The sequence below is a fragment of the Eupeodes corollae genome, chromosome 3 (genome assembly GCF_945859685.1).
Source record: "Eupeodes corollae chromosome 3, idEupCoro1.1, whole genome shotgun sequence".
NCBI classification, from domain to species: Eukaryota; Metazoa; Arthropoda; class Insecta; order Diptera; family Syrphidae; genus Eupeodes; species Eupeodes corollae.
In genome coordinates, this window is record NC_079149.1 from 138,730,726 (window position 1) to 138,874,904 (window position 144,179).

Sequence of the window (144,179 nt, forward strand, 5' to 3'; positions counted from 1 at the left end):
AGGGGCTCTCAAGAAAGAAAAACATTTTTGTTATCCCTAAATATTTCACGAACTTATTGCGTTAGAGACTTGAATTAAATTTTATATTATTTATTGGAAAAATTCAATTAAAAAAATTTGTCACCTCGAAAATTTTACGAGTAAAAAATGATTTCATCTCCAAAACAAATTTTGTTCTGCGAAAAATAAAATTTTTACTTTAAGTGAGAATTTTATATGCTTTACTCAACTCTGAATTTTCATCCCCATTTTCCGCTAGATCCGCTAGATGGTAGAGCAGTCGAAAAAAGTGTGTCAAAAGCGAACCGACAGATTTTTATTAAATCTGTTGTTTTAACTTGGGTCTTCAATATAAAAACATATATTTTCGTATTGCTTTGCAAAAGAAGGATACCTTTCATAGAACCGTTTTTTTTTTGCTTTTAATTTTCTCAAGAATTAAAGAACAGATTTCAATTATTTATTTTCTGCACAAGCTCTTTTACTGTCTTAATAATGTTTGATTATTTGAAATGTCATTTTGTTTGATTTTTGAAACAAATATTCAATTTTGTTTTCGAAATTTAATATTTTGGAAACGGGTTATCAATTTTTTACGAAGATCAAATCAAAAAACGTTATTTGAAAGCTCTACATAACTGCATACTAAAAAAATATTTAATTAAAAAAATTTTAAGATTTTCAAATTAAAGTTTTGAAAAATTAAGGTTTCTTTGAGAAATTGCAAATCTATTTTTGAAAACAAATTTTTCAGGTAAATTTTTAATTCTTAAAATACAGGAAATATTTATTTGTATTACAAGTGAGAACATTTAAAGGGTTTTTATACTTTTAATACGTCAATGAAACTGTATAAGCATTCGAAAAATTGTGGGAAACGTCAAAGCTAGGTAATGGATTGCACATTCGCTTAGTACGGCTGCAGAATGAATCTATGTAGTTCATAGTGCAGTTAAAGTTCGGTTTAAGGGTAAACTGATAGGCATTCCTCAAAGCACGAGTATTACCTTTTAAAGGGACTAAAACTATAAAAGAGGACGAACGTAACTGGATTTTTCAGGTCATTTTAAAAAAATAAAAAATAAAAACGGGTGAGGCAAGAAAATGTATGACAGAGCTTGAGTGGCTTAATTGATTTAATGATGTTATTATCACCAATTATCGTTCAAGACTTTCTTTGAACAAAGCAAAATTTTGGATTACGTCCGTACGTCCGTGCGTTCGTGACGTTTTTTCGTTGTCTATAGTTCAAGAACCAGAAGAGATATCGACCCCGAATAAATTTTGTTATAGAGATAATAAGACTGACAGATGCAGAAAGGGCTCTCAAGGATATTGCGTGGGTAGTTTTTTTACCATAGCAGTTTAAAAAAAGGTGAAAACTTTAGTTAACCCTAAATATCCTACGAACCAAAAACGTTAGAGCTTTGAATTGAATTTTATATAATAGACTTTAACGTGATACTAAACAATTATATTTTAAATAAATCCAAATAACGGTTTTTTTATAAATCATAAAGCTGAAAAAAAATGTGTCACCTCGAAAATTTTACGCATACAAAATGATTTTATCTTCAAAACAATTTTGTGCAACGAAAAACAACGTTTTTGACATTTGGTCAATTGTTTAGAAAAATCAAATTGACATTTTTTTTTTTTTAATTAAAACCTAAACAAAATTCTAAAAATTGATTTTCGACTCAAATATCTTTTCAAAACTTTGACATATTGGCTTTGAACTACTTTTATCTTTAAAAAAGTATTGTTGTCAACATTCAGTTAAATTTTTATAAAAATCAAGTTGACAGTTTTTTACAAAAAGTGAAAACCTAACAAAAAAACAATACTAAAACTTGGTAAAAATTTACTTTCGCCTCAAATAGCTTTTCAAAAACTAAAAATATTGTCTTCAATATTTGTAAAATAATCACAGAAAATATTGTTTTCCATATTCAGTAGTTTTTTATAAAAATTCAACAGTCCGTTTTTTTCAGACAAAAATAAAATCTACAAAAAATAGTACGCAAATTTGGTAAAAACTGAATTTCGGTTTTTGATATCTCTCAAATTAATTTCATTCATCCAATTCGTAAAAATGAAAAAAAATGCTACTTAAATTGGTAAACATTTGTTTTCGACTAAACTATTTCTTTATATGAAAAATATTGTTGGTAATTTTAAAATGTTTAAGAATAATTTAACTAATAACTTTTTTAACCCAAAAAAAAATCCTCTTTTGTAAGTTTTATTTTAAGATCGAAAACAATAGAAGACTTCAACAACAACAGCAAAATTGTTGGTCAAAAATTGAAAACTCGAATTTTCTCAAAAACCAACCGATAGATTTTTATTAAATTTTCCTGTGTTTCTTTAAAAAAAATATTACAATTTTTATGTTTAAAATTCGATATGTCGAAAAGTCGTCAAAATTTTTTTACGAAATATAAAATGTATATCAATATATTCTAAGTAACTGCATACTAAAAATATTTTTAAACAAAAATAGATACAAATTATTTTAAACAAACTATTTTCAAAAAAAAATTGTGAAAAAATAAGGTTTCTTTGAGAAATCCAATATCATTAAAATTTTTGAAAACAAACTTACTTTGCAGCTATAGTATTTTTATATCGAAAGAAGCCAAGTTAAGAAAAAAAGTTTTAAGATTAATAAAAATCGATACTTAATATTGAAACAGTTCGAATTTTAGATTTCTAACCACAAAACGCCTAACACAAATCTGCTCAAGACTATAATTTAAAAGCATGAACTCAATCGAACCAATGGTTAAGGCTGAAGGGTCAAGGACAGACAGACGGAACGAGTCGCAGGACCCACATTTTTTCTTTCTTCGTCGTCGTCATGTCATGTTTGATTAAAAATTCGATTTCGAAATATTTTTGAATACAATACTTGACTATTAGTCTTAGATAATAAAATGCACGACTGGATCACACAAATTGGCTAATGTATCCAAAGAGTCTGTTTAGGAACATTTCCTGTATTTTAAGATTTAAAAATATACCTGTCAATAAAGATTGTTTTTAAAAATGTGTCTTATTTTATTTTTCAGAAAAAAACTTAATTTTTTAAATTTATTTCAAAAATCGTTACATAGGTATTATTTAAGAAATATGTTTGGTGTGCAGTAATTTAGAGCTTACATATACGTTAAGGATTGAGCCAGGACAGACAGTCACACCGGAATTGGGGGTCCCGTAATGTCATCAAATCAAATGGGGTGGTGCAACAGTCCGTTGTGAACCAGGGCCTAGTGACTTACAACTCTCACCCATTCCTGTGTGCGAGTACTGTTGTCAGGAATGGAAGGGACCTACGATTAAAGGCCGAATCCGAAGGATTTGTCAATTCCTCGCAAGTGGCAGTACCCGCGAAAATTATTTTTTTTTTAAATTAAGGTGGCACAGGCAGAGATTGAACCCAAGACCCCTTGCATGACAGGCCAACGCACTAAACATCATCCCACAGGTGGACCGGTAATGTCATGTTTGATTAAAATCTCGAGTTCGAAATTGTGTACGAATGTAGAACTTGCCATATAGTTTCCACATGCCGCAAGTAAATATGGCAAATGATTGGTGATTGCAAATCACAATCCCTGGGTGAAGTCAGCTTTGACAAGCAGATCATCACAAACTTTTATTAAGTTCGTCATCATGATCAAAAGATATCGAGAACATGTTACATTTAAATGGCACATCTTTGTAAAAGGAATCAATAATTTGTATTCATTTTATTTAATAAAAAAAAGAAATTGTTAGCCATTGAACCAAATTGAATGATTTCTTCCTTTGTTCATCGCAAAGTCAACTTGTTGCAGAACTTAAAATACCCATTTCTAAACACAACTCGTCCAGACAATGGCCTCACGAGAGGTGTAGCTGCAAGGACAAAAAAGCTACAATTTTAGGAGCCAAATCATGGAAAGAACAACACGCAGCAGTGGCATAAGGATGAACAGCATTGCCGTTTCTGGCTAAAGACCAAAATGTTCATCATCCTGGCGGCATCAGCGAACTCTGGTCATTGGAAAATGGCTGGGAGTTGAGAAGAGATATGAAGTCGGAAAAATTAGCTGTTGCTATAGCACTTCTACTTCACCACCACCGACCGTCCGCAACAGAAACGCTCATTGGAAAAGCTGTTTCCGGTGATGAATGAGCTGAAGCTAGAGTTGGCTCCTTGTTTGCTCGTGTGCTAGGAAATTAAAGACATATTTCAGCTGCACAAGAAACGCCATGCCACTTCACTACATTATACATGTCCACCGAAAACAGTAATAGAAGCACAACCGTAGTATCTTAATCCCGAACATTTGCCATCTTAGCCCCAAAACAACAAAGTGACCTTCGTGAATACATCTCACTATAGCCGCATCATACCAATGGCTGGACAAAGAACGGAGGAGCATATTATGCTCTAAAGATTTCTTTACGGATGAAGACACCGACATCCTCGCCTGGGCAAACGATGATTCTTTCTCCCTAAAAAGGCCAAAAGGCTAAGGAATTGTGTGTTGATCCGGTCGAGCGGTGATGGTGACGGCGAAGAGGATGCAGCAAAGAATAAACTGAATGTACCTATAGAAGGTCAGAAACTGTTACGAACAGACGGGTCAGGTATGATTTATGTATATTCCTCTTAAAGGAAGAGGATGACTTGACGCAAGTTATATTACCCTTTCCAGCCATCTTTTCCGAAACATTTAAAAAAGGAGTCAACTGTAGGGTCCTGATATACAATAAGCGAGGGACAACAGAAGGGAAAACGAAGTCCTTCGGATATCTTTACTGATTTACCAAACAAGTCCAAGCCCTATTTGCTAAGTTCCCGACACATTCTCACGAACTTAAAAAGTAGATCAGATTGATTTTTTGTGTAGTCATTAACTTTCAACTAGATTTTGAAACAATTGATTTTTAACTACACGTTTTTTAAAACAAGGTCTAATTAAAGAAATCTTTCTTATGACCTACAATCTGATCCACATGACGAACAATACGAGAGTCTCAAGAATTTGTAATTGCAGTTCCTTGTTTCTGAACTGAATACGAAGTTCTTCTTCGTATTTTCGGATATGATTTCGGAACGATGTGAAAGGGGGTAAGAAAAAATAATCAGTTTCGAAGCACCCAGCCGCATCAGCCAGGCATCTTGAGATGGATTTAGGGGATGAGTGATTTCCAGCTTATAGCTTTCTTTCTTTATTTTGTGTGGAGTGTGTTGTTATTTGTTTCTTCTTCTTATTTTCTTATATAGTCCTGCAATACGTACCAAAAAATACAGTTTTCCTTTTCTATACATCCCTTGGGTTATTCCAATCACGTATAGGTTACTCGCAACGAATTCCCAAGGATTATAGAGCTGATGTTTTTCTTTGATGTTTACAAATTTTATCAGATGGCAAACAAATTTTACTCACTTCTCGTTGGGAATATTAACAAATCGGATATTGTTTGATTGAAACGAGCGACGAAAAATATTGTGTTTGTAATATTATATCAACCAAGAACTTATAAATAATTCATTTATTTATAAAGCAAACACACATATTGTTGCGGCTGCCAGTGTATATTCAGGACACTTGTGTGTATCAATTTAATTTAATAGTGAAATTATTTATTTGATGAATTTTATCAGTGAGTTTGATTACGTTTTTGCGTCAGAACTCGAAAGGAAATATTTCAAAAACATAGAAGTTGGTTTTTTAAAATTTTACTAACTAATTATTTTGTTATTAAATTATTGTTAACATTTGATTTGAGAAACAAAATTGTTCCTAAGTATGTACAAAAATGAAACTTCAAAAAGAAAGAATCAAAGATGAGCGAGAAAAATATAACTTGCATTGTTAAAAATTTCACAAATATATTTCTCATTTCAAGTAAGCCATTTCAGGTTAGGTTAGGTTAAAGTGGCTGCGGATTCAAAATCCGCACACTTAGGCCAAAAGGAAAAGCCCATTGTGGTACCACATGAATCTAGAGAATTACTTCTTAGTAATAGAAATTATAAGCTTTTTATGAAGCGAAGAAGATTTTTGATATCCTTTTTAGTTCATTGGGATTATCAAAAGAGTAGTCTCCCAGAGGAAGTTTGCTTCTTAGTGAAAGAGCAGGGCCAGTGCAGATAAGGTGAGAGATTGTTTCCTCTTCTTCCTTGCTCATACAGCTTCTGCAGAAATCATTTGAGCCTACAGTGGAATTGTATTGCGTATCTCCTTATAAGACAGCGTACCGTAAGAACACTAATTAGGGAGCTAATATGAAGTCTGCTTTGAGATAACAAGTCTTTAGAAAGCTTTAGGTCCAGTGAAGGCCATATGAGTTTTGTGGCTGCGCATGTTGGTAAATTGTGCGACCTAGAGATTGTTATCGCAAAAGCTGTTTCTCCCTTTCAGATGTATAATAGGATTTTTAGCGAGTTCATCAGCTCTAAAATTTTCTGTGATGTCTCTGTGGCCCGGCACCCAACAGAGGTGAATGTTAAATTGCTGCTCCATCTCCATAAGTCGAAGGCCGTTTGAGATTTGGTTGAGACACCGTCAAAAGATTTAATACCAGCCTGACTGTCAGAGAAGATTCCGATATCAGAAGTTGATATCACGTTTTCTTTTAGTCAGGAGAGAACCCCTTTGATCGCTAAAATTTCCACTTGGAAGGCGCTACAATAAGGAGGCGGAATGTGTTGCTTAGATTAAGTTTTTCTGAGTACACACCACTACCAACTCCCTCATTTGTCTTGGATCCATCTGTATAAAAATGGATGCTTTTGTCATTCAGGAGTTTTTTGTCTTCCCATTCATCTCTGGATTTAATGGATACCTGGAAGTTTTTTCCAAATAGGGGTTTAGGAATAGTGTAGTCTATGTACTTTGGTATAGAACCACAGAGGTTCAAAATGATGGAGTTCCCCACATTGTTGTTGGTCTATTGAGATGAAGCGTTGAGTCTTATCGCTGTACTCGCTGCCACTTGTTTACTGAAGATGTGGGGGGTGTCAGATGGAGGAGAAAGTCTAACGCTGCTTTGGGTGTGGTTCTCAATGCCCCGCTTATGCAGAGACATGCAGTGCGTTGGACTCTGCTGAGTTTGTCGTAGTATGTGACTTTCTGAAGTGCAGTCCACCAACCCCATACATAAGTATTGGTATAGCTAATAGGTTATACGAGGTCCCCATTTGCTTCCTTGCTTTCTTGCAAAGGAAAAGAGCAACTGTAGCTTTTTTAACTCTTTCCTGAATTTTAGGTTTCCAACTTAATTTTTTGTCCAATATCAGACCAAGATATTTGACTTCATTGGTAAAAATTAGTGGTACAGCTTTTATTGAAGATTGTACAATTACTGGGAACTTGTATTTCCGTGTAAAAAGGACGAGGTCTGTTTTTTGAGGATTAATACTAAGTCCGCAGTGATCAGCCCATTTAGTGAGCATTTTGAGTGCGTTTTGGAGGAGGTCTCTCAGTGTATTAGGATGTTCTCCTCTGTAACCTTCCCTCTCAAGGGATAATAGCATTTCGTTGACAACTATGTTCCACAGGAACCGACAGACCTTTTCGTACAAAAATTAACCATCTTAGAGTTGATGATCCTGTTTTTGAGCAAGCCATTTCAGGAGTTTTGAAAAATATACTATCAACAACAGAAGTATTATCTTTTTTCTGTTAAGATTTTCTAAACTTTAAGTTTTTATTCTCTTTGATACAACTCACTAAAAAATAACCCCAGCAAAGAAACCTCAAATTGGGGCATTATGAAATGAATCATTGAATACCCAAATTCGAAAGACATAAAATAAGACCCTACAAAAAAATTAATTTATTTAAATAACTCCCCTTAATTTAAGAATTGTCCTAACATTTTATTTATTTTCCAAAGCAGCTCAGTGGGAAGAGGGGCAAAAGTTCCCGCGAATTTCGACCGTTAGTACTAGAAAAACGAAGAACTTTTGAAAATTTGCCTCTTTGTACCCTACAATAGTGAAATAAGGCCAATTTATAAAACTTGATCATATAGCACTTTGACAAATTGAAATAACGGCACATTATTTTGAGAAACGAGACCAACTTATTTTACTGAAAGAAAAGACGTCAAACTTTACGGTGAATAAAAAAGTAAGGTATGTGTGACAAACTCTTTTATTGGGAAAACTATACGATTTGGGATAGGAGCGATGTTGAAAACTAAACAAAAGCAATTTAATCTTATTTCACCTTGTTTTAGTGAAATAAGGCCAACTCTTAAAATTAGCCTTATTGCAGCCTTCAAATTTGGGGGTTATATTTTATAGTTGAATTTAAGGAGTTATTTCATCCTAATTAAAGTTATCCAAATTAAAAATTAAATCAGTCTCCCAAAATAGTATGAAAAAAATCTCAGAAGTTCCATGTATTCCCACACAATTTTTTTTGGGGCAAATTTGAGAAAGCACTTTTCATGACAAGAATTACTCTTGGAGAATTTGTCAATTCCTCGCAAGAGGCAGTTCCCGTGAAAAAACTTTATGTGGCATAGGCAGGGATCGGACCCAAGACCTCACGCATGACAGTCCAATGCACCAACCATCATGCCACGGGTACAACTCTACTACTTAAAACCCTATTGTTTTTAAATTGGTGCGGGTAGACTCTATCGCCCCGTGGCGTATATTTTCTTTTGGTGACATATTACATCTGTCAAATTTTTTGTTTATTGTTCATTCATTGTTCGAATTATCAAGTCAAGTTACACGATTGAACAGCACGTTCAAATGGTTAAACTCTACTATCAAAATAAGTATTCATTAATGCAAACATTACGCGTATTTTACCGTAGACGTGGTGGCCCTTCACAGTCGACTCTTCAACGTTTGGTCGCCAAATTTGAGACGACGGTTCAGTAAACAATCAACCAACACTCGTATATTCAAATAATGCAAGATCGGTCGTTAACATTATCGCAGTGCTTGAAAGTATACAGTAGAACACTAGGCAGTCTATTTCTCGCCGTGCACAAGAAATCGGCCCTTCGCAGACTTTAACTTGTCGAATTTTGGACTTGGGCCTGCACCCGTACAAAATCCAACTGACCCAGTAGCACAAAGTTCATGATCATAGACAACGACACGACGGGCTTCGAATCGTTTGGAAGAGAACCACAATTTAGGCCGAAAAACCATCTTAAGTGACGGGGCTCATTTTTGGATGAATGGCTGTGTTATACGGGATGATACAAACCCACGCGAGGTTCACTAGGATTTTGGGCTGGCGGCGTAATTGGCCCGTACTTTTTTAAAAACGAAGCACGTTAGTGAGGCGGTCACCGTCAACACCGATGATATAATACGCTACATAACGATGATAACTAATTTTGTATGGCCCAAATATCCCCTTCTAGCAGGACGGCGCGGCGCTACGTTCCACACAGCAAACGCCACGACATCTACACACAACATCTACACGCCCTTATTGAAAAACCCCATATTTCAGAAATCTTACCAAAAATCAACAATGTTTTCAACACAATTCTGTTTGAAGTCAATTCTTCTAAATGTTTTCAAGATACGAGTATTTTAATGGAAAATCTTATTCTAAAAAATAATTAGTTTCCATTAATGGGACTTTTACACAAAGATAAATGTCAACATTTTCAATCTGTCAAATAGGACCGATTACAAAAACTTGCAATGGAAATTTTAAAAGACCGCTTTAAATTAAAGTATGTACCGAAATTATTTTAAATTTACAACTTCTATACATTATTGAAACCACAGTCTAAATATTTCAGCGCAAGGAGTCAAAGTTGACATTTCACCTTTATTGTGAAGATGAACTACTATTAACTGATAAACGTGTGATAGAAATATATCAATTGAAGGAAAGTAAATTGATAAAATATTATGCCATTGTGAGTATTCCCAATTTATTTTTATATTGTGAATGTAATGGCTGAATCACAAACACGCTTCAGCTTCTGCTTGGTCTGCGTTACGGTGGGTCTGCTTCGAGGTTGCTTTGAATGACATTTCTATTATTTCATCCCTCCAAAGAGCAAATATTTTGTTTGTTGACATTTTTGTACAGCTGTTGACCTGTCAGACAAAACAAATGTTCAGATAATAGAACTAGAGCTTCCGTTTGGAGTCACATTACGTTCTTTTCCTTTGGATTGTCAAACGAAACGTGAGGTCGAAGCTCCATTGTGATAGCATGCATTGCATTCCTATAGCTGAAGTCGTAAACGTCAGGTGAAGCCGAGGCTGAAGCGTGTTTGAGATTCAACCATGAATCTCATAGATGTTTGTTATATTTCACTTGAGGAAGAGGCAAGTGAAAAATTTAGCTTAAAATAATTCTGTTTTTAGAGAAATAGCTAAATGGACTGTAAACTTATAAGATTAAAAGAAAATTTGACAGCTTAACTCATTCAATATTGATAAACAAATATTGATAATTTTTCAACAATATTTGTTATTGACATTAAAAATGCTATTTAATAAAATTGGTTAAAATATCAAACATTAGCTGAATTTCACTCTCTTACGCTTTTAAGCTCAAAAATGACCTTAAAAAATACGATTTACATTGAACTTTTTAAAACAAACGGACATTGTACATATATATAGAGCTCGTCCTCGCTTCCTTAAAAAAATGTTTCCAACCAATATCTTTAGGTTGACCTCGCAGTTAATCACAAGTCAACCTTGTGAGCCTTTGAGCCTACATCGAGTTTATATTGTAATTTTTACTTTTGAAACATTAATCCAAAAACGTGTTTTACCCGCACATCAGGATTCAGGATCAGGTAGTAAGCGCCATTGTACACATTCATTTTGTATTATATCGCAACATACCTCTGCAGCAACACAATCTTTTATATATATTATATCCACAATGAAAAATGTTAAGCTTATTATTAGCGGTTATTTATAACGTTGGAAGGGTATACGCTAGGCGAATGAATATCTTTTATTAGCCACGGCAATCATGCGGCGGGACATAACTCAAAAGTGTAATTTCCTGTCAACACGAGATAACTTATTATTAATTTCACTCCTTTCGCACTACCGACCGACCGCTTGCTGAGTTTCGTTGGGCTGGGATGCGCTCTGACGGCACAACCCCACTCTGTACCCCTTTTATAGCCGTAAAGGATTGTATCCTATCCAATGCAAATGACTATACAGCTCTATATTCCCTATAAGAACGGGTAAACCTACCTAACTTTACAAGAGAAAGAAAATTTATGGAGCTTAACAAAACATTTGTTACTCGAGTCTCCAGTCTCCAGACTCGACAATGCTATTCACTTTTTGTATTTCATTCAAAGTTTAATAAGCTCACTGATACCTTACCTTGTTTTGATAGAAATTGAATATTCCTCCAAAACGACCCGGCACCAGGAATAGAGGACCCGAACCTCTTTGTCCTCCTCCTCCTCTGGCAATATCCTTGCTGGTTGACGAAAATATGCAATCGCCCTTTCATCGAGCACGAGCTCTGAGCTGTGAGCTGCGTCTTGTTGTCGGTAAAGTTTCTGGCTTTCCATTCCATCTTATTATTACTTCGTTTTCGTTTAGTTCAAGGAATAAAGGAAAATCATGAAAGGACCTTATCTTGCATTAAATTTCTTTCGAATGAACCTCCAAATAAAATAGCAAATTAATTTTGCTTTCGAAGGAACTTTGTCCTTCTTAAGATATTGTCGTCGAATTTCTGCAAAACAAAGCTCGATTCAGTCTTGTTTCGAGGGTTTTAATTTCGTTAATTGCAACCCCGCCATTTTCAACGTGCTATCGGATGGTGTAGTAAAAGGGTGAGGATGATTTCGGTGAAAGGATTTGTGATCTGGTTTTTCTTAGAATATAGTTCATTAGAGAGAAAACTACAAGGACACTCTTTTTTTAAGGAAGGTAAAACAACACGAATACAGACCGCGGGCATATGCTAAGTGTTTGAGGGTTTTTCAACGTCACCGTCATCGTCGCCGATTGTTGGAGAATCTGCCACCACAGTTCTTCAAAAACACCCAGATTTTATGCGGCTGTAGCAATAAAGATATCCTTGGAAACTTCTCTGAGCCCTGAGAACTAGAGAACGAGACAGCTCAAAGCAAATTGCTGTACTTAATGACGAGATACCAGCAAGCAGCAACCAACATTCATCGTCAAGTCTCTCGTTGAGAAATGCAATGCAGAATGCAGCAGTGGCACCACAATCGGGGGCGATATGAAATGCAAAAGCAATCGGAATAGTAGAATTCCACCGCTGCTGGCTATCCTGTCATCATACTTCAACATCCTGATAAAGGAAAAGAAATCATTCCTACAGCTTCACTCTCATCCACGTGAATCCTGAGCAAAGATTTTTCCCTCTGTGTTGATGTGACTGGATGGAGTGGTCTACCTGAAGGCTAAGATGATGCTGATGATGATGACGAAATGACGTGGGGCAGGGTAAGAATCAGGGATAAAAACAAGTACTAATTCAAGTCACTTTGTTGCAAAGCATTTCACAGAGCCAACATTTTCTGCGGTGGCATCACAAAATCGCCCCTCTTTGCATTCCTGTGCAATGTTGGATGATGATGCGGTGGTGGTGGCGTCGGCGGTTGCGACGGTGGTTGCTTTCGGTGGTGACGCTGATTTTAGAAGTTGGGTTTTTGTTTGGAGGGTTAGTTTGTTGATTCGTTGGGTGGTGACGGACTCAGTGGCATCAGTGGCACTGATGGCAGCTACTTGAGCAAGTGCGGCACAGAAATACACCTTCCGGCGCGGTGGCGGGAGGTATGTTTTATATTTCAGCACTCGAGCACGTCCGAAAATTTTTATTTTGTATTTAAATTTTTTATGATAATAATTAAAAAGTGAATCCTTGTCCGATTTGATGATACGAGAAATCTGTTCTGTAGAGAGGCTGATCCTTAATATGTTCTTCAAAAACGAAAAAAGATACTTTTCAGCGATGGTACTTTAGACATTTTGTGCGCTGCGGGCTGGTAATGCTCATTAATTTGAAAAAATATATAAATAATTTCTCCAATTAGCAGAAGGACGTGTATTAAGGGAAACACTTGTCCTGGTTTGAGATTTTCGAGTGTTGAATAGAACAAAATTGACATGAACCGAAATGGAGTTTTGTTGTTATGCTGATTATGCTTCAAGACAGAAAAAATGTTATATTGTGAGAAGAATGGGATTTGAGGAGGGTTGCCGCTAGTTTTAATATAATTGGAGTTTTTGTTAACCAAAAAAAGAATAATAATTTACTACAAAATTTAATGATACGAAGATGAAACAATTAAATTTATTTCTGATGTAAAATGGGAGTTTCCAAAAACACCAATGAAAAAATTGTGAGGCTTTGATTGTTCTTCTCTTTTATAAAGCAATTTTTCTTTTCATTAAGAACCATTAGCAATAATGATCCAGTAAAATAGGTCGGAAAAGGGAAGCCAAATTCTAAAGAAGATAAAGTACCTAATTAGGAAAATTGGTAATACCTTCGTTCTAAGGCTTCTAAGAGTTTCAAATAATTTCGTTGTTGTAAGTTATGCAAAATCAAAGGTCAAAAATAAATCTTTTACTTCCGTTTCTATAACACCAGCATATCAAAACTTTTTTTCAAAATTGTCAAGCCATCTATTTGCGTCACATTTTACTCAAACTTTTTCCTAAGAGCCACACCTTTTCAGAGACAGTCAAAATTAAAGCTTACTTAAGTTAGGTGGCGCAACAGTGAGGAACCAGGGCCTAGCGACTTATAATTCTCAACCATTCCTATGTGCGACTAATGTTGTCATAGATGGAAGGGACCTACAGTTTATATGCCGAATCCAAACGGCTAATTTGAGAAAGCACTTTTTCATGACACGGATTACTCTTGGAGGATTTTTTAAGCATAGCTACTTTCTCTTTATCTAATAAAATTAATAAGGCGGTGCAACATTATATAGAACCAGGCCCTAGTGACTTAAAATATTCAAATATCACTGAATTCGAGTGATGTCATTGATGAAGGGGACCTACATTTTGTTTGCCAAATCCGAAGAGCTAATTTAAGAAAGTATTTCTCATGACAAGAACTAATCTTCAAGGATCAGTAATAGTGAAAAAAAAACGTTTAAGGTGGCTTTTTGGATTGCACCAAAGATGTTTGGGGCAACAGTAACTATCATATGATATCTACCGGGATATTTTCCAAATAAAAAAAGGGTTCGAGAAAATTTAAAATCTAAGCCTTGGTGCTCCAAACCTGAGTAAGTAGGCACAAGACTGAGTTGGTTGGTTCTAAGAAGGGGCTAGTTTCAGCTGTCATTGGTTCTACCATTGAAACCAATCATTGGAGTTTATTTGACAGGTCGGTAATATCTATCATCAAAACACTAAATCAAACAAAATTTCCTGATTAAGAAATAAGCATTTGATGTTCGGGTTGAGAATGGGAGAATACAAAGAAAATAGGACTCTTTCAGTAGAACGATTTTATTTCTAATTTTAAGTTAAGAAATCAGCTGATCATTGAAAAATAGAATGTCTAAACAAAATGTTCAATGATAAAAACCAAAGATAGCTTTAACTTGCACCGTAGCATCGTAACTAGTTGCAATTGAAACTATTTGGTATCTCAGACATTTTTCAAAACTTGGTTAATTCACAAGCCTCCTCCATATTCTTTAAAAAAGAAGAATTGGGAGCTAAAAATAAATAAATTAGTTGGCGAAACAGTCCATGAAGAACCAGGGCCTAGTGACTTACAACTCTTAACCATTCCTGTGTGCGTGTAATGTTGTCAGAGGTGGAAGGGACCAACAGTTTATATGCCGAATCCGAACGGCTTATTAGAGAAAGCACTTTTTCATGACAAGATTTACTCTTGGAGGATTTTTCAATTCCTCGCAAGAGGCAGTACCCGTGAAGCTACATATATCAAAATCCAATAAGAAAAACTTCATTTATTAAACAACTTTAAATTGATAACTATACTGTTTCTTAACTTACTTCCTTACTTAAGGTGGCGCTACAGTCCTGTGTGAACTAGAACCTCACCCAACAAACTTTTTCCAATTGGACGATCTTCCTCTACTGCACTGTTTCCATGTGTTTTACATGCCCAGCCATCTTAGGCGTTGGACTTCTACCCTTCTGGCTAAGTCTACGTCGCTGTACAGCACGTAGAGCTCGTCGTTCCATCTTCTCCTCCACTCCCCTTCGATGCATACGGGACCGTAGATCACACGAAAAACTTTTCTCTCGAAACGACCCAAGGTGCTTTCATCCGCTATTGTCACAGTGCATGCTTCTACTCCAAATAGCAGGACGGGGATGATAAGGGTGTTCGACACTTTGGTCCTTCGAGAGAGGACTTTTCCACTCAATTGCTTTCTTAGCCCAAAGAAACAGCGGTAAGCAAGAGTTATTCTTCGTTTTCTGCGTTTACAACGGAGCCTAGGTAGACGAAGTCGTTGACTACCTCAAAGTTACGTCTGTCGTTGGTGACGTTTTGACCAAGACGTCGGTGTTGTATATCCTTTCTTGACGACAGCATGTACTTTGTTTTGTCCTCATTAACCGTTAAACCCATTTTTGCTGCCTCTGCCTCAATACTCACAAAAGCCCCATTGACATCACGCTGAGTTCTTCCGATTATGTCAATATCATCAGCATATGCCAGTAATTGGACAGACTTTTGAAAGATAGTGCCTCTAGTGTTGACGTGTGAGCTCTGCACTATTCTTTCAAGCACGATGTTAAAAAAATCACATGACAGCGCATCATCACCTTGTATAAAACCTTTTTTGACATCGAAAGGTTCTGTTAAGTTGTTTCCAACCTTTATGGAGCAGCGTGAATTCTCCATGGTCATCCTACACAAACGGACGAGTTTGACAGAAATGCCAAAACTAGCCATGGCTCTATAAAGCTCGTCCCTTTAGATGCTGTCATATGCCTTGAAATCGATGTAAAGATGGTGTGTGTCGATTTTGTGTTCTTGGGTTTTTTCCAGGATCTGCCGTAATGTGAATATTTGATCGACTGTGGACTTTCATGGTCTAAAACCACACTGATAAGGACCTATCAGGTTGTTGACGATGGGCTTTAGACGTTCACATATTACGGCAGAGAAGATTTTGTAGGCGATGTTTAGTAGACTGAATTCTGTATAGTTGGTGTTTAGTTGGTAGTTTAAAGGATCTCCTTTTTTCAGGATCGTACAAACAATACTGAGGTTCCGTTCCACAGTTTCTTAACATCAAAACAAACTAATAATAATAGCTTAATAATAATTATAAATTATGAAAATTCTGAGCAATTGGCTCGTTTAATGTTCAACTTTGATATTTTTCAATTAATAGTTAAAATTTGATATTCCCGATAGGGGTGAAAGTAACCCGTTCATTAAGTCAAACTCTGTTTAATCTCGGACATTGTGTTGAAAACATTTGACTTTTCAGATGCATAGAACAAATACAAAACTCAATTTACTTATATCCAAAAGCTGGCAACCCTATCTTACAATAACGAAGCGATAAGTGTTCATATCATTCTTTCACATATTTTTCAAATTATTTCTAAAACTCAAAACATTATTCACAAAATAAATGTTCTGCTAAAATAAAAAAAAAGGAGCTCAAAGATTTATTGACGCTTTCGTCAACATCACAAACATCGTTCTTGATTAGAATGCTTACAAAAAAAATATCAAAGCTTCATATAAATACCTTCGTTGAAAAATCAATTAAATTTTATGACACCGGGGGATATACAATTTTTTGTTCTGCTGACTTGAGTATACCAACCCTACCCTCGTTAATCAATTCGTCCCCTTACTCAGCTCATAGTCACAATCCTCTATAGTTTAATTTCAATCAAAACAATCTTTCTATATGTATGTTTGTAAGTTCATATACGTAGGTATAGTACATATGTATATGTTTATATAAAAGAGCCCACACATTTTGATGGCAAAAGAATAGGAATGCCAAACAAACAGAATACCCTAAACACATGTCTTTTAATTTGCGTTACTTAATTAAAAAAGCATTTCGTCCTTGATTTAGAAACCCCTGCTGGCGAAGAACTCTCTACGCCCGTCATTTTGGGTATTTGTATGTTTCTGATAGGTCCTTAATTCGACAATGTCCAAACTTTTGTAATCCCACTGCGAGGGTCGGTCGTCGAGGGTTTTTTGGGCAGCTTTCACAACTTTCACAGCATTGAACACGGACTGGACAGTAGTCGGACAGTCAGACATTCAGACAGACGGACATGGATGGTGCCACATTGGTGCTTGTGGAACTCTAGCAATATAAGAAAAAGGATTTTATACTATACAACTCTTGAATTTTGATAAGGGTCACTACAACTGTGAATGTGGAGTTTGAGTTGGAGTTGAAGTGGTCGCTTTGTGTGCGAAATGTTTTGTAGGGTTTTTGACTTGACTTATCAAATGGGTATTAAGTAGTTTAATATATCTACTCCCTCTTTCTCTCTCTATCTTGTTGTTGAGGATCTGTGTTGAATCCCTGCTCCGGGCAGCTGTTGCCAAAACAATTAATTCTGTAACAATCTACCTGGGGTTTTCATTTTCATCAACTGTATATACTTACTATAAGGCTACTGCAGCAGAAGTAGAAGCAGAACCAGAAGCAGTAAAGCCCATGTCCTTACTCCTTGTCGAATGATTTATTATTAGAGGTCTTCTCCTCTCCGAATAAAACAACAAGGTTATAATTTTGCATGGTATATATGTATATATATATATTTTATTTTTAACTTTTCTTATAATTTCTTTAAATAACATAAATAATAGAAAATAAAGAATTAAAATCAAAAAAGAAAAACAAAACTTTCTGGCTAGTAAAACAAAATTCTTCACATCACTCCGTTTGTTAGGGAGGAAGGACCTTTTAATTATAATAATACATTCTTTTTAATAATATTATTATTTTTATTATTTTTACACTTAAACGTGTTTTCCTGAGGGAGGAAGTCAACAACGAATGAAAACTGAGAGGGTTTAGAAAACAAAAATCAATATTTTGGTTTTGTGTGGTGTGTGAAGATGACATATCGCATGCAAACAATTTAAGTTCATTTCTCAATAATTTTTACCGACAGTTTCATTTATTTTTATAAAAATACACAAATATAGGACATTTGTTGGGTTCTCATATTTTTTTGTTTTTGTTCCATTGTTATTATTATCATTTAATATCTACAAGTTATTTACATGGCATTTACAACAATAATATTATGTATAAGGTTGGTAGGTCCTTCCTCAAGGAGGTCGGCCCTGGACCTCCTTCTGCCCCGTTTTTTTCTTTATTTTGTTTATTTCCAAATACTATATACAATAACCATAAGTAAATTCCTTTTTTTATATCGTATTTACTAAAATATCGTTAATAATAATTGAATTTATTGTTCGCTTAAGTCGTCACGTAAGAGGTCGTCCTGGCTGTGCCATGTACGATGTAATTATATCCTCTGGCAATGGAATATGTGATATTTTTGTTGCGCGGCGTGAGATTCATATATTTTTTGTCATATTTTGTTTGGATTTTATTTTTTTGTTAATTTATAAGGACTATACAACGCTGATAGTTTGCTGATGTTTAGAGATGATGATAGTTATGTTTATAGTGTATTTTGTTTCTGTTGTAGGTTTGTAGGTGTAATGGGAGCAGTTTAAAATAATTTTATTGTTTAAATGATTTAAGAGTGGATATTATTTCACTTCGGTTATGCCGAGCTTGGCTAGATTTCCCAATGTGGTTGGATCACCGGGCTGCAGTCTTAAGGCTTCCTTATAACTAACCGCAGCGTTATTTGTGCGTCCTAACAAGTGCAATATGGCTCCTAAGTTTGTGTGCGCTCGCGCGTCATCTGGTCGTAGCATTACTGCCTATGAAATAGAATTTTATAGTTATTTTTTTGAAAAGAGAGGGTGTTTTTTTTTTATTTAGAAACTTACTTTTCGATACCACGCTTCTGCTTCAATTTTCCTATCTAAGAGTCTTAAGGCTGTTGCAACTGCCACTACGAGGGAATAATCATTAGGTGATAACTCAGCGGCTCTCAGCCGATAGTACAAAGCTTCTTCTCCTCGTGTTAGTCCTGACAGAAATTCCGCTGTGCATAGAAAAATTTTAAGAAGAAAAAGAAGTATGAGGTCTTGCAGGTTTCATATATATAAAAGGAAATTCTAAAACTTACCATAGTGATGATATACTCCAGATTGATCGGGAGCCAGTTGCAATGCTCTTTTAAACCACAGCTCAGCTTCTGATGCTCTGCTGCTCTGTGATTGGAAAACAATTTCACAATAAAGTCAAAAATGCAAAAAATTTGCAGTCAATATTTAATCGGTCTTAAAAAGTTTAAATTAGGAATACTCAACAAAAACAGGAAAGGAACTTAAAAAAGAAAAAGCAACATCCCCAAAATGTTGAACTTTTGAATTTGAAAAATAAATGAAAACCTTTAAAATTCATGCGACAAGAAACTTTAACTTACATTTCTAGCAAGCATGTTTCCATACGACAAATGTGCGGCTACGTGATCCGGTTGGATTCGTAGCGCAGCTCTGTGATATTTTTCCGCCTCGTCCCATTGCTGTAAGCGACCAAGCACATCACCTATTCTATGATAGAGCACCTCTCGCTGAAAGTACGCCGGAAGTGAATGCATCGCTTCCCTATAAACAGCCAAAGCACGTTGCAACTTTCCCTGTTCGGCATACAAGTTTCCCAATTGAAGGTATGCCGACATGCGTGCATTTTCGTGAGCAGCCCGGTCTCTGACCCCGGTACCATCAGTTTTTGTTCCCTCTTGCAACACTTTAACTGCTTCATGACACTTGCCCATGGCTATCAGCGATGTTCCCAGATTCAGATAAGCAACTGTGTGTACACGAGTATAGTGTGGCAAGTATGGTGAGCCGAGACAAGGCAACAAGTTTAGAGAGGAAACAACAACAACAACAAAAAATATATATATATATATGCATGAAAATGGTGGAAACAATAATAATAACTGTACACGAATAGCCAGGAGGGGTAGTTAAAATAAATTACCTGCCAGATTGGGACGAAATTGTATCGCCCTCTGGAAATTCTCTACTGCATTTTTAAAGTTCTGCTGATTTTGATGCAGAATTCCTCTGAAAATTTTTAAAAATAAAATATAAAATTTAAATTAGTTCGAGAGAGAAGGAGGTAGAGAGAGAGAGAGAAAAAAAAAGTTTGTTTTTCAATGAAAATATAGGAAGGAGTTTTATTTAAAGGTTTCTTAAGAATTCTTGTTTTTTCCGAGGCTGAATAAGTAAGTATATTTTTAAAGGTTAGGTTTCTCAGACAGCTCTATTTTTCTTGGAATTCATATTTTAACCTATGACCTTTTTTTGGTCTGCTTAACTGACACACCAATAACTCTAATTCTCTAAACTCAAATGTTTTCATTTTGTTTGTTTTCTAAAAATGTTATAGTTTTTATCAGAAACTGTGCCGAAATTTGTATTATTTTTCTTTCATTCATAATATGGAAAGAGTCCTGACTTCTGACCCAATTAATTTCCTTCCAATTTATTAAAACCGCCTTGTCGATGGAAGGTATACAAAAAAATTGGAAATAAAAAGTTAATTATTTTCATTTGGTTTTCATTTTTTGATTGAGTTTTGATTTAACAATGAAAATTATTCAAACAATTCTTTTTCCTGTTAAATTAATATTGAATTGAATATAAATAACGACTAATTCTCTGCTGAAGTCTTTATTACGAAACTTTTTGAGGAACAAGAATTTGAACTTTAAGGAAATATTATAGTAGGACCGTTTTGAGTCAAACATCAAAATCAGTGATTTCAAGTTTTTGGAAACTTTTTTTAAAGATCGTTTTTGGGTTAATTTCTTCAAGTTTATATTTTTTTTCAACTGCAGAATTGGCTTACGTGAAGGTAACTCAAAATTATTAAACATTAATTTTAGAGTGCAAATGCCGTCAAATTGTTGGTTAATATTTTTTACTTGGAAAAATGTTGCCGCAACCGTAATGAATAAAAAGGGTTATGATTTGACGCTAGTGGTCAAATTTTTACTTCTACCAAGATGGAGAAAAGTTTGTATTTAAAATATTTTTTTTTTATAATTTACAGGCACTCAAGGGATTATTAGTACCCTTCATATGTTTGAATTTAAACACAGTGCAAGCGTTAGGAAAATAGGGAAGGATTAAATAGGAGATACCGGTGCACATTGGTCTTTAAGTTCTGAATACCAAAATGGAAGGGAAAAACAGAGCTGGCCAAAGCATTCCACATTCTCGATGTGCGATTTAAGAAAGAATCTCTATATTCGACAGTACGATCGGAATTGAGCTTAAGGGTAGACTAATGAGCATTCCTAGAAGTGCGAGTATTACGGCTGAATCGTTTAAGGGGTGGAATGCAACTGGCTGATTCGACAGAACATTGTTTCTTAAAATATCGATAAAACAACGAAAGGCATGAAACATTGCGGCGGTGTTCTAGCGATGTAAATGTTTCGATTATAGTTCTTTCGCCTATCATTTTAAAAGCCCTTTTTTGAATTCTATCCAAACTTGTTTTGTGAGCACCTGCCCAGATATGCGAATTATACTCAAGCTTTGGACGGATGAAAGCTTTGTAGATTACAGCGAAATCAGAAGGGGTGACAAATTTCTTGGACTGTCGAAGAAATTCTAAGCACCTGGCAACATTTTTGGAAATGTCAAATATGTGATCATTCCATATAAGGTGATCTGTGATACATATACCAAGTACTGACAGTTGATTAGTTTCTTGGATTCAAATACCACTCATAGAAAGCGGCATCGGGGGTGTGTTACGCTTTAACGACAGGAGACAGCATTGAATTTTAGAACCATTAATTTCCCATTAAACAATGCTGTCAAGATCATAATTTAATGAGATATATCATACGCTGCCGTTGAGGTTCCACATCCGAAGGACAAGGATGTGAATCTAGAAACGAATATGAAAAGCTGAGAGTAAAACAGTTTAATGGATTGGAAGTGGGAGACAAGAGATCATTTATGAATATAAGAAAGACAGTCGGAGACAAAACGGAGCCCTGGGGGACACCAGAATTTATTTTATGAATTTCAGACTTGAAACCATCCAAAACAACTTGTATGGAACGGTTAGAAAGGTAATTTCTAATCCAACGAAGAAGAGATTCATCAATACGAAAAGCACGCATTTTCGATAAGAGAGCTTGATGCCAAAATTTATCAAATGCTTTTGAAATATCAAGTGCAACAATCTTACTTTCTCTAAAACGATGTAAAGATTTGTTCCACTGTTCGGTGAGCTAAACCATGAGATAACCAGTAGACCTTTTGTTACGAAAGCCACACTGTCGGTCATTAGGAAGCTTCCGTTCTTCAAGATATTTCTTAAGCTGATAATTTATCAGCGTTTCCATGACCTTGGAAAGAAGATACGTGAGTGATATTGGACGATATTTTGGGGGAAAGGAAGCTTTGCCTTTTTTATTGACAGGCTGGACAAATGTTTTTTTCCATCAGCTCGGAAAGAGACCTGTAGAGTAGGAAAGATGGAAAAGTTTAAGCAGTGGTTTTTCCAGCATTGAAGAAAACCTCTTTCGAACAATTGGGGAGATACTATTCGGGCCAGTGGATTTGTGTATGTCAAGGTCTTTCAGTCCTCTTGCAACTGCACTAGTGCGAAAGGAGATTCGTCCCATAGAAACATTTACGCTCTCAAGAACAGGAGAGCTCATGACACTTTCCGGTAGCGTCGAATTAACAGCAAACTGTGCTGCAAGCAAACTGGCTTTATCGAACAAGTTCACATAAGAAGTGTCATTGTGGACGAGCGTTGGAAATGAGGATGACGTGGTGTTTCGTACGTTTTTTACAAATGACCAGACATTTTTACTACCTTTGGGACATTGTAGTATTTTTGCCTTAATTTCGAATCATGCAAAAATATTGTTCGTAGAATATGACCATTACAGGTCTTTCTAGCTTGTTTGAACTTACATATCTGAACCTAATAACTTCTTTACAGCTAGAATCAAACCATGAGTTCTCTTTGGGTTTGATAGATTTCACCCTATTCTGGAATAAAATTTCTCATTCCACAAAGAATTAAATTTGTAACGTGAGTATCGAGGAAGTATAGTGACCAGTTAAAGCTCCCAAAAAATTCATTAAGACCGTCCCAGATGCCGATCTGCATCCCACCGCAGTGCACGCGTTTTGAGAGTCTTGTTGCCATTGGATTTGTCATAGATTTTTTAAAGAAATGCACAAACGAAAAAGACAATATTTGACTCTTTTTTTTAACAAAACATCAACATTTAATATTGGTCGAAATTTTAACCAACATTTCTTAATTTTTTAACAATAATTTTTTTGGAATAATGCCCGTAATCGATAAAAACTAAAGTGATTCGAATATAATTGAAATAGGAAGTTTTTTTTACAATTGGATTTTGGCTTAAGTAGACTTAAGTTGTTCAACAACTTGAACACGCTCTTTAAAAGTGTGTTTTCAAGGGAAATGCGAGTATAAATCAAACGGCCCATTTCTTATTGTAATAAGTCCAAGTTAAATACAAAATTTGTCTTGTCTTAAAATGAATAAGCTTTATTCAAGCACCTACAATTTTTCAAATATTTACAATAACAACCAAAAACTTTCCCCTAACAACATATTTACATTGATGGACCTATTTTTAAATGAAAAGTCTGAAGCTCTTAAACCGGAGAAGCAAGTTCGGAATTTCACTTTAATTTTCTTTTCTTTTTTTTCTCATCTGCATGTTCAACTGGAAAATTTTTTAAACTAATCTCAAAGCCAAATTTATACTTCATTTTAACGTAAGGGTAGGGTAGGTACCTAACCTAACTAAGTACGGACCCCCTTACCAGCCGTATCCAACATCAAACAAACAACAAATGAACCCTCAATCTTTATTAACTTTCATAGTAAATCAAAATCATAGCTCTTTAATCCTTTTGGAAAATGCAAAATGAAAGAAAAACAGGTGAAAATTTAATTCCACATTTCCCAGGATCAGGACAAGGACGAAAACGAAAATGAGAACGAGTACGAAGGACGGATTTTAATCTACCTCAGCGAATCTTATTTCTCACAAATTTTTATTTTAAGTCTGGGATTACGTCCACACAAATAAAACAGTTTAATCTTTTGTTGGTTGGCTGGGTGATGGGCTCAAAACCCCAACCCTTCGCTAAGCGTACGAACGAACGAACCAACATCCATCAATTCACTCATTCATCCCTATCACATAGCTTTTGGTCTGATATAGAGAGTAGGAATCAAATTATTCGGTTCAATGATCAGCACTTTTTGTTATCGGTTTTGGGGGGAAGTACCTATTGGAAATCACCTTCAACAGTTGATGTTTCCCTTTGGTTTATTTTTGTGTTTTATTTTTGTTTCAGTATTATTTGTTTTTTTGACTTGGGGAAGGATTTCAATCCTATTAAATAAATTCAAACCAATATAAACGTTGTTGGTATAGGTATTGTATGTTAGTCTATACGAATTCCAAAACAACTCCTGTTTACCTTACCAAATCTCAAAACTTTATACAATATAGACGCCTAGTCTGGCTCACAAAATTGGAGGTAGATTTAGAAGGGAAAAAATGAAAGCTGTCCAAATAAAGCTCTGATAAACCGAACTAATCCAAAAACTGAATAGAACAGACCTTCCTACAGTGATTGCTTTGGTAATCTCTCCGAACCAACTTATGCCCTTACTATGAAAGAACTTTTCCAATTAGGTAAAACTAATTTCTTCTAAGGGAAAATAGAAACAAACCATAAAGCCTATTATTTCAAGCATATCCCACAAGTTTCTGTAATGATCAAAAGATTTTTTGTATGTTCCTACTTATGAGGATACCTGCTTTTAGAAAGAAACAAAAATGGGACACAAATAACATAGAAAGCGCTATCACCGTCAAGAAAAGTCACGAGTGAATATCTCGTCCTTTTAGTGTGTTCTATTTGACAAACTATTGAATGTTATCTCGTTGGGAAATAAAACGACGCAGGTATACCGAATTCCAAAGAATAAAGATGAATGTCACAAAGTACATTGTCCCGCAACCATTAGCTATTTCCATACATCAGCATAGACGGAGGACTCTACAAAGGACTTCAAATGCACAGCCGCTTTTGGAATCCAATACCTTACCTATGTGAAAACCTATCTATCTACCTGCGCGCCATATGGTCGGCAGTTCTTTGAATAGCGTCGTTGTCGTCATTCGCCGTTGTCTCCGCAAAGGAGCAAAATAAGTGCTTTTCTTTTTTCACCTAAAATAAGAAAAGGTGAATGGGCATTCACCCACAGCACAAAAAGCAAAGAGATACATTCACAATCAAATGCGAAAATATGCACAGTTTTTCTTTTAGTTTTCCGTTTCTAAGGCCCCAAACCCAACCACCCTTGCGCCTATCATCCATCAGCAACTATAGGACTATCTCTTTGCCTAGAAAACGTTGTGTATATGCGGCATGACGACGACGACAAAAATGCGAATTATACACTTGCTCTAAAATCCGATTCCATTCAAAAAACAACAACACCAACAACTATAACTGATGTGCAGAAAAAGCCAGGATTTCCACAGCAACGACACCGCCAAGGGAATGGAACGAGGACAAGTGAGGATAAGGATGAGGTATGAAGAAGAGAATGAGGCTGGAGGCCTGACTGCTGATGCTGAGGCTGAACGCTGAAGCTAAAGTGTAGCAAAAGGACTTACTTTTTACCAAGCGCATTAACGGCATTTGAATGGCATTCATCAACGTGCTGAGTGATGAACATCAGGACTCAGGAGTGTAGGTAGAGGAAGACGTACCTACTCGTATACACTGCACAGTGCACAGGTTTACAGGAGGACCATGATGCAGCAACCCAAAGTACAGAGAAGCTATCTACTCTATACTACGAGTACTTAACAACAGTTAAAGATATAAAATGGGAACTAAAATATGCAAGTTGTATTTATGTGTGTATCCACCTACAGGACATCGCACAGGAGTCTCTCCTGAACTGATATCTGTCTCTGTATCTGTCTCTGTGCACATATAAAACGACATGGCATCTCCCATTGATATCATATCACTCAGTTTTTAAGGAAACAAGAATTTTCATTCAAAACTAGCCTAAGGACATAACAAAGACACATCCACTATACATGTACCTACGTATACTCCTGGCATAGGTATACCGGCAGCCGGCAACCGGCAGCAGCGGAACTGTTCTGCTCTCTGGTGGCAGTTAATGCCGTTTCGGGACGTGCGACAAAGAGTGTGACAGTAAATTCGTGCTACAAGCTGCAGGATAGGATGTCGGATTAAAATCTGGAATTTAGGTGCAATGGAAGCAAAAGCCGAAGCGAAAAAGATCCTAAGCTCTCGTCCTTTAAGGCGTATATAGTGTAAAGCTCCTTTTTTCCAACATCAGCACAGGAGCAGGATTAAACGATGAAGAGGCCAACATAAAAGCAGTAAAAAAAAAGGAAGAAAATACTCACACGGCAGCAAATGAGACATTCGAAACTGGAACATGAACAACTATACTTTTCCTGTCTCTTGTGGGAGTAGATATTTAGGCCGGGGTTTGAGTTTGGGCTTGAGTTTGTTGGTTTGGGTGACGGTTATAGGAGAGAAATCAAATGTTTTTTTGTTTTGCTTGTGCCACACAAACGAATGTTAGAAGGATAAAAATGCCATTCAGCATACATTGCTTATGTCAGTATATCAAAAACACACAGAGTTTTCTGAGGGTGAAGTCGTTCTGAAGATTAGAAAAGATACCAGTAAGGAGACGATATAGATTCTTGTTGACTCGAAATGGCATGAAGAATTAACAAAAAGTCTTAATATCAATCGGAAGATTGGATGCTATCGAAGTGGAAAAGAGAGTTCCTAGAATCAGGCTTTAAAAAATTTAATGAACGACACATAGGACTCACCATTTATTGGAATTTTTTCACTTAAAAGTTACAAACGAAAGAAGCAATCCTTAAAAGTCATTATATACTCTCGAGTCACTTTTTTGACAGAGTTGATGAAAGTTAAAATTCAGCATTTTCTTTTAAATATGAAACTTCTTGTTAACAATTATTTTCTGTTAAATATTGTAGTTTGTTATTAAACAATTATTGATTGATACTTGAAACTCGCAATAAGGGTGAGTATTGAATTGTTGATATTTGTTAGAACTGTTCTATCTGAAGATGTGAAAATTTTTGTAAGACTTGTCACCTCCAAACAAAACTTATTTAAAGCAGAAAAAGTTTAGCTATGGAAAAAAGTTGTAAGCTGCAGAGCACCAGCGGATTGTCAAAAAATATGAGAGATAAACGAATTCTAAGTTCTTCTAAAAAATTAATAATTCTCTGTAACGGCGAAGAAATATTCATTCTAGAAACAGGGTTAATATTAATGTTTTTATAAAGCTTGCACTTTTGTTAGAAAAAAAAACATCATACTCTTCCGCGTACTGTCTCGGACTTGTTTTTCATTCCATTTAAAATAGGTACACTTATGGCGATGTACCCGTGGCGGTATGATTAGTTGGTAGGACTTTCTCAGACTTAATCCCTGCCTGAGTCATCAAAAGTTCTTTTCACATGGATTGTGAGGAATTGAAAAATCCTCCAAGAGTAATTTTTGTCATAAAAAAAAATAAAATCAAAAAAAATCAAATGGGGTGGCGCAACAGTCCATTGTGAACCAGGGCCTAGTGACTTACAACTCTCAACCATTCCTGTGTGCGAGTACTGTTGTCAGGAATGGAAGGGACCTACAATTTAAGGCCGAATCCGAACGGCTAATTTTTGAGAAAGCACTTTTTCATGACAAGAATTACTCTTGAAGGATTTGTCAATTCCTCGCAAGAGGCAGTACCCGCGAAAATTTTTTTTTTTTTTTAAATTAAGGTGGCACAGGCAGGGATTGAACCCAAGACCCCTTGCATGACAGTCCAACGCACTAACCATCATGCTACGGGTACTACATAAAAAAAAGTCATAAAAAAAGCTTTTTCAAATAAGTCATTCAGATTAGGCTTAAATACTGCGTGTCCCTTCCATCCCTGAAATGACTAACACATGGGAAGGGTTAAGAGTTGTAAGTTACTAAAGCCTAGTTCTCTACAGACTATTTCGTTTCTTAATTTTTGTATTTTAAACTTTTACACTTATTTACTCTCTTTTCTTCATAACTTAAAAAATAACCAAAAATGTTTAGACTCAAAAAAGTACTTACAGATTAAAGTGGACATCAGCCATATTTGGCCTATGCTTAATTGCCTCTAGGAGCACTTCTTTCGCTTCGGCATACCGCGCTTGCGAGCTAAGGACACTTCCCAAATTTCCGAGCGCTATTTTAAGAAAATAAATTAAAATAAAAGAGAAAGAACGTTTATATCCTTCCACACACAAAAAGAAAAAAACACAAAACAAATTTGTATATGAATATCAATGCTATAATACCTTTTGGTGGATTAACACCTATTGCACTCCTGTACAGGCTCTCCTCGTCTCTCCAATCCAAGTTGCGCCTCACCGTCCGGACACTGAGCACACTCAATGTCAAACTCAAACACAGAAGCACAGCTATCCTTTTGTTCCGCTGATGCCTAAGCGGCTCCATAAGCTTACCGATGCCAAAACCAACTAACAGGCAATACCCGACACTGGGGAGATATAACAGCCGTTCGGCCACCACAAAGCCGACGTAAAAAAATAAATTCGTTGCAGGTAGAAATGGAAGCGTGATGAAAGCCAGCACCATCAGCAGGACAACCGCGTTGTATGTTGCCGGATTGCTGCTAATAAGAAGGTTCTGACAATTACTATTTACATTGAAGCTACTGGTCAGAGTGCAGCTGCTAGCTGCACTGCTCGAGCTCTTGCTACTGGCCGTTGTGCTGTTGCTGCAACTGCTGCTGCTTCGGCTGCTGCGCGGTGTTATGCGGCAGTTGTTTTGTGAGGCGTCTACGTCCGTTTTAGAATGTTGCTGCTGCTGGACCATGTCCATCCTGTCCAGCAAAAGTTCGGAGCAAGCACAGTCACTGAAGGCCCCCGTTGTCGTTGTCGCCGTAGCCGACGACGTCGGCAACACGGAATTGTTGTTGTTAATGGCTCTGCACGAACTGGTGTGGCGAGCTGTGAGCTCCTGCTTGCATATCCTACAAATGCAGTCCTTCTTGAGCACCAGGGCCGAGGCCGATGAAACCTCCACACAGGGCGTGTATGCTGGGAGCAGCCCATCGATGGGGTTTTGATTTATTATCGTGTACTTTTTCTTCGTCCTGGATTTCCTATGGTGGTGGTATTGGTGCTGTTGGTGCAAAAGTGGTCTCTTGTAGCGATGTGTTCCGGCGGATATCTGCCTTTCTGCCAGCCTCTTTGTGCTTAGCCACAGGACCAGGACCAGAATGGTGTAAAATCCCGCACTCAACACGTTGCGTCTGTCCCAAAGCGATGTTATCCGTGGCACAGCATCCATACCCCAATCGAAACTAAGCACCGTAGGATTCACGAGCAGCTTGAAGTTGAAAACAGGCAGATAGAGGAACGTCAGAAAACGTGTCCACAACGAATTTGATTTCGCTATTGGATTGTCTGCTGTTGAAAAATAGCTTTGCGGTCGAGGCAGCACCTGTAGACGTACATAAACAGTACACACCAAAGCAACTGCCAGGATACCCAGCGAACGACAGCGATTCTGCAATAAGAACCAAGGAGAACCAAATATCGCACTTAATCAATGGAAGACGCTAATTAAATTTAATTAAATTCAAGCAAAAGCCCACATACCTTATCCCCGAATCCGCATAATCCCCTGATGACATCGAATACACCGCAAACAAGGAGCGCTGTTATGGCAGTCTCCTTGAATAGCAAAGCACACAGCGACAAAACTACGGTGAGGATGATGGCCAGCCACTGGCGGCTGTCGTTTCTCTCGCGCCACATAATGTGCCGAATGTATGTTAAATAAGTTAGCAGGTATAATATGCAGGCTGCGAGATCGGCCCGACCAACAATCCCGGCCACTGCCTCCGTGTGAACGGGGTGGGCTGCGAACAGTGCACCCGTTGCCACAATGCCCCACATCGACGAGAGGAAGTTTCGGGCCAATTTTACCACCAGCCCGGTGGCCAGACAATGCATTAAGTTGTTAATTAGATGGTAGCCCCACGGGGTATAACCGCCCAGGATGTAGTTCAACTTAAAACTTAACACACACAATGGACGGTAGGAGCCGTGCGATCCCGTATCCGTCAGTGGTGTGCCCCAGTAGTCGTGGAGGAAGGCTTGTTGCCAAGGGGTGGTTCCAGCTACATCTGTATTTCCCAAGATGGCACGTCTGCAAGTGAAAAGAAAATGACAAAATGAAATTAAGGCCGAAAGACTGAAAGTGTGCGAGTGAGAAAGTTGCTGGACGGTAATTGGGTGCGCGAAATAATTCCGAATTATATAATTGGTCTGATAACCGGCTGCCGAATGAGCTTATAAGATCTTTGATAAGCGGATTTTCATGTTCCATAGGGGATGGACTTGTTGATTAATAATTAAATGACGACCTGGAATTGAAATTAACTCACCTATGTACATAAATCCTTACCGACCGAATGTCAATCATTCAACATCGATATCATCTATTCTTTGAGTTTTATTTTTGTTAGTCATTCGGTTGGCTCTTAAGATTAAAGCTTAAATTATGTTCGGTTTGTTGAACATTTTTACAGGTTTTGTACTTTGCTAGGAATTAAGAAATCCTTCAGGATTCTTTAACTTTGTGACTTTCATGTTTGTGAAGAATTTTGTTCTATCCGAACATGACAAACGAGGTTTCAGTAGATGGAAATCAAGGTTTTGGATTGTCTGAGGTGAGAATACTGCATTAAACAAATCGGCTGGTACAAAATACTGAAAATAAAAAGTTCAAAGCGTGAACTTTTTACCTTACTAACCTGATTTTGGTTTGAAATGTTTACAGATTTCAACATTTTATGGAGTGCTGGATTCTTCTCTAAAACGAAGTAAAAGACCAGAACTATGCAAATATATGCTCCTTAAGGACATTGTTATCAAATCGGCGCACTACAGCGCTAATTGGATCTTAGGCTAGGTTGCCTTAAGATCATCATTTCTACCTATTTAAGGATATTGTATTTTAAGGTACTGTATTGCTGTATACTTGGTTTTATTTGTACAGCATTTTTAATTTAAGACAAACAAACAATTTCAAACATTCTTAAGAATTTCAAGATATCAAAAGATTACAAGAATTTTCAAAATTCTTATATGTATGCTGTTGTATGCTGCCGCCACGAATAGCTGAGAAAGCTACCCGATGTCTTTCGTCAAATATTTTATGTCATGTAATTATATGTATATGTGTTATAAATATTATTAAGAAACTGAAGGTGACAAAAAGGTCACGAATAAAAGACAATAATACTTCTATTAAAATGTTTAAAGAGTGTGTTTTATTTTCTATTTAAAATTTTATTTCCAAATTATACCTACTTTTTTCAATTTAACTCAGAACAATTTACATTAGGGTCTCTGTCTCCTTGCGTACGTACATAGGTAAAGGTAAAGACCTGAAGTCACCACACATATTTCGAAAATGATTATTTTTTAAATTTGAGATGGTAACCAGGACCTCAATGATGTTCCAAAAGATTATGGGTTAAACCCTACTATGCTAGTCTCGGTTTCGTTTCTTCATACCGAGACGAGACAATACTGTTTTTGAAGTATCCGACACAAGGCCGACACGAGCTATACGAGACCGAGACTACAATTTTAAGATCGGTCTCTTTGTTATTTTCGAAAGAAAAAATATCCAAAAATGTGTTGTGTTAATTTTTGTTTGATTCGGGAAATGAAACCAAATTAAACCTATTTATCTTGGTTTAATCTGTTTAAGCTAAAACGTCTTAATTAAGGATTGGATAACAAATAAAAAAATTAAGAGTTAGATTTATGTAAAGAAGAGCTACGATTTTGAAGCATAATACATTTTTCATTGCGTTTATTTGTGATAGATTATAATAAATGGTTGTCAAATTAAATTTCAGGATGGCAAACACTGTCGAATTTAGTTGAAGGTTGACTAAGATCGAGATAAAATTTGAAACAAAATTGTGTAAGTTAGTCAACAAATAATCAACTGCTTATCTGCCAACCTAAAAAAGGTTCAACGTCTACATATTACGACTCGCCTCATTGACATACGAGAAAAAAGCGAGACCAAAACGAGACTCGATGAAACAAGTCTGAACCGATTACTAGACGAAACTGACATTTTTTGATTTTCAAGAGTCGGGTCCTTAGCCAGCTCTGATTTTGACAAAACTCAGTTCTTCGCATAATTCTTTCTTAGTGTAAAGCGCCAGTTACAGCTATCATTGGTTTTCATCATTGAAAACAAATATTGGAATTTGTTGATAGGTCGTTAATAGCTATCATTAAAAATGTCTCTTATTGAAAAAAATGTCCTTGAAATCCACCAACAAATTTTGACTCACAGAAATCTGTCATGGGAATTTTGTGAAATTGTAACAGAAATCAGTGGAACGATTGGTGTCACTTTTAAAGATAAAAATGTCAGCGGTTCAGGAAAATGAATTTCCGCCCGAAAAATAGAAAAATACATTTTAAGAAAAAATAAATGCGCAAACTTTTCAAAAAAAAAATTCTGTGTGATTTCCTATCGATAAGTTTGTAATTTTCATTTCTAATCAGAGTCAAATATCTGTTAAAAAAAATGTCCGGATCGGTTTCATTGATAGCTATAAGTGGCCCCTAAGTAAGGCCATGAACCTTAGCAAAGGAAACGTCAGCGTAAAGACAGTCGTCCTTTTGAAATTAAACGAAATTATTGTTATTTTTAACTTTTATAATGGTTAAGCGCCAGCATAGAAGTAAACAAGGGTGTCCAAGAAACTCTCTTTTGTTTTTGTTATTTATAAATGATGTTGCTGATTAACTTCCTGGGGGAACAAAATCCAAAATACACAAAGCGCTTATAATGGAAGAAGCTGGAATTATAATGATACGGAACTAGAGGTAACAAAAGAGATCATATATCCAGGTTTAAAACTGAATCCATCATTTGATTTCAAAAACAATTTATCGGAGAAAGTCCAAAGCCCACAAAGCTTGATACTTTTAACATGAAAAAATATCTTCTTCTTCTATCTGAAATCTACTCTCTTCTGCTGAGGTCTGGGGATCAGAAGAATATGAAGAAATCAAAAACTTATTGGGAATTTTATAAAGAAACTTTTCAACCTATGTACCACTGAATACACCTAGTTATGTCATATATTTAGGAACAGAACTTCAAAAACTTCTGAAAAGCACCTTAAAGTCTCAAGCTGACTACATCATCAAAGTCTGCAGCAACCATCAGAGCACAAGATTTCGGAAAAGCTTCGTTTATATGAGTTGAGAAACAAGGACTGGTCATTGGCAATCTGTTGGCAATGAGTGTTGAGTGAGATTGAATGATGATTTCAGCAAATTTAAACCATGTAAAAGAACAAATGTCCAGCATCATAGAGATAAATAAGGACATATAATGAGGCATTCACTGACAGAAAAAGCTTGGAATTCATTCAGTAGAATAATCTACAAAAAAAGCTCGACTATAATCTTGGTTCCAGAAATGTCAAGGATTCACTAAGTTATGAAGAGATATCCGTAATCTTTAAAGCAACTTAAACCTTTCAACTTAATGATAATTTTAACCAATTCTGTATAAGCTAATTAATAAGAAGAATATCTAAACTTCATTGGTATTTGTCAAATATTCAAAGACCAAGGACGATACTTTTTCGGGAAAAATACTCATACCTTACAAGACATTATAAACACCCTTAAAGATAATGATTGAAAACATTAAGTACATTTTTGAAAGGTATTTACAAGCATAGAATGTTATTAATAACAGAATTTTATATTATATTCAAAAACATGAATATACATTTTTTTTTAGTCAGCCGGGCTGACGGCATAGCTATAGCATTTAAATTCAAAATATTGTATACAATTCTTGTAAATTAATGTTATTTTATAAATAATTTACTTTCTTACTAATTGAAGTCCAAGCTTAAGAATGTAAAAGTTAATTCGTATGACTTTGACCATTTGTTTGTCATTGTTTCTTTTTATATGGCTATGATCAAACCCATGTAAATTTTTTCAATACTTCAGTTTATCTTTTTTTTGCGAATTGCTTAAAGCATTGTAAATCTATTAATCTAATAATAGATTTAATATTTGTCTTAAATTCTAACGTTACTTTGTTTAACGAATTCAATAAATGATACCTTTTAAAACTGTAACCTTTTCTTAAGGAAGATTAAGATATACAGCAAAACTATCCAATCCACCATTTAGAGCAAAAGAAAAACGAGATAAACATACATATAGGAAAACCATTCAATAAGGAAACATGAAAATGGAAATAAATGGCATCTGAAAATTTAATTTTACTCAAAACTCATGTCATACAAAATAGAAACTCGTGTAGGTAATTAAAGAATCGATTTTGAATCAATCCTGAAAATTCAAACGAAGTAAAAGTATTATATGCTTTAAAGGATCGGAATTGTCCTTCATAAAATGAAAAAACTTCTGTAATTGATATACATAAGGACAACCAGTGTAAAATCGATTCATTTTACTTTTCTCCACGGCTTTATATAAATTCTAACAAAAACACAAACTCACTGTCAAAAAAACATTTTCAAATGTAAAAATCAATATTTTTGAGTGTATGAAAGCTCCATAGAGATTAAATATCAATACCCTTATGCTTAACTTATACGTATGTATGTACCTACCTCACCCTCCATCTGCACATGAACACAAAGGGAGTTTTATATTTAAAAAAAAAAGAAGGAAAAACGAAAAAGAAAATCAACTGACTTTATTGAAGACAATAATCCTTATGTTCGTGTTCAGCCAACCTTCAAAGTTTCTTTCTACACATGTTCAATACACTCAGCTACATTGAAAGTCATTTAAGCGTGAGAACAAATCGCCGACAAAAAAAAGTCTACCTAAAATAAAAATGTTTCTATCAAAATTGTTGTTCGGAGCCTCCAGACACGAATATGGGATTCTTATCTCTTTGATAATCCCTGATTCACAGAACAACAAAAACAAAAACAAAACAGAGCTCTTCTGAACTGACTTGAAAACTGATTTCCCACAAGTTACTAAATTTAAAATGTTTTTTTTTCTGTTTTTTGGCATTTTCATTTTTTCAATGAAACAAAATCTTGATCTCTCTATTTCTTGTCAGAATGCGAAAAAACAGTCCTTAAACGAGGCAATCCTTCAAAAGGTTGAGTCGCCCTTATTGTTATTGTGGTATTTTATTGTTAAACTTTCGAAAAGAATTCTTCAGACTTAAGTGGCCTTTTGGCATAAATTAGAGGGTGAGAAGAAAACTTTTCAAAAAAAAATAAAACACAAACTCTCGTGAATGGGGAGTTAATGACACACAGTCGGAAAATTTTCGCATTCAATTGACACAACATAACCTAAATTGCCTTGAGGTGGTTTCAAGCGAATAGCGTTTTTTTTTTTAATATTACTTCTATTTTCTTTTTTGATGACTAGAAGAGTGATGGGTGATGGAGAAGTTTTGAATTTAATAAATAAACTTTAAATTATCTATGAGATCTTTAGAAGCTTTGATATAACCTTTAATATGAGTAGGAATAGAAAGAAGGTACCTTCTTAGGAAAATGAAATAAATCAGCGAAAGAATTATTTCTATAAATAAAATGAAGAAAAATCAAGGCTCATTATTAACCTAGGCAACATCGAGTAGGCTGTTGTTGTTAAGGAGCTTTTAGAACGACTCCATAGCAATAAAGAAGAGGACTTAAGGGATGTTATGTACAAATTAAACAGGCAAATCATTCGAATGGTTTTTAGGAGATGTTTTACTAAATCCGTTTTAGCTCTCAAGCCAGTACACTGATATGAAATCAAGAAAAACAGAACTTGGGATAGAAAGAAAATATGTGATTGAGAATTAAGTTTTGAAAATGTTTAAGCAACCGCACGATATCGTCAGAATTTACTATCTTGACTGACGAGTCATATTGTCCTCGCCTGGGAATTATTGTTTCGTTCCTTGAGCTATTTTTGTGAATTTATAGATAGATCATTATGGTAATTGTGTATGCTGCTTCTAAATTCCATCCGACTGCTCTTAAAATTAGGAGACATCAAAATACGACAGTTTTTTAAAAGTACTTTGACTTAAACCATTTCTGGCATGAACATTTTCAAAATATGATTTTTAACCAAGTTGGTGAAGCTTGTTAATGGTTTTAGAAAATACTGTGGAAATTATTAAGTACTATAACAATTGCTGAAAAAAAACAATTAAAGTGACTGAAATAAGAAGATATCTAATAAGAGGTTTAATTTTGAAAAGCTCACTATTTGGACAGGTGTCACTTTTGAAGCTGTAATCTTTTATCATTTGAGAAGTTAAAATTTCGCCATTTTAAAAAATGCAATGATAATAATTCTTTAACAGAGCATTGAAATTGTTTATTTCACCACAAAAATGAAGAAAATCTTGCAGTCCAAGATTGTAGTTTTGTAAGAAAATCGTGTTATTTCTTGAATAGATGTCGAATTGACTGACCTTTCTCGACGTTTCAAGGTCCTCAATATCTTAATAAACGATTTTTAAAAAGATGTCTGTGCGTGCGACAATAATGTTATATGAATTATATATACATACAAATAATTGTATGCAACGAAAATGCAAGTTTTTGACATCTGGTCAAATTTTGAAAAAAAAATCGAATTGGCAGTTTTTTTTTTACAAAAAATAAAAACCTTAAAAAAAAGATTACTAAAACTTGGTAAAAATTGATTTTTGACTCCAATTTCTTTTCAAAAATTGAATTTTGGGAAATTGAAAATATTATCTTCCAACTAATTTCATTGTTTTATTTTCGATATTCAGTAAAATTTGTATAAAAATGTCAGTTTTTTTCATAAAAACTAAAATCTACAAAAATTAGTACGCAAAATTGATACTCTTGAATAAATAAAGGCATTGACTTCAAAATGATTTCATTCTGTGCTAAATTAATAAATTGGGTAGCGCAACAGTCCGTTGAGAATTCCTGTGCTTGAGTACTGTTTTCACGGATGGAAGAACGTAAGATATTGTTCTTAGAAAAATCCAATACGTATTTTTTTATATAGGAAACAAAAACTTTCAAAAACTCCTACTAAAATTGGCAACAGTTAGGTTTTGACTACGAATCTCTTTTAAAACAAAATATTTTGAAACCGAACTTATTTTATCACATATAAAATATTGTTTCTGGTTTAAAGTTATTTATTTTTCAAAAATTTAATTGAAAACTTTTTTACAAAACACGGAAATCTATAAAAATAACAAAAAACTGAAGAGAAATGGTTTTCGACTCAAGTATTAGGAGAACAAAGAAATATATTGACCTAAACTTATTTATCTCACACAAAATATTGTTATGAATATTTTGTTAAAGGGTTAAGCAAGACAAATCTTTTTTTTCAAATTGTTAATGGCACACCTTTTTTCATATAATAATACCCATTGATTTACTCGTTTTTTGTTTATACTAAAATAAAACTTTTTATTGGAAACCCCTTCGTTTGAAGATGCTTATGTTTTTTCAGAGAAACAGAGAATTAAAAGTTAAACATCTTTCATCTTCGAAAGCAGCTTTTAAGTAAAAAAAATTCCTGGAACCAGGTAGAAATACTGAATTTCATAAAAGTAATACTTTCAATTAAGTGCTACTTCGGCCCACACAGATAATTACGTGTAACAAAAACTTAGTAATGCACTTTTTAAAATAAAGTATTTTGATATAAGAGAAATTGGAAATACAGTATTCCAAGTTCATAAAATATTTTGATATACAGTATTGTAAATTAAAAGTGTTTTGAAGTACAGAACTTAAAACATTTGACTAAGTAGTAAAATGCAGAATTTTCATTAAATTTTTTAAAGAAATCTGTAAATACTGTAAACACTAAACACATTGTATATCTAAATTACCTTAAAACACTGTAAACTTAACTCGACTTAAACTATTTTTAAAATTTGTTTAACTTAAACATACAAATTCGATTTTTTTTTCGTATTTAGGTAAAATCAGAAAAAAATACTCTTGTACAGAATATACATACAGTATTTTGACAATACAGTAGTTTGAATTTTACAGACCTTAAACATTTTTTTAATATTTTTGAAATTTAAGTGAAATGGCGTTAAAGTCTCGTCCTTCAAAATCAAAAACTAAGAAACATTATTTTTCTTCATTACTCACTGAAGTAACACATGCTTACAGTAATAGCTTAAAAGCACAAGTCAATTACATGTCGCGCCATTTTTTTTTAAATCTAATCTCAAATTTTTATGACTAATAATTTGCTAATAAGTTTCGTTCAGTTCTTTAAGAAAAAACCAAGTCAATTTAATCGAAAAGATAAAATCAATATTGTGTTACATTTTTATATTTTATTTATGTACACATTGTATGTGCGTATATAACTGATGGCAATCTGCCAGAAAGAAATAAAAGTATAAGTTCATTTATTCGAGTGAATTGGCCTTTACTTTATTGATGGTATCTGGTGTCTGCATCTATAAAAATTACATATGTTCGAAGAAATATATGAACACAATAAAAATAACATGTTTTTATTTTTTGTCAATTTTCTTGTGAAAAGAAGAAAATAATAAGAAATTTAAGATGGTATGAAAAATGGGTATTTCTAGCACTTAATTAAATAATAGCTTTGTTAAAAAAAAAACACAAAGCGGGAATGCCGAAGCGTTCAGAAAAGTTCTGGTCAGAACATTGCTGCTGAGATTCTAAGACATTTTTTTTTCAATTGCAGTGAAAATTAAATCACTGTCTTTTTTATCAGTGTAGAGAACGACTAGATTGTTCCGTTTTCGACTTCAAAGTAGGAGTAGGTATAATAAATAGATCGTTGTTATATTGGACACTGTTACGCTCCATAAAGTAATTGTAATCGCTTGAAACTTAACATTGCTTCCCATAAATTAGGCATTTCAAAGAAAAATCTTATTCCTTCATTCTGGGGCGGGCGTTGCTATCCCCGATTGGGAAATTGTGATTCTCCCTCGCCTAAATAAACGTCCTGTGCTTTTTTTTTGAAAATAAAACTAAATACCTATATATCCATTCTCATCGATTTTCACAAGGATCGGTTCTTGTGTACGTAAGTCTTTCACCTCTTGGCACTTTGGCAATTCAATACTCTTACAAGGGAATATCTATTGAAGAAGTAAGAAGAAAAAAATTGAAAACCAAACAAAAATCGTTTCGCCTCAGACACAACACAGGATTATTTAGGTATCCGCTTGTGTTTACATAGGACCTATAATGCTTTTTTTTTTGCTTGGTTTGATGGTTCTAATACTATAGCTACTTGAGAGTGTCCGTGATATATTATGCTTCTTGAAAATGTTTACCTTGAGAAAATCTTTAAAGCCATAAAAATGTTTTACAAAGAAAATTGTGAATAAAATCTGAATATATTCACCTTAAAAGGTTAAACTTCCAACATGTCACATATCTACTCGACTCGAATATACGTAAACGAGTACGTATGCAAGACCAAACATTAACCCTCTCCATTCACTGCGTACTCACTACCGCGTTGGCTGTTGAGGACGACGACGTAACCAAACCATATCACCTAAGCCACCTCAAAAGGGATACGATACGAACGGTATAGTTGTCGTTCGCTAATAAAATAGGAAAGGGCCAGGTTCTGTGTACTCTAAAAGCCACATGAAAGAAGAATAGAAACTGTAAAGGAATTCCATTATCCCAGAGCTGCGAGCGAAGAGAAGAAAAGGAAAGATTAAGTCTGTCTGTCGCCGCCTTGCTCTTAATTTCCTTTCTTGGATCTCTCCCTTTGAAAGTAAAGACTTGCAAATCTTTTCTTCACCTCCCTGAGATTTTTCTTATATCTACTTCTACTACTTTCTTCTTTTTCTTTTGGGAAGCGGATTGCTTTGGAGCTCAACCGGAAGCCATTAAAGAGTATGTAACAAAAGCTTTAAGGTTTTACTATGCTACACCAACCTAACTCCGCAAGTTTACCTATGTAGGTATCTATGAGAGTTATATACCGAGTGAAGGCACATCATGAAGGCTTCATAATGACCATAATCGATATCGATTGAAATTCCTCTCATCACTTCCAGCAAGGCATAGCCATAGTCAAGCCATCGTGAGTTCTCGGATGAACTGAACAAAATAAAAAAAAATAAGAAAGAAAACGCACGTGACATGAAACTTAAGTAATTTTGTTCCACCGTTTCATCGTTTTTACACGATAGGTTTCAGTCTTCGTCTTCGTCCTCTTCTGATGCTCCCTGAGCGCTCACACTAATGATGTTTCACTGACATATGGCAATGACACGCCAAAAACAAATTTTAGCCTCATGAACTTTTACTGCAGGAAATCTAACATTTTGTTCTTTTGGTAAATAGTTTATTGAAATTAAAACAATTTGTCACCATAATATGTCACTTGATGGTTGTTGTTCTTACTTCTTAGTTCGTCCTGCTGAGAGGATATCTCTTGTCAACATAGAAAACTATGTTTTTTCAGGGTATTATTCCGTTTCGCTTTCTTTTACTAACAATTTGGTATTCTAGAGATAAGAATAAGAGGCTTACCTGTCATCGTAGACGAATCCAAAGTTGAGGGTGTTTATGTACAAAACAAAGGCTAACGCGCAGCAACCCAAGCTTGTGTAATCCATGCTGAAATAAGAAGAAAATAATGAATAAATTAAAAATTTAAGGGAATACAATTTATTTTTAAAAATAGTAATTTTTGAGTTGAAGAAAAAGGTACAAAAAACCTTCAAAAAAGATAATAATTTAAACTTAATCATTTTTTTGGGAGCTTTACAATTTAGTTTAAGTGCAAAATGTTTGCATTCAATCCTTTATTTTTATAATTCTAGTGATCGAAAAAATTAACTGAACAAAGAGTAAAAAAATAAACTTTAATAAGATTTGAGTAAATTAGTAGAAAATAGCAAAACTTGACAAAAAGAAAAAAGTAAATTATTTGCTAGAAACCTTTGATATGATTTGTAGTACATACTTGTGCACTCGTAGCACAAAAAGGCTTTAAAAAAAAATACTCTAAAACTTTTTATTCTAAGCTAAGAAAATCGTTTTTGAAAACACTGTTATTTGGTAGAAAAAACAAAACTGAAAATCAAAAGAAAATGCAGGTATTTTAAAAATGAAATCCTTTAGAAAAATGTTGATTTGACATATTCAAAAAATAAGATTTTAAAACGATTAGGGAATATCCGGATAGCAGCTTTCAAAACCATTGTCGGGTTATAAGTCTACATTTCAAAGAACTTCCTTTATATTCATAACTGTTTTTCTGCCATTACATGCATGCGTTAAGCACCGGTTTGTCCCGCATCATTGGAAAATTGGTGAAGTAATTGTCATACCAAAGCAAGGTAAACCACCTGCAGAAGTGACGGCTTACAGACCAATATCGCTTATACCAATTATTTCAAAAGTTTTTCAAAAACTGCTTCTGAAGAGACTTAGCAAAATCATAGAAGAAAGAAGGTTAATCCCAAACCATCAGTGTGGCTTTAGAAATAAACATTCCACGATAGACCAAGTTCATAGAATATCGGATATAATAGAAAAAGCATTAGAAGAAAAACAAGTATGTTCAGCTATTTTCTTAGATGTTTCTCAAGCTTTTGAATAGGTTTGGCATGAGGGACTTCGGTACAAACTGCAAAGGGATCTTCCCAGGCAGTACTTTGAAACATTAAAATCGTACATCTCAGACCGATTGTTTAGAGTAAGGTACGATCAAGAATACTCGGAACTGAAGAAAATAGAAGCCGGTGTACCACAAGGAAGTGTCCTAGGTCCTACTCTGTATTTACTATACACAAGGAATATTCCAGTTGAAAATCACACCATAATGGCTACTTTTGCAGATGATACCGCAATTTTGGTACCCGATAAATGTGTCTCTAAGGCAGCAGTAAAACTACAAAATGCCGGCCGTCGACACAGTGAGAGCTTGGACCGAAAAATGGCGTATCAAACTCAATGAAACAAAATCTTCACATATAAACTTTACAAATAAAAAGATAAACAATATTCCAATAATCATTAATAATCAAGCTGTACCTTACGCCAATACGGACAAAATACCTTGAAATGACTTTGGATGCAGAGCTTAAGTGAAAAGAGCACGTCAAAAAGAAAAGAGAAGAACTAAACTTGAAATATAGAAAAATGTACTGATTGCTTGGTAACAAATCTGATTTATCAATCCAAAACAAAATAATGCTGTATAATCAAGTACTAAAGCCTGTTTGGACCTATGGAATCAAATTATGGGGCTGTACAAAGAAAACAAATACCGAAATCATCCAAAAATTCCAAAACAAAGTCCTTCGTGGAATAGGAACCTTGGTACAAAAGAAATACCGATCTACACCGTGACTTACAAATAGAAATGGTTACAGAAGTTGTTAAATAATACGCTGTAACGCACAACCAGAGACTGCAAAGTCATAGTAATTCTGAAATGGAGTCCGTCTTGAATATAAGAAACCATGTTCGGAGATTAAGAAGAACCAAGCCTCATGAGCTCATGGTCTAAAAAAAACAAGGGAAAGTATTAAAAGTTTTAACTTCCCCCAAAGTGATTGTACAAAATTAAGAAAGAAAAATCGGAAGTCGATCCTTCAAGATTGGCCCTGATGAAGAGGTCGTTTTAGTGGTTAGGAGTCCCACACTACTTGGTGTTGAATACTGCCAAGTGTCTTTTGAAGATTACCTCCTGTCAAAAAAAAAAAACAACTGTTTCTTGCAGAAATTTCAAAAACTTCCGATTTGTTTTGAACGAACTTGAGAAATTTTTAGTAAAACTCAAATTTAGGAACATAAGTCGCAAATTGATTGTGGCTTTACTTTTATGAACACAACTGTTGCCATTCTCACGCTCATTTCAAATTACAATTGGCCACAGACTTAAGCCTCAAAACGTCTAAACTGCATCTCTAAAAGTAGTTAATTATAGAAGTTCAATGGGGCGTATACGCAACTTTTTTATTAATTACATTTCTTTTTTGAATTAATAATGTTCTCTTACTGATGCTTGTGCACACATTTTTAGCTTTCACTTTAAAAACTTCTACTTTTTGTTTGTCTAGCTACTTTTTGTTAAACAAGCACAATAATAAGATTTATTTTTAAATACAAAAATAAAACATTTTTATTAAAAATTTATATCAGTCAATTTCTAAAATTAAATTGTTATTATTTTTATTTTATTATAATTAATTTTGTTCGATACTTTGAGGACATATGTGTTTTCCCGAAATATTGAGAATTCGATATACAAATATTTTCGACTTACCTCATGCCACAACCGCCACGCCGCACCGCTGCCGCTGCCAAACAAAAGTCTGATTGAGCAATCTAATAAAACTATAATTATTAATTATTTTTCTAACATCCGTGATTGAACCTTAATTAGTATGAGAAGGTCCGAAGAATTGCTCTTCAATACCAACTCCTAACTCAACTCAAGGGCTATTATTGATAATTACAGTAATAGAAATGATTTATGGCCGCCGGACTAATTCCCCAATATCTTGCAATTATTCCTCCCTCACAAAAAAAAGGCTTGAAATGTTTTTTGTCAGTTTTGCTTTGTCATTACCAACTATTTCCAGTGTTTTATCGCCCTCTCTTCATTGTGATAATCAATCATAGTCCCCAACGATGATACAAAAAAGGGATTTGAAAAGGGGTGGAAAGGGTGAGGGAAGGGCGCATTCATAAGCATATAAAGAACGACGTGTCTAGCGCCTTGAGTATACACAGTTTATGTATATAGTGGCTTGAAGTTATCCTTTTTAATTCGACAAAATTGCTATATTCTTAGCACACAATCTCATTGAGACACATTTCCTTTAGGGATGACTTCATTATCATTTATAAATATTTATCAAGGATATTGATTTTCAATATACCATATACAACATACACATGGCAGCAACCCCATCATGATTTTCGAAAAATAATAGCGACTACGGGGGTGTAAGGCGGCAGCGGCGGCGGTGGCGGGCAGAGTTATGATGGGTTGTATAGTATTGAATAGGGTTGGAAATTGGGGGTTTGTCTTTTACATACATACCAAAAGCATATATTATAGTCTCTAAATTCACATTATATAAAGGCCCTACATTACCTTTCCTGAGAAAGGTATGCAATTTTGTTTCTGTTGATGAATATTTAGATTCCGTTAGGGGTTTGAATTTACATAGAAAAACATTTTAAAATAAAATACGACAATCTTTTTGGAAATATATAGGAAAACAATTGGAAGTAGGACAAAGGCAGGCACATACGAACCGTACATATATTTGTTGGATAGGATATATGTTCTGGGGCCATATGCCGTCTGACCAAATTGCCTGTTTTGCCGGTTAAAGATTTTTTTACTGGCGATTGGTGCCAAATTGAATGGAAAATGTAAACATATTTTCCTCTGGCAGCCACCACCCCAAAGAAATTAAAATTAAGTGTTTCCACTTAAGAAGGTCAGCAGGCGCCTCAGACAAAATAAAAGAAGAACACAAAATAAAATACAAAATATTGAAAAATGAGTCAACATTTTTGTTACCTATAGGTAGACTCTGGCTTCTGGGTGTAGGCTGTTTTGTTATGTTCTGTTCTGTTACTGCTGTGCCATTTAGCCAATAACAAGGTTTTCACTTTTTTTTGTGTTGTTTTGTTTCAGAGCTAAGGCTTACAAAACTTTGTGGCTTTTTGTTCATAAACTTTTGGTTTCCTTCCACTCCAACAACCGACACAGGAAACCTTTATGGAAGTGACATCATTTTACAAGTCATCTTTTATTTGTTTCGAGGGGTTGTTTTGGGGGGTGAACAAAAAATATAATAATATAAAAGATATCGTTCAATAAATCAATCATCGAAGCAGGCAGACTTTTGCTAAGGGAAGTTGTTTTTTTTTTTTAATAAATTTAAAGTTTATATCAACTTTTAGGTTTGACAGATGGCAGGAAATTGGAAGGGATGAAAGTAGGTTTCCTTTAAAGAACACCATTTTTTTTTTGTATTTATTAAAAGAACAGTCGTTTTGGGAAATGTGTCTAGCTAATCATAAAGGGAGGATTTTTTTTGTGACTTAAAAATAAAAACCATGACTTTGTTAACCCCTATAATAAAAAAAATTCTGAGTTTTCAGATATTGTAACTAAAAAATAAGGAAGAAGTAATTCATGTTTTAAAATATTGATTTTGTTGAAATTCTGAAGAAAATGAAATCGAAGATTAGTTTCAAATAGGGTAAGCTACAAAATGAATACAAAACTAACTAAAATTGTGGACGGAAAACATGATTCTTCTCTCTTTAATAATCTTTTTAAAAACCTCTCATTACTCCCGAAAGATAAAGAACTTTTAAAACAACTTTTGACAGTCTTCATAATATCAGAACACCATTTTATGTATGTACATTTGTTTTCTTCAAAAATTTAGGAAGAGCCCCAAATATTTGGAATACGAGCTGCGATCTGCTATAAGTCACATTTCTGAATTAAAAATTTACTTTTGTAAAACAATAAATAAATAGAACATTGTCAAAAGCTTTTCATAGCTTCTATATGCATGAATAATGATTGGTATCGATAAGAAAAGGAAAACAATTATCCATCCCCACATACCAAAGCAGCAGATGTTGTTCTTCGAACATACCTACCTGCCCCTCTCTTTTGAAATTAAATCAAACGCTTCTTGTCAAACTTAACCATCCAAGTGTCAAACAATTTTATATTTTGGTATGACGTCTAATTTTGTGCACATTAAATATTCAAATCTTAACAACCAATTTTTGAGCTCCCGACGTTTATGAAATTTCCATGCAAATTAACAACAAATCTCTATCTCTCTCATGTCCTGACAGCAAGTGCCAGCAACCAATTTCCCTTTTTTGTTCCTGAAAATATATTACAACAGCAGCAGCAGCAACAGCAGAAGTTGACTATACGAGGATACATAAACAGAGGAGAGGGAGCTAGAGCTGAATTCGAAGCAGGCAAAACATAGAATTTCTAATTATTCACCTAAAATAACGGCAGGGAAAATAAAGCTAGCGGCATACTTTTTCCCTTTATATAACTAATACAACCACCCATATAACCACACCGACCATGCCACCGCGCCTCATCCTGCCGCGCAGCCCATCCTGCGCCCTCAACTTCACGCAAATAAGGGTTTCACGACCGCACAAACATCCCACTGTTGCCAACATCACCCCCCTCACCCCCTGTTCACTCATTGTAAACAATTCAGCCCCAAAAACAACGGGTAAACACCACAGGAATCACCTTTAAAAATTGTAACATTTAATTTGTGTTTTCGCCCATTCTATCCACCTTCTCTCTCTTTAACAACAACAAAAAAGAAAAAAGTCTAAAGTTTCTACAAAAAGATACAAAAAAGGAAGTTGAAAAATTTCCGTTATAAGGTCACGGGGGACTATCTTCCTTGCAATGTGCACAATGGGACGGATGATAGTACTGGTGAAAAATGTTGCAGCACTCATTTACTTTTCCGCAAGTCAGCACATTGAAACTTCCTTGAAAAAAAAACTCAGGAAATTACAACAAAAAGAAAACACCTTCACTTCGCCCATTATTTGTGGTCTTGATTTTGACATCCCCAATGCAAATTGGGACACTTTTTTCCTTAGCTTCAGCAACTTTCTTTTTTCTTCTTTAATTGCGATTCATTTACGAGTCCTCTGATGGCACCAATAAAAGCAGTCGCGATCCTTCCTAAGACTCACTTCTAAAGCAAAGTTTTCCCTCGCAAACGAGTTTCAAAGAAGTTCGAGGAAAAAATCCATAAGCTCAAACTTCTGTCTTCCCGCAGCCAACCCCATCCTTCAAAGGAAATTGACAAAAAATGCAAATGAAGCAGGAAAAGGTACAAACACGAATGCGAACGAACCCTTCCAGGACTCGGTCAGCTCTTCAACATAGATAACTTCAGATTCAATTTGCCAAGTTGTTGCCGAAGCGCATGGATTGACCAATATGTCCCCCAACCCCACGCTAAGTTGTGGTGGGAAGCTAGAACCAGTTGAAAGTTTTATACTTTGTGGTGCAACAGTTGAAGAAAACTTGCTCAGCAATTTATTCGCACTTAATACCAATAGTGTGAGTCCGTTACTATATCAAATCCATATAGCAATTGGAAAATCACTACAAGGCTCACCACAGTCAGACAGAAAGACAGACGAAGAAATGGATTTTTACGCGTGGAATTAATTTATTTTGTGCAACAATGCCCACCGACCGCTTCACTGGCTGTCAAACTGACAAGTGAAGGCTTAAAGCAATATAACGTGTTTCGTATCTTTTCAACACTTTTAAACATCACCTTCAACAATAAGTTATAACGATGTTCCCTGTTTTTGTTTTTGTATTTTATTGTTGTTGATTTAAGGCATACTCGACGACTTTTACCTTAACAGGCAGGTATACTTTTAGTCAGAAATACCATTTTTCAACCTGTCGCATCACACAGCTAATGTCCTGTCCATGTGCCATCAGTTTATTTGTGCGGGATTCAGTTTCGTGCATACGTTCATTTTGTTGTCGTGACATTTAATGTCTCACATTGGAAATTAATTTAATGTGACATCTTGACACGGAGTGGACAATGTTCTTTTTCATGACCTCGCCTTTGTAAAACCAAAACCATGTTTTTATTTTGACTTTATTTTTTATTTTTTGCAAAATTAATGAGCGTTTTGCGTTGAGTCTTTAATTGGCACAACTTTGTCTAATTCAATGCGAAATTTGGCTGTCCCTAAAATTTGAGTAATATTTAGAAGAAAGGAACTTTTCAAGGACTTTAAGAACATTCTTTTCATGACATTAAGAGCTTCGTTTACATAAAGTAGAAGTTTTGTAAAAAGACATTTTTCAACCGAAAATACAGTTTCTGAATATTAGACCAATATTTTAACATATCAAGAAGTTTTGTTAACAGATTTTGGCTTTAAAGTGTTTTTCTTTCAATGATAAAAAAGACTGATTCAACAATATCTTGAGAAAAGTTAAGCAAATTTAAGCACCTACATTTTTGAAGTAGTTTTGAAACGTAAACTGCTGTTTCAAGCCATCTACTCTTCGGGGTTGATAAAATGATAAACTCTATGGTATGTTTATCGTATCTTAATTCCTTTCGATTTTTTTGTGCAAGGATTTTTAAATATTTAAAAAAAAAACATATTAGGTGGTGCAACAGTCTGTTAAGAACTAAGGCCTAGTGACTAACAACTCTCAAACATTCCTGTATGCGAGTAATGCTGCCAGTTATAAAGACGGCCTACAATTTTAAGCCGAATCCGAATGGCTCATTAGAGAAAGCGCTTTTCATGACAAGAATTACTCTTGGAGAATTTGTACAATTCCTCGCAAGAGGCAGTACCCGTAAACAAAAAATTAAGACGGCACAGACAGACATCAAACGCAAGACCTCTGGCATGACAGTCCAAAGCAATTACCATCGCGTGACGGGTATTATTAAATATTTGGATGACGAAAATTGTAAAGTGATGCACTTGATATATAAATATAAGCGGAAGTTTCCAATAAGAAGATTTATTTGTAAAAGCCCACTATTTGGGCAGTAGTCACTTTTGAAGCTGTCATCTTTTGACAATTGACAAGTAAAAATTAAGCCATTTCTTCAACAACGAAAATTGTTACACCTTGCTACAAATATGATGACAAATTTGGAAGTTACAGTTCGCAGTTTTTCAAGAAAAGTTTCCTGACCGTGTTATTTCTTGAATAGGTGATTAATACCTATAGACATTTTTTGTCAGCCTCTTGATAAATAAAGTCAATTGGAATGCTCCAAAATATATTTAAAACCTTAGAGATGAAACTCGTATAAAGCTATTGAAGACATACCTTCTCAAATTTGCAAATAAGTCGTGAACAAAATTTCGTGAAAAGGATATAATGCTGGAACTCTAGCCATTGTGGCAATTTGACTGATTTAGTTCTTCATTGAGAAAGACAAATCTTTCTTTTAACAACGAAATAAACATCTATTGATTTCTCTTAAAATATTTAAGTTTTTAATTAAAAACAAAATGAAACCTCTAATTGGAAAATGCAATAAGTACGATTAATTCCACTAACATGAAATGAAAACAACAATAAAAGATTTTTGTAAGAACACAAATTCTAATTTTTCAATTTATCCACAAACAAGAAAACACATTGCTTTTTAATTAAATATCAAAGAACATCATAGATTCCAAACTTCATAAAATCATTAGAGTAGTTCTATATATTCGAGTATATGCAATTTTTTGATTTGTTCTACTTTGTGGTCAAAACAAAAATTCTCAATCTATTTTCCAATATGAAAACGACAAAATGATAGTGACCCATTTACCCCATCAACAACCCTTTAATGCTCGTATTCCCTGAAAAGAATCTCAACCTCTTTCTATCTGAGTTTCTGAGTCGATGTAATGAAAACAAATCTTCTGTCAAAAAGCAAATGAAAAATCTCTGCTCCATTTTTACATTCAATGAAACTACTGCTGCTGTAAGAAAATAAAACTAGTACCAACTCTTTTGCGATGTTCACATACCAACCTAAGAAAAAAAAACTGAGAAAAGTTCTTTTCAGAGTCGATATTAGTGCGGTTAGAATAGGTATAGGAGGTACTGCTGCTTTCAACTAGCTGGGTCTTTTCAGAAGATACAACCATGAATTCCAATATTCTCATTTTTGAGTAAAGGACCACACATGATGGGAAAAAAGTAACAAGAAACTCAAAAGAAAAACCGACAACGAAATTCAAAAACCTAATTGAACTTCAAACATATGAATGGGTGAATAGAAAAAGGGGGGAGGATACAAGTGAAAGGAAAAAATGCATACAATATATTGGATGCATATTTCGATCATTACATTTTCCAATTTTACAGTAGATACTCTCAAAAATTCAAGGAACGTTTGTACAACAACTCCTACGTACGTACGTCGTACATTTCTAGTCTAAGACTGACCCTTATTGAGGTTTTTGTGGAAGTAAAACTTTTAACCGGAAAGCTTCAGTTAGCCGCACTTGAATGGCTTAATTCGAATTTGTTTTGGGCCAAATAAATCGAAATAAACGATTGAAATCGTATATAATCACAATTGTGCAAACCAAAGCAATTTTCTTCAATACCACCTCGCCTCCTGGGACAAGGATGGAAACATGGACAGGACAGGATAGAGAACATCCAAGCCTCCTCTGTTAATTGTCCGATTCAACCTTCTCCTCCGTCTCAACGGTGCCTGGTGCTCACAAGTCAAACAATATCATTCAACTGAACACTAATCAGTGATTTTTTGTTAAACTGAAAAACATCGCCACCACCACGTCTACTGTCTGTACTGATGGTTCGTCTGTCATTCCAGACTGTCCAGTGTTCAATTCAGTTCATTCAGAAGCCAGGATGTTGGTTTGAGTTCCCTATGTATAAATACTCGTATAGCTAGGATCTATAGGTATATCTCTGCACCATGACACAATACTTGCCATGGAATCTTTTATTCTATTCACATCGGAACATGTAATTCGGATGTAAGGTTTTACATTTCCATGTCATGTGTAGTATAATGTTGAATTGTTGACTTTGTTAGAGTGAATACTTGTGTCAGATGTTTTACATAAATGAAGGTTATTGAGGTGCAAAGAGAGAGAGAGAGGGAGTTTTCAGTTGCATTTTCATACACAGGAAAGATGGGATGTCCTTAATTTAAGTTTTAAACGAACAAATATGGATAAATATATTTAAAAAAAAGATTGTTAATACAAACAGTTGGTTTCAGTCTGTGAAACAAGCTAATTTACACTTAAAGAGAAAAGGGGTTTGAATTTTTTCCCAATTGTACACTAGGGCGTATGCGTATTTTTTTATGAATAAATCAAACTAAACTACACATCAAAGTATACTTGCAAATAATGTCTCTTCTCGGACACAACATTTAGAAAAAACACATAATTGTCAAGGCTGACATAAAAAACTGTTTATCTGAGAATCTTAGGTCCAACCCCTCAATATACAAGATTTTAATTTTCCCACAATTGTTGAATTTATAAAAATAAAACAATCAAACCTTACTTTTCTAATTAAAGATGATAGATTTTCGATTTGTTCTCAATCATATACTTGGGCTCATACGTACTTTTTTTAATTTTCTCATTATAAACTTTCTTTTAGAACTTCATAGGTTCTTCGTTTAAGGGAAAAAATATACTTATTTGCAAGCAATTTTCTGGTTGGTAATTCACAGTTCAATCAAAATAGCAATTTAACACTTTTCAGAAACATTATTCTGTACAAATGGTTTCTTCTTTAAGGGCCTCATTAATAATATCATTAGCATTACATTATTCAACCGTAATCAAATCAGCTCAAAGTCAAAAAACCAAAATAATTTGAATTAGTAATACTCCCATATAATATCATTCCCCACTCAAAAAGCCTCAACACGAAAAAATAAACAATAAATTAATCATCATGTTTAAATTCCCTTTAAGTAAAACACAAATTTAGAGAACACAAGATCATGAAATATACTTTCTTTTTGATGTATATACATATTTATGTATATTGTAGATATATGTTTATAGAAATACATCAGAAGACTCGAACTTAGATACACATAACGTGATTGCTGCATATATGGACAATATTACGAAAGGTAGGCAAACAACCTGCAGCCCCAATTAATTTCCTTTGAATATGTAAATTAATGAAAACGACAATATTTTCCCAAAGCAAGCATTCTAATGGTTGGCTGAGAGTGAAATCAAAGTGAATTACATTTCCATCCCCCACTGATATATTGGTATACGAAACAATGTCACATTTTGCCAGGCTATCTTTGTGAATAAGAGAGACCGGTCCCGGGAGCGGGACATAAAGCAAGAAGAGACACACCACTTTCCAGTTCATGATTCCAGTACTATGCGAGGTATATACCATCAGCACACGGAACTTGCTATCAACAGCTAAAGTGATGGTAGGTAGGTACGAGGAGTACTGAAGGTAAGCTACTCGTCCTTTTTGGATACTAAAAACAGGAGGCAAAGACTACTCCATCACATCAACGTGTTTGCCCCATGTTTGTTTTAAGGATTCACTGATTCAATTTCGCCGAATATACGTTCCACACATGCGGTGGGGCGGAGTACGTATCATTCTCGTAAAGACTACATACCCAGGACGTGTGCTCTGCTGTGTGCTGTTAGCTGCGAGCTGGTGGCTGCAGTCAGTTTCTCGACAGCCGACAAGCAGCCAACAGTATTACCAATCACGTTCAGCAAATAATGCAGCAAACATATTTCGCCAAAAAGCAAATAAATTTGGCTTTCATTTTAAATTAAAAGCAACCATTTTGTCCCCACCAAAAAGCCCTCGTACCCGGTTGAGAGTAAACAAAGCTCCATTCAGAGCAGCGTTACCCTTGCTCTTACCATCATCATCCTCATCACCATCATCGCCATCATCGTCGACGTTGTCGTCGCTCGTTGTCATAACACAAGCAGCACGAAGAGGGGTTTATAGAAAAGGTATCGCTTAACAAACTTTGTAACTGTAACCTGCAATACACTAGCGTATAGCAATTTGTGTAATAACAGCGGACGCGATCGGGGCAGGAAATGCGAAAGCAAATAAAACTACCCAAACGACGTCGACGAGCGACGCAACCGTCAACTCATCTCATCTGGTGAGGGAACCCAAAACCCATAGCAGAACCATGCTTGGGAATTTAGGACTTGTAAATTGCTCAAGGACTGGGATCATTTACTCATAGCACACATAAGCGGCGTTCATCAAACCCAGCTTTGGTGTGTTAAAAACACAGGGGGCACACAAGGTGGGTGTGTGTTAAGGACGAAAAATCAATACTGCCACAGAGCCAAGAGAAATCACAAGATTTTTAATAAAAACGAATTATTTGCACTTAGGGACTTTATTCTAAAAACCAGAGCAGCGTTGTTATACGAACGAACAATCAAAATTCAACTATTACAATATGTTACCATTACATATTTTAATAAATATTTAATTAAACATTAATTTTGTATATAAAATAAATAAATAAAATTTGTAACTTGGAAAATGGTAATGTGCTTTTATTAAAAACGCTACATCTGAACACGCCTTAGTAGTAACAGTTCTTGAAGAAATGTAAATCAAACAAACCTAAATCTGGAGAACCGATCAATTTATTTGAAATGTTAGAAACTTTGAAGGCATACGGATTTAAAAAATTTTTTGATTTTAATTTTAGTTAAAGGTTATGAGATTTTTCTTAGCACACACTCAAAGGGGATTGTTTAGCATCTATATGCCAGAAATAAAGTTTGAGGATTTGGAAAAAGGGAACATTTTAGAAAGGTGCTGGCACAGTTCACTGGTTTTGAATTCTTGAATATTGTACTGGCATTTAAAAACAGGCTACATTCGCCTTGTACGGCTAAGGAACAAATATCTGGAATTTGGGATCAAGGGTTAAATGATGATAAATATTTTTAGAAGCTAAATTATAAGGGTTTAACTGTTTAACGATAAAAAAGAAAGGTAAGAAAGTGGCGTAAATGACTCAATAAAACTACTGTTACTGGTATTTTTAATAGCTCGATGCTAAAATGTTTAATATAAGGAAAATCACTTGTTTTACTAGATTGGGCTTGAAGTTTTACTAACTCTTTTGACACGAACCATCTGTTGTGTTTATACATTTTTTAGCACTAAAAAATCGAGATATCACTAAAAATTCAAGAAATACCGTTATTTTTCTTTTTTCCTTCTTCTCGAAAAAATACTAATTAATGTTTAAATATTTTCTGAAACATGATTTTTAACCGCAAAAGCAATTTCGTCCAACCACGTCGGTCGTGCAACTTATTTCGTTTTCTTTTGACTTCATATTCTCAAGAAAGTCCTGATTTAATCAAATGTTGTTGCGATGATGAAAAACAAATACCTCTTCTACTTTCTTTCATATGGATATGTCTTGCATAAAGCTTGATTCAAATCAGCACTTTACCATGGCATGGAAATTGCCCCAAAGAGGAAGCAGGTGCAATAACCTGAAAGTGTCACGGCAACAGCAGCAAGTACCTCTCCTGCATTCACATGCCTTATAACCATACATAACGTTCAAGCCTCTTTGAGGTGGCGGAAGATTAAATCAGCAACTCAAACGAGAAAAGAACTCATTCAACATGCAAACATAATCTTCACAAAGAAAAAAAAATTAACAATAAGCTTTTTGAGACAAATTGTTAAAAACTAATAGCCACAAATTGCTACGGTCTAAATGGATCACCTAAAGTTTATCCCATATTGACACTGAAATTGATTGCTAAATTTGCCAGCGTGGCAATTTTCATATAAGATAAATCCTTATCCTCTGCATATTATAATCGACTGGCACTGGATGTCAGCCCCTTACGCCTTAAGAACGATGGAGCTGGATATGGAGTTGAAGCAAAGACTTTCATTTAGACAAGACTCTCGTAAAGTGAAAAGTCAAAAAGGATGTCCAAAAACCTACTCTCACAGCTTAAACGTCCATTAGTCTGCAGCGTAAGGACAATTTTAGACTAAAGCTTCTCATCATTATCTCTACGAAGATGGCAAAGCCAAAGCCACTAAGGCCATAAGCTCATTAAAACATTTCAACATTTCCGCTCAGTAGGTATCGAAAGCCTTCGTCCTTTCCCTACATTAAAGTTCTCGTACTCGTAGAGGTATAGTATAGGGTGACATCGCATCGCATCGTTGGAGGCAGAATGATGAGCGCCTCCTTTGGCATTAGATTCTGTTGGTTTGGTTATATCAGCGCGAGTCTGGGTGGTTTTATATAGGAGCAGCGGGGTGGTACACGAAATGGGTTTAAAATAACTTTCTAAAATTTTCGCTTCAATAATTTCAAGATTGTGTTGTTGGGGGGTGGGAACCGGGAAATGGAGTGTTGCGATGGAAGGGGGGTTATTTTCAAACTACGGATAAATTCCGCTGTGGATGACGGTGATGGAGTAAATAATGGTCTCAGTAGCAATAAGGAGTTGAAAGTTCGATAAGGCTTTAGTGCGGAAGGTATTTCCTCTTTCTGACTATTGGTGTGTATAGCAGTTTAGATCTGTAAAATTGTAAAACTGCTCTCAGAAATGGGAAATAAATTGAAAATCTTGATGTCTCTCTTTTCACTTCTCCGCACCACTTCATAGAATTTCAAAAAAGGAAAAGTTAGTAGAATATTGATACCTTCTGGAGGGAAGTAATGAGCTATGATGTTAAAGTAAAACTGAAAGAACCAAGTGATATTTAGTTTACGAACACATACCTAATATTAATAGGAATGTAATGAACCGTTATGTTTATTTTATTTCTATTATTCCTACGACATGTGTTTTTGATATTTTAAATAATATGTGCCTACTCAAGAGTCCTTGTAAAAACACAACTTTTGTTTATGTTATGTTGTGTTTTAGGTTATTTTTAAAAGTAAAAAAATATAAGAATCTAATTATTCAAATTTAGCATTTTAATTTCAATACATTTTCAATTTTCGGTTAACTGGAAAAGGAAAATTTGTTTCTTAGAAAAAGGGAAAACAATATGTTCTGCTGATAGTTACCTCAATGAACTAGTTTTATTTAAAAACACTTGTGTAACATTTCCATTCAATTAGTTTCAAAACTCAAAATTAGTTTGATTTAGAATAGTTTCATTGCCTAGTCAAAAAATCAAAAAATGGAGTTTTTCTTGCTTAACTTCACACTGAGGATTATAACTGTGCAAAAAAAGCAAAAGCTTGATTTAAGCCTTTTTTGTAGTTTTCAAGAAAGTTAATAGTTTCAATTTTAGGTAACGAGAAATGTCAAGCTACATACATACGACAATATCAAATGAAAACGGTAGTGGTCGTTGGCCGGTGAATGTTCCCAAACAGTGGCCAAGGCGGGATTGACAGCCAGGAAGGTTTAGCTGTGTGTTTGCTGGAATTGGAAAGGAATCATTCACTATGAGCTAACGCTTTATTCTACCATCTACTACAGACAACTGGACCGCTTGAAGCAGGCGATCGACCAGAAGCGTCCAGAATTGGCCAACAGGAAGGTTGTAGTGTTCCAGAAGGACACGCCAGACCACAAACTTCGTGGATAACTCGTCACGGGAGATCGGACGGGAGGTTTATTTTACAATAAATTATAGCTTTTAAGATGTTTCAGTTAAGTTTAAGTTTTTTTTAAAGATTTTTTAACGTGGATGAGAGCGAAGTCTAGTTTTTGGACAGACTATACAAAAACAGAAAAAAAGGCTAGTCTCTATTAAGTCGACTTAACCGTTGATCCCTTTTTTAATAATACTATCAAAAAAATGAGGCTGATATGATATCACAATGTTAATGCGTTTTGGTTTAAGGAACTTGGAATCCTCCATTTTAGCCAGAAGAAGGCATACTTAGTGAAATTCTTTTGAAATTCCTCCATTCTATCACTTAATTATTATAATAAGGATTTCAGACTACGCTGCAATACTACACAATCGACCTTACTAAAGTATTAGATAGTGATTTTATGATATATATAAGCATTTTATTGGCTTTATTTACCATATAGTCATAGTGAAGTAAATATGACAAGTTGGTATCCAAGATAACCCCTAGGTCTTTCTTTTTTGTCACTCTTTCTAACTTCATGTGATTGATACCATAATCGAACAAAACTGGCTTCTAATTCCTGAAACACGACAACACTTGACACATTGAAATATTAAGAAGAAAGTGATTTCGTTTACACCAGTTATTCAATCTTGCTAGATCTGTCAAAAGCAGATAATAATCAGATTTACAGCTTATTTTACCATAAATTTTGAAGTCATCCGCAAAAAGAAGAGAACTTGAATCATTGAAAATATTAGGAATGTCGTCAACAAAAAACGTAATTTACCTAAGTGGCTTCCTTATGGAACCCCTGATAAAACAGTGATGTTGTATGAGCGAGCAACCAACTTTAACTTTTTGGATCCTTCATGATAAATAAGATTAAGTCACTTCAATAAAAAAGAGTGAATACCTAAGGAAGATAATTTATGGAGCAGTGCATTATGATTTATTCTATCGAATGTTTTCGTAAAGTCTGTGAAAATAATATCAGTTTGGCACGTCTTTTCCATATTTGATATTATGTCACGATCATGAGTTGAAACAAATCTGAAAGTTTGTTACAAAAGAGTTTGTTGAATAATTTTGGTAATGCAGAAAGTTTACATATTGGTCTATCATTTGATTTCTTTTCTCTTTTCCGATTTAAAAATTGGAGACAAAAATTAAATTGTGTATACGATAACGATTGTTTTTTAATATTTTATCTTTGGTGTTTAAGCGATTGAAAGTTAAATAAAATATATTGTATATATGTATATGTTTATATCACATTTTAAGAGGGGGTAAATATCTATACCGCCGGGAGGAACTCCTGACTAAAAGACTAAAACTAATATAAATATTCTTGCCGCCTGCTCTTAAACAAAAAATTCTTGAACGGGATTGGTAGCCGAGAGGACTTATCATTATCAATATCGAGACGGAGTCTTCTTATAAATAAAGTAAAAGAAGAAGTTATTTGCTAAAATAGATCTTGGGCTTTATTTATTTAGTATAATCCAATTTTTATATACTTTACACCAATTTAGTTCTTCTATTAGTAAAGTTTCTTAGAGAAACTAAGTGTGAATTCTATAAAAATGATAGGAAACCTTTTCATTAAATAAAATTTAAAATAATATAATGTAAAACTCCAGTAGTTTACTATGAAACAAGGTATATTTTAAGGGGCTGAACTTGAAATAGAAAACTAGGTATAATTTTAGGAGTTAAGTATATATTTAGTATATACAGTTATTGTATTTATAATCTGAAGTATAATTTTAAGAAAAATTATTATTATATAAACATTATAAAACTGCTTGGTTACAACATTATTTATTATTATTTTATTGAATGTATCAATTTGTAGTCTCAGTATGGTTTCCTATATAAGTGATGAATTAACTACGTGAGGAACGAACCCATATTCTTTTGTATCAAAGTTAATCTAGAAGATTACATTTTTTGAAGTTATTATTTTAACAAATTTTAGATACATGGTCAAAGAAAAAAAGTATCCTGAACGTATTGCAATCGAGCTTACAACTTTTGATATAGCTTCTTGAGCCCTTGAAACTTAAAGAAATGTCAAAATCTTTAAGTTGAGTGTTAATGTCATTAAATTTTGGTGTTCTTATTTGTTTACAAAATTTTAATTGAACATTTAACATAACACAATTAGAATTCCAAAAAATAAATAAAATCCATTCGATTTGATCTACAGAGATGTCAATGACACTCATAACATAATTACAAAATATTTAACTTTATATTTACTCCAATTAGTAACATGTGTATTATGTCACATCGTAAATGACTAAAAATTGGTATTTCTATAATTTCATATTCTTCGAAATCCCAAAAGAACAAACAGAAAGAACCCTTAGAATTTTAAATCTGTAAAACAAATCCTCGTTTAGGCAAGATTGTAGTTAATACCTAAACCTATAAATATTGAAGTTGTTTTTTGTTCTTCAATATCCACATCAATTAAGTTCCACATTGCTTGGCTATAACTAATCGATGTAAAGTACATGCAATAGGTACATATTTATCTATAGATAGTCCAATTTTATTATTTCATCAAAGTTTGAACTTATTATGAATTTCTCATAACCCCCCCCCCCCACTCGTCTTTCTACAATTATTATTATTATAATTTTGGTATCACAACATAAATAAACATTCCACCAAAAACTCAAAGTAATTAACTGTTGAATAAATAATCAATAACATCACGGCACAGACAAATACCACTTAGTGAAATTGCGTGAAAGAGCCCAACTAATTGTTGACGTTCTATGATGATGGAATTTAACTTAACTGTGCGATAACTCGTAGGTACAATGCGATCCGGATGACGTGAGGTGAGGTAAGGTGACTTTTTGAAAAATCAAATGTCAACAATTTTTGACACTTTAATTATACCTATCTGCTCCAAGTTTCATCTATACGAATAGGGTGAGTTTTTCAAAACATGTATAGCCTTTATTTTTAACCCCCGTCCACCATCATCATCAGCCATTTTGAATTATGTCATCGAAAATTATAATAAACAAATTGACAATTGTCGTGTCAGGTAATGATGACTACGTCGATAACAGAGGAGTAGAACACTGACAAAACACGACCCCTTCAATTACAATTTTATAGCTTCAAAAAAAAGTCGTCTTTGTTTCCATTTTAATTATAATGATGACATAACATGCGTAATGCGTACACCAATTATTTTAAAAACCCGCGTACAGCTAGAAAATGAAAAGAAACAATATTTTCGAAAAAATAACGACCCTCAACTTGAGTTTTTGCTTTGTCCATGATTATGTAATATTTATTTGCCCACTTTTATTTCTCTATCAATTTGTTTTTTTGTTTTAAATAAAATAAAAGACCATTAAAAAACTACAACAATATCCTCTTGAACCCATCGCATCGTCATCATGTGCAGAGCATATATTTTAAATGAACTCAATATATTTGTATGAATTTTATAGGATGATGTTGTTCTTGTTAGGCTCTTGCCAATTTATTCTCAACTATATGTGTACGTGCATCGTAATTAACCACTTGAAATCTATAATTGAACTGTTGCGCCAATCATACCCAACCACTAATTAGTTCATATTCCCTCTTCCACTCGAGACCACATTTGAGAGCATCACCATTTCAGGAGTGCAGTGTGGTGGAATCTCCGATATAATTGAACGGCAGATCCTTCTCTAAATACTATACATCGTCGTCGTAGTCGTCGTCGTCGTCCTGGCTCGTCCTTTTGGTTAACATGATGAAGGAAAACCCGATCAATCGTACATTTCGTTCCATTGAAACGAATGCAAGCATGAACACATTCAAGTGACGATGGCAGGATTGCTGAATGGAATCAGAATCAGACTCTGAATCCGAGAAGAGGCAACCACCTTGGAGCTGTTATGTATAGCTGCTGTGGGCTGTGTGATGTGGGTTACGACTGGTTGCAGGCCCAGAGACTGGGAATTCGATTGAAACTAATTATGAAGCAAAAACCGCCCATACTTTGCCTACCCAGACCTACGTTGCGCGATGTCATCATATATAAATATATATGTAGGTACACCAAACCAACACTCCCCCGCCATCATATCACCACCATAAGCAAACCAGCTCCAAAGGCTTTTAAGAAGTCCTTGTTACTTTTCATTATTTGAATTGGAGCAAACCGGCGAACACGCAAGGATGACTTTCGTCATCGTGTCGTCTCTCTCATCATATTTCTTGCTGTAACTGCTATTATGCCACCTGAGTACAACCCACCACCTCATTGATTTGCATATCCCCTTGAGCTTGAACACTGAACATTGAACATTGAACACAGCCCGCGAACACAGAAGTAACTAATTAGCGGTGAAAAGGGCAATTTTATCGTTTGGGTCGTCAACGTAAAATAAGCCCTAGTGATTTACAAAATGAATTCCGGAAATCATCACGTTCCACCCCGTTTTTCAAAATGAAAACTTTTCCGATGTGTGTTTCAGAGTGACAGTGCCAGCGTCAATTCGCTACGCTATACCAATTACGCAAACCCAATCCAATTAGACGATGAATAAACATAACAAAAACGGTGAAGTTATCATTATATTATTTCATAAATAGGGGCTGGTTGGGTTTGATAGGGCTGATTTGACGGATGACGCAGGAGGACGAAGGTTAAATTTCATACTTTGCTCATTAAACGTGCTTGACAACAGGTGCTCAGGAGATCACTTCAAAATTTTACCTTGCTCAGGTTGGTTTCCTTATTTTAAAGTGCTTTAGTTATTTTTAGAAAATAAATTTCTTATAACATGAGAGTAATTTGAAATATAAAAGGGACTCAAGTTTCAAAACCAAATCAATATAAATCGAAAACAGTATAGATTTTTTGAGAAGGTTGAGAAATACAAGAAAATTATTCAATACAAATGAGTACTTTCCTAGCTGAAAAAACGATGTATCGAAGTAGCAAGTTATTAAAGGCCCTTGACATGAACGTCCACTAAATTGGCAAATGCAAAACAATAAATAATCTCTTAATACTATTAGCAAAATATAAAAATGACACTCTTTCTAAAAGTTAGAAGGGATATAAATGTAAATAAAATATATCTCAATACAAGTTTTAGATTTGTATGTTGCATTTACAGCATTTATATGCAAAAGCGAAATTTAAACACATATTTGCGAAAAATTGAGCTTAGAAGAAACGATTGTCAGAAATAAGAATAATTTCATATCGGTCACTTTCCCAAATGTCTTACAAATGGTGCTTGTTTTTATTTTGAGAAACGTCATTGGCTACATTCAATCGCAGACAGATAGGGTATCCGGATACCTTTCTGTTAGTCTTTTACGCATAAAGTAACAGCTGAGATGTCAAAAAATGAATCCAACTTATCACTAGAAGTATCCATTAAATGTTTTATCTTACAACAATTTTAACTTCGAAGCTTAAATGTTTATCTGCTTTTTATGAACAGCTGAAAGTTGTTTTTAGTTTTTGACAGCTATCTCAATACAACTATCCAACTCGTTAAACAAGGTATCTAAAAATACACCTACCCAAGATACTCTATCCAATAGGAGATTGATAGCAGCCATTGAAAGCCATATTGTTAAAGACATGTCATTTTAAATTGACATATGTCATTGTTTTACACATCCAACTTTTTCCTCGTTGACAATCTGCAAAATCTTCTGCGCGAAAAACAAATAAGTGAATACACATTTGCAAATAAAGTTGGAAGAATTCGGACAAAATGTGATAAAAATGTTAAACGGCAATTTCCACTGAAATATCATGTGGCTTTTGTCAGTTTATGTGTAGCTTTTGTCCTAGTGGTCAGATCTGTAAGTTAAAGCACTTGACCAAAAATCTTACATATGGTTTAAACTTTTATTTTGAATGACAGCATTGCTAGAAATGACGATTCTCCATCCCTATTGACAACCGAAGTTTGAAATTGACAGATTTCATTGTCTGCCAATTTCTTCGCTAGAAAAACGAATCATCAAACAAACATTTGACAAAAAATTTTAAATGACAATTTTTAACTCAAATGTTAAGTGGCTGTTGTCAGTTTATATGCAACTTTTATCAAAATAGTCAGCCATATTCAGAAATGTAAGTTAAAACACTTTCCCAAAATTCTTGTATGACCACATTCAATGAAATTTCACTGTCAGACGAATCGACGAGATTGAAATTGACAGATGTCATTGTTTGACACATCTCATACTTTAATCGTTTGCCATATGAAAAAGTTTATGCGCGGAAAATTGAATCATCAACAAAAATATTTGATAAGAATGTTAAACGACAATTTTTCCCTGAAATGACAAGTGGCTATTGTTAGTTTATGTACAGCTTTTGTCACAATGGTCGGCCATGTTTAGATCTGTTCGTAATAACACTTAAACAAATGTCTTACATATGGTGTAAACTTTTATTTTGTGTGACAGCATTGTCAGAATCATCATTTTCAGCCTTATTGTCAGATCAAGTCATGTCATTTGACATTGATAGATGTCATTGTTTCCAACATCTGACAGATACCTTGTTGATAATATGAAAGATCTTTAAGATAATTAATTGACAGTTTTGGTCAAAACACTAAGCTGATTGGTTGGTCATATTCAGGTTATAATTATTCACTACTTCGGTCTACGTCTAATTTCACAAAAAGTCAAAACTTATGTTTAGTGTGTAAACCCTGTTTCAAAAGTAAGGAATTTTAGTAATGAAAAAATGTTGCTTGAAATATTAAATATGAATGATAATTATTAGAAAATGTGTAGCAATTTTTGGAAAAAGAGAATTGTAAATATCAGGCTTTCTGTAGAGCTACGCCAAATTTTCAGTTATTATATTAGAATACCTTAAATGAACTTAACTCAAACCTAAACAGTTATTTGTCGGCCCGACAAGAATTGCGGCCAAGGAAGTACCTTGAATAAAGATTGACGTCAATGTCGCCGTTGAAAAGGATGATGGATTATGAAAGATGTTGACTGATAGATTTTATTGTTGGTTTCAAAAAAATATAAATACTGAAATTTTGTATGAATGATATCAATCAAGTTTAGTTGTACTCATTAATAAATTACAGTAAAATAAAGACGTGGAAATGTACATACCCTTATTATTTTTGAGAGATGCATAAGAGGCAAAAGTCTTATTAGAAATAGCTTGATACATGATTTCTTGATTGTCATTTTTAAGATCGAACGTTAGCTCAGTTTCTCATTGAACTACCTCTTGGCTTTGGTGGGCATGTTCAAAAAATGAAAACAGCTTTAAGGTTATTGCATTCGCCGTTTTCAGCACACATTCCGTATGACATGGACTCGCACAACAAGAAGACAAACAATGGCAATGCTACAGAAGATTTATAACTTAATTATTCTGAACACTTAATGTCCTTAAAAAATTGTTACTTTCAGAGCAGAGCAACCTCTCTTTTCATAGTCGTACCATCTCCGTAGTATTTTTATACCATTAAAGTCTCGAGCTCAATAAATTTTTTAACGAATGCAAATCTTCCTTCAATATTGAATATATTTCACATGGAAATAAAAGGAGAAAAATTATATTTATCAGCTATTTGTTCAAGCTTTTCAGCTCATCGAATTGTTTTCGCTAATTTTCCATTTTCCATTTCCATTCTCTCAACCAAAAGCTCTGTGTCTCTGTGTTTTAAAATAACAACATTGACAAAAAAAAGTAAATTAATTAAAACGAATTTTACGTGACATGACTGTTAACTATGTTGCTTGGAGGTTGTGAAGGTGGCCTTGCCGCTGCCATTCAATAGAAACGAAATTCAAAATAAAAGAAGGAACAACAATCTAATCTTACTCCACCGATGCATATGCTTGCTTGTTTAAAATGTTTTGAGTCTTCTATAGATAGATGAATTTCCATTGTTTCTCGTCCAGCAGAAGCAGGAGCAGCACCAGGAATACGAATCTCATTTAATTATACCATCGCTCTCTCCCATAAGAATTCTATGACTATGAGCATTTGAAGCAGCCCACCAAAATTGAGGGTTTGAAAAAAGGAAAAGAACACAAATAAAAAAACCAAAACAAAAACAAGGATATCCGACGAAAAATCTCGATTACTAGAACAATGGTCAAGGATCTCGTCACAGTGTATGTATATAGAATAGAGTCCATGCCTCCTACACACAGCGCAACGCTATAAGCAAATGCTTAAAGCCAGGATTTTCAACAGCAGTAGCAGAGGAAGTACGGGGAACACATCATTGGAGGCTGCTACCAAACCGCGAAACAATTCCCTCTACTGTCCACATAACACCGCAATAACACCGGTCTGAGTGGAGCCACGACCAGTTCGTAGTAAAAGCATGTAATCCCCGCCCGCTACTACTCCTCTATCGCCTTCAACAACGCCAACGTTGCCGTTGAAACAAAATAGTTAGCTAGATTAAAATTTAACCAGAAAACCCCTTCATAACCCGCAATGCTGTATACCAACCAGAAGGACACGAGGGGCAACCAGGTTAAAGGGCATGGATATAGTGATACGTGGACGAGTGGGGCGGGGGGAAGCGAGCGACGACGGACGGCTATAAGAACATGGGTATCTAAGGCATACGCGACTTAGGCAAACTTTTAAATGGAAACTTATTCCAGTGATTTGCATAAAATTTAAGTGCAAATGTGAAGAGGAGTGCTACAGTTTTTACAATTTCCTTTCTCTGATGTCGTCCTTGGTTGACCCTATATTTTTCGTCGTCCATTTTTGACTTTATGCAACGGTTTTATGTTTTTGAACATTTCGCTTCTCTGCTGCTTGTGTCGGACGTCGTTGGGTCCGCTATGTTGTGTTTCGGGACACTATTGTGGTTTGTGTCTGTCGACTCGGCTCTGTATATCGCGGAGAGGGTTTTTAGTTTGCTTTTTTAGAATGGGTTTTATTTAAACTGAATTTTTTAAAACTCGTAACATTTGTGTGCCATGGTGTCCTAGCTCTATACTGCTATAGCCTCTGTGCTGTTATTGGGGTTTAAGTGTTATTTCTCACTCGTTTCGATCAACAACGATGGCGTGGTGGTCGCGGGAATGTTAGCGTCGGCGGCGGCTAGAGCGGCGGTGGTGGTGACACGATATAGAAACGTTTGTTAAACGGGGAAAATAATAATATTTAACACCTCCAAGCCTCACATTGGGATAAATTAGCAGGTTTCCCTGCCGTTTTGTGTCCTTTTTTAGAAAATGTAAATTGTTGGATGCATATTCAGAGGTTTTAATAGCTTTGGAGTCTTATCTATAGCCTTAACTATTAGAGATAATCGCAATTTAATTCGTTTTGTATTTTTGTGCGGAAATTTCCATCTCTTTCTCTTTTCATATTTTGGTTTTGCTTTTAGGACTCAATGAGTTTTCAGGTATACAAGAAAAGTTTTACTATAAGTTTTATGTGGAGGAGTTTTAGGATATTTTAAAATCAAAAAGAGTTGCGCTTAACTAGTTTGTATGAGTCGAAAAGACTGAATTAAAGTAACACCACGATGCAGTAGGACTTTTGACAGGATATTTCATTCGAAACCCGTTCAACAGTTTTTTGCCTTAAGCTAAATTTAAGTATCAGTCGTGAGTAAGTTGGAAGAATGAACTCCCGTACAAAGCTAGTTCTTCTAATTCAAGGCCATCTCAAAATTTGTCTTCCCCTCGTTTATTCCGCTTTCCACTTCTAAGCGTACGATGGACTGAAACCGACCGTTTATTCTCTAGTATGCTGCTAGGGACAGGTAACGTAATCCCAGTCAATTACTTCAGTGTGAATCGGACAAATCTAAGGACGCAAATAATACTCTAAATGAACTACAAAAAATTGCTCGGAAAATTGGTCTATTTCATGGAAGAAAATGTTTAACTCGCCAACAGATTTCGTTCCAAAGGTGTAGCTAATGTAAAGAGGTGAAATTATTTCTGTAGAGATATAGCTTAGGCCCTGCAACGAAATAATTTCAGAAGAGTGTCAAAGTGTTAATCGATCTAAAATACAAAATTAAAAAGAAGAAAACAGAGAAGAGAAGTGGAAATAACATCCACTACTGGTGGTGATTTCAGCAATTTAGCCATTTCCACAAAAACTAGGATCATTTAAGTCCTCATTTCCCTCGAAGAAAAGTAAAATTTTACATTTTTTCAAATATGAAACAAACATTTGTGAGACGCACATTCACGATACATAAAATCGGATATATTAACAATTTTATTCTAATTGATAAATTCTATCAAACGTCGAGCAGTTAACAGTTGATCCTTGAGGTGCGACTAGTTTCATTTCGCGGTGTTCAAGAATCTTAAAATATCATTAGAAATAACGACATTGATTAATAAAATAATATAAGGCACACTTTCTCCATTTCAATTCACCTTTCTTCCATTTCTAAAAAAAAGGTTCTAATAATAATAACAGTATATTTTTGTCCTTTGCAAAAGTTTAAAACTACCAGCCCTTAAAAAAGAAAAACATTATTTTTAATTGTCATGCCAATGTCCTTATCCTCATTCTCTATAATCGATATCTTGAGTTTCTTCTTTGAGAGCGATACGATGATGGGGGAGATTGAAATGACAGATCAAAACAGTGGTGGTGACATTGTCATTAAACGGGACCTTTTGCCGGAAGTGACTTGATTAACGAGAGTAATTTTCATAAAACGAACTAACCAAACGGAAATTAACAAAGAATTCAAAGAAGTAGTCTCAAAATATGATACCGTGTCGCCAAGGCCGCTGCTGCCACCCTTAAAAAAAGAAAAACTTATTATCCTGTTAAGCTAATTTCGTTATGACCTTGTATAGGGCAAATGTCGCTCGTTTTGTGTTTTTTGAAGAGATTCTTCTCTGCTATCGCGTTGGTTGTTCTCGTTCGTATATCCTTGGCACGGTGTGGTGGTTCTTCTTCTTCTAGATCTCGGTATAATTACCTCCCTGGCCAAAGTAGCAGTATAGCATTGAGGCCAATAGGAATATAGCGTTTACATCGTTAATAGCTATAAGCAAACTTTCGAGGGAGATTCTCGTGTATAAAAGCTATAGATGATCATCCATTCGCGAAGTGACTCGAAGTGGTACATGGAATAGGAAGAGGACGAACAAGAAGAAGAAGAATGATAAAACTGCTTCTTTCACAATCTAATATACGGTAGATATAAAGAGAAAGCTAAAAGGTGTGTAGAATGAGTTAGAGCCGAGCCAAACCGAGCCAAGTCAGGCCATTCCAGTGAGGTTCCGGAAGTCAGATGTTTTGAATGTGCTACAAGTGCTTGTCTGCCTGTTTGCTTATATTTCCCATGGAAATCCTTTCTGAGCTACTAGCTTAGAATAATAAATAAACCTAAGCTCATTCTATCTCTCTATATACGTATATTTGAGGGAGTCTTTCATTTGGCTGGCCGTCTTGTGAGTCCCTAGGACTGTTGGTTTTTTTTTTGCTCTGTTCTGTTCTGTTTATGCGAAACTACGCAAGGAGAAAATTAAATCACTTTGATACGGGGTTGATGGTCGTTTTTAATGTGGGACAACATTTCAAGCAGTAAATGCGGATAAAGTTTTTCTTTTTTTCTTTTTTGTTTTTGTAATAAAAAATGGTGAGCATCATAAAAAGAAAACAACAAAATAAAAAAATAAAAAAATGTGCACGACCTTTCTTAGTAATGGAAAATTCAAGGAAATGAAAATGAGATCTCTCCTTTCCTTTGGTTATTATATTAAAGCATAATTTCATAATATACATGAAGAAGAAGAAGAAGTCTCCTTTTTGTATGTTGGATCGTATCCTTGGATGGCAGAGACAAATTGTGTCTCGTGTTTTGCTTTATTGTCAGTACTTTGTTCAAAAATGCATAAATAATTCCATCCGAGTTAGCTGTGGTATAGTATAAAAGTACTTATACATATATAGAAATGATGTTATGGTATGGTAAGGAATGGTTAAGTAAAAGGCCAAGCCCGACCCGTTGACTATGAATATCCGGAGGAACAAATCCTTGGTTGCTCTCGGAAATCGTGTATCAACGGCATGAGCTGCTGGTGGGTAGGTCATACATATTATATTGAAGGTTGCTGCTCTGATATGGATATAGCAAACCACTGCGAGAGACAGAGAGAGAGGAAGAAATTTTCAAATTGAATTAAAATGTGAAATAAGTCTGAGAGGGATCAGCATGAAATTTTGATATTTGATGAAAGATATGAAGCAAGGACTAAATTAATTTCAAAACTAACAATTTGTTGTTTAGAAACTTTATGTAGAAAGCATAGAAGATTATAACGCAAAATGTGATTATATTTTAAAAGCCAAATAAAGTGTTGAGAGTAATTTTTGAAAATTGTATGAGAGATGGTTTCTGAAAAATGTGAACAAATGCCTACGTATTAAATTTTTCAGAACATAAAACGTTTTTCAGAATAGAAATCAACAATTTTTTTTAATTTTTTAAATATTCTTAACTCCAAGAAAAAAAGAAGATTGTGCAATAACATAAAAACTTTGCGAAGACATTCAACTATAAAATACTCATTCAATACCATTCTTTTTTATATAGTTTGAACACTTTAAACTACCTTTAACATATTTTAAGTTTAAACACATTAGAAACTTTAAGTTATCAATATCAAAATGGGTGCAAAAACGCAGTTAGTGTACGGCATTCCACATTCTTGATGTGCGGTTAAAATAGAAATCTCTAAACTCAACCGTGTGTTCAAAATTGAGCTTAACGGTAAAATTATAACCATTCCTGGACGTACAAGTATAATGGCTGAATTGTTCGAGAAGGGAGAGGGGACAATACCACTGACTAACTCAACAGAATTTGTTTGTAAGAATATTGGCAAGGCAGTGAGATATTACCAGTGTTTTAATGATGAAAAATCTTCTGTTTTCATTCTATCCCTATCATTTTCAAAAATAGTTTTGGATTCAGTCTAAAATCGTGTTATAGAGACATCTTCCTAAATATCTGGGTGACATAAACGAGAAATTAAAGCTTTTTCGAAAATGTAAACACATCTCCCCTTTTTTTTAAATATACAGATTTTTGCAAGAGTTACAGTTCTTCAAATGGCTACACTGCCAAAAAATTCATTTTTGAAACCCCGATACGACCATTTTCATTGAAAATCAATTAAAATTCCAAAAGTTATTTTGTTTCCCTAATTTTTGAATACGTATTTTTGTATTATTTCTTCAAAAAATATGATTTCAATTATCAATATTTTCTTTAAATTTTCAATTAAATCCTAAAAAATAACATAAACAAAAGACATTTAACTAAAAACATCAGACCAAAAATTGATACAAATCTCAAAACCAAATCATAACTCGATTAAATTTTATATCGAAAACTTAAACTTCTTCAATTCTAAATAAATTACCCGCTTACCGTATTCTTGATAAATTTTCAATTGAACGCCTTCAATTCACAAAGCACCAACACTCAACTTGTAACAAATGAAATAGGAAACAACAGCACCATCCAGCCAGCTTTAGCATTAAGCATGTCGGTATAGTCGGTATAAAGCACCCAAGAAGACCTAACCGACCTTCTACACTCTTATATCAAATGGAAAATTAATTTTCCCTCATGTAAGCTGAGCATAAAAGCAGAACCACTGCCTCCTCTTAATGTATACATATACACATATATGTATGTGTACTTTGCACAAATGATGCAAGCAGTGAGCGTGCAGTAACAACAACAGGAACAGAACCAGAAGCAGGAGCCATACCATGTGAACGACCACACTGTGATTCTGTTTATAGATTCCATAAATGGAGCTAGGCAAAGAAATTAATGGCGTTGGAGTGTAAATAAACTCCAGGATAATTAGATTAAGAAAATACCGAGCTTCAATGGCCACTTGAAATAGGAGTCCCATCATCTAGTCAAGGGAGCCGGGCGACCGGCGGTGCGGCGGCAGCGGCGAATCACTATCACCATTTATTAATGGCAGGAAAGCCGAGTCCTGATGATGACGATGCACACGTTATTCTGGTGCTGTTGCGGTAAGGATAATCGAAATCTGATATCGATAGTTAATTTCCTATACCTACTGTCGGTCGTTCTTCTAAACAAACAGGAATTCATCTATGAGTTCTTCTTCAGATGAATGTTGCCATCAACTTTCTTTAGCTTGATTATAAATGGAATACAGGTGCTATAAGGGGCATCGAATTTCTGCCCCAAATTAATTTTAGATTATCCTTCGTTGCGTATCCACTCAACAAAAACACTTATTCCAAGGATATTCAAAAGAAATACGATTAAACATATTTGTAATTTTAATAAAAATAAGATCGATAAATATACAATTTATAAAGAGACCAGCTGGTGGTGGGTGTAGGTACTAACGCCTTCAAATGAACTAACAACCAGACCACCGCCATCTTTGTGGCAATGGCAATGTTAAATGAACTCAGTTCAAATAACCAAAAAAAGAAAAACAGAAACCTTTTATTTTCATACTCCTCGTACTCTCCTAAAGTAAGAACAAAATATGAAAAGAAATCCTAATTCCTGGCATTGAATAAGTAACAAAGGAACAGCCCTGTCGGCCTCTGCTCCTTAAAAAAAAGCAGGAATTTTACGATTTAGGTTCATTTTGATATTATGTTCATAAGGGGTATTTTATTTTTTGTATTTGTATTTTCAAAGCCATAGACCCCGAAGCGAAATGAAACAATCTTCCCTCCCCTCTTTTTCACTCGAGTTTCAAATCTAAATGTCCTTATTGTAGGCTAACAAAGAAAAAAGGCGAACAAAAATATTTGCACGCCTCACGAACGAACATATGGGAGGCGTCGTCGTCTTCGTCGTTTATAGAAAACAAAAAGAAAAAAAGTAAAAATAGAACGGAACCTAAGACCACTATTCTTCTGAAAGTTTTCGACATCAAAAATGATAAATGTTCCAGAAATACCTCAGCTATATGGGAAAATGGAAGGATATGGGTGCTAAAGTCGAAGCATATACAATATACATACGTACTCGTATAACATACATAGAACAACACCCTCTCTCTCCTAAATAATCGTTATAGAGTGGGTCATGTGTCTTATGTTAGAGTCTGTGCATGACGTTCTATGGTCTTTCCACACCACAGAATCGAATTATTTTTTCTCGTCAGGGTGTTGGTTCATTCTCAATTCACTCTCTCTCTCACATCCTTTTTGATGATCCTATTTTGATGCCCTGGAAAGGAAAATATATCACATCACTACCATCGTCATCATCATCATCATCAACATCCCCATCATCATCATCATCAGGTATAGAAATTGATGGAAAGGTTAGACGGATAAAAGACATCATCACGTATTCATTTGTTAAATCCGTCAGATGCAAGGCAACCCATAAGTGGGCCATAGAGTGTATATAAATTGGAAGCGATATGGTCTAGTCATTGGCTTCTTTTTGCTTTATGAACCACACTATACCAAACCCCCCCCTACCCGCACCAAACTGATAAAGAATCATTATTAAAAGATGAACTGAATTTGAAGGTATCATATATATGTATGTACCTTCCTGTGTATGAAGTCGATAAAGGTTATGCTAATAAAGCTTGATGAAGAGAATCTTATGTCTCGTTGGATTTTGCCTATTTGGCATCTAGGCTGTTTTTGAAGCTTCTTTTGAATACCTATCTCCTTTAAGTACTTATATACAAAAACCACTATATCGTACCCTAACAAGTTTACGTCTTATTATAAGAAAGAAAGAGGTAGTTAGGAAGATCAAATTATGGAATGATTGGCCCTGACGCTAAAGTACAATATTATTCATATCAATGTTACAGAAATTACAGGCGTATGACTTGAGAATTATGAACAAAACCGCTCTCAAGGATTCCATATTTTTGTATTATATAATTTTCATTTTCAGAACTTCTCACATAAGTGGATTTTATTTCTAACAAAAAAATCAATTATCTCATCAACTGTTAATAGAATCAAGTATACAACATCATACAAGCTTGGTGTCAAAACAAAGTTCGACTTATACAACATTTCAAAGCACACGAACCGTAAATAATACGAAATAATAGCACAGGCAGACCATTGTTCCCACACAATTTTAGTTTCCATTGTTTTCGCCGCGCAAAAGTAGCACTTGGGAAGGTTATATATGCATGAACCCAAGAGTATGTACCGCTCTGGTTTGCAAAAGCGCGCTGCTCCATGGAAACTTTGCCTTCATTTTAGTTTTGTTCAAATTTCCTGTTCCACATCAGCTCAACAGAAAAAAAAAACCAAAGAACCTAAATAACTTTTTTCGGTACCGACCGAAAGGACGACCAATCTACACCCCGCTCATGCCTCGACGAAAACATATTTCGACAAAGACTACGTGTTTTACAAGACTTATATATATCTATGCATTTTTTTTGTTTTTTAGTTTTTGTTCATAGCCTTTTGCCTTTCAAAAGTCTCTAACTCTGTGACAGCTCCTTGCTGAACTAATGCGCTCTGCGCTTCTTCAACAAAAGCTAAGGCAACCTTCCTTTTTGGTATAATAAACAGCAGCGAGTTGCAACAATTTATGTGGAATGTAAAACAAAGCGAAAAATGGAAGAATTCATTCTTTGTCCCACTTGGACACTTTACATTAATAGAGAGTAACAAAAAAGGATATGAAAAAAGGAGTCGGGAAAAGGAAATATCATTGAGTTTTAAGATCACCTCCACCCCGTTTCTCAGCCAGAGCTATCATCAAAAGCAATTGTTTTCTCCCAAGGATGAGAGGTTTAAGGATTGTGGATGAGGATGAAGATGGCAGCTAACACATGGACCAGTTTGACTCAACTCTTACCATACAGACGATCCCACCAACGACCCATAAAAAACATCCAACACAACTTTGCCAACTAAAAAATATTCGATTCGTTTTTAAGTTTTTTCAATTTTGTTGTTGTTGTAGTTTAAACTCAACTCAACTCAACCCAACCCTTAAATGGGTCCTTGGGGGTGGAGATGGATCATCAGAAGGAACAGAGCTGGCATGCGAAATAGAAAGTAGGTTGGGCTACGGACGGACAACGGCAAACGGCAAACGGCAGGCTATATAAGGATATACGGAACGGAACAGAACGACAAGAAAAAAAGAAATATCCTCGTAATCATATTTTGTACTCTCAAGGGTATATTGCGAAATATCTAGGACACTCTATCGCGCACAACTATTGCAAAGTGTTTATTATTATTGAGCCTTGGGGAGATGATGATGATGGGAATGGGGTGGACTGGAGGTTTATATGGAACGGAACTATGGGTATATCTGAAATTTAACCTACAAGCATGGCATGCTTTTGTGGCTTCTCTCTGATACCAGAAATTTTGCTGTTTCATTTTGAAATTAAAATGTTCAACCTTTTTTTCACCCGTCATGCCCGAAGGATGGAAATATAGAGGAAACCATTGCTATATGTATAACTACTATAAAAATATGTCTATATGTACATAAAATCCTACATACATAGTCGTACAAAGTACATATCCAAAAAATACACATGTGAAAATTATACTTTTGGGAAATTTTTGCAAGTGCAGCAGTGCATTTGGAAAAAAACGAAAATCCCACCCAAAACTACGACGAAGAGTCTGTACAACGAAGTTTGGTAGAACATGCCTGACGGATCGATTCCTTGCTATAGGATGTACGACCCAGCACAGCAATGTGTGCTGCGTTCTATTTTTTCGTACTTTTTGTATGTTATCTATTATTCTACTCGTCGCACCCTGTTTCGTGTTTATGTGGTATCCTTACAGATGAAAAACCCCGGTGGTAGAAATAATCTGCAAAAAAGTCAGTCTTCGCCCGGGACCACTGAAGCACACTGAACACTGAAGCATCATCGTATAGCCTTGGATCAGAGAGAGAGAGAGAGGGAACATACTCTGATGAACAAGAGGATACCTTCAAAAATATATAAAAAAGGAATGAACTCAAATGTATGTTGGAATTCCAGCAAAAATTCCTGTTTCCGTTCAACTGAATGTTTGTATTGAATTTGGCCCACATGCTCCACCATCCTCATCCCAATCGAGCTCCCTTAGATGCTCACAAATTATTTCTGCCGCTATTGCTAAATTAAGCTCTAACAATAGATTTTGGTCTTTAATTTTTGTTTTTTTGGGAATATTTCAGTCTTTATTTTGTTGTTAGTATTGAAACAGTCGGTTTCAAGGCTTTAGATGAACTGCATGTTCAAAAGTACAGACAACCTATGTACTTAGTGCATTTGAAATGGTTGAACATCCAAAAAACTCGAGTTCTTCGAACTATGACAAGAATTCGTAGGCAAAAAAGTATAAACTGAAACATGTGGCTTTGAAAGCTAAAAAATTAGATTTTAACTTTAAGGGTTGTGATTCCAAAAATCTTTGCGGCTACGTAAGAGACTAATAGTTTATATATTTAGTGACCTGAAATTACAGTCTACTGAACATAGTCGACTTTGATTTTTAATATTGTTGTCGAGATGCTGGGTTTTATATGGCTGACGACTTGACAATCAAAATAGTTTTACTATGTTATGAAAACCATCATATAGAAAGATAGATAAACATTATTATTTCTTAAAAACCTAATCAAAAATTCTATAAAAGTTAAAAGTCGGGTCAAGGAATTCTCAAGCGAACTTTAATTTTCGATAAAATAAAGATTTCCCGATCTTTTGAAGAAAACCTTTAAGCCTTTGTAGTAATACAATTTTCTCACTTGAAAAAAATCCGTCGTTAGTGCAAAACTAGCATATTGTCAATACTAGTTTTGTTAAGAAAACTTTTTTGAAGAATTAAAAAGGGCTATATTTTTATTGAAATACGTAGCTCCTCAACAAGTGAATTTCGTAATATAATTTAAGCAACAATTCTGAAGGACAAACTTTTCACAGTAAAAAAATACTGTTTAAGAAGTATGGTTGCAGAAGCTCATTTTAGAACAAAGTGTAAGCCCAATTTATGTTAGAATTCAGATTGAGAAAGCTTTCTGCATCTGCAAAAGAGAATTGGTCCCAGTATCGAACCTTGTGGAACTCCCATATATAATTGTTGTTACAACCTTAACCCTCACTAAATTTCACTAATTGAGGTTTTACTTTTTAAAATGTTTTAAATCAATCGCCTAAAAAACCTTCCAAGTTTGTCAATCAGAATGTTATGGTTAGTAATTTTAAATGATTTTGGAATTTCAAAAAACAAAGCAGCTATTCTGTTTTTTCTATTACAAATACTTGATAGCAAAATTGGAACAAGACATTTCTGTGGAAATATTCAAAAAGCTCGTTCTAGTTAGGAACTAAAACATTCTTCTTATTATGGCTTTTCCAAAAATCTTACAAAGTGAGGGTAAGAGTGTGAAAGGCCTATACTATAACTTGTTAATAAGAAACACTTTTAAATAAAACATTTTGCCAGCAAATTATAAACAACCAGAGTTAAGGCATATTATTTAACTTGCCAAACATTTTTTATACAACATGGGAATTTAGTGTACGTACAGGGTTTTTCAACAAGGACGCTTCAAAAGTAGAGCGCCAGAGACAGCAAACATCGCCATATTTCCTAAGGCTCTTCTGACATTTCTTTTCAGTACGGTTTCCCACTTCATGATTAAAAGATATAAGAGTTAACAATGAGTTGAAATTATTAAAATTTACTATCGAAATATGGAGTCAGTGGCAACGTTAGGAGCGCTACGTCCAATTTATTGTCGTCAAAATTGTCCTAGCAGATCAACAATTGAACAACTAGTGGACAAATTTAAACCGACAGGCACTTTACAAAATGTTCCTGTGCCAGTGAGATAAAGAAGTGATCGCAGTGTGGAGAATATTGCTGCAGTTGAAGCTTCAGTTGCAGAAAGCCCAAATTGTCTCTCACACATCATTCTCAAGCGTTGGGCATCTCAGTGATGTCGTTGTGGCGAATTTTGCGAAAAGATCTTGGCCTACATCCCTACAAGACTAAATTGACGCAAGAACTGAAACTGCTTGACTACCAGAAGTGTCGTATGTTTGTGAATTGGGCTGAACAACAACTTTTCAAGTTGATTCTGATTTTCATCGAAAAATCATCTTTATTTGGCTTCTTGAATAAACAAAATATGCGGTATTGGTCAAGCAGCAATCTACACGTGAGTCATTATTGCATCCCGAAAAAAATTAAGGTTAGGTATGGTTTATGGGCCGGCGGCGCGGCTGCGTCATTGAAAACCCCGATACATTCAAAATTTTGAATAATTGGCTTTTAGAAGCAATAGTGGTGCAAAATTTTAAACAAAAGATTAATAAGGGCTTAATATTTTACTAAGTAGAAATTTTCCAAATATTTAGAAATTTAAAAGGGACTCTAAAATGTTTAATGTTTTTTTTTTTTGTTTTGCTAATCCCCTTTTATTTAAAAACGTCATCCGAGCATGTCTTAATACTGACTTAAGGATATTTCTATCATTTGGAATTGCCAACTGAAGACTGCACCAAACTTTTAGGGGATTTATTGTACATAGGTACAAGATCGTGTTCCATAAGGAAGTTCACTAACCAACATCATCCAGAAGCATAATTCCAAGAAAACAACAAATATGGTGGTAAAAGTCCTTGTAATTCCGAATAAAATTGAAACTTTGGTTTTTAATTCGGTCTGATGTTTTTATTCAAGAACGAAACTGTTATCATGTCAAACCTATATCTTGAATAAAATTCTCCCTCATCCAGTTCTTGCAAAGGATTTTCTCGAGACTTAAGACTTCTCAGTTTTCTACATAAAGCCGCGTCTACAAATATTTAGAAATGATAACTTTTTCAATTTTGTTCAGACTAATGACATATTCCCTAAGGATTTAGCAGATTACTAAAAGTCAAAGAAGTCATTCAGATATGTTTCCTTTAGCTGATTGTTGAAACATTTGTTAGATGTTAAAATCGTTTAGAATTAGTTTCATCTTCATTTTAGCACAGACAGGTTAAAAATGTTGAGCCAGTGTATCTGAACAAGTCTTAAAAGTTACGTTTCGAAAGAAGAACTAAACAAAGCAAACAAACCTCAATTCGAGGAACGATCCTATTAATTTTAAATGCCAGAAACTTAGAAACCGCATGGATTCTGCAAGTTTATAAAAATCAAAGTAACCATTTTGTGATTTTATTTAAACTGCTAAAATAGATCCAATATTTTACTAAATCGTTTAAAATACTGCGTCATTAATGTCAATAAATTGCTTGAAATGTTGCTCTTCATTGTGACCATATAGTCCTTTCTTTTGCATCCTTATTTTTATATTTTACTTTGTTTCAAACACAATTGCATCTAAATGGGATATATGATAATTTGGAATCCCTTCCCTCCACTACAGCAAACAAAATTGAATAATAGTTGATGATGAGGCTGGCAAACACCATTGGAATAATACAGATATTGGGATAAAATCGATAGTTTATGAATTTGCTTACCACTTTATATGCAAACCATAGACACATGCATATCTATATAGTTGAATAAAAGATGATCTTTTCCGGAAAAACATCCAATTAAGTCCCTCGAGTGCGTACCTAACATGTTATACTCATATACACCTATACTCGTATATCTTATCCTTTTTCGATATTAAGAGAGCGATTTCTCATTTCTTTATACATTCATTCTATATACAAATAGGTGCAATACCCCTTAAGTCATTATATATACATACATACATACATATATCTACATATTCATTATATATATTATCTACGAAATGAATAGTGTGGGAATATAAGACTTAGAAATTGGCAAATTTCCTCTTTGCAAAAATCGATTTTCAAAAAGGTAGTGAATTTCTAGACACGAGACACCACTGTAGCGCTCCGCACCTCCTCGGCACTTCACTTCACCGGCACCTCACACTTCACAGCACCGACACAACCTATCCAATCCTTTCATTTCCATTCATTTTGAACCGATTGCAAAATACCTGAGGTATCTCAGTTTTCGTACCTGTACGAGTATGCATGCATAAATGCATGGCAAAAGTGCAAATATGCAAATGACGGATCAATAGGCTTTTGCAATCGATGTTCATGCTACCAAACTGAGGAGGCTGTGGGGGTGTAGCACTAAAACAAAAAATAACAAAGATGAAAGACGCAAAACTATTCAATGGATAGGCAATGTGGGCAAAACCATATTATTCGAAAACGAGATAAAAGTTGCGTTTTAATGCGCACATGAGGGTGCAATATGTGGAATTTTGAAAAAATTCCAACCCACGCTGATAACTTTCCATTCATGCATGTCTGGCGATATTTCTGAAAGTTTTACAAAAATATTAATAAAAACATTTTGTGCAAGATAAACAAGTTTCAGTATCTTTGTTCTCAAGATATTTCAGTCAAAAAACGTTTTCTATGAGTTTTAAGTTGTTTTTGCAGGTTTTCGTTTTGTAGAAAAGTTGTCACTTGGATTTCTCTCAGAAATTTAATGAAAGTTAACAACAGTCTTGAGCATATGGGACAATAAGTTTGATTTTAATATCTGTTTCGAAAATATTATAGTCAAACAAAAATATTGTATCATTTTTTAAAGGTTTTTATTTCTTATAAAAAAGTAAGGTTTTGATCAAAATATATTTTAGGTCAACCATGTTTTGTGCACTCAATCACTCAATTTGTTTGAAATCTCTTTCTAAATATTTTGATGTTATTATCTCTAAAGCAACATTTATTTTAAGTCGATATCTTTGCAGGTTCTTGAGATATGGCCCACGAAAAGAAATACCTCGAACGCACCTAGACTCTCTAAATACCCTTGATTTAGATTCTAGGGTCGACGAGAAGTCAAAAAATGTCAAAATTTGCAATTCGACAAGTCAAAGCAGATAGTATATTAATGGAAAATATTAAACTTGGTTTTGGAGTGAACACTTTAAGCAAAAGTTCAAAGTTAAGTGTTCAAAAAACTATAAATTTTCAAATTTAAGAAACAAAGTTAAATAAATATGAAAACAATTGAAATACAAAAATTAACGGCAACCGTATTCAGACTATTCAGATTTAGGAAACGAAAATACGCGACCCACTTTCTTAACTACACTGTCTGTCATAATAAAGTACATACATTTTATATCAATGTATGTAAATGTATTTCAGTATGTTGAAAACGTCAAGTCTCAAACCTCTGTTTGTCTAATATACTGAGCCCATTTAAAAAAAAAAGAAAAAACTTTGAAAAACCGTCTCTGACCGGAAAAATTGTAGGCGGAAAAGTTTATTTTCTCGCTACCGCTGCAGCTCCTGTTCTTATTTTACCGCATAACTTTTAAAAAAATAAAACATTCTGATGACAAAACTTTCAAAATGTCAACGAAAAACTATATATGTACGTTTCTACGAGCATAGAAGGTATAAGCAGGAAAACAGACTGCATCGAGTGTCCTTGAGTTCTAATTCCATCAGTGAATTAATTCACAACACGAATGCAAATGGAGAACGATCCCCGTCTAAATTATCATCGCAAGAAGTCTCAACGAACGATGATCGTTACCCAACCCCAGCTCATTCCCTTCGCCCTCGTACTGTCATCGAAATTTTAAGGACACAACTTTTCCAGTCAAAAAACTTTTCAACTGAAACGAAATCTAAAGACTTTTTGGCGGCGGCGAAGGCAGCAGCAGCGGTTGGTTGGGTGGCTGGGGATGGAGGCGAGGGGAACAAGGAATCTCGTTTATTTTGAAATTTTGTTGGTAGGGAATACCTTCGAGTGTATATATTTTTGTGTGTCTTTTTTTGGAGGTGCACATCACCAGATTTAAATTGCTATAAGGAGGGTTTGGGGTTTCAAAAGCTGATGGTTGGTTCCTTTTTCATAGTCAATCGTATCGTCGTCGTCGCTCGTATATAGTCCGCTTCGGATTCAGCTGCTTCACTTGTTATCTGGTCGGACGGTCGGTTGGTCGGTCGGTCGGTCGTTCGGTTGGGTGGTCGGTCGGTGGGTAGGTATATTCTGAAAGTGTACAAAAAGTCCTTCGAACTCGTATTCAGTGGGCGTCTGAAATTGTATGTACATATTTCGAGTGCCTACGCTCTGGAGAAATTCCATTTGCCTATGGCTTTCGTGCACCAAATAAATAAATTTCATTTCGGCTGTGGGTTGAAGTGCATTCCATCCCCAACGAAACGAAAGTGAATAAACAGAGCGGTACGCGGCGCGGTGCTGTGCTAGGCTGTGTGGCTCGACTTGAATGGATGAAATAAAACGAAACGATAGAAACTTGACGAAAGGAGGCCTAGCTAAGGTTTTGGCATCGGCATCACTCTGTATACTCGTAGATACTCGTACTATCCGTACTCGTATATGCACAAATATTTGAAATAGTTGAGACTTCAAGGATCGCATAAAATATTCTAATTTCAGTCCTTTTTCTGCAGGCTCCCAAAGGCTCATGAATTCCAAGGATGTTTGTGACTTTGTTTGAGTGTGTCTGCTTGCATTCGAATAATGTTCCCGGAAATCGTTGTTTAAAAATAAACTCAATGCAAGAGAAAGGGAAGAAGAACAAAAACAGCAAACACAGTTCTATACAACCGCACCGCACCGCTCAGCACTTGTCCTTGCACCTCGCGTCTCGCTACCCCGATCCCTAGCCTCAGCCCAATTGCAATGCGATTGCGATTTGCGAGTCAGAGTCAAATTCAAATTCAAATTCAGATTCAGAGTCAAAGGCGTATAGCCCGAACGCGCCTGAGGGGCTCTGAGAGTGCGATTTATTGCAGTAGGAAATGCGCCATCGTTCCGCTATAGCACAGTTTAGTGGCAGTTTCCTCTGTATTATTGTTATTGTTTTTTTGGGGCATTGAATTTTGAATTTAGAAAATATTTCGTTCATGCTGATTTTCAGCACTCAACACACAGTGTTGTTCTATAGAGGACCACCCTTGACCTCCTTGATCCATATGAATCGTCGATTTGGTGAGCAGATGGGTGAGAATGAGAACTAAGGAGATATACAATGGTATATACGAGTAGTATACTACATAAGCAAGGACACATATATAGATGCAAAAATAAGGATCCTCTGGACCTGGAAGATTTTTCATTTTATTTTTCGATTTACGCTCAATTTTGTTTTTTCATCATCATCTCTTCTTCATCTTCAACATCGTCGTAGTCGTCGTCATCGTCATCGTCGTCGTCATTTTCGCCCCTTTCCTCATCTATTATAACTTCCAATGTTGTCGTCTCTAAAATATTCCTAGTGGGCGTAGCGAAAGGGGTGGTAGTGGAAAGTCAGGACGAAGAAGAAGAAGAAGGCAGAGAAAATCCAATTTTGGCCCAAACTTCACCCCCAACTGAGAAATTGCTGTTGCTTTCTGTGGCGGTTATTGTTGGATTGGAATTTCAATATACGTCGCACAGATGCTGTACGACATGAGTATAGCTCTAGCAGTGGTGGCATTGGCGGAGAGGAGTTTATATATGGGTGCTACTATATAAGTTGAACAATGGATTTAACGACGCTCGGGAATGGTTCGCCCGTTGATGCCATTCCCGTTCCCGATCTCAGTCTCGTTCTCGTTCACATTCAGGGCTCAAACCTGAAACAAGAAACGAAACATTTTTCCATATTCGCCTGAGAAAAACATAAACAAATTTTGCGGTTTATTGCCTCTAAGTCCCTCGATTTGCTTCGCATTCTTTTTCTTTTTTTTCAAGCCTGCCGTTGAAGTTGCCATTGCCGTCTCACATCTAGGATTCCGTCCGGGCAAATATATTTTGTCCTGATGTATGTGTCGTTGTACATTATGATGGGTATGGCTTTCGCTATGGCTATGGCTAAACGAAGAGCAAGGACCAAAGAAGGGCGTACTGGATGAATCTCATATGAATCCGCTTCAAATGAAATGGAAATTTGTATCCTTTTATGTTCGCGTACATTTGTAGGATTTTTTTTATGTACTCCTTGGATATGATATACGCGGTGAAAATGTACTAGTGACGGCAGCACAGTCTACTTTCGACTGGTTTGGGTCGTATCGTCATGGGGTGGATTAGGATTCAAAATAGATTGCTCGGTTATGTTGGGTTTGGGTTGGGGGGATGGAAAACTTAATTTTCAACATCATATTCCGATTTTTTTTTATTATTATTATTTGGTACTCGCATGTATGTTTTAGAAACTGACAGGGTGACCAGTTGTTTGAAATTTTCGTTTCAAAAAAGTCTTACATATTCTCTGTGAGATAGGTATGATCTTTTAAAAATTAAAGGAAAAACAAAAACAGACAGGTACAAGAGATTTGGACACATATGTAAAATCGAAGTTCAGATTCGAAAGCAGCACACAAAATTAAATGTAGTTTTTAAAAACCGAAAAGCATAAGATTTATGGTTTTTCAAAACCAGATATAGAGTAAAATGAAGACTCATAGCTTATGAGAAAACAATACAGAACAAATAATATACTAAAAAGTCTTAAGCTATATGTAGAAGGTTAACATTTGAATATTGCCAAATCATCATGAAATTTTGTCTTGTTTTGCCACAACCTTGAAACACGATATTATGGATCTTTCAACGATTTTTAAAGCGGTTTATTTTAAAAATGTAAATTAAAGAGGAAACGATAAGGCCAAATTCGAAAATTGTAGACGTCAAAATTTTGGTATCGATAGATTTTGGCGCCCCGTTGCAGCCATTTTGTTTAAGTGACATCTGTCAAATCGTTTGTTTATTATTTAGTTGTTTATGCAAAATCATCATGGCAAGTAACGCAGTTGAAAAACACGTTCAAATGATGAAACTTTACTATCAAAATAAGTGTTGATTAACGCAAACGTTGCTCGCATTTTACCGTAGATGTATAGGAACGCAAGATCGGCCGAAAACACAGCCGCATTCCGTGAAAGTGTACAGCAGAACCAGAGACAGTCTATTCCTCGCCGTGCGCAAGAACTCGGCCTTTCGCAGACTTTAACTTGACTAATTTTGCGTCGGGACTTGGGCCTACACTCGAATAAGATCCAACTGACCCATGAGCTCAAAGTTTGGTGTGGATTTTGGGCCGGCGACGGCTTAATTGGTCCGTCCTTTTTTAAAAAGACGGTAGTAAGGCGATAACAGTCAACAGCGAGCGCAGCATAACGATGATAACCAGTTTAGTTTGGCCCAAATTGAACCGTATGGACCTAGACAATATGGGATCCCAGAAGGAAAGCGCTATGTGCCACACGCCATACCCCACGACATCTACACACAAAATCTAACCGCCCTTATTGAAAACACTATATAAGCAGTTTTGACTAACTTACTAATATGCAGTATACATCAAAGCTTATATCAAATAACCATCGGACTTGTAAAAGAACGCAATCTTTTGCGAATGCACTCTTTCAAATTAATTTGAGATTGGGACTCCAAAAGCGCTGAATGCAATCGTTTGAATGGACTCAATAGATTGCAATCATTTGAGATCCCTTACACTCATTTTTATTTTATTTGATGTCTTTGCATTCTTTAGCAAAAATTTCAAGACCTTCTCTTTGGAAATAAAAAGTAATGAGTCTCAAGAAACTCAAATATGGTCACCTCAAGCTCATACATTCACAGTTCGTATAAAAGCAAAAGCAGGAGGGTTGAAGTTTTTAAGGTTCCGTGACTTTTTTCGTTCTGTTCGTTCTCTGAAATTCTGAACACAGAAAGTTGTATACGCAAATGGGGCATGAGTAATTTTGCCATTTTATAAAATTGCGAATTCTGGGAATTATTTTTTCTATATTATTTTCCCTTCGCTTGGGTAAGTCCATTTCACATACAACATATGGCCTTTTGTTTTATGGTGAGCTTTGATGCAAGACTATTATACATTTACTTTTTACATACAACAAAATTGAAAGATTGAAACACTCAAAGTCGTTTTATAACAAAGAGGGTTGATATGATGATGCCGACAAGGACAATGAAGACGAGTACGAGGACGATGACGATAAAGATGACGACGACGACGACTGGCGCGCCCTCTTTTCTGGGCAATTAGCGTGATTTCAGATGAATGGGAATTCTTTCTTATTCTTATTCTTTTTTGCTTCCGTTTTATTTTTTTTAAGGGAATTTAAGAATTCGTTAGAACGTCAATGGTGGCGAAAATTGTATAAATGGCCACTTCGATTTCTAAGAGTTTTATCAAGTTTCACTTTATTTTGTTTTGTTCTTTGTTATTGTTGTTGTTTGGATTCCTTTATGTCTATGAATTTTGGGGAATATAAGGATATAAGCATGTATATGTAAGCAGTATAGTGGAGTACCATTTATATTGATGGCGCATTATATGAAATGAAATGTCAACGCGGCGGGTGAGGATGATGTTCAATTTAATTTGGATTTTTATGGTTTTCTTGGAATAGCGTTGACAAAGCAGCAGCAGCAGCGGGGGCGGAGCGGGAGTGGCAGCGACGGCGGCGACGGGCGATGACGTGTAAAGTAACGACTCGGCACGGCAAACAAAATTATACCGAAACAGACCCGTGCGTCGCTCCCTATTCACAGTCTGGGTACGTGACAAAAATATAATATAAATTCAATATAGAGAAAAAGAAACGAACTCTTCTTTTCTTCCTTAATCGTGAAGAATTCTAAAATGGTATTCGGTAGGAACCTATTAAATTTTTTTAATCTTTGACACATTTTGTATTTCGATCAATGATGATTTTTTATTTGGTTTCTGGGTTAAAAGTTTATTGAATCTTTTGAGTAAAATGAACATGTTCTTCATAAAAAATTTAATTACATTTTTTGGTGGGGTGTGTGTCAGCGAGTGGAGTCTTTCTATAAAGCTTATATTACATACTTTGTAGTAGTTTGCTTTGTAGATACTTAATAAATAAACTTTTTCAATCAAATCCAAAGAATGACTTGAACTGAATGGAAAATTGGAATAGGAGGCTTTTTAGTGTTTCGATATAAAAAGAAACTAAAAGAAAGTTTTAAAAGTACGGAAGTGCGTGAAAGTATATTGGAGTTTATTGTTTTTTTTTAATTCAACATGTTTATTGTGTCCAAAACATTCTACAGCTGTAATTTAAGGGAAGTGGTCACACTTGGTATTTTTAACATATGTGAAATGATTTGAAAGCTAAGTCGAATTCAAAAGAAATTTAGGTTTAACTTTAAATATGTATTAACTTTATATTTATAGGTTAGGTTTTTTGTAACTATTTTGTATTCGTCCTCTTTTAAAACGATAGAGAAATACTCAAAACTCGTAAGTTTTGTATACCTTAAGTATTCCAAGAACATAGCATCAGTTGGCTTAAGAACAAAGTTTTATTGTACATTGGTTTTGTATTCTCGAACTTTGCAATGACTGGACAGACAGAGTGTGCTAAAACATTTCACATTCACGTAGTACGGCTAAAGAGCAAATCTATGAATCTCACACTTCGGCAAAAATTGGGTTCTAATTGGGGTAAACTGTTGGACATTATACTAGAAGCGCAATTATCACTGTTGAATTGAGACAAGACACGTAAGGAAAATGACGTAAATAATTCAATGATGTTAATGGCACCAATCATAACAAAAGCTCTCCTGTCTGTCCAAGAGGTTTAAAGCAGTTTGGACGGATATTGGTTTTTAAGATTGCAGCCAGATGAGAAGACGAGACAAATGATTGCAGCCAGATGAGAAGAAGAGACAAATGTTTGAAAACCCATACAGTTTAAGGCATTTTTGGCAATATCGCGAATGTGGTCGTTCTACAAAAGGTTAACTGATGGATGTCGTGATATTTCACTCCATTTTTTTAAGTGACACTTGTAAAGGATCGGGTCCTACATAATGGTATCAGAAATTTCATTTTCACAAGTTTTTTAGAACTATTTAGCATTAAATTGAATATAATAATAATGATTAATAATTAGCATCATATACAAATATGATCAAGAACCATTTGTAATAGATAATATAAGATAATTTGAAAACTCGATTTACTTTTAAGAGTTAATACAGTTTCAGAACGAACAATTAACGTTTTTTTGGCTTTTATTTGGAGACTTTCTTTAAGATTGACCAACACCATTATTGATTCCATTTAGCTGGAACAGCCTTTACAAAAATGTATGTTTTGGCTACAAATTTTAAAGCAAATATTATTCTCAAACAAGTTCCACCAAAACTCAAATGAAAAATCGGTTTTCAGGACACATTTAATGTTATCTGTTATTTTAACACCGAAAGATAATGTTTTAGTTGTTTTTAAATCATAAATTCAATCTTAATTCAGAAACAGTTTAAAGTAGTTCCCTCCCCCTTCCTATCCCTTTGTCTTACATTCATGAATGAATTATTTTGATGTGTATATTTTTTCAATTAAAACGATTGACATTAATATGCACTTAAATATTAATCTACTAAAACAAAAACTCACAAATTCTAAATATACCTGCAAGTTCAAAGTATATCTAAGGACCTTTAAACAAAAAATCTCTTCACTGTACAAAACATGAAAAGAGGGTCGACTCGACACTTTTCCATTTTTGAAAAATATATAGAAAGAAAAGTCCTTTCGTAAAATGATTTATAGACATTCATCATTTCTGTTGAATCGAGAAAATTTATAACTTCCAGGCGTCATGAAATGAGCATCGTATAACCTACTTCATCTTTTCCTTGACAATACAATATTTTGAATATTATTATTATTTGGTATGTTACCATTTCCAGACAAAATCACCAGACAATTGGTCCTCAGTTATGCTGTAACGAGCTAACGAATGTGCCATCACTTTCCCTTACTTTGCCCTGCCCTGCCTTGACTATCTGTCTAGCAAAGTGTTCACTTTAAATTTTATCAGGAACAACATGGCCGACAATTTGTTGCTGTCCTTGAATAAAATAAATTTTTGAATAATATCCTCAAACGCATGGCACCATCTACCATAAATCATTTAATCATAAATTGAAAGAGAATTTATTGCGCAGGGTATACGCTTTATACGGGGCTTACACAATACACGGCCGGCGGCGGCATGCTTCTTTTTTATTTTTGTCCATATCGTAATATATTTCATATCCCTAAAGTGATGGTGCCTCCAACGGTGATGTCGAAGGGGAGAAGTTCGAATACTAGGTAGTTCCGGGGATAGGGAGAAGCATTTGGACGTTTGCTGTTCGGTCCCTTTACTTTTCATACAACTGACTGGGAGCAATGTAGTGGCTGTGGCTGTGACTGTGACTATGACATGGCAGTATGACAGACATTGAAAATTTGTAAATAAAAACTGAAAAGGCTCAAACTCTGCGGGGCAGCGATTTCTCGTTTTTTTATGATTTCATAAATATGTCACGCATGTTACCTACGTTATGGCTTTTTGTACCGGCTTTCTGGCTTTTTACTTTACATATACTCGTATATACCTAAACCTACCCCCGCAGAGAAGCTAATATGCGTTAGCTAGCATGAAATTGCATTAGCGTGTCAACTATGAAACAAATTTATCATTTACATATACGACCTGTAACTTTTTGTCGACACAATTGCGTGTCTAGTTGGAACTCGAACGAGCAAAGGCCTATATACGAGTAATAGGTCAAACACTGTTCTCTGACACCGCAGATTACGGTTAAGGTTATATGTAGTCAGTTTTTCTACTCCTTCGGACAACGAACGAACAAAGGACTTGGAAGTAAATCAGCTGAGTGAGCAGTTACTAATTGATGATGGCAATTTTTTCTAGTTAAAGAGTTTAACGCCTGGATGTCTGTGATTCCAGGACACGACGACCCACGACTGACGACACTCCTCCTCTAAAAGAAAATGAATAAAAGTAGGTTTTGGATGAAGGACACGTTTACAAAGGATTTAGTTTTTTGTTTTGTGAACTTCCTTTCACAAAGGGATGACAGCAAAAAATTGACAGGAATTTCCAAATTTTCAGCCATTCACATAAAAGCAAAATGAACAAGAACAAAAAAATGTGCACGCAAATTGCCACCATGGCCATCGGAAGCTTGCTCTTCCTTCCGTCCATCATCGATTGAAACGGATGTAGGATAAATGGGATCAATCGGAAAGAACAAAAAAAAACCAGAATTTTGAAATATTTGTTATCATTATCTAAAGTCGAAAAGAGCAGCGATTTAAAACAGTTTACGTATTTGAATATTATTGGACCAAACATTTCCTATTTTTAGAATTTCGGAAAATGGATGATGTACGTAACGTGTGCATTTCCTTAAAATAGTAAATTTCTATTTAAAATTTAATTTGTTTACTGCAAAAGATGAGTCACAATTTATTTTTCTCTCGAAAAAATTTGAATTCCGATTATGGATTTACGTAAGACTTGACCTTAAATTTTTCATTGGATAAAGATGATTCTTATCAACTTCACATTGGATTTTTTTGATTGGTTTTTAAAAGGATAATTTTGAGGTTTTACGACGTTTGTAAATCTATTATTTGTGGAGATGTTTTTTTTACCCCCAATATCTCAAGAACAAGCGAGGTATCGACTTTCCACACATTTGGCTCATATGTATGATAATATTCTCAAAATGTTCCAACAGAACTTTATGTAGCTATTTTGAAAAATAAACAAAATTAGTTAAGTGATATTTTTAACTAGCTGGCCCGGCCACGCGTTGCTGTGGCTAACGTTCTATGTACTATTATTTGTATTCAAGATTGTAACAAATGGGTATGTTACAAAGCTTTTAGTAAATAACATTTAAAAGATGAACTTGTAAATGAAGTAAGTAGGGCGGATAATTTAAAATCATAAATAGTTTTAATTTGAATTTATCTAACCGGACTAATTGGTGCACAAAATTTTTGTTAAATCTGTCTTTCGCTAACAAAAATAGGTTTGACGGTTTTCCTACATGTGAACATGCAACATATAGCTACCCTTGTGATGAACATGGATTTTCTTAATCTAAACCGCAAATGAACATTGTTTGGCCTTGAGACTTATTTATATACATGGAAAAAGCTAAAAGAATTGGCACCTTCTAAAGAGTATGATAGAATCTGACGGTATCATTGGGATACGTGGCAACAGGACAACTTTTCCTAATAACTTTCCAGTTAAAATGGTTGTTTTAAGGAAATTTTAAGTGATATTTTGATAACCAAACATATACCGTTTCATAATTGCGGTAGATTCATATTACGCAGGAGATTAATAGGTGAACTTATATTAGATCATGGGGGCATTTTAGTATATCTAGTGATTATAAAAATTCAATTGATAAATTTTCATTTTCATCAACAACAGTATGGATTGATTTGAAGGACATGAGGCCGCCTGTTAACAACTGTTGTATCTGGAAGTTAATTTCGTCAACATCAACATTTTTGGCTGAAAAAATAGCCCGCTGACTGAGCCCGTTTTTTTCCTTCAAAAAAAGTCATCACGGCTTAAGAAAAATAACAAGAGAAAGTAGGAATTTTATCATAAGACAGTAAATTCGGTATATTTAGTTTGATGATTGGAAACACTCGAAAATTTCACCATGTCAACTATTATTTTGGAAATTCTTATTATCAATGATTCAATCGAATTGAATTGAGTTACTTCACCTTGCACAGACGTTATGCTCTGTGGTAATCATATTTGACCATGTTAAATTTTGCGGCAATCACTCGATTTGCCCAGATATATAAAATAGGTCAACAAAACAGCACATTTGGGTTGAAGGTGCGACTATGCAATTTTTGATAGGTTTATAAATACTGATTTGAGTAAAGATACATTTGTTCAATATATTCTTCCCATGAAGAAAGAAACTTTTAAATGTTCCATAATTTTGCATAATCTCAACCAACGCCATTTCAATACTAAGATAGTCAAGAAAAAATTGAGATAAATATAAAGAAGAAATCGAAAATCAATGTAAGCTGCATTAGTAGAAAAACAAATGAGGAATAGAAAGCCTTCCTAAAAATATAACTTGGAGTACTCAACCAAACTCTAACATCATTTTGAGAAACAAACAACAAAAATATTAACTATTGTAAAAATTCTAGCAAAACTGATATTTTCGATGTTAAAGAAATCGATAGATTGGATTGCACCGTTTTTTACTACGAACAAGCTAGTTAGTTTTTGATCCTTTTGTAAGGCAACGTACTACAAGATTGAAGCAAATTAAATTCTCTACATTAAAAACTTCGTGGCATAATGGTTTGTGCGTTGGACTGTCAGGTCGCAGATCTTGGTTTCAATCTCTGGCTATACTATCTAAAGTTGTTTTTCACGGGTATTACATCTTGCGAGGAATTGATAAATTCCACAAGAGTTCGGATTTATATGCTAACACCAAAAATTGAAAAAGTAAAATTCACAGTATTTCGTTCACTACAAAATAAATGTGACCTTTAACTTTAGTCTCAACAACATATGGTTAACCACCATTACCATTAAATTCAAGCTTATATGAAAGGTTTAGAAGTTGAACATAGTGCCATCTATTGAATACTTACTCTATCTAGTCAACAGATGTCGCAATCTGTTTGAATCGTTTGGAGCTAACAGATAATTATGACTATAAAAAATAATAGACAAACAATTTCCAATAAAATAATATTTGTATTATATATTGACATTTAAGCTATAATATTATTTAAGTTGGATCAAAATGAGTACAAATTTAATTAAAACTGGTTAAGTAGCTTAGGAGTCCATAGCGGACAAACATTGTGACACCTTATTTTTAATGTTCAGTTAGCTCTTAAAATATATAAATAATTAACAAACAGAATGATGTGTTTTTTTTACAAAAAAAAATGGAAAAAACGACTAAAAATTAGTATCGAAAGATTTTGAATCAAATTCCTCAAAAAAGAAAAATTATATGGCCCTGGGTTTATTTAGGTTTATACAATATCATGATATAAGAAACTGATAGTTTTAAAACAAAATCAATCGAACCAATTTTAGTAAATATCATGTCTTTACTTATATTTAAAATAGGCTCAAAAAACCAAAATGCAAAAATGATAGCACCTATTTTAAACAACACTTATAAACCTGGAAAATAATAATTTATTTAAAAAAAAGCTGCGTATACGCCTGAGTGTTCTCATTACATTACTCATGTCCAGAACTTTAAACAAAAACATACAACTTAGTAGTTATTTAAAAGGTACTGGACTGTGAAGACAGTGCAATACTTTCTTGTTTCATATTTCTCTCATGACTTTTTAAGGTTTTAAGTTTTATATTTTTTTTCAGCTCTATTGTACTTTTTTTTACTAAATTCATAACTTTTATATTAAGTTCTTCTAAGTAAGACTTCAAGCACAGGTTAGCTATAAATATGATTGAAATAGCCATCGATGTTTATCTACAAAATACTGAGTTATGTTTCTAAACAATATTTATCATTTCACAGCTATAAGTTTCCTCATATTAATTTATGCCAATAAAAAAGATGAATGCAAAGTTCAACAAAAAGCAAACACAAAGAAAAACAAAACCCTCTTGTAAAATCGAAGAAGTCTAACAAATGGAATCTATCGAATCTTTACGTACATAATATACTATCTATAAATAGCTTGTCGTTGAAAAGTTTTCTTCTTAAATTAGGGCACATAAAGATCCTAAAAGGATCCATAAAGTCGATAAAAGAAGGACAGACAAAAAAAAAAAGAATTTGTTAACTTCTACCGGATATCGAAGAAAGGCAGTTGTGGTGCGGAATGAATGTACCTGTTGCACACAAGCACACAAGTCACACTGAGAGATAAATCACTACGTTATCAAGTTAGTATCCGCCACAACCACCACCATTTTCCCGGATATGAAATGAGAGCTCCTTAGAATTTGAAATTCATTACCATCTGAATAATTCATAACCAATGAATGAAAATTTTCAAAATTATTGTCCTCTGGCTACAAAAACTGCCTACTCTTTATATAGGCATGTAAAATTACTGGTCTCCTCCAAAACGAGTAGATCCAATCACCAACAAATTTTATAGCAGTGCAAGCTACAAAAAGTCATTTCTTACGCTAGCGTAGATACATTGAATATAGACAGCAGCAAAATATATCCAAGTTCAAAGGCTCAGATTTTTGATTTTCAATTGTTAAGAATTATATCGCACCTATTTAGATTATCCCTTGATCCTTTTTGCCACATTCTCCGTCGACGATGACGATGAACGACGAATGATGACGACGGATTGGGTAGACGTAGACGTGGCGGGCGTCTGAATGAGGGCCTCACAATAGAATGGATGACTATCTGTATATATGGGGAGATTTATGTCTCTGCCTTGCATAAATAAATATTAATTTGAATTTGATTGGACGGGAGAGATTGTGGCGCGGAATCCACATCCTCCAAGCTCTGAGATGCGAAAGGCGAGATGCGGGACCCTCTTTTCAGTCTCTCTCGCTATCTATCTCATCACACCAGCCTAAACCTACTTATCGTCCTGGAACCTTTCTTCGCGTATCAATATCGATTAAATGACAAGAACCAGCTTCCAATAGATTGTATGGGTGTGCGTTTTTAGATATAGATACATCTTCATGTGTAAATGTATGTATGTATATTGTGTTGCCCCTTTATGGTATTCTGATTCGAATTAGATAGAGCAAAAGTGATAAAGAATCTACCCCTAATCGAATTTAATTTTAATCCATTGACAAAGGAACCAGAACGAAAGTTCCTTTCTTGTTAACTTGTCTTTAGAATTTTAACACACAGGGAATGTTATATATACTCGTAGATTGTAGGAAATTCAATATAAGATATCGATTTTGTATTTTAAATATATGTACATACCTTGACTTGTTGCGGAACCCCTCGGCTAAATTCCTAATCCACATTCTGCTCTGACAATTTCGACAATTTGCATTACACTTTTCGGTGCGGATTTGGCCTCGAGGACTTAATTTTTCTTTGATTTTTCATCACTTTGTGCACAATATTTTCTCTTTTTGAATTTTTCAACACTTTCTCACAAACATTGGGATTGAATATTTCCTATAAAAAAATAAAGAAAAAATAAATATGTTAATAACTTTTTTAAGGACTTGATCTTTGTTAAATAAATTCGTTTTGCTAACAGACTTGAGGAAAACAGTTCAAATATTAAATACATAAAATATTAGAGTTCGAAATTGCTGGTTTAAAAAATCAAATTTGTATGAACTTATAGTAATAAAAGGTGTATTAAGCATATCAGAGAGGAAGTTGGAGCACAACTAATATTTTTGAATCATACTGTAATTTGAATGTCAGGTATTCAGACAGTAGATGAATTTAATTCTTAAGTTAAAACTTTAAATCTTTTTCTCACTTATGAAAAAACATTTAACACAGGTACCAATTTAAATTAAAATCAAAACGTTAAATTATGAATTATATTAACAGACAAATTTTGAAGATCTTTAAATATTCTAGAACATTAATTTGTCAAATTTAGGATCTAAAAAAATTCGAGTTAGTTTAATGTTTATAAACAATAAATTAAAGTATTTGTAATGCAATATACTATCACAGTGTTGCGAAGCAAATATAAACGAAACGAAGTTTTCATTGAATTCTACTTAAAGGCGAACAGCTGAACTTTACTTAACTATGATACATTTATTATTAGTTCTGTGAATTAAATGCGGTCATCATTTTAACCAGGTACATTAAGAGCAATAAATAATGAATAAATTGGGTGGCGCAACAGTCCGTTTGAGAACTAGGGCCTAGTGACTGACAACTCTCTTTAAACCGAATCCGAACGGCAAAATTGAGAAGGCACTTTTTATGACAAGAATTACTCATGGAGAATTTGTCAATTCCTGACAAGAGACGGTTCCCGTGAAAAAACTTTGGATTGCATAGGCAGGGATCGAACCCAAGACCTCTCGCATGACAGTCCATCGCACTAACCATCATGCCACGGGTACTACCAAGACCAATAAACAGGACTTATTTTGTCCATATAATGTATTGAAGTTCACTGGAGCGTATACGCACTTTTTTATAATGTTGAACTTTTACTATAATTTCGTTTGCAAACTTTACTAGCACTAGACTTAAAAAAGGTTTTGTATTTTTAGGTTATTTATACAGTTTTTAATTTAACTTAAGAAACTGATTTGTATGTAAAAATCTTCCATTTAAGTGGAAAAACAATCAATGGTTCTGAGGCCGGTTGTATTCAGGAATTTACAATTTATTTTAGAATGAAGAGTGTTAAAGTCATTTAAATACTATACAAAAGACATAATTTTTACAAAAAAGAACAATTATTCAGTGTATTTTAAATAAAATAATGTCCTTAATTATCAAGTTTTAATTCGTGTTTCGCGATGTTTCTTCAAATATTGCCTACATTTTGTGTATAATCTGCCTAAAGAATCATTTTAATGTTCGATATTTGTACCTAGTGTTTTTCTACAAATATATTTTATTTTGTTTTATTGCAAAGTTGGGATCATACAATGTAAATTCGTAAATTATTTCTTTTGATTTTTATTAACAAGATTCTGGTCGGCTTTTTTTTTTCAGAAATGAAATCAAGAAAAACAAAAGTATATTATAGTGGAAATTTGTTGGTTTGTTGTTGACAATAAACTTGGTGATTTCTTATATTTACATATTAGAAAGATTATTAGTTTCTACACATATTTTCAAAATTGTATTCAGTAATCTAACCACTCTTTATCAAAATCCACTTTATATTCCAAACCATTAAAGAAAAGGACCAACATTTTTAAAAGAAATACAATTTCAAATTCAAGTTAACTTTATGTTTTAAGGAGGTGTGGATTATAGTTCATAAAAATTCACTTTGTCTCGTCATGAAATCATTTATAATAAATCGACAAATGTTTGGTTTCACTAAAAAACTAGAAAGCAGCAAAGGGATAAGATCAGACTCTTCTTTTTTTTCATTAAATATTAAAAAAAACATGAGTAATATGATTTGCAAAAAGCCTCAATCTTTTATTCACCTATTAAAAGTTACGTTATTTTTAGATTATTATTAAATTTTTATAACTTTTTGAAAATTTATTCATCGTATGTTTCTCTATGAACAACAAGTTATTGCAGCTTAAAACACATTTTCAACTTACATTTCCAAATGAAATTTCGTAGGATAAACTTAAAAATGTACATTTTCAACATCAAACCGGTCAAGAACAAACAACTTTTGAAATTCAATATATCATAATGCTACAGAAAGGTGACTAGGGTGGGATAATTAATTTTTTGAAAAAATTGTGTTTTTTCCTTTCACTCATTCGCATATTTTTTTACGTTTTGAATTTCTTAAGAAAATGTTGTGCATTTTTTATAGTATAAATACATTTGTCTTATAATTAATGAATTAAATGTTGATAGGGACAATTTTAGATATCAAAATGCACTCATAAGTCAAAACCCATTTCTTAAAACACATTTTCTGTCACTGCCACATATCGTCACCCTAATAAGCAGACCTCGTAACTCAACATTTACTTCACTGTTATTATATTTCTTTATATGTCCCCGGCCCACGAAAAGGGGGCTTATGACTCAACAAATTATTTTTTACTTTTTTTGGTTAGGACAGTTTTTGAGAAGGTCTTTTACATGGTAAAAACCAGAAAGTCCTGACTTGCTTAGAAAAGTATTAAAAATATAGAGAACGAAAAGCACAAATGAAAAAAAAAACATAATTTTATGAGAATAAAGATTCAAGTATTCATGGAATTAAAAATGAAAATAACGAATTGTTATTTTGCACAAAACACTTTTTATTTAACAATTGTAAGAATTTTCTTTATTTTTAATCTTTTTAATTGAAAGGAAGGAAAACAACTTCCGAGAAACTGACAAAATGCATTGTTTATTTTTAACAGCTGCTATATATAGACATTTTGTTTTTGAGCCATAAGCCACTTTTCCATAGACCGGTTCAGATATGGTTTAGGACTCAATAAACACAATGAGTAACTTTTTTCAAAAGTACAAGACTTTGAAATTAATACACAAATGTTTAAATCCGGAATCCTCTTTTTTTGGCGAAATTTTGAGTTCCTCATATAAATACGAGTTTTGCTTACAAGACCCAAAATATACAACTGTATTACAAACTTAGTTATAAAATTGATGATAACATTGATCGAACCTTTTAAATGCTTATGTTTATATTCTCTTTTTATAAAAAATCGTGTACCACATCTAAGTATTCAAAATAAAAGTGAATTTTTATTTAAATTAAATTTTATTTAAAAAGTTGAAAATTGTTTTTGATTTGAAATTTGTGTGAAAACCAAATTGGTCGGAAATCTTACTAAAATGTTTATATACATTTGTAATAATCAAAAATGAGCTTATAAAAATACGCAACTTAAATTCTTGTTTTGACCTAAGACCAACAAAATATTCTATCTTTGTAATATCAATATTTGTTAAAATTTAAAAAATTTGGTAAAATAAGCAAACTATAAATAATCAACGACGTGAACAGATTCAACTTATTTTTATTTTTTCAACTCAATTTTAACTTTCAAAAACAGCTTGAATTTCTTGCATATAAAAATTATAGTTTTGAAAATCAATGTCTCAAAACATGTTCATGTGTATGTTTTACCAAAAGAATCGAAAATAGTTTTGACTCGTAACACTATGCTTCTAAGGTGACGATTTGTTTGTTCAGTAACACGCATTTTCTTGGTTAAGATTCCTTTAACAAGTTCAAGACATATAAATTAAGGGTAATACATTTGCTACATCTACAGGTGGATTCACGCATCATATCAAAATTGTCACTTTCCTATAAAGGACAATTTTTTAGTTGACTATTTATGTTCAATATTTGTGATTTTGAAAAGTAAGTAAAGTTGATTCAAAAATCTAAAATCGCATCAAATTTTCTTCTTAGGGCTTCGTCTGATTATTTTTTTGATATCTACTAAAAAACCACAAGCTTTTCGTTAAATTACACTCCTCTATTTTTTTTTTTGAGAAAAACATTGAGTTATTTTTTCTTAAAAGTTTTCTTGAAACTAAATATTTAACATCTGGTACCTTAATATTTATTTGATACAAATTTCGTAAAACCACTTTTAAGTGCATTTTTTGCAACTTAAGTTTGTACTAAATCTGTCCAATCGTCTTCTTCTAAAACAAAACCCTACTTCAAAAAATTTAACCGATTTCTATAAGAATTGAACTCAAATAAAAGGTATTTTATTATTCCATAAATACTCGTTAGAAGAATAAGACAGAAAATTATCCTGAAAGGAATACGCCATTTTAACTGTTCTTAACGTCAAAATCATAAAACTCAAGAAGAAATATTTAGTATAGCTATATTAGGTAAGCGTGTGTCTTTGTTGCATATGTATGCTGTATGCAACTTGTGACTCTTCCACTATTTTCACTTCTTGATGGTCCTTTATCTTGATGCAACTCTTCCATAGCATTAGAATTTTTATATATTTTATATCAACAAAAACATAAAATATAAAACTCCAATTGCTTTATTTTGTACTCAACATCATGCAACTACTTTTCGAAAAGACGTTGATTGGTGTGTTTATAGTGGATGTTGGCACTAAATGCATCTAACTGTATATACTCCACAGTAAGTTTCGCATATAAAAAATGTTGTCCGTCGTCGCTTCGCTTGCAAAAGGGTTGCAGCTGAATAAAATATAATATGTTTTTGTATTGTGATTGTGTGTCCTTGCAAAAGTTTGAAAATATTTTACCAGAGAAATGGGGGGGCAGCAAATGGGTGATTTTACGAAAAAATACCTCTTCTTCGTCTTTTTCTTCTTATAATACTAAGTTGCTCCTCTTGAAGAGGTTTACAACTAAATAATGGAATCTTTAGATTGCAACAAGGCAGACGAAGAAAGGATATACACACGTCTCTCTTACTCCAACACATTTGGTTGCTCATTGTTTTGTATGTAAGCCGTCCAAAAGTTTTGCGGAATCGACGAGGACGACGACGACGTCGACAACGACAAGCGACGTTTAAGCTGCTTTTGCAAGCGTTTGCTGCGCTGCACTCGCCTTAGCCCTAGCCCTCACCATCATCATCGTCCTCGTCCTCGTCGGTCGGCAATATCATCTGTTACAATTTAAAGTTGGCTTTATGCAATAGCGATGGTCTCCTTGCACAATGCACTCTCCATTGTACAGGCAAAGTACAAGCAACTTAAGGTACATATATCAACCTTCCAACAATAATAAACAATTGTAGTCTACTCTTCTTTTCGTTGCAAAAGGATCTGATGATGAAAATGCATGAAAATCCTTTTTAATTAAACAAAAATTCTTAGAAGGATACAAAAAGGCTCGTTCTACTTATTGAAAAACAACAACATAATTGTTCAAAATTGAAAAATATTAACATTTTCTATTCAATTTCCCATTCTCTCTTCTCAAAGAAGTATTTTCGACGATATCCTTTTTCTCTTGTTGCATATAGATAGAGTAGGATTTTATTGAGAAAAAATGTCTAAAATCATAAACTTCCGAAAAACCACTAAAAACAATGCCAATATTTAAAAAAAAACGTGTTCTAGTTCCTCGTTGCAAAAACCAAAAAATAATAATAATAATAATAAAAATTTACATAATCCTTACGAGTTTCGGGTAACTACACAAAAAAGGACTTGCATGAGGTACAGAATATTGTACACCCGAATTCGAGTGCCGCTTAACAACACAAGTACAATTCAATGTGTGTTTGTGTGTATGAAGAAGAGTGTAGATGATAGAAAAGAGGATTGGGGGATGATGGTTAGTTGGTTGGTTGTGCAGATAAGTATATGAAGGACAATGAAAACAGGATTTTCACTATTCGTACCAGTATTAGATGATTTTTCACTTCCACTATTTTTCTTTAGATTTTATTTTTGGTTGCTCGAATGGTTGGTTATATTCTTTACATTCTTTCTCCTTCTCTTCTTTTTCATGCGAAACTGAATACACACTAAATTTACATATTTTCGTTAACAGGGATTTTCACAGTGCTCTCACTCTCACACTCAAAATAAACTTAATTCGACACCGTGTCGAAAATTCGTCGTCGTCGTCTTCGACGGCACATCTGTCACACGAATCCACTATCGAACTTTCAGACTTGAGGAAAATTCGTGAAAACCTACTCCTCACGAAAAATCAGAACGCGATTGAAAACAAAACCACCAACAGCAAAAAAAAAAAAAAGGACGAGAAAAACACAATTCTGGGTCCTTTGTAGGTACCCATAAACGGAAAAAGAGTCAATCAGCACTCAGCAGGACCGGCTAATAGGGGTGACGATGCACCGTTAGGTGGAAATGCAATCCAAAAATTTAACTTAGTTAAGGATTCACATGTATAAATAACCGAAGAACAGATAAACTAAACTAACAAAAAGATAAACGATAGAGAAACACAATAGATACTTTTTTTCTTTATTTTGGAAAAATATCTATTCTGTATAATTTTTGTGAGCTAGTTGTTGTTGTTGTGATTAGGGGCGAATTTTCGAAACGACCCTTGCTCTGGATTCAATGGTATCACGACGACTGACTCGTGAGGCGAACAACAGCGCAGTTATATACGAAACCGAGAGAAGACACGAGCACAGGCTCTGCAAGGATATGCGCGGAGTTCACTTGTTGGGAGATCCTTAATGGGGGTGCAATTTGAGGAATTATTTGGTGGCAACAAAACGGCTCGCGGCACGGTAAGTGGAAGCAAGTGAGGGTTGTGAATGAGTACGCATGGTGAGAGTTGAATCTTGTTTCTTCAATTCTTCAATTGTTGTACCACTCTATGTTTCGGTGTCAGTGTCGGTATCGGTGGATGGCGGTCGTATGGTATGGTATAACCGATGAGATGTGAGAATAACTCTATAAGGACACTGCACGAAGCACGACTCTTGTTTGTATCTCAAAAGTTGCTGTTGCTGTTGTTGTTGTGGGTGGCGCTCACAAGTGTGCAATATTGTTGTGAGAGACTAGGGCACTATTTTTCCCACGGTGTGGTGGAACTCTGTGTCATCAAGTTTATACTCTGTTTATTTTGTGGTGAGTTAAGAGAATTATTTGTTGATTTTCTGGACACGTTCCGTATCTGTTTCAAAATGCAATAATATCGTATATCACTCACTTACTGTTAGAAAATAAAGGAGCATGATTTCCTTTTGTTGATAAATTTAGTGTTAGTTTTAATGGTGTGGTGTGATTTGTTAGGTGCATTTTGAATCGGAAAACATATGGTAGAAATCGGGTTTTCCAAATGACTGTCTTTCTAACAAAGCAAAAAATACCCAACAAAAGGAACCCCTGCTACAAACTGTTGAACACGAAAACAAACCCACGGCAGTTAACTTGAACACAAAAGCTGCATGAGAAGCTTTTGAATTATATGAGACTAAATAATTCGAACAGAATAACTTCGAGGTTTTTTTATATTTCCAATTTTTTTAAATTATTCATTAAAAATATAAGTATAAAATTAAATACATTTTATGAATAAATCTTGAATGACAGGACATTTGCCATAAAAGTAAGTTTTGGGTGGTGATGTGAATAGGAATGGTTAATGTCCAAAAATAATGTGAGGACACATTTCATATTGCGAAATCAACCACTGATAAAATTAGTATTCAAACATTAACGAATTATGAAGAATATTTGAATATAAGATCGTAAGAAATTAACTATCTAATTCTTTTATAAATAAAAACAAATTAAAATTTGCTCTGGAATTAATTTTACTGGTCTCTATTTCATGGAACAAAATAAACTCAACATATTTTGAACTAAAAATATTTAGCCCTATAGGTACAGTACTTTACAAATATTTAATTTAACAAAATTTTTAATAACTAAAATAAAAATAACACAAACAAAAATAATAAATTTAATTTATTTGAAATTTTGTTCGGAAATTTGCATCTCTTTTGTTTTAATTGTTTAAAAAAATCAATTTGATTTGTTTAGAAAATCAAAACTAAAAATTCTTTGAATCAACCTTGGAACTAACATTCTCAGCTTTTAATAAAATTTAAATTAGTTTAGTTCTAGAAATTAATAAAATATCACATGAGTTTTATGGCAATTAAAATCATGGAATGTTTATTCGCACAATTATTTATAGTTTATTTATTTAGTCCCACAATTTTGCGAATGGTCTTCTAAAATTCTTAAATTAATCTGTCTCTAAGAAACTGCCATATGTTATTAAAATCGTGTAATAAGAAAAAAATATATCTTGATTTCGGAAAAGTGTCCTTAGAAATTAGTTTTCTTTCAGTAATTAATATTAGTATTTTTGAACTGACTTGCTTTTTGATAATCAAAAAATTCAGTTTGGAATTGGTCTTGAAGGTTTGACAATAACACAACATAGGTAAATACAAAATTAAAATTAAAAAACATATTCCTGTCAAAAATTTCCCATTGTTTTCTGATTTCAAAGCAAGGACCTGCGCACTGTGTGCAAGCATAATTTTCCTTGAGCACAAAGAAACCCAAAAATATTTCCCTCTATTTTATTCTCTCTGCCTCTCTCACTGAAAATAATAACAGATTCCATTGCATTATTAATCAAAAAGTTTTCATTTACTCCTATCGTTGTTATCAAATTTTGCTATTACACTGGAAGGATGAAGTTCCGTTGCGTATATAGAAAAAGATTCTCAAACCCTCTTCCCGTCATAGAAGCTACTTCTCTTTTTGTAATAAAAATGTTTGTAATGCATTTCCTGTGACCTTGTGCAAATAAATAAAAAGAAAAGCATTTTCATCTTGCGCGGTCTGGGCGTGCATCTGAAAAGACAACTTGAAAATTTGCTTTTGAGCATCCATTAGCAGAAATTACCGTTTCGTTTGTGGCACATTCGCTACTTCTTGAAACTTTTCAAATTTAAAATAATTTTCCTAGCCCTTTGGCTTGTTGAAGAGTGAGAGGTGGGGGGCTGTTGGATGGAAAAAAGGTTGCGTTTGAGAGATCCGTATGGAATTTTGTGGGGGATGCATATAAAGCGTATATACATACAGTGAGCGACAGTTGGTATAAGTAGGTAGTTTGCTATGAAAATTTGAAGTGTAATTAAAAGTTTTCAAAAATGTCCATCGTCGTTAGAAGCATATGTTGTGCATATACCTAAGCTCATATATGTATATGTATACCTCTTGGTTAATGTCTGAGTATTGTTCCATGTAGTAATTACTTAACCTAGAGATTGCAAAGGGAGAACATCATAAGGCTATATAGAGATCTCTCTCTGGGAATAAGCCAATTTAAATATGATATCCTTGATAATTGAAGAAAAAAAAAACACGAGTCATCAGGACTTTCTTGCTTTGGAAAAGGGACAAAATTGCTGTTGGTAATTTTATACCATCAGAGTCACGTGTTTATCGTATAATGCAACCACCCAACGACAGATAACGTGAGCTTTTAATTAAAATAAGAAATTTTATAATAATTACTGAACGAAGGATTGAGTTGCACAATCAGAATCAAATTGGGAAGCACGTTCGCTGGAGATAATAAGTAGACATCGATTCCTGTTTTTTAAGGGGTTAAATTCCAAGTAAAAGCATAAAGATTGCAAAATAAGCAGACAATATTTCGCTAACGCGTTCATGTTACTTAAACGGACATTCCCTGGGCAGGGCGCGAATAAGGAACATGCAATATAAGTTAATATATTAACTCTTTGTAATCTGTTCGATTTGTCGAATTGAAAATTTGACATTTCTCAACACTTCAAGGTCCCCAGAATTAAAATTAAAGATTTTTAGAGCCCGTATATTTCCGATACCATTTTTTGCCGTCTATATCGCAAGAACCAAAAGAGATATTGCCTTCAAATGAATTATCGAGAAATGAAGAAAAGACTTTCAAAAAAGTGAGTATAGGTTTTTTTTACAGCAATATAACTGTAGTACCCTGCCTGTGCCAATTAAAAGCTTTTTTTCACTGATACTGCCTTTTTCGAGAAATTGACGAATTCTCCTAAATTCTCAAATAAGCCGTTCGAATTAGTGATATAAACTGTAGGTCCCCTTCATCCCTGCAATTACTCGCATACAGAAATGGTTGAGAGTTGTAAGTCACTAGGCTCTGGTTCTCTATGGACTGTTGTGCCACCTAATTTATGTATTTAAAATAACACTGCAAAAGTTGGTAAACATTGATTTTCGACTCGAATATGTTGATAAAAATTAATGATATTATTTCCGAGCTATTTAGAAAATCGAAAAATTGCTTCAAAACTGATGTTTGATTCGAATATTTCGAGAACAGATAAAGGAATTGACTTTAAAATTATTTCATTCTATGCAAAACTTTGATTTTAAAGTAAATATTGTTCTTAGAGAAATCTAGACACCATTTTTCTATTAGAATTTAAAAAAAAAATGCTGCAACGAAAAACAGATATTGAAATGAAACGCATGTAAATTTAATTCTTTGTGGAATGAGAAATTTTATCCCGAATAGGGTGAAATCTATGAACTCATGGTTTGATTCGACCTGTAAGGAGGTTATTAGGTTCAGAGATGTAAGTTTCCGTTGTTATAAAGCCAACCTGACTGAGGAATACCGGAATAAGTTCAAACAAGCTAGAAAGAGCTGTAATGTTCATATTCGACGAACAAAATTTTTGCATAATCAGAAATTAATTCAAAAAATATTACAATGTCCCAAAGGTAGCAAAAATGTATGGTCATTTGTAAAACAAGTACGAAGCACCACGTCATCTTCGGTTCCAACGCTCGTCCACAGATAGTATACCCGCTATATTGTTCTGAAGAGGTGTTCTTCGACGCTGGCAAAACCACTGCGTAAACTTTTCCATCTTTCCTACTCTACAGGTCTTTTTCCAAATACAGTCTAATAGCACTCACGTCCCTTCTTTCCAAGTTCAGGGAAACGCTGATAAATTATCAGCTTAAGAAATATCTTGAAAAACGAAATCTTCGTATGGCTTTCGTAACAATAAGTCTACTGATGATCTCATAGTTTAGCTCACCGAACAGTTTAATTAATCTTTACATCGTTTTAGAAAAAGTTAGATTGTTGCACTTGGTATTTCAAAAGCATTTGATAGAGTTTGGCATCAAGCTCTCTTATCGAAAATGCGTGCTTTTAGTATTGATGAATCTCTTCTTCGTTGGATTCGAAATTACCTTTCTAATTGGATAGTTTCAAGTCTGAACTTCATAAAATAAATGCTGGTGGTCTCCGACTCTCTTTCTTATATTCATAAATGATCTTTTGTCTTCCACTTCTTATCCATTAAACTGTTTCGCTGAGGACAGTACCCTTAGCTCTTCATAGTCGTTTCTAGATTCACATTCTTGCCTTTCTGATGTGGAACTTCAACGGCAGCGTATAATAAGCTCATTAAATTCTGATCTTGACGACATTGTTCAATAAGCAATCAAAAACTGTGTAGAATTTGATCTGGCTGTAATTTGCATAACCTTCATCCATCCAAAGCTTAAATATAATTCGCATATCTGGGCAGGTGCCCCTAAAATAAGTTTTAATCTCTTGAATAGAATTCAAAAAACAATTTTTAAAATGATAGGCGAAAGAAATATAAACATTTACATTGCTAGAACACCGTCGCAATGTCTTATGCCTTTCGTTATTTTATCGATATTTTTACAAACAATGCTCTGTCAAATTAGCCAGTTGCATTCAATCTCTTAAAATATTCAGCCGTAATACTCGCCCTTCCAGGAATGCTAACCAGTTTACCTTTGTGCTCAATTTCGGCCGTATTGTCAAGTATAGAGATTCTTTCTTAAATCGCACATCGAGAATGTGGAATACTTTGCCCAACTCTGTTTTTCACTCCCATTTTGATGTTCAGAACTTTAAGGCCAATGTGCACCGCTATCTCCTCTTTAAACCTTCCCTATTTTCCCAATACTCGCAGTGTTTTAAAATTTCAACATATAAAGGTTTCTAATAACCCCTTGAAAAATAAAAATACAGCATTGAGATAATGTTTGATGTTTGAGAAATTAGTTAATCCTAAATAATTTTGCAATATCTTTTTAATCTTTAAATTTGAAAACCAAAGACTTAAAGGTATTTCGGAACTATCATTATAGGAAAATAATTTTTAAAGTCCAAGGGACCATTTACAATTTGAAAATCGTTTTTTTTTCGAAAACTCTAAGGTGGCAAGATGCCCTAAGTTGGCTTTTGAGTTAGTTATTTAGTTAAAAGGTCACAAAACGTCTACTTTAGCTTTTTCTATTTTTCTAAATTCATGATTTCTAAGTATGATATTAAGACATTATAAATCCGTTTTCAAGATTTAAGATTTTTTTATTTTATTTGATTTGTAAAAAAATTAAAATATTGCTAAAATGAATAAATAAATTTGCATCCAATAATTGAGTTTGACTGTAACTGATTTTAAGGAGATGCACATTGCACTAGAGTATGTAAGCATCTCTTATTAATTTTGCCTTGCTAGAAATAAAACACGCACAAATCAATCAATTTCCAATCCTGAACAAATTCCATCTTCTCCTCTGTATGACTCTTATCGACCTGGTGGCGGCTGCCGGCCGCCTGATAAACTCGTACTTGTGGCAAATTGTCAATGACTTTCAATTTTCTTAATAGAGGGTGCTGTGATGATAGTGAATCCCGGACGCCCGATGTGCCATGCCAAGCCATGCTATTATTGTCTTACCATTCAAACCATTCAACTATGTATCTGCCTTCAATTCCATTATTTTACCGGTAACTTCATACTCGCATATGTATGATCAAAAAGAGGGTTGTTTCTCATACGCTAACACAATATTTCCACATCACAACTAGTCTTACCCCGAACTCAGTTCTTGGAAATCCATTTCGATGTCATTATTCTAAACGCACATATAAATGCATCAGGGGCAGCCTTAAAAGACTCGTATAGTTGGTAGCACACACACCAACTCATAAAAATTGAAGAGTATATGTCACTTCAAATTATTTAACAAAAAAGACAGAAGAATGGGAAATTGAGAGCGAAGGGTGCAACGTCAGGCATCGCATCACCCCCGGCTAAAATTTGTTCAACCCTAAGCGATTCTACCTCGAAACGTTTAAGTATGAAACTTGTTGGTTGCTATTGCCGTTGCCGTTGCCGCATGCAATTTTCACCCCAACTCTAAGCCCACAATCGCACCCTTCCCAACAACATATCAAAAAAAAAAAAACACCCCTGCGATTTGTTGTTCATCAATTCTTGCTGCTTGCTGCTGCTCTGTGTCTGTTGCTGAGTTAGGGGAGAAAAAGCCTATGCTAGCTTGACATGGGGTTTTAATAAATAGTCAATGTTGTATCTAGTAAATAAATTAAATCACCCACCCGCCGGGCCATGCCGCCTCGACTGCGATCTGAGGGTGGTGTGCTTGTGCCTTGTGCGTGCTCATTGATGTAGGCGATGAGGATACGAGTGGTATGCGAAGAGATAGGGTGGTGGTTGATGGCAGAAGAACAAAGGGCAGAAATCAGTTTCTTGCTTGTGCGGAAAATTATTTATTTTTTTTGGGTTGATGATGAATGCAATCAAAGGATTTTTTTTTGCTTTTTAATTTGCTGCTCGTTTTGAAATTATAATAAATTCATAAAAATAGTCTCTAAATTAAAATTATATGGTGACCATGCGAACTTTGATTTATCAAACTTTTGAGTTTTTAGGGATGTGATTCTCCTTAAATTCTAGAGCATTTATTCGGGATGGTTCCAGCTTATATAGAGTGTTTTTTTTTGTCTGTATAAAGAGCTCGATGGTTGGTGTCTATATTTGACAGTTGAAAATGTCAAACTATAAGTTGACATTTCTGTTAAGGAGGGTTTGACAATTCTTTATGAGTAATATCACACAAATTGTGGAAATTTAGACCAACTCGTAAATTTTACGGTATTTAGTCATTAAGCTAATTTCGGTTTGAACGGCTTCCTCAGTAAACAATATTGGAGTATGTGGAGCGAAGACAATTAAACAATCACCTATACATGCAATAAAATTGACTATGTGGTTCCGTTTATCACCATTGGAGATTATTTCTTTCGAAATGAGGAAGTAACTGCCGTTCAGTCATGCTTATTGAATTGTTAAAACAAGAAGCTACATTAAATGATGTCAATTTTAAGTTACTATAGAATTGTATTGACATTCTGGTGCCACTTACCCCATTTTCCCCTAACAGTGATTTTCGCTGTAATATTAAACATCTGCTTATATATTTAGAAATAACTCAGTTTTTTTCGTAAAATTTGTTAATTTTTATATAATTAAGTTTTGATTATTCTTACAGACAAAAACCATAAGGAGAAGAATGAACGCTCACTTGGTTAGAATTTTTTGAGAGCAAATTAACAACAGAATTTCAACAGCAATGGTCACCATGGCTAGACTAGAGTTCAAAATAAAGACATGTTCCAGAGGAAATGACAGTTTTTTGTTTAATCTTCGGCCAGCAAGCATCCAAAACCTACCGATTTTTGTTATCCAGACACCGAAAATAGAAATATATAGAGTCACATCTGCTATGTCCAGGATATAATAATAATAATTGCATTATTATTCATTCCTCTCATAATAGCGAGTGATTACTTATTTTCAAATTTTCAATGGTCTACCATTGCCTTTGGGATCCGAGAGTACCACAGAGAACTTGAACTACCCGCTCTTTCCGAAATATGAAAGGAAACAGCCAGATGTATAAAGTACATAATACCTCCAAAGGAAGGATACATTGGATATTATTTAAATGAGTGCCTATTCACAAGCACCAGGCGGCGGTGGCGGTAGCGGCAACGGCAACGGCATCGGGTATGGCGTCGGCGGTAGATGGTGCCCTTTACTTCCAGAAACGTTTTGAAATTATTTTTTATTCGAGAAAAAGAAAACCTAAAGGAAAAAAATCGTTTTCATCTTAGCGGCGGCAATGGTGGCGAGTTCATTAAGTTCTATTCTTCATTATAATTGAATTTGTTCGAAGGGAGTGAACTGGAATAAGTGCTAGAGTCGGTCCCTTTTTCTTACATTCGTTTGTCGCTGTTGTGTCTCGACGATAATGAAATTTTATTTGGGTTGTTTTCCAGCCAGCAGTTTCATTATATCAATTGCGGTCGAGCCGGCAGCGGTGCGGTGCGGTGGTGTAGGAGGTGAAACATTGTCAGAAAAGAACAGGAAAAAAGAAACAGACTCCTAAAAATATAACATCCCTTTGCCTTCATCTTCACCCATGCAAGCAATGGTTGTTAACGGCAAAGAAAAGTTATTCATATCATTATGAAAAAAATACGTACGTAAAATTTAATAATTTAATTCCAACCACAGCAATCTGCAAACATTGAAGGCATTTTCCTTTTCTAAATGGGAATTGCAAAAATTTAAATTATATTTTATATACAAGCACCTTATATTCGCATTAAAACAAATTGTATTTTTTAAAGTTCAGGCATAAACTACTATTTAAGCTTTTATGTACAGAAGATGCATTATTTTTCAAAAGATATTTACTTCTTTTGTTTTTTGAACTTGGTAAATTTTTTGTATTATTATTTTTAAACTTTTAATGCAAAAACTTTTACAATATAAGTTAAAAATATGTATATGAATTTATGTACTTAAGGCCTTAACCTGGAATTTTCGAAAAATTATGTCCCCAACAAAAATTTGCCATTAGAAACTTTAAGGAACTCGCTTTTTGAATTTTAATATTAAAGGTATTGCCAAATTGTTCATGATTTTTGACTACTCAAAACTTTAAATGCGTTTTTCTCATTACCGCATTACATTTTGCCGGACCCGTAAATCAGACAGTTTTCAATCTGACGGTTTTAAGTAAAAATTTTCACGTTCAAGTTTAAAAGCGCGTCGTTAAATACAATTGAAAAAAAATAGGATTTTCTCATTATAATTACAAAATTCAGGACCTTTTAGCCCGGCCGTGGGCCTTCGTTTCCAAACTTTCGAATTATTTTGTAGTATTTTTGAAAGAATCTAATTTTTTCGGACTTTAAAGTAGGCTATAAGTTGCTGATGATTTTTATAGAATATTTAATAATTGCTTTAAAAGCATGATTTAAATATAGCAAAAAAAACAGTTTTTCCAACTGAAGGCGTGTTTTTTTGGTAACCTATACCTCCGTAGTATCAAAACATACCGACTATAAACCCTTTACTCAATGATTTAACTCACTTTTATTTAAAAGTTGGTATTAGTGTTAGTTTCAACAAAACAGTATTAAAATGTCACATCATTTCATAGGTTCAGAGATGATTGTCAAATAGAACGATGCTATGAGTCGACACTAATGATTAATTTTTGCTGACGAAAATCTAACAACTTTTAAATAGCTAAAGGTTTTATATAATATTTTTGATATATTGTATTCGAAAATTTTTTAAAGCCAGAAACCTTAACATAACTTCTGTTTCAGTTTATTATAAGTTACTGCTGTTAAGAACGTAGTACCCGTAGCGTGATGTTTAGTGCGTTGGACTTTTATGCAAGGGGTCTTGGGTTCAATCCCTGCCTGTGTCATCTAAAGTCTTTTCACGGGTATTACATCCTGCGAGAAATTGACAAATTCTCCAAGAGTAACTCTTGTCATGAAAAAGTGCTTTCTTAAATAAACTGTAGGTCCCCTCCATTCCTGGCAACATTACTCGCACACGGGAATGGTTGTGAGTTGTTAGTCACTAGGCCTGGTTCTTCATGAACTGTTGCGCCACCTAATTTATTTATTTATGCTGTAAAAAACAATGGTTCTGCCAGTACTGACATATGAAGGCGAGGCCTGGGTGTTTTGTAAAAGAAAGTACGAACTCTAAAGCGCGTTCGAGAGCAAGCTCTTGCGGAGAATTACTGGCTCCTTATGTGAGGAAGGACGATTCCAGAGACGCTTCAATCAATAACTGTGCGCAACTTACCTCGAAGCTGATATTGTGAAAAAAAATTAAGCTCGGTAGACTTTGGTGATTTGGAAACCTATCTGTTAGGAGTGAGGAAGAACCAGTTCAGAAAGTCATTTGTAGCACAATTTACTGAAGGCAACAGCGTGGCACACCATGCTCACGGTAAAAAGATACTCTCGACGAATGCCCCCGAAGCGCACCTGGATGGCGTTCATCGGCTCAAAATCGAGATGAATTCAGAGACTTATTGTACAGGACCAAGACCGGAAACGTTTGTCAAACCGATATGATGTTGATGCATTGTGTATATTATTCTTTGTGTCAAAATTTTGTATGAACAAATTATATGATCCACAAGCCCTGGGATTAAATATATTCATATTTCAAATTTCTGGTTATTCAGAACTCTTTGTTTAAAAACGCTGTAAATAGCTTTAAAAATAGAAATCGCAAAATTTGGAACTCGAGATTTTAATCAAACATGATATTACGATGGTAAAGAAGTCAAAAAAGTGGGTCCCCCAATTCCACCCGTCTGTCCTGTCTGTCTGTCCACGCTCCTATAGCCTAACATATTGGGTCTATTGAGTTCAAACTTTTAAGTTAAGGTTTTCAGCAGATTCGCTTTAGGCATTTTTTTATATTGTCAAAATGATTGTTATTATTCAGCCTATTTGCAGCATTTAAAGAACTGAAGTTTTAAAATTCAATATTGTTTCGAATACTGTAAAGCGTTTTTTTTAAACTTAAATTAGTTGAAAGTTCTTAGAATTTTGAACTTTTTTTCATCAACAAATCAGTTTTTGATTATGTTTTTGTTTTCAAAAGTGTTTTGTTTGTATTTAATATTTAATATTATTCAATATTTGTATGACATTTTAAACCTAGTATGACCTTTGTTCTGATATACAAAAATAAATTAAATCAAGTCCTGGTGTTTTTTCTACAGATAGTTCAAAAATAGATAAAACGCTTTGCTCGTACTACCTTTAAATATGCAGTATTCTTAATTTACAATTTTATAAGAAAAACAGTATCACACAAAAATTTTATAATAAGGAGTATTGAAAAATAGTGTTTCGAGTAGCCGCTGCTCCCTTTTTATTATCGTTGCGTAATCCGTCGAATGATAAGGAAATGGTAAAAAAACATCAAGTAACATTTTGTTTCTCAAATATCAAATGCCTTAAGTCATCAGTAAGCTGCCATCAGCCGCACGTTTCAACCCACATACCTATACCTATAAAAATGTACATAAGTACCTATCTTATTCAAAATATTGTTAAGCAAAAGCCTATTAATATAAAAATATAAATTCTTGGTAATTTCGTGTTAACGAGTTTCGCACCTCTTGCCAAAGACCACACGAAGAGCAGACCATCGTAAAAGAAAAAAGCATTACAACAAAAAAGAACTTTTCTTCTATAGGTTGGGTTAGAATAGTAAACGAGTGTATGGTTTAGGTCGTTTTCAAAAGAATTTAGTCCTTTCCGCAAGCAATATTCGAGGCATTTTCGTTTTTTCATCTATACATAAATATACTCCTAAAACGGGGTTAGGGTTATTGTGTGGCAGTGGCAGGCAACAACGTTTCCTTTTTTCTTAAATAGCCATTCACATATACCAGCTATAGTATAGGTACCACCTATCATCGCGTGTTTGACTGAAGTGAAATTTAAACTATGTTTGCTTTCACTTCGAAAACTGTGTTTCGCTCCGGTTTAGTGAACTTGTTTCTGATGTAATTTATATTATAAAATGACAATTTTATACCTCAAACCAACTAACGTGGTTCTTGTTTAAGTGTTTAACGAAAATGGTTATAAAATTTCTGCATTCAAAAAACTATGTCATTCATTTTATTGGTGAAATAACGTGTGAAATATAAATTGATGGTATGAATTACCAACTTTTTGCGTTAAATAATTTTAATTTTTAAAAAATTGAACATGGCCATATCATCTTCAGGAACCTTTGCACGTATGCATCTGTAAACTTCATGTACAATGTTCAATGGAACATATATGCATGCATCATGCACCTTCATAACAACCCGCTCTCCTTAATTAGTTCGACCTTAGTCTCCAAACGCTTTTCAATCGAATCGTATGCTGAATCTTTTCAATAAACGAAAAGCCTTTTGAGGGAATTTGTTCAATCAGCGCTCCATCTATAGTCATTAAGGGTCATATTGAAATACGAGTAGTTTTTACTCGAAAAGCACTGCAAACTGCATACAGCGCCATGGTTGTGGATGGCGCAACGCAAATATAGACGCCAAAGCTATAAGAGCTCTGGAAGCTCGATCTGAAGCTGGATGCCCTGTTTACTTGCTCCTAATTGGCATCCTCGTTGCCATTGCTGTTGCCGTCACTGTTCGCCGTTGACGTTGACGTCGTTGTAGACATCGACATCAACTTCCTCTACCTATAGATCGTCATATAGACGTCTGTCCCCCGTCATTTAAATTTCGTTTGAAGGCTTATATTCCGTTCCAATCATTTCCACATAAAGGCTGAACGGTGAGAGGCTGAAAGGCAGATGATGACGATGATGATGTTCTCCATGCAACCGAGTCGTCAGCCACTACTGCAGGTATAGAGAAAGAGGTACAGGAACATATACATACATATACATGCATTCAGGATTCACCTAACAACCCATGTGTGTGTAACGGTGATCCGCTTCCGAATCTGATTTAAGGACCTGCGGATGTTTTATACCACAGAAGCATTACGAGGCAAAAAGGTAACGACAGGATTTTTTTTTCAACTCCTTTTTTCGTTTTTGTAAATATTTCATGAAAACAGTTTTCTTCTCATCAGTGTGTTAAGGGCCCACTTTCATTTGTTTGCCATGGTCCTTTAGTCGCGCTTTTATGTTGCTATGCTGTGATGTGATGTGATGTTCACTGTGCTGTGCTACTCTGGAACTGTGTACGGTTTCACTTATGCATCTTTTACCATATACTTTTTTAAATATATAAAATTTAACACTAAGGACTTTCATGAAATGCAAATTTGCTTCAATATAAGAGTTCTAGATGCAAGCAAATGCAAACAAGCGTGATGAAGCAATAGAGATACCTACATTTAACAAGACCCAAGATTTCACGGCGTCACCTGCAGTCTATACCTTTGTACCTATTTTTCTTCTTTTATGTGATTGCAAGAATGACTAATGACTTTTGGTGCAAACGTTGTGACTGTTGAAGGTATTGTATAGTCCTTTATCCATCAGGGATTTAATGGCCTTAGAGTCTTGCCATATATTAGCAGTTTGAGTATGAGTATGATTGACACGCTTTTTTAAAGTAGGCACTTATTGCAAAACGTCTCTCGGTTCTAATTTGAGGGTGGTAATAAGTTAATAATAATATATTCTAGAATCTTTTTAATGAGCTGTTATGCATAATATATTTTTTTATATTCCTTTGGAAACTTTTTTTGTATCACATAAGTATACATAGCACATTGCGGAAGAGGGTGCTTATGGTAGCACTTTAGTTGAAGAGCACTTTATTATGTAACCAAGTACCCATGCAATGACTCAATTTGCTTATGGTACTTCAAAGTTCCATTAATCTTCAGCCCAATGCATAATAATTTTCTAATTAATTCAATACAAGTGCAAACAAAGATGCCAAACAGAAAGCCATATAAAGGTGTGTTTTATAGGGATTCTTTTGCCCCTTTTGCCACCCCAGCCTGCCACCAGATTTCAGGGGTTGCTAAATATTATTTGCAGGTAAGCAATTGCTTTCGTTATATAGGGCAAGTAGTATTGGTTTTATTTAATCAAAAAGGTAGGGGGAATTATGTTTATCAAAGACCAACGAAGAACGCGCTTAGATCTATGAAAGGCTCTGTACGCACGACTTTTACAATTTTGATGAGTTTAACTGATTTTATTTTTCAATTTTTGAAAAGCTTTTAAATCCTTTCAGCTGAAACTTATTCATTTGATGGATTTGTATTGACGTTTTTACAAATGTCCCCCAAAAAAGATTCTTCAAGGCAACTCTGCTGATCATTCATATAGCAACAAAATCTCGTATTCATTTTTAGGTTTTTTGTAAAACCCGCTTAAGAGAAGGGAACAAGTATCATTGTCTTGCTTTTAACTTAGAAGCAAAAATACTTCAGTGGATTAAAAAGATTCAATTTGTATTTCAAAGTTTTTGACAAATAGTAAGAAATTTCAATGATATTTTCGGGTTGAAAATGCGGTACATGTCAAAAACTAAGTCTAAATTAAAGTGTTCACCAAAGTGTTCCCACGGGAGAGGATCAGAAAACGTAAACAAAATTACTAAAAGCAAATTTCAATTCGAAGTGTTTGAAGTTAAAATTGGACACGAAAAAAATACGGAGATGAAAAAAGTTAATCAAATAACCAAATTTTTTTCCTTAAGTGGGTTAAGTGTGAAATATGATCGAAGGTTATGTTAATACACGCTGAAATTATTCGGGAACGAATTTTCAAGAAATTTTTTTTTTCTTAATTCAATAATAAAAGTAGCGGCCAAAATAACGTTAAATTTTACCATTCATTTCTTTAGAAAGATTTCTTTTCAAGATTTGTTAAAACAGTTTTACGGTTGAAGTAGATTTTCATACTGATTAGGTGCACACATACCTTTTATTTATAATATTTGAAACTATGAAGATGAGTGTCTCAATCCCAGCCCCAACATATATTTTACAAACTTTAAGAGACAAAGTTTCAGAATATAATTCAAAAATCTATCACAAAGCCCATAAAGCTGAGAAAATCCATTCACACATTTTACCACAGCTTACCATCATGCAGACTGTATGTGAAATGTTAAACTATGAGCAGCTTGGAGCATATGCTTGCGGGTTAAAAAGTACTACTCTATAGTTCGAACATTTCTAAATAACGCATCATATGCACATTTTATGGTCCTTAGTCTTAAACCATAAAATCCTCAGCTCCCACTCAACCACAGCATTTAGAAATGAGCAAAAAGTGTACAAGAATATTGCTTCCATTGTCCATTTTAATTGAAAACCAAAATCGAACAACCACATCCTTGTGCACAAAATCTCCTGAATTGAGTCCTTATAGAGAATATTTTATTTGTGATTGGGGTAACATGTCAATAAAGAGAGTATAGAAAAGAAAGGCATGTTTGTTGCTGTCTATATTATATGCCAAAATGTTGCACATAACAAAAAGTTATGTGCACATAAAAATAACAGATTTCAATCCTTGATTGTTAAGGAATCTTAAGAAATTGAAAATCTTATGAAGGATACTTTTGGACAACAATAGCCGATTGAAAAATTTTTGCCACACAAAGATATCCTTTTATATTTTTGTGTTTTTGATGGTTCCGGTGGCGATTTTTGTCAGACAATAATAAAGTCAGAGAAATCATTTTTAAGGCCATCTTTAGAGAGCTCAAATACCAACACTTTGACACTTTTTAAAACCATGCTATTGATTGCTTTGTCATTAGTGTTCAATTGTCCATTTTTAACAAAGAAGTGTATAGGTACTGTCATTATCGTTTGTGATGTTGGTATTCTTAGGACAGTTTAGAAAGGTCTTGAGTGGACTTCCAATTACTAGTAATAACTCTGTATATATGAACATTTTCAGATTTAGAGGTAATTGTAATTTTATTTCCTATTTTTTAGTTCAAAACAAACAACTTATTCATTTGTCCACGCGAGTAATTATAACTTGATTACGGTTTAATATAACTACGCAACTAAGTTGCACACAACTTAAACTTTCTTTTTTTGTATAATCGTCTAAAAAAGCATCTATTCAATGCTTTTGGTAACAAACTCGGTCCTTTTCTTAAAGTTTGAACGAGTTTGTAGTACAATTTCGTAAATCATTACAAAGAAATGATGAAAAGTTTTACAATTACAATACGAACAGAAAGGTAATTAATGGTTTACCGATTAAATGCTATCATCAATAACTGATTTAGAAATTAAAAATTTTTCAATTGCCTAAAATTTTCTTTGAATTCCAAGGATCTTTAATTCGATCTGCTTTCAATATTATGAAAATTTTAAGTTAGAAATGGCTAAAACATTGCTTTTAATCACCATTTGTTTAATACTTAAAGATCATAAAGAAAAACCTGCATGATGTTGACCTCCATCAGATGTGTGATGTGTACACTCCGAAAAACGCAATCATCAATAGTAATTACTAACTTCAGATTTCAGAATGGTTTACATATTCAAGTCATGCTCATCTTACACAAAAAAATGGCCGGGATCGATATCAGTTATATTTTTCTTCCTTTAGGAACTGTTACACTTTCATTCACCTTATAAAAGTTGTTGGCTTCCTGTGATGAAATCATTTCACATGTCATCATTCATACATTGAATATAAAATGTTTACTCCTAGAACTAAGATCCAAGTATGCTTAAATAGGATGTTGAAAGCTGTATCTAACTTAAAAAGCAAACTAACACTTACATTGCACATATAGAGGTGCAGGACATATTATATGAAAGAACAATCCCGTATCCCTATAGGCATGATAGCAGCCCCCAGCTTGGGGGTTGAGAATGTCATTTACTAATGCGCCCCATATACCCCATCAAGCAGAAGTTTATTATCCACCCAACAAACACAATCTACGTGTAGTTTATATGGGATAGGTATGGAGGTATTCCCAATGGAACGCTCCCAATTCAAGCAAGTGCGGCGGATACAAATGTTCATCATTGTTTCTACTATCATCCAATCCCCGCTATTTTCAGTCTCAGGTAGGTTCACATGAATGTATTGCTTTTAAATGTCTATGCTGATATGGCACAGGAAGAGGACTTGGGAAATTTTCCGGGCAAAGTTTACAAAAAAAAAGAAGAAAAACTGAAATAGAACTGAAAGACGAGTATTCTAAAAAAAAGTCGGTATGTACGAGTTAATAACTGCTCACATTACATTTTGAATAGTTTTCAGTTCTGTTTTGATCTCTTTTCTAGATGTCCAATACTTTTAAAAAAAAGAGGCTGAAATGCGACCCACACTGATAATTTCCTATCCTGTCTGTCGAAATGTCTTGCTTAAAAGATCGTAGGTTTTAATGTTTTGTTAAAAAAGTTGTCAATTGAGTTATTCTTAAAAATAAATTACACAACAATATTTTGCATATAATGAAATAGTTTGATTTCGAAATCTATTTTTCGATATTTTTAGTCGAAAACCAATTTTTACCAGTATTAGTAGCATTTCTTAAAATGTTTCATTTCTTATATAAACAAATACAAATTGGACGAATGAAATTAATTTGGAGTCAATACCTTTAATTATTTACGAGATATCGAGAACCTTACATCCAAAATCAATGTTTACCAACTTTTGTTAATTTTGTTTAAGGTTTTTTTATTTTTTGTAAAAAAAACTTTCAGTTCGATTTTTCTGAAAATTTTTCCTAATGTTGAAAACAATATTTTTTATAAGTTAAAAGAAGTCGGAAGCCATAATCTCAAATTTTTAAAAAGTCGAAAATCAATGTTTACCAACATTTGTTAATTTTTGTAAAAAATATTTGTATTTCAATTTTTCTCCAAATGACAATATTTTTAAATATAAAATTAGTTCAAAGCCAATATCTCAAAGTTTTGAAAAGAACTTTTGTTAATTTTTTTTAGGTTTTCAATTTTTTGTAAAAAAAATTCTCATTTCGATTTTTCTCAAAATGATACTAAATGTTGACAATATTTTTTTAAAAGACAAAATTAGTTAAAAGCAGTTATCTCAAATTTTTTGAAAGATATTTGAGTCGAAAATTTTTTTTTAACAACTTTGAGTTATGTTATATTATTTTTAGGGTTTTATTTAAAAATTAACTGTCAATTCGGTTTTTCATACAATTTTACCACATATTAAAAAAAAACGTTATTTTTCGTTGCACAAAATTGTTTTTGAGATAAAATCATTTTCTTTTCATAAAATTATCCAGGTGACAAATTTTCAGTTTTTTTGATATATGAAAAAATCGTTAATTTGATTTGTTTCCAAAAATATATTTTTTTGATATTGCGTTACAGTTTATAATTTATTGGTTCGGGAGATTTAGGGTTCGACAAAATGTTCATTTCATAAATTGCTATGGTAAAAAATAAACAACCTTTTACTCAATTTTTTATAAGTCCTTTCTGCTTTATTATCTGCATAACGAAATTTATTCGAAGTAGATATCCCTACTGGTTCTTGAGCTATGGACGACGAAAAAACGTCGCGAACGTACGGACGCACGAACGTACGAACGTACGTACACACGCTCGAACGTTCTAAAAATCTTTTATTTTGACTCTAAGGACTTTAAAACGTCGAGAAATGTCACAATATTCAATTCGTCAAATCGGACCGATTACTCCTATGGGAAGTTAACAATCCAACCTTAATGGTTCAAGCTAAATAAGTGTTAGATATTTATGCAAGGTGAAGAAATTTCCTACCTCATATGACTTCTATGCTTACTTACTTACTTACTTGATGTTCAAATGACTTCTATGCTAAGTATTATTAAAACATGATAAATTCAGATCACACAAACTTACTCATCAAAAAATACTCAATTTAACTTTACTTTTAATACGACATATTTTTTGAAAGTTTTAAAATTATTTGGGAGTGTTATTTTTAGCTCTGGATAATTTTTCAAAAAATTCAGTTTCAACTTGAATGTTGTCAAGAAGTTCTTCGTTAGATTGTCTGTTCTTAGGTGAATGGTAATTTTTTAAATACTTTAACTACTAATTTTTAGCTAAGAATGATCCAACTCCTAGAAAAAATCTATTTTTATTCTTCAAAATGGGTAAAATCCTTAAAAGCATCTGTTTTCTAAAAAGTAACCAAAGTGTTCGTTTCGATCTGTTCTCTAACCTCGGTATTTTTACTTTAAAACATTTGTGTTTTTATAATATTTTAAAATAATTTTTTAAAACAAAGGTTATAATAATGTGAGAGTTTTAGCGATAGCTAGTTTGAGCTCTTATTTACCTCCTCTCTTGAATGTTCTAAGAATTTTTAAATCCGACTTAAGCAATTTTTCTATTGTTACTGCACCCGGTTATTTAATAAATTGCCCGATGAATTCAGATGTTTGAAAAACGAATCAAAGTTATTAGCCTCAATTAAACGTTGGCTTTTTACTTTTGATCGTTCTTAAATATTTATTTGATTATATTTATAAATGATAATGTTCTTTGAAATTAATTCTTAATATTGATTTTTCATTTAAAATTATTATGTTAATCCCCACAAAAATATTGTTATAACTTTTCCTCTATCTAATGTTTTTTCGTCACTTATTCTCTTGAATAATAGAAGAAACATAACTATTTCATCTTAAATCTTGCAACAAGTTATATAGAGAGATATGTACTAACTAATATAAAATCTTGTTTAATTTTTTCTTTTATTTTCGATAAATTTTTTTAACTAAGCTTTTGGAATGAAATAAAGTTGATATTTAAAAAAAAAATTTTCTCATATTATTTTTTGTATCCCTACTGTACTTAGATTAAAGTATTCATACCTCACGTATGACGTCATAAATTCTTTTATACAAGTTCACCAACTGCATTCCATCATATCTAAAGATACATATATTTAAACAAAAATAAAACAACAAATCGCCGAAAAATCTATTCCAATCTTTATCAAACCCTTCTGCCATTGGATATCATTCCTCATTCAAGCACCTGTTGAAAGGATTCATGGTGAATATTTCCCACTATTTTCTATATTGCGCACAAGTATTGTATCCGCCTTTAACTGGGAAATGTTTCTGGTGTGATTCTATACAAAACATGTTCTTTTATTCTTGTAGTTTGTCAACGTTGTATCAATTCTTCATCCCTTATAAAATGTTTCAAATTAAGAAATTTCACATAGCTCTGTAGTTTGATGTCCTGCAACATTTTGTTTACAGTGTAGTTTCTGGAAACCGAAGATGATATGTTGCTGTGTTTTAGATAAGGTTTAAGGCCTTACCCTGTATTTAAAATTTCGTGTTTCATGTTCAAAATATGGCAACATTAACCTTTCATAGAATTTGATAAAAAAAAGTTACAGCATTTTAAATAATTATTTGAAAAGGGCTTAATATTTTAGACACTAGTTCCTTGATATTTTAATATTAAGCAAAGTAATCTGCTGGGATCTACTAAGATTTGTAGCCTATTTTTAGAAACAGTATATTAGAACACGTCTAAAAAATGATACTTCGTCAGCAAAATAAGTCATATAAACTTAGCAAATTACTTAAAAGTCAAAAACAACAACAAAAAAGTAGGTTAGGTTAGGTTGGAGTGGCTGTCCATTGACTCACTTAGACCTCGAGTGTCCATTGTGATACCACTAATGAGGTTACTCATGGGAGAGTAATGAACTTAAACAAACCATTTTGTACTTTTAATAAAGTAAGAGAGACACTTTGTGTCAATCCTTGCCAGTTCATTGGTATTATCGAAGAAGGGATTACCGAGAAAGTTATTCCTTCTAATGAAGAGTGCTGGACATGTAAATAGAAGGTGTTGGACTGTTTCCTCTTCCTCCTCGTCCATGCAGTTTCTACAGAAGTCATTTGTGTAGACATCTAGCCTCAGAGCATGTCTTCCTATGAGGCAGTATCCTGTTTTTACTCCAATTGTAGAGCTTATACTTTGTCTGCTCAGGGATATCAAGCCTTTTGACCGTTTTAAGTCTATGCTTGGTTGCTAGACAGGTGGTACTCTGTGATCATCTAGCATTTGTTGATTCTAGAGCATATTGTTTGAGAAGATATTTGCATGTAGCAAGTGGTATTCCTATGTTATGTTTTTGTCTAACATTGGGCAGAAGTGTTCCGTTTTTGGCGAGCTCATCGGCTTTGCAATTTCCCGGAATGTCTATGTGGCCATTGTGAGGTGAATATTAAACTGTTCCGTCATCTCATTCAGGGATGATCGACAATCGTGGACTATTTGAGAGTTTGTGGAGACAGACACGATAGATTTAAGAGCGTCTTGGCTGTCCGAGAAGATTGGTATATCCTTGCAAGATATAACGTTTTCTTTGAGCCAGGATAGTGCTTCTTTAATCGCCATTACTTCTGCCTGGAATACACTTCATAGATTGGGAAGTCTGTATGTTAGACTGAGATTCAGCCTATTAAAGGCATTTTGTAGGAGTTCCTAGAGAACTTGGGGGTGTTTCCCAGATACAGCATCGTCGTCAGCATAGGCAATCACCCTGAAACCCTCTGCTTCAAAAGTAAGATGCCTTAAATGTTTATAATTAGGAAATTCAACTTTTATACTTCTTTACTTATGAACTTACAATTTTAATAAATCTTTTAAAACTTGCACCAAAATATTTTTAACAAAGCAGAAAAGCATTGTTTTATAAAAAATAAACTTATTTCATACTCAATATCTTGAAAACATGTACATCAATTTTTGGACTTCTGGAAAGTGTAACAATGTAAACAAAGTAAAGATATCTTGACTGCCCCCTGGATTTAGAGTCAATTTCCAAATGGTGGATTGGATATAACATTAAGAAATTAGCACATACAATTTGAACACATGCTTTAGCAAGTTGTCATGTCGGGTAGAACTTGCGAAACGGTCATACCATACAATTACAATGAGCCAGAAAAGTATGGATATTTCTATAAACTTTTAAGTAAGCTGGAAACATATTTATGCCTTCATTTTAGTGTTCTAAAAATTGTGTAGAAAGCCTAATAAAATATTGTGTCTATGCCACAATTTAAGAACCGCCAAAGGTCGTAAAACCAGTTATTACGTGATTATTCCCATTTGAAAAGCCAAAAGGTATTAACATTTTTGCCAAAATTGTCAAGCATACCTCTTGCAAACTTTTTTTTTATACGCCCAAACAATTAAAAAATAACGGCGTACAGTTTTTGAGATAAAATTAATACCATAATAGTAAATATATTGCACTGAAAGCTTCCTAACATGTTCTTGTAGCCAGTAACATAAATTTTACAAAAGTTCAAGATGGCATTTTGTAATTGTAAGAGTGGATGTGGTCTACTCTGAAATATCAGACAAAAAGCAATTCGTCTTGGAGCACCCATCTTTAATCCTGGGGTTGTAAATAATGTCCCAATCATTTTTTTCTTTTTAAAATAAAAACAGTTAATATGCAGATGGGATGCTGAAGTTATCAGTTGAATATTGAAAAATCACCTAAACGCTTAAAATTTGAAAGAAACAATCATACTCTTAAAATGATTTTATAACTTTTAAACTAATCTTAAATTTTCCATTATTAATACGTACAATGCCAAAATATTTCTGCAAACTTTCTGTCCTCTTTCTCTTGAACATTTGCATAAGCAAACGTTTGAGACACACATTTAAGCAAATTATACCTTTGAAAATGTTGGGATGAATGCCATTTTAATTTGTTCACTTCAATTTTGATCCCATAGTATTGAGTCATTGTCGAACACAATCAAAATCCTTATAGAGTTTTAGAGACAGTTTCACAAGACCGAGCCGTGAATTTAATTTCGTATCAGTTTTTTTGGACGACATTTTTCGTGTTTGGTAGTTTGTTACCCCAAATTAAACCTCAAGCTTATGTACCTTTATTACTTTTTTGGTTGTGGCACAGAAATGAGTTTCACATTCTACCAATAATTCTTTTTAAGAATTCAAAGCACATTGATCCAAAAAACAAAGCAAAGGTGAAATATTTGCTCCTGGGCTGACCATCAAGATCCATAATAAATACGGCTTATATTCCTTTGGCAAACACCTTTAAGATGACCTTATATGATGCTCTTGGGGCATGTCCTAATCTAGAGGCCTAGGTAAGAATTGACATTATATTCCAAGTATCACTCTCTCTCTCTCTATATCCATACATACATATGTAGTGTAGGTAAACATGGGTACTACTTTTCCAAACAGGTGGTCATAAATAAATTGTCCTCGAAGAAGAAAATTGAATCCTGGAAACCAATACGACGACGACGAACGACGAGGACGTCGATACCCAAATGAATATTTAACAAGTCGAATCGAAGGATGCCCATGACATCTAGCCTTAGGGATTGAAATTTATAGGGGTGGATTGGATTTGCAATCTAAATTTCACCTCCTCCGGATCTATATAGTATAGATGTAATGTTTGTTTACATAATGTGTAAGTATCTATATACAGGTAGATACATATCCATCCAAGCTACGATGTCTTTCAGAGCTGTAGTGTTCTTTTTTTTCTATCATTGGTTTCGAATGACAACAGCGGAAGGTCCAAAACGACCTCAAAATATTATTAAATTTGGGAAAGTGTTTCCTGAACAACATGAAGTAATTGAAATAATCAAACTTGTGTTCCTTAACTCATGCTATTTTAAATACTCTGATGAGGTCAAACACATTGAACTTAAACACATCCTTAAATACGAACAACTTTATTTCAATTCTAAACTGTAACGTTTTTGAAACAATTCACAAATTAATGAAAAACAATATTTCCATGCATAACCAAGTATCAAATCCTTCAACTGTGTGCGTAAAGCGTTCGTTTACTTTATATTTTTTTACTTCGCTAGCCAAAGTCCACCTGTTCTTTATATTCATATCAAATATCCTGTATTTAATTTTCAAACGGAACTTGAGGAAATTGAATAATCTTGATAGTCTTTTTAAATCCTTAAAAACTTGTAATAGATAATCCTTTTCACGTGCTGAAACAGAAACTGCTTTATGGGATCTAGAAGCGTTTTATGGTTCTTCGTCCATGGGGCAGTGTTGTGGTTGAAATAATCACTTAATTTACTAAATTCCTAGAATTTTACGCCTTGTGGGGCAACTCGATTCACTGACCTTTCGTATTCGTTGTAAATCTTAATTATGAAATTCGCCGGATGAACTACATTGCCGATTCCGAAGACTACTTTATCATTTCTGAACTGGCCTGTCATATTATTCAATATACAACAAAAGAGAATAACAAAGTGAAATATTTTAATTAATTATTTAAATGTTGAAAAAACTCATAACGATACATTTTTGAACTTTCCGTTGCTGAGTTTTCTTTGGTTTTTTTTTTTTTTTTAACTAACATTTCACTTTAGATTCACCTTGAAATTGGTGCGAATGACAGATTATAGAAATTTTATGGAGTGCGAAAGGGTTGCGTTTTCAATAATACCTGATAAGTTCAACAAATTTTGGTTGTGCAGGGTATTCAGATTTGTCAGATTTGGTAATAGCAAAAGTTTGGAAAGTAATTGAAACAGCCGCTTCAGCTCATTCGTCAAGTTCTGAAATAGGAGTGAATATTAAAGAAGTTTCTAGCATGTTGACTTATATAACTTCTTCGATTTGTTTTTTGTTGAAACGAAAACTAAATCAATTCAATAATCAGTTTCATTACTACAGGTTTCAATTAATCCGTTTCAAGAACCAGTTATGCCAATATTTGTTTCAATAAGAACTTAAGGACTTCAAAATATGAACAAAAAAAACAACTGAATCCTTTTGGTTGAATATTTTTATTTTAGAAAACAATTTTTTGTGTTAAGTCAATTGTGCATATTTTTGGTCAAAACTTTAAGGAGTTCGTCAGAGAGTGTCGGACTGTGTTTTTGCCTTCCTTCGTGGTGGAAGAAACGTTTGCTATAATGAGTTGAACACGGTTGATTATTTCACTTCTTTACTTCGATATTCAGCATTTTTTTTTACAGGCACAGGTGGGGTTTTTGTCCTACACACCAAGGCGTATTATATGCCTTAGAAAGTTTTGTAAATGTCTTGACTTTTTCTGTCTAACATTCAATTGACCTAAAGTTTATGTTATATACCCATGTTGTAAAACAAATTCGCGGAAAGGTTCTAATTTTCAAAATATGGAACCTTTCGAATACCGTAAGAAAAACTCAATAGACATAGAAAATTCTCAACACATTACATGCTATGCATAGTCATTGTTAAATAATTGTATGTCCCCATTCAAATGGATCCTTATTGAAAACATCATATTTTTAACTTTTCTTTTCAATAGCAATATATGCAATCTCCTATAAATTCAATTTTCCTCTCAATTGAATGTCACACATTACAAATTGTGTTTATCTTTTGGTTCGTCTGCAAATACAAAGTGTAAATTACACGTGAAGTTGTGTATACAAAATATACATAACATATTTTGTATAAGGATATTTTTATCACCAAAATATTTGACAATGATAAAAGTAAATACAAATACACAAAAAATATCCTTCGAAATAAAATAAAAACACAATAATATCAACCATCAATAAAAAAAAAAGAGAAAAATCCACAATATACACATTCCCCCGAGTCAATTCTTTTGGATGGGTTGGAGCAGTTTGATGTGATGAGGGGCGGGGGGCGGGACTCGGGAAAACATCAAACAGACAGAGGATACAAAAGGACCAAAAGATTCTATTTCTCTGCTGTTTATCTCGACTCGAATGCAAGAGTGCTGGGGCAACACTTCAACTCTGCTATTACATTGTTAAAAATTGTATACAAACAAACCCAACCACCTCGCTTCGCCTCTCCCACCTCCACACCCACCCCATTTGGTAAATGGTAGATATATGGGGGCTGGGGGAGAAATGCAATTGAATGCACTCCCTGGGGGTGAATGGTAAGAAATAAAAAAAAATAAAAGAGAGAACAACAAAATTCACAAAACAAAAAGAATTACATTCGAACGAGTGCATATTCTTCGCAATGCTCAATCGAGTTCGAAATTTATGTTAAACAATCGGTACGAGTGCCAGAATATCTTCTACTCTCGTATAGAGAGCATAGGGTATAAGGATATGGATAGGGATGCTTTACATTATTCATGCGGGAGGAACGAGCTGAGTCCTGGCATCAGGCACTATAGAGTCTAGAGAGATGGAAGTGGAGATGGAACTGAAACTGGAGCCAAGAATCAAACAGCACAGGAAGGATTAGAACACATGTCAAATGAGGTGGCACATACGTGAAACATTTCTGGGGTAATTGTGTGAACAATTCTTATGTGGTTGATCTGCTCGAACTTGCTATAGATGTATGTAAGTTGGAGTACAAGGTTATACGATATGTGTTTGAACAGTTTTTGGTTGACTGAATACGTAAACGGTTTTGGGAATTTTGTCCAGTTTGAAAAGCTATCATTTTTGTTTCAGAATATTTTATTTATGCAATTATGTACGTAGTGCTAGTCCATGGATAAAAAAAAACACAATTGATAATTTAACTTGCACAGTTTTTGTAGTTTTTGAATATCAAAAGTTCAATGAAAATGACCAAAAGTTAGTGATCCAGTTCGAGAAATTCTATTAATTTGAATAATTTAACAGGAAATATTTATTTTCAATAAAATATTATCAGTTCATTTTTTTAATACAATATACGTATGCGTGTTAAAGAAAATCAGTTGCATGCTTTCTTAAAATTTGGCACATTACCCCAAATAATTTTTTAAACTACAGCACTTTGAGACAAGACATACGATACGAAGCACCAACATTTTAGAGTAAAAGGCTCAATTACTAAAAACGCATATCTTAAGGGCTTTAAGAAACTAAAAAGCTTCTTCAAGAATAAGACTAAACTAGAGGAATAATTAAGGCAACAACAAAATTTAAAGAATTATTATGTAATTATTTAACCGACTTTGTTTCAGTGAAAAATTATCCAGGTTACTAGGGTGAGCAACAGTTGTTGAAAAATTGAAAACAGGACTGTTTTTTCAGCCGTAATATTTTTTTTGTTGAAATAACCGCTGAGAATATTTTTATATGAGATACTTAACTTTGAATTATTGACAAAATGAGATACACTGAGATACAGCATATCAAATTATCAATATAAATTGTAAGACAAAATTCGTTCCCCTTATTAGCATTCTCACAGTTGTTATAATCGAATTGATTGGGCAAAATCAAGCTTCTAGGAATCCCCAGCAGTTTACCCGTGAGCCCAACTTCGGGGGTCCTACAAAGTACAGATACCCATTTTCAAGCCGCACTACACGAATGTGGAATGCCTTACTTCGCTCTATCTTTCCCTGTCATTGAAATGTACTTCCCTCTTTTTCTAATGCTCGCACTTTTTGGCATATTAAGGGTATACAAAACAGTCTTAATCTGCACTTGTATAACCCTTGAATGTTTTAATTAAAGAAAGATTTTATCCAAATCTATTCAAATACAAATCGAATTGTCAAAGTTTTTTCCAAAACAAAGAACAAAAAAAACGAACACTAAAAATTTTTAAGAATTGATTTTTTTTTTAATGTTTTGAGAACAATTTTTAAAGTTCTTAAAATTTTTCTTATTCGATACAAAATATTTTTGTTGGCATTTGTTAAAATTTAAATAAGAAACATTCGGAATATTTAGACAAAACCAACTTAAACTCCAATTTATCGATTTATCAATGTTGGTTAAATAATTATTTCGCTTTTTTTTGTAAAAATGGAGATCTATTAGTCACAGCCTCTTTTTTTTCCTGTAGTGTATTCAAAAGTAATATGAGTTCTGATGCAGTTTTACAATATTCAGAAATGTCAGTTAAAGTATTTCTTAAGAACTTCAACAATAAAGTCTTTAATAAGAGGAAATTAAATCAAAGTAAAAGTAAAGAAACATAAGGGTTCTTATATCAACACAACTCGTAAAAATTATCACACTCTTAATTTTTACTTTTAACCATACATTATAAGAAATTTATGAAATTTCCACTTCTATGGATAAAACATAGGTTATCATTTAAATATGACATGAATGTTGTCATCATATACTACCGAAACCTTCAAACATGTCTCTAACTGATTTTATTGCATGTATATTTTATGAATCCTTAAGCTTGACCGTGTCAGGTAAAAGTAGCTGAAACATGCTTCAATCACGATTATGTAAGCTGTCTGATAGTATTCCAACGCCAATAAGTTTTGACATGCATAACATAGGCCTTTATCTCAAATTATTTTCAATCAAACGTGACTCAACAACTTCAAGCAATATTAAGAAAACCATTAAGGAAAATGATGGTTGAAATGAGTTTAGAAGTCGAATGTTCACAAACATAATATTTTAGCCCGGTTTACATAAAATACAAAATTAGTTAAATCTCCTGGCTTATCATTAGTCTTTAAAACTTTGAATATTAGCTTTATCGTTTAACAAAAGATGGTAATGATTAATGTTTCAATGTTTTTTATCAATTTTTAAAGAAATATTGGTATCAGTTGATATTTATTCAATATACAAATATAAAAAAATGTTCGTTAATGACTTTTTAGAAGATTAATTATTGTGTTTCTATCAACATTATTTTAAAATGATATGCTAGAAATAAGGCGATATCCCAAAATTTAAGTTGTCCTAACCTTTCTTGTAAGATAACTTTTATCAGTCAAGTTTTTTCAATGTTTTGGATTTTTGAAGAAACAAAGAGACAGGAAAATATTTGGAGACAAATGTTTTTCTCCGTTGATTTATCAACTGCTTTACATTTTTAAATTGATGGTTACTAAATTAATGAAAAACTGTAATATTACAAAATCAAATTTTATTATTTAATGAACAAAAATATTTTTCGATTTTATTTAAACAACGCCTTGAATCGTACAGCAAGCGGGAAGAAAAAAAAATGGCGCAAAATTTGTAGCAACGTATTCTTAAGTGGTAATAATTTTACAACTTAGCAGTTCTTTAGAAAATTAAAACAATGTACAATAGGGTGTCCCGTCGATGTATGAAAAATTTTCTTTTCGAGCTACACTATCAAAAGGGTATCAAAATTTGAGTAATTTTACACAAATAAAGAAAACGTCAAAAACTGAAAGAACATGTTATCTTGGGGGTAGTACCGGGCTTTGAAGGTTTTTAAATTTCATGTTTTTACATACTTTAAATGTTTGAATAAAACTATACAAAAATTAAGTTTTAAACGTATTTTATTATTAATATTATTTAAACAAATCACATAAAAACAAAATATGCAAGAAATAATTTTTAATTAATGACATAACCTTAGAATTTAAACTTATTTTTGTGTCCTAAATTTGGCATTTATGCACGAGATTTCAACTTGTTTTAAATAAAGCCATAACTAGAAGTAGGGTCAGTTACACCCTGTGATGCCCCTGTTACCAGTTTAACAATTCTTTCCACAGATTGGGTGTGACAGGAAAAGTCAACAATTTTCAAGCTCTTATCTTTTGACATGATCTGAAAGTCTTCAAAAGAAATAAGTCGAAGAACCGGGGGTGATGTTACCTAACATTCGTTCCGCAAAATAATTTCGGTATAATCTTAAGCAGAGAAATTGATCTTTGGTGGTTTATATATCCTGCGTTTGTTGATATTTTCAGCTTCTCTAGCTTTTTTATTCTTCGCAGTGCCAGCTCCCGAATGTGGTCCCTTTCATCAAACAACATACTGATAAGCAGGTTTTCTGGATGTGCAAAATAAGCATTTCTTTCTATAACAGAATCCACAACACATCTCAAGTTTTCAGGTAAATATCGAGAGTACATAATTAATTGGAAAATATGTTTGGCTCCATCCTTAAAAGACGCTTGTCGCTTTGATTTGAAACCAAATTGGAGCGTATACTTTGACAACGTAGTTGACAAGCAAAAGCAAATTCTCTGATGGACGAAGAGTAGGTACTAACATAAAGTCTCAGTATGCGATAAGCTGAAGTAAGCCATCTCGAGTGCGACATTTTTCCAGATTGACGGTTTGCCAGCCCAGGAGAACAGAAACCAGTAGATACAGCTTGACATATCTGATAAAGATATTTTGATCCGTACTAAGTTCATCAACCACATTTTTCGGCAAGTCAGGCATATTACCAGCCACTGCACAAAAGCTCACGGTGGTTTTAATTTCGCAATCAGCTTATTGTTTCCCAATAGGTCCAGAATATTCTCTAGGACCGGAAGTGCAACCATCTAATGTCAAGAATAAATGACGAAGAGGTAACTCATTGGCGTGAAGCAGGCAAATACACCATTCCAGCGGTCTCTTCAAGAACTCCTCTATACATAGGACGCATCTCTTCCAACCATTGTTAGTTGCAGTTCCGCCACATCCAATGCAAAGCACGTCACTCTCTCTAAAAAGGTTGTGATGGAAGTAAAATTCCCTTTGCAAATCAAAACGTCAAATATTTTCTAAACCTAATAAGATCAAAAAGTTAATATTTTATAGTAAATAGTAGCTCAGGAACCGAAATTAAGGAAGGGGAAAAAAGCATAAAAATATCAATTTGTCAAAATTTTGAGGGTCGGTAAAAATTTTAATATTTTTTTTTTTGTAATCTAAGTCCAATTACGCAAGTTTTGAGAGGTCTTTTGTTCGGAAAAAAAATGTCAATGTACAAGCTGTTCCAAATGTTTTGTATAAATCAAGAACTTAATGTTTTAATAAGTTCTTTTTATTGAAAAAATTGCATTTGAAGAAACAAAGGAGACAAACCTTAAGCTTAGAAAATGGTCTATTAATTTAAAATGTCAGAAACGCTTGTATCAAGGACAAAATTAATTGAAAATTAAAGAATTTCGTGGAAACTTTGGTGCAATATTTAAAATGCTGAAATTGATTGAAAAAAGGAAACCCCGCTTTTAAGCGAAGTCTTGTTTTGGAACTGAAAAATACGATTTTAAATTACAATACATAGTGTCAAACTTTTCTAGCATGATATGTATTCATACTTCCCACCCTGGTTTCCATTTCACTTCACTTTAAATCATAAACTATGTTGTAATTTGAATTTTGAGAAGATAAAATTTATTGTGTGCAATAATATAAAAATAATAAATAATATTGTGTGTTAATTCGAAAACGATTGAGTTCTATCAAACATCATCAATTAATATACGAGACAAGAACACGATGACAATTTCAATATAATATTACGAGAAGAACCTAAAAGTTATTTTCATATGCATGGTTTTATGTTCATTTTTTATTAAATGTTGGATCCTAGTTGAAGATCTACGATGTGATAATGAAAACAATCCTCAACATAGGCAACCGACTTGACTCCTGCATTCATATATGTATATTCTATCTGTGCAAAGTGGCAGATGAACATGAACACACCGACTATAAGAGCGAAGGATATGTGTTTGGATGAATGGTTTTATGCTAATTTAAGGCTGTGATGCATTCTTCCTGTCAACAGGAACCATTACTGTGCAATTAAGCACATGTTTATGTGTCATGTGGGTGTTGCAGAAGATGCAATAGAGTGTAGTAGTTGTCGGAGGGGGTGTGAAATTTGCATAAATGTATCTTCAACTGGGAGGTGTAGATGCAGAGATGCATAGATGCAAATGCTTTTGTTTTGCAAATGGAAAATGACGGAACAAAAGTCGGAGATAAAGTTTATTATTCGAATGAAGATGACATCGAATTATGGCTGCAAACAATGTTAAAAGCAAACCGTGTTCAAATTAAGCTACTGTTTTAGTTGTTTTCTATTCTATTCTGTGGAGACAATTTTGATTAAATTATTTTAAATATAGCAATTTACTGAACTCGATTCTTTTTACATGTATTAAGATATAAAAGTTAGAGAATTTTATAACGAAAGGCGTAAAGATTTTTGAAAAAAAGTTCAAACTTTTCTTAAAAATGTACAAGTAAAAAGTAAAAATTTTGGTCCAATTTTCATATTGTAATCGGTCAGAGTTGTTAAAATTAAATTTCAAATTCATTGGCGTTTCAAGGTCCCCAGAATTTAAATCCGTGTGCGTAAGTACGAACGTACATTATACCTTTTTTCATAAATGTTGTCTTAAAGATAATAATATCAAAATGTACAGAAAAGTCTTTTAAGAATAAATTCATAAGTGATTCCATTAAAAAGTATTTGTCATCTCTAATAATTTACGAATAAAAACAAAATTTTTTCTAAGAAGAATTGCGTTTTTGATCGTCAGGAAGAACCAGAAAACTTTACGTTATTTTCAAAATTTTTGTATAGGTATCAAAAAGAAAATCATAAAATAAACTTGAATTTGGAGAATATACGCGAACTCAAAAAAGAATTTCTTTGTCGTTTGTTTCAAAAAATCGTGTTTACGAAAATGAAATAATCTTGAAATGTAAAACAAAACTTTTAGTATAGGTATCAACAAAAAAATATTTTGAAAAGCATTACTTCACAAACAAAAGCTCCCCAGTGATGCTTCCTGTTCCTGTTACTATTCCTGTTCTTGTTCCTGGCCGGGTAGAGATAATGAAACTAACAAAACTTTGTGTATCGCTACCACACCGCCACGCACACAAAACTACTACATATGCAATTTATACAAAACTGTGAAAAACTTTTAAATTATGCACCCAAGTGCATCCAAAGCACCGACACCTACACGTCTATGTACTACAAGTCGTTGTTGGTCGAACATGAGCTTCAGCATCCGTTCTCTACAAGTACAATACCTAAAGTATCTACCTACACTATACCCCAACGCTATAGAAAAATACTACCCCCCTCCCCATTCATTTTCTTGGCTAAGGACCAAGTTTATCATTTCGCACACAGCACAACCACCAGAAACGTGTATACAATGTGTATCACTAACCAATAAGAATCTAACCATAAGAAGATATATTTACCCAAGAAACAAGGACCCTTAAACTCAACTCATCCCTTTAAGGTTCCTTTCGCACACTTGATAAATAATCAAAAAATAATTTTCGCCTTGTTATCGTGCCAAGAAAAACTTGACTTTGCTCTGAAAACGAACAGAAAAAAAAACAAGCAACCACTTCCAAGACGCAAGGCTGTCCTTATTAAATTATTCCATGGATGATGCTACCTGCTCTGCAAATACGACCAGGAATTTCACGTCTGTATATAGGTACACAAAAAGAACCAAGCTAAAGCCAAAGACAAGACGAGAGAAAAACAAATACTTTATTTATGGGTGTCTCAATGGAGATTCCGAACTATAGCTGGATCCTGAATTCGCATTCTCCAACTCCTTATGTTGAACTTCTCCCTGCGGCCCGGCCAGAGCAACCCACTCGAATATACGTGATCTGAAACTTCAGAGCCAATAATTTGGTAATCAATTACTGATATTTGCCAACCACTAACAGTGACGTGATCAATAAACTGCGAATTAGTCGAGTGTTAAGAGAAAAAACACACTAAACACATATCCCCCAACCCTTACTAACAACCCCAACGCAAAACCCTAACTCTAAACCTACATACAGCTGTGTTCAAAAATATAGGAGTACTCTTACAAAATTTGTCTAAGTTGTTTTTTTAACATGTGTTTAGTGGTGAACAACTCATTTCTCTTCCGGTAAATATAACGGCACCTTGAGTATGATAACACAATAAATTGGTTTGCAATTCATGCACATTTGCATTCATAACCACAATTTAAGTGTTTATTACTCCCAATTGGGCTGTTCATTAAAATAGGAGTGTGGGTAAGATTTCACGTTTTAAAAGCAATAAAATAAAAAAAATTCAAAAAAAAATAAAAGTAAGTATGAAAATTGAACTAGGAATATTTAAAAGTTGAAACATCGTTTATTTCCACACATTTGATTATTTGGTGGGCCGAGGAAGGCATTGCACCAACGAAAAGCGTCAATTAATTAAAAAACTTCGAAATGAAGGCAAAACATATAAAGAAATTAAGTTACTGTTAGAATGCTCTGACCAGATGATCGCTAACGCCATGAAATACAAAGAAAAATCCGAAACCCGAGGTAGGAAGCGAAAAACAACTGTAACGGAGGATCGTCGCATCGCTCGGTTCAGTCGAAAAGATCCCTTTGCTTCCTCCCAGATGATCAGGGAAGATCTCGGACTGTCAGTTAGTAGTTTAACTATAAGAAGGCGATTGTTAGAAAATAAATTAACCGCAAGAAGTCCGCGAAAAGTGCCCATGCTGACAAAAAAGCATGTAGCAGCACGCCTACAATTCGCAAAAACACATGCCAACTGGCCTTTAGAGAAATGGCGAAACATTTTGTGGACTGATGAGACAAAAATTGTTTTGTTTGGTGGAACAGGTTCCAGGCAATATGTACGACGTCCAGAAAATTCCGCATATAAGCCCCAGTACACCGTTAAAACTGTAAACCATGGAGGTGCTAAGGTGATGGCATGGGGCAGTTTCTCTTATAGTGGTATTGGCCCCATACATCAAATAATTGGCACAATGGATCAGCGGGTTTATGTGGATGTCTTGTCCAATGTGATGCTGCCTCATGCGGAATGGAATATGCCGTTAAAATGGGTATTCCAGCAAGACAACGACTCGAAACATACGAGTAAGTCTGCTAAGGAGTGGTTTCGTGTCAATGGGGTTGAGGTTATGCAGTGGCCAGCTCAGTCGCCTGACCTTAATCCCATAGAAAATTTATGGGCAGATGTCAAAAAGGGTGTTTCCCAGCGGAGACCTTCCAATTCGCGGCAATTGTGGGACGCAGTTCAGGAAGCATGGCATCAAATACCAATTGAGCGCTGTCGGACCCTAGTCGACTCAATGCCGCGTAGATGTGCAGCGATCATAAAAAACAAAGGTTTTTCAACAAAGTACTGAAAAAATAATGTTAAGTTTGATCATTTGCTTCCTTTTTTTATACTTGAAATGAAATACTCCTATTATTTTGAACAGTTCCTTACTGACTAATTTTAAGAAAATTTATGTTTTTACTATCTTATTTGTTTAAAGCAAAATAGTTAATAAGCATAATTAACACATGACCGAATTTCCTACCTTGTACAAAAGAAAAAGTAAATAAAAATAACTTAGTTAACTATTGAATTGTGATTTTATTTTTAAAAATTAGTCACTCCTATTTTTTTGAACACAACTGTATGTAGCTTAATCTGCCTGAGTGTTTGCCTAATGGCCTGCATTGAATCCCTCTTGAAAACACTAAACTGATGGCGGGTGGAAGGCGGCGGCTGGCGCGGCGGTGGGGGAGGTGTTATACCACCCGCGAATAGATTATCATTTCATATATCATTTGTGCAATGTCAAAATGTCATGTGTAATATTTCACCATTATTTTCTCCTTATCTTCCGACCGCGCTATTAAAACCGTGACAACGAAGTCACTGTCGCACAAGAAACAAGGATGAATGCACGCAAGCAGCAGCATTCATGTCCTGAAAAAATGAATTTTTCTTTATTCTTATTTTTTCCCGATGATATGGAGCATAAAGAGAGAGATAGCTCTTTGCAGTGACATGTGGATTTTACGCATTATAAACTGTCGTCATACGTACTCATCCTACCATCCCATACCCTCCCACTATATTCAAACTTGAGAGGAACACTGAAACATTCACAGTGAAAAGAAAGGCCAGACCAGGACCAGGACCCGACCCAAGATATAGGGACAGAGACGTTGTTGTCGCGGTTCTGTTGTCAAATTTATGACTTATCAGCTTAATATGAAGCTGACATTATATCATGAGCTGTACTGCTTTTATGGAAATTGAAATCAACTTTTTTCTTTTGGGTTTTTGTTTTATCCTTTTGCTCGTACGCTCGACTCTGCAAGTGTTGTGCTTCGTTTTATTTTTTCTTGACACCGAAGAACCTGGTTCTAAGCTGTCCCAAAAGGATATAAATTGTATTTTGTTTTTCTGCGTGAAGATACGAGTTGAGAGTATGTATGCATAATAGCTTAGTATATTAGAAGGGATGCGACTTTTTGCACAGATGGCTTCGCATGCTCGAGGAAAAGTACATCTTTCAAATTGGAAAACATGGTTAAAGAGACTAAGTTATGATTTTTGATGATAAATTAAAGAAAAGTTGAACAAAAATTAAGCTTCTTGTTGGATGCAAAAATCACGTACCTCCTACTTTTCTTTACAACTTTGCTTTCCTTACTTTGAATTAGGCATTATAGTTCTTCTTTCACGTCAAGTTTTAAAGACGTCTTTTAAAAAAATTTAAAATCCGTCATATGTTATTTTCAATCCTTTGGTAAAACCAAAAATAACAAATTTTATTAAGTTGGTTTATATTCCAGAAACACTTCAAATCTATTTAATATTTTACAAGCTTCCAAAAATTCACATCAGATGTAAGCTTGAATTATGCTTTATTTATTTTGAAAAACTTTGAATTGTATGCTTTAGTGGTTTTGAAAATGGGCGTTTTACAGTTAATTTTTAGTGCCGTTCCAAAATTTAAAAAAAAAGCAGTTTTCAACGTTATGTGTACATTTTTTTAATACAGTTGAGATTGGCTTGTTTAAAAAACCAATTTGATATCAAAACTAAAATTGATTTTTAGTGGTTTTTGGCTTTTTTGACTGTTTTAGTCCAATTTTTTCAGGCTTATATAAAATAAATGAAGACTGGCAGCTATAAAGGAGGTTTAAAAATTTCTATGACTAATAATATTTTTAATGCACATTAAGGATAATAATTTTACAAAAACAATGAAATATTTCATTAAAAAAAATTAACATTTCTGAATGTAAGGTATTTAGAATCTAAATCGAAGGTTTTTAGAGAGATTTCTGTGAGTTCGTCCGTGATTTCGTGGAGATACATTTTGTTTCACAAATAAAAACATAAAAAAAGAGGCTTGGATGCGACCCACACTGATAACTTCCCATCCCGTCTTTCAATTTGTCTTGCTTAAAAGATTGCAGGTTTTTGTTTTGGGTTAGGAAAGCTGTTAGTTGAAGTATTCTTAAACATTTTAAAATTATTTTTCATATAAAGAAATAGTTTAGTTTGAAAACCTAGTTTTGTTAGATAGATTTTTAGTCGAAAACAAATGTTTACCAATTTCTTGAAATTTTACAAATTGGATGAATGAACTTAATTTGAGAGATATCAGAAACCGAACATACATTTTTACAAAATTTGCGTACTATTTTTTATTTTTGTATGAAAAAACGGACTGTCGGATTTTTATAAAAAAAAACTAATGAATATCGAATAACATATATTTTATTTTAATGTTTTTAATTTATGAAAATTGAGAGTTGTTTTTTTTCTTGATTTTTAATTTTTGTAAAAAAAACTGTCAATTAGATTTTACTCAAAGTTTGACTGAATGTTGACAACAATAGCTTTTAAAAGAAAGAAAGGTTTTAAAAGGCAATATCTCAAAGTTTTGAGAATATATTTGAGTTTAAAATCAATTTTTACCAACTTTTATTAATTTTTTTGTTAAGGTTTTTATTTTTTGTAAAAAAACAGACAATTCCATTTTTCTCAAAATTTTACTGAATTATGGAAATAATAATTTTAAAAAGATAAAAGCAGTTTAAAGCCAATGTCTCAAAGTTTTAAAAACATATTTGAGTCGAAATTCAATTTTTACTAACTTTGAGAAATGATATTTTAGGTTTTTATTTTTTATAAAAAAAATGGTGAATTCGATTTTTCTCAAAATTTTACCAGTTGCAAAAAAATTAGATAAAATCATTTTGTATTCCTAAAATTTTCGAGGTGACAAATTTCATTTTAGTTTATTTGATTTCAAAAAAACCGTGATAGGATTTTTAAGGATATTTAGGGTTAACCATAATTTTCACCTTTTTTTAAACTGCTATGGTAAAAAAAACCGCCCACGCAATTTTCTTGTGAGCCCTTTCTGCATCTTTCTGCTTTCTTATCTGTATAACAAAAATTTATTTAAAGTCGATATCTCTTTTCGTTCTTGAGCTTTGGACCACGAAAAAACGTCGCGAACGTACAGACACACACACACATCTTTATAAAAATATTTTATTTCGACTCTAGGGACCTCGAAACGTTGAGAAATGCCAAAAGTTTCAATTTGACAAATCGGACCCATTACAATAACTTCCTATGGGAAGTTAATAAAAGAACTGCATCAACAAAAGAGTGCGTGGGGTGTTTCCTTTAGGAATTTAAACATTTTGGTCAAATTTTATTCTTCATATACAAACATTATGACGTGATATTAAGTTGGTAAAAAATTCAACTAAAGGTGGAAACAAAATATTTGTCACCTCAAATATATAAAATGATTGTATGCATCGAAAAATAACGTTTTTGACATGTAACAATTAAAAAAAAAAAAACTATTAAGAGTTATTAAAAATGTTTTTTCGTCTTAAATATCTTGGAAACAATTAAGAAACAAAAAAGTAATTTTTTAAACAGTTGGTAAATTTTTTAGAAAAATCTTCAAACAAATATTATACTATAGAAAAACCATTTTTTAACTTTAATATCTGGAGAATAAGTAAAGGTTTTAACTTCAAAATTATTTCAATCTATGTATATAAAATATTTTTGTTATTTTCTTAAAAAAATGGAATTGACATTTTTTTCATAACAAATACAAATCTTCCTTAAATTCCAAAATAAATAGGTTTTCGATTCGAATATGTCGGAAATAAAAAAGATAATTGAAATCAAACTTATTGTATCTTATTAATTGTAATTGGCTTACAACTTTCATGTGGGTGCGGTGGCGTAGTGCGTAGTGCACTAGCTCCTCACACGCTAGATCGCTTGTTCAAGCCCAGCTCGGGCAAAAGTTCTTCAAAAATTAAATTGAACAAAAAGCGATTAAGCACCACTAAAGGAGTCTGATGATCGGGTTGGCCCCCGTGAAATAGCTATAACTCCAGCCTATGAACTTGGTGGTAGCACACACAAGTTGTTGTTGTTTCATTCTTATATTCAATTGTAAATTCGGCAAGCAGCTGTCTTAAACTGTGCGTATAAAATTTCATACAAAAAACCTCCTTAGAACAATAATAGTGGTTTTTGCCGACAATTGTCTTTTGAATTTTTTGGAAAAATCTAAGCTTGCCCCGGAACTTAAATATCTCAGCAAACATGAATGATATAAATGCTTTAATTTAAAAAATGTCTAAATACTGACTCGAAATAAAAATAAAGGTTTCGGGGTTTTTTGTATGAATTTTAATATCCTTCTTGTAGTACCCGTGGTATAATGGTTAGTGTGAAGAACTATTCAAGGCAGAAGGGCATTAGTATAAAGTATTATAGTTAGACTTAGAATGTCCGTATGGGGTCAATAAGTTAGTTTTAACTCTTTTCCACCTGGTGGTTATGTAGTGAAAAAAACATTTTAAAACCTTATTGTCTAGTAGAGTAAGTTTTTAATTATACTGAATCTTGTGCATAATGTTTTCGTGTTTTTTAAAGTGTTGTGATGAAATTATTTTCTTTTGTATTGCTCTTGTGTATATTTTAGTGGGATGTTTTTGTGCGTAGCCACTGGAATAGGGGCAAGAATTTCAACTTTTGATGAAATTCTTCATGAAAATATTCCATCCGATCTCGATTTTGAAATCGGAGATGTTGATGATGATAACCAAGCTGAGTTTATGTGTCTTGGTAATGAAAATGAAGGAGACCCTACGAACCTTGCGCATGTGTCTGAAACAGTTTGGGATTCTGAGGATGAAGTTCTACGTAGCGAAATAAAAGCTACGCAAAACCAAATATTCCGCGTGATCTGGAAACATCTGTTCAGATTTTGGTTACAAATTTTTCCAGAAGAGCTTATTGATTTACTTGTTTTTAAAACCAACTTGTTTACAGTACAAAAAGGTAGTTTGGCGTCTCATCTTTTACTGCGACGGATGGTGAAGAGACCAAAACTTTTTTGGCAATAAATCTGTTCATGGGCATAAAAAAACTGCCAACTGCAGAGACTACTGGTTAACTCAGCCAGAATTGCGTGATCAATATTTGAGGTCGATAATGAACAGGAACAGATTTCTAAGGCTCCTGGGAAGCATTCACTTGAATGACAATACCAAACATGCTAGCAGAGGAAGTACAAACCTCGACAAGCTTTCATAATCTGGCCAATGATCGATATACTGTCGCGAATTTATTTGTCATGTTATATGCCCTCGAAACATCAAGCAATCGATGAATTTGCGTCAATATATGCCAATGAAGGTTTGGATTCGAGCCAATGAGTCTGCATACATATCCGAATTTCAAAACTACACCGGAAGATCGTCAGATTCTGCCGAGCTTAATCTCGGTGCTCATGTTGTCAAAGAACTAACTCAAAAATTGATAGGAAAAGGGCACCATGTGTTTTTTGACAATTTTTATCAAATCCGTCCAGCTTCAAAAAGATTTGAAAAACAAAACCAATTATTTTTTCGGAACTGTACGAGCCAATAGAAAAAATTTGCCTACTGACCTTCTTAGTGATAAGAGTTTGACAAAAGGAAATTTCGACTGGCGGGTTAGCAGAGACAGAATGGCGTTCGTGAAGTGGAAGGATACGAAAGTTGTCCATATCTTAGGAAACTTTTTGGACCCTTCCAAAAATACAACCACTATGCGTAAGCAAAAATATGGTACTTCGGTATCCATCAATTGTCCAAAAATGATAGCACTATACAACAAAAATACGGGATTCGTTGACAAAACCGATATTTTGAAGTCATGCTAGGATCAAGATTTTCTGTATGTTTCTGTTGTGAACTCATTCATTATTTTAAAAGAAATATCAGTTGAGAATGATTGATTATTCATTGACATTGAAAGAGTTCCGAATCGCAGTAGCAAATGGACTTGCAGGAACTCATACGCACAAAACCCGCAGAGGTCGCTTATCAGAGTTTTTGAATACAAACAACTTCAACCCACATGTTCCTTTCGAGTGGCGATATGACCAATCCGCACACATGCCAATATACGATTCTTCTAGAAGATGTGGATACTGTAGTACAAAAACCCAGCCTCATCGCTCAAAATGGTGCTACTCTATTTGTCAGGAAGCCTTATGCTTATCACCAAGTTATGGTTAGTTAAGCTATAGTTTGAAGAAATTTTGTCTAACTTTAAGATAGTTGTAAGTTTGAATTAATACAAATAAATCTGAACAAAAAAATATCGGTCATACCAGAGGAGGTATCGTGTTCGATCCCTGCCACTGCCACCTAAATTATTTTTTCACAGGTACTGTACTAAGTACAGGCCTTACTTCTTTACGAGCTGTTGCACCAATTGATTAATTATTTTGAACTTGCAATTTATTTTGAAATTTGTAATTTATAAACGATGCTTAGGGGTTGCACAAATCTCTAAATGACAAAACCAAACATTTGACCGAACATGTTTTGAACTAAACACGTTCAGTTTTTGAACATTGTTCTTTTCGATAAGTTTAGGATGTACCTACGTTCTATAATTTTGATATGAATCTCCAATATTGCCGTTTAGTATTTTATGGCACAGTATATTGGTATTTGATACAAATTAAAATGCAACTTTCCAAAACTTAATTTATTAAAAAACTAAGACATTTATAATTGATAAATTACATTCTTCAAAATTGTTGATTATCAAAACTCTAGCAACTTTCTTATTGAATTTTAAAATTTGATATTGATCAACTGTCATTTAATTTGTAATTTTCACATCTGACAATGCTGAGAAGTGTTACAAAACCGTTTTATATCGGAGAAGCTATTAAATCCAGATTAAATTTGCAACACCTCGCATTGTGCTTATATACATTAACAACACGAAGAGTCTTCTAAAAATAAGTTCAAACTGAGTTCAACTAGTCCTTTGCTGAACTTATTATTCAACATAAATAAAATCTACGAATAAGTTGATATATAGCTGCTGGTAGTTGGTTATGGTCATATTTTACTCATATTTTATTTTATGATACATTCCTTAGAAACTAAGAAGAAACATTTCAAAAACCATGTAAATATCACTTGTTTGTTGAAAAAGTCTTCAAGTAATGAAACTTTCCATGCTTATTTCTTCATAAATACATATTAAGTATGTATTTTAATGAACATTATTTCTATCTTGACTTTGTAAATATTCCTCAATCTCACTAATTGACCTAAAATAAACATGATAAAGATTACATTACATTTTTAAAATATCACCATCACCAGCATCTCCCATTTTCTTGTAAGCTCATTTTGTATAATTAAAAAAAAGGTTGGAGATATTTATTTTTGTCGTCCGTCACTCTTTTTAATTAAATAATGATTCATCTTACTTTTGTGTTTTTGTAGAACAAATAGATAGATGGCAGCCGGCAATTCTTTTATTTCAAGTAATTCTTCACCGCCGCTACCGCTGCCGCCACCGTACCCTGAGCCAGAGCCAAACTCAAGGACGAATATATAGAAATACCACATCAGACCTGGAACAAAAGTCAAAAGTGCAAAGCACAAGTGAGCGAAGAATACAGCAGCCATCACCATCAGGCAAGGATACAAATAAGAAGAAGAACTATAAAAGGTCGTGAGCGGTAAGATTCCAAAGTATAGACGTACAAAACCCAAGTCACGTATACCGGGATGTCCCTTTGCTTTTTCGCTTGACGCCAAACAATGTTCTATATTTCTTAATTAGGTGTTCATTGTTATAAATGGCCTGTCATTTGATCGTGTGCAATTTTGCAGAGCTGTCACTGTACTTTGTTTTCGCTGCTATGTGAGCAGCATAAATTCTTCTCAAAAATTCAACAAAACAAGAGGAAATGAGCCAAGTCGAGGAGGTTCGAGGAGAGCAATTAAAAACAGACGAACTGACGAACATAAGGATATTCCCGAGGCAAAAAGGCGAATGCCATGTACATACGTACATATCTCTTGGCTCTTTGGTATTGGGCAATTATTTCCCCTTTATCGTCTTCGTCATCATCATAGTCTATGTCGCCTATGGAATTCATACACGGGTTTGAGAACAGAGTTGAAGACAAGAAAGCGATATTATTAATGGACAGCCAATATGGCAAGTAGATCCTTATACTTCCCCAAAGCCCTCATCATTCATCTGTGGAAGATTGAAATTTGCCCGCTCTATTGATTGACGGATGTTTGTACGCAGCCCGACCAGACCAAACCAGACCAGACCACTAGGTAGTCATACGTGGTCTGGGGAGCAATAAATTGAATAAACGACTATCCATCAATCAAGGACAAAGACCACGACGCACAACGACAACATCACCAACCCAATATCCAATATTTAATATCCTTCATATTTGTAGACGGAACTTTTTTCAATTATGCATTATTATGCGAACTGCTATTCCTTGAAGATGTCCTTACAACGCAATCAACACATCTTGCAAACACACGCCTCCATTTTCGTGAATGTTAATTGACATGGTTGCCAACTGCTTTTTATATTATTAATTTTGAGAGGAATTCAATTTCAAAGTTATTTTAATTGACGAAACTTTTTCAAACTTTACTCACTAAAAAGTTTGTCGATAGATGTAACGACCTTAAGTTGCTGTTAGTAACAACTTTTTAGTTTACTTTCTCCTAACGAAAATAAATCAGATAGTTTGAAAGTGACTTTCTGACACTTGTCAAAATTCTAGAACATCGTTATATGAATCAACTCATTGTAAGCCCTGGTTTGTCTCAAGCTTTAATCCTGTTGTCGAAGAAAATATCACTTAAATACTAAAGGGTTTAAGACTTCCTCAATATCTTAAAAGTTTTAACACAATGCAGACATTAAGAAAATTGGGAAAGTATTTAGAGGAGATACCGGTCTTTAAGTTTAAATATCAAATTAAAAGCGCAAAACAGAGTTAATTAAAGCATTCTACATTCTTGATGTACGGCTGAAAAAAGAATTTCTTTATACTCTACTTACTTACTTAAAGTGGCGCTACAGTCCTGTTTGAACTAGGGCCTCACCCAACAAACTTCTAAATCTAGCTCGGTCCCTTGCTAGATGTCTCCAGTTTCGCGCTCCAAGTTGGGTGACGTCACCTTCCACTTGTGCACGCCACCTAATCCGCAGCCTTCCTCTAC

The 144,179-nt window shown here is 34.0% G+C and overlaps 1 protein-coding gene across 1 annotated transcript; it reads right to left on the reverse strand.

Annotated features, from left to right (window-relative positions):
* Nucleotides 1–17,725: 17,725 nt before the first annotated feature.
* On the reverse strand, nucleotides 17,726–100,011 carry LOC129949994 (protein O-mannosyl-transferase TMTC2). Its single transcript, XM_056061754.1, has 11 exons — nucleotides 99,299–100,011; nucleotides 93,271–93,471; nucleotides 40,837–40,923; nucleotides 29,879–30,431; nucleotides 28,550–29,786; nucleotides 28,323–28,437; nucleotides 20,077–20,162; nucleotides 19,517–19,902; nucleotides 19,217–19,301; nucleotides 18,975–19,132; nucleotides 17,726–18,905 (listed from the first exon to the last, which is right to left on the reverse strand). Exons 2-11 carry the CDS (start codon nucleotides 93,312–93,314, stop codon nucleotides 18,729–18,731), a joined length of 2,928 nt encoding a protein of 975 aa, XP_055917729.1. The 5' UTR covers nucleotides 93,315–93,471; nucleotides 99,299–100,011; the 3' UTR covers nucleotides 17,726–18,728.
* Between the last annotated feature and the right edge of the window lie 44,168 nt (nucleotides 100,012–144,179).

What these genes read in the sequence shown, in the direction of transcription:
- LOC129949994 (XM_056061754.1), bottom strand. Translation starts at nt 93,314, where the DNA reads ATGTGGATTAGGAATTTAGCCGAGGGGTTCCGCAACAAGTCAAG. An exon ending in GGGTTCCGCAACAAGTCAAG is followed by an intron (nt 40,924 to 93,270) that starts GTATGTACATAT and finishes TTCTTATTTCAG; the next exon opens with CATGGATTACACAAGCTTGG. An exon ending in GGATTCGTCTACGATGACAG is followed by an intron (nt 30,432 to 40,836) that starts GTAAGCCTCTTA and finishes TTTCACTTGCAG; the next exon opens with ACGTGCCATCTTGGGAAATA.